The following is a 144,179-nucleotide window of genomic DNA, read 5'->3' on the forward strand; positions in this document are numbered from 1 at the left end:
TATGATGTGAAACTGACCTGGGGGTCTTACACCATTGACATCCTGCCACCAGAAGACAAATTATATCTGTTCTGTGATGCTGTAACCCAAATTGACTAATAACACTGCTGCTACAGTATTTTTTATAATTCCCAATCCCCATATTCCCATGTCACATGATCTTAGTGACCATACTGGAGAGATTTAGTAAAAGTCACGTACCATTCATTCAACCATCTGAGGCAGATCTGTGGAAGTCCCCTAATATGAGAAGCTCATCTTTCTGTCTGTCAGTATTAATAAAAAACAAGAGTAGGAACGCTATTGACCAGGAACAGAGCAGAATCGGATTTCAGTTCCATCTGAGGTCATAAAATTACAAAATAATATACATTTATATAAAAATATAAATAAATTTTATTATCTCTGCACATAGTTCCAGCATTCCTCCCAGAACCATGGATGGATGGCGAAAGACTTGAGCTGTCATCTTACGGATGAAAATGATAAATACACAAATCCATCACGATCTACCCTTCTAATCCATGGTCCAAAGCCTTTAATCTAGCCCATGATAGATAGTGATAGTGGATTATCTGAAATGTAATTTGGAAGGAAAAGGCTGATTCAAATGAATTTTGTATCACTGCATTTCTCATGTAATGCCCTTACTTACTCATTAGGGTATATATGCCATCCATCCTATACCAGCATCCACAAGGCCTTCAAGAGTCTGCTTTGCATTCTGCTGGAATCCATCAAAACCATCGCAGCACTTTAGCATGCAGGACACAACATTTTCCACAAGATCTACACCGACACTAGCCCCCTCCTAAATGGTAAACCTCAACACTGTAGCGTGTTAAGCAGGTCATCCATCAGACAGCGGAGTGGTGCGTTTCAGCCCAGTCAGGCCGAGGAGTGAGAGTGATTAAGATTAAACGCTGCTCTTGTTCCCCGGCATGGTGGTAAATGGCTTTCTATCACTCATCTGTTATCTTAGACTGGAATTAATAACAGACCACTAATGGGCTCTCACAGGACCCCATACATAACTGTCTCCGGACAAAAAACACCCTCACACAACTCTATAGCTATAACACCCTTTCTGGAGAAAGAACATGGACCTGAGGGCCATACACACTCCCATTCATCACCACCAACCCCCAACACTCCCACTGCCCTGCATGCTACGTTCTTGTGGATAGGGAATGAAGGCCCATGTGTGTGTGTGTGTGTGTGTGTGTGTGTGTGTGTGTGGGTGCCTCACTGCAAAGAAACCTGATAGGAGTCCTGATTAACTACAACAACGTCCATCACACTAATCTGAACCAGCACTCACACAGAGGAAACTCAATCTGACACCTATTTTAACACACCACACCTCCCCTTGCACATGCCTACAGGAACTTTCTCCAGACCCTTTCATGATGACTACAGTACATCACACTACTTACCTAGTGTGTGTGTGTGTGTGTGTGTGTGTGTATGTGCATGAAAGAGAAAGTGAAAGAGAGAGAGAGAGAGAGTGTGTGTGTGTGTGCCTGTGTGTGTATTAGTTTGTATGTGCTTCCGTGGTAAAAAAAACAACAACTAATATTAACTTATTTTTATGCATATGATTTTAGGATTTACTTATATTAAGTATATAAGTAATAGATAGATAATAGATAATAGATAATATCCAGTCAAGGATGAAAACAAAAAACGGCCTATTTTCTGAACTGTACTGAACATCCACCTGGCCACTGATTGCCATAAACTGTGGGCTAAAATGGCTTAGGCAGACATACAGCAAAAAATGTGGGCTAAAAAGGCTTAGGCAGACATAAAGCATACACACACGCACGCGCACGCACACACACACACACACACACACACACACACACACACACACACACACACACACACACACACACACGCACACACGTCACTGTTAACAACACGTCCACTATGGGTTTGCTCCGGTCAAACTCAATGGATCCCTCAGTAAATACGCTGGCAGCCAGCCTGTCATTCTGAATACAAACAGTGCGCTGATCCCCACTGACTACTGACACCAGCCACTGGCTAGGAAGGACAGTTCAATACCCAGGTTAAATCCAGGGTGATTGTTTGTCAGAGGCTTTCTGCTAAAGAATGAGCCGTAGCAAGACGTTCGTTTGAAGAAACGGAGTGTGTATGGGTGAGTGGTATACAGTAGAATCCAGTGATGCAGCAAACTGCTGAAACACAGCCCTCCATGTGACCTGTAAGGTGTACATCATGTTTGTTTATCAACATTCTAGATTAGAAATATGGTATTTAAGAGAAAATAAATTTGAGAGATATAACCTTTGACTGATATACAGGGAAGCTATTATGAGATAACTTACACAGATAAATCATTTTCCTGTCACATATCCATGAATGTTGAAATGTGGTCATTGCTGCTATAGGAGCAATATTTAATTTACTTGTTTGGTTTGACATTCTCTCATCACCTAAGCTGTATCAAGCTGTTATCTAAAGACTGAAAATATTAAGCTTTCACAGAATCTTCTTTCCCCTTCTTCATAATGTTTACAAGATAGAGTATCAGTGGAACATAAGAGGCAGCGGTCGTGGAGATTAGGCTTGTATAAGAATGCATGTTTGACATGTTTCATGTTTGAACAAATGACAAAGAAAGACTGTTAAAGTGTTTTGTCAATGGCTTTGCCGCTCATAGCTTCAACACGGCAGCGGGATATCTGCCCGCTCACCCACAGAGAGAACATTCTTAACCCCTATAAACCTTTCACTTTGCCTCACCATAAACATACCAGCGCCCTGAACAGAGAACATGAACACATGTCAGACCCCAGAGCCGTGTACTGCCTACTGTTAACAGAAGACTATGCCAACAAGTTGATGAGGTAGATGATGGGTTGTAGAGCGGGTCACTGCTCACATGTCCTTCCTCTCATTAAAAGCGTGGACATACATAAAATAAGATAAGATAGATAAGATAAGATAAGATAGATACGATAGATAAGATAAGATGGATAAGAAAGATAAGATAGATAGGAAAGATAAGATAAGATACTGTAGATAAGATAGATAAGTAAGAAATGCTGAGGCACAGTATTCTTCTATTTGACTATGCTGACTGGGCTTTTTATGAGTATCCTGTGTGCAGCTGTGCAAGATGCAGTTATTGTCCCATACTGTAAACAGTACTGTACTGTATGTAACCCATGTTAAGGACTTGCCCAGGTAAAGATTCCAGCCCACACTCTGCTGCTTGTGAGGCAGATGCGCTAACAGTTGCGCCAATGGGGACGTCCTTCTTTTAGGGACTGTTAGCGCTCCTTTAAGGAGTGAGTTTAACCAACCACCTGTTACCACAACTGGGACTCACAAGGACACCTTGTCATGGTTACATAACGTTAGCATGTACAGTAGTTGTTTTATTTGACGGGCTCTATGGTAGTGGAAGGGTTTATTTCAGATATGTTAGCATGATAGAACTGCTATGATCACAAAACACTTCACTATGTGTGGCAACAGGACTGTTCAGGACTGAAATTGAACTAACCTTCATAAATCTACAGAGGGAAACAGACAATGTCAGTGTAACAAAGTTATTGATCTGTCCAATCATGGTTTTCCTCTGATACTGTCCAAAATATTACTGAACCAAAAAGGCGGGGCCTCTCTCTCTCTCTCTCTCTCCTGGACTATTGGGTCATTGTTGGTCAGACATTTGGAACAGACCAGGTTCTGTTCAGGTCTAGGGCTGGCAGACTCTCATGTAGCTCTCAGAGGAATGCTCAGTTCATCCAAACTTGTCTGTTGGTAATCAAACTGGATGTACTGTACACAGGCAAACTAAGACCACCATGTTTTGCCAGAGTTTAACTGGTTATTAGTTCCTAAGTTCAGGAGAATATCCTGGCAGTATTAAAACAGTATCACACATGAAGCAAAAGTCCTCATACTATAAACAGGGGAAACATTTTGTTTTCATCCAGAAGCCCTGAAAAATGAGGAGCTATTTACTGGGCTTTTGACCCTGCAGTGACCCATGGAAGCTGCAAAACCTCCTAATTAAAGCAGTTCCACAGATGGATGGATCAAAGATTCCAGGGGGTTTACCAGCTCAGTACCACTGGTTGTTTCAGGAAAACAGAGTAAAGGCCATAAATTGGATTAACACAACACAGGTTCAAGTACTCTTCTCTTAAAACACGGCATGAATATGTTGATCTCCAAAACAAAAAAGAAACGGTTGAGTGAGTTTGAAAATGAGAGGAAGACATTAATTAATAGCGTATATTTCACCATGAGAACAATATGAGATCATCTTTGGCAAGAAGAAGCCAGCCCTCTAAAACAGTGGCCACCAATGCTGCCTCACTGCCGCTGGCGCATAAATAACAAGCACAGTAAAAGATTTACAAAAGTAAATATATATCCTTGAAGTGAGGAGAAGGAGAACAAAAATAAGGTCCCTGTTTTGAGTCGGCCAGGTTCTCCCTCTGTCCACTCCCAGGGTCTCCGTCCGTCTGCTCACAGGGTCTCCGTCCGTCTGCTCACAGGGTCTCCGTCCGTCCGCTCACAGGGTCTCCGTCCGTCCACTCCCAGGGTCTCCGTCCGTCCGCTCACAGGCACAAGCAGGGAGAGGCTGACCTGGGCAAAGCAACATGGAGGTTAGAACCCATGCAGGGTAATTTCACGTCTATTTGAAGAAAATACAACCCGATGGCTGTGCCTCTGAGAGAGATGTGTTCATGACCTTTAAACTTTTGTGGGAAAAGAGGGTTTGGGTAATCACCGTTCCGCTGGTCAAGAGTGGGCTATCTGTGCACACACCAGGTTCAGTAGCTAGACTCAACATGGCTTGGTCCCAGTTCACACATATCAATGATATAAACAAAGATAAACAAATGAGAATCAACCTACAGTACATGACATCATGCTGTTGAAACTCCCTCAAAAGGGTTTGCGAGGCAACAAAATTCCCTTGTTGGCTCCGTTATATATACTTTTGGTTCCACTAAAACCTTCTTAAAATACTGTGTTTGACCAGTCTTGCTCTATAAATCCCAAGAGAGAGCAGTCTCATTGAAGGAACGTTTTACAGCCTAAAACCCAAACAGAGCAGCCACCAATTTCTCTTTTATTGACATAGCAAATAAACCATGTGACTTAAGCAGGCCTTGACGCCACTCAGATTTTCAGTCAAAAGTGGTGTTTGCTGTGTCTATCTTCTGCTGTGTAGCCAAATCCAGCTGTCTCTCACCACCACTCAGCGAAGAGAAGAGCCTAGAAAACAAGGGACTGACACTGCACACAGCACACACAGAGTCAAATTACGCAAATATTACTTTTCTTTGCTGGTCTAACATGCCTTGTCATTAGTACCATTAGCCAGGGTTACCGCATTCCTGGTTAAATCTCTTGTTTGCCCTGTGTGGCATCTCTGCCCCTCTGGCTGTGAGTGTGTGTTGAGGATGTGAGTATGTGTTGAGGATGTGGGGGTGTGTTGAGGCTATGAGTGTGTGTGTGTGTTGAGGATGTGGGGGTGTGTTGAGGATTTGGGGTTGTGTTGAGGATGCGATTGTGGGGGTGTGTTGAGGCTATGAGTGTGTGTGTGTGTTGAGTATGTGGGAGTGTGTTGTGGCTGTGAGTGTGTGTTGAGGATGTGGGAGTGTGTTGAGGATATGCGTGTATGTTGAGGATATGCGTGTGTGTTGAGGATGTGGGGGTGTGTGGAGGATGTGGGGGTGTGTGGAGAATTTGGTGTGTGTGGAAGATGTGGGGGTGTGTGGAGGATGTGGGGGTGTGTGGAGGATGTGGGTGTGTGTTGAGGATATGGGGTGTGTGGAGGAGGTGGGGGTGTATTGAGGATGTGGGGGGGTGTGGAGGATGTGGGGGGTGTTGAGGATGTGAGGGTGTGTGGAAGATGTGGGGGGTGTTGAGGATGTGAGGGGTGTTGAGGATGTGGGTGTGTGTGGAGGATGCGAGGGTGTGTGGAGGATGTGGGGGTGTGTGGAGGATGTGGGGGTGTGTGGAGGATGTGGGAGTGTGTGGAGGATTTGGTATGTGTTGATAGGTACACTATCCATGACCAGCTCTGACCCGAGGGGGCGGAGTCTCACCATCACACCACTATCCACGCCACAGATCCCACAACTCAGCCCCTGAGTGGGCTGGACACACACTTGTCTTCAACGGTGGGGGCAGGTGGGTAGCCCAGAGAGGCGTCCACAGCCCCCGACCCAATATGACGCGAGGGGGCGGAGTCTTGTCCCCACACCACTGTCCACGTCACGGACCCCACAAATCAGCCCCTGAGAGGGCTAGAGAAACACAGTCTTCACTGGTGGGGGCAGGTGGGTAACCCGGAGAGAGGTACACTGTCCACGACCAGCTCTGACCCGAGGGGGCAGAGTCTTGCCATCACGCCACTATCCATGCCACAGATCCAACAACTCAGCCCCTGAGTGGGCTAGGCACACACGGTTTTCACCAGTGGGTGTATGGAGATTGCCCGGAAGTAACTGCACTACACCCGAACCGCTCTGACCCAAGGGGGCAGAGTCTCGCCACCACGCCATACACCCCACAACTCAGACCCTGAGTGGACTAGAGACACACTTGTCTTCACCGGTGGGGGCAGGTAGGTAGCCCAGAGAGGGGTCCACAGCCCCCCACCCAATATGATGTGAGGGGACGGAGCCTTTCCACCACGCCACTGTCCACACCATGGAACCCACAAATGAGCCCCTGAGAGGGCTAGAGAAACACGGTTTTCGCCGGTGGTGGCAGGTGGGTAGTCCGGAGAGGGCTCCACTGCCCCCGACCCAATATGACGCGAGGAGGTGGAGTCTCGCCACCATGCCACGGACCCCACGGCCAATGGGCCTAGGATATAGACAATAAACTACTGGTGGAATGGTGGTGGAGCATCCATCGGGGTCCCGCTGTACGTCCGCTAGCCTTGTGTTATATTCCGCCGGAGGTCCACCAACTCGTTCATCGGGGACCCGCTGTAGGTAAGCTAGCCTTGTCTTATCTGGGTTTATCCCTTACCTTTGTCTAGGAACAGAAGTTGAACCAATTGCAGAAAAATTGCTAACTTAACAGGAATCATCAGTGTAACTGCTTTAGCCACTGACCGCTACCATTAATGTTATGGAAGTTGCTGCTAGTTGTTGTGAGCTCATGAGCTAACTGGCTATCCCGCTCTTATTGAGCTAGATTAGCATTGGAAGCATTGGAACTGATGTGCCCAGGCGACAAGATCTATCTCAATTTATCAGACATTATTTCATGTCATTTCAATTCACAGCTATTTCAGTGGCATGACTAGCTTCCGTCCTATAAGTCCGGAACAGAAACAAGCCAGCCACGCACATAAGCCAGGCTGGACCTGGCCTGGTTCTATGTGGACATGTAGTTATGCTTTATTTAATGGTCAGTATATCAAAAAGAGATGAGTTCTGGGTCAGTGTGCAGAGTGTGATGGAGAAGGCTCAGGACAGGCTGCGTGTCTGGAGAGTTGGTTTAACCTCCACGGTTCCTCAGAGCAATCAGTTACCCAGACGGCCATTCAGCTGCTGGTCAGTGGAGCGTGTCATTGAGTGGATCAACTCCCTCACATTCTTGCTTGGCTCTGTAGCCCTCTGTAGCCCTCTCTAAAGATGAAGCTCATTTCAAGTGGGGGAAGGCAGGGCTGAGGACCCTCTGTGTTCCTTCCCAAGGTTTTCTGTTTTATCTTAGATTAGGAGATTTCATATTGTGGGGGGTGGCAGTGCTAATGCTTTGAAACTTAGTAACTATGCAGTCTTAATTGGACTCTCATTTAACTTCACTGGGCGGTGTGTCAACTATCTGGCTTTCCTCTGGCATTCATCTCATCTGTGAGATACAGTCGGCCAAATTGTGGAATGTTTTCCAAGAAAATAAATCAAATCTTCAAAGTTTGCTGAGACTACAGTGCAAATCTATTACGCTGTTTTCTCAGGAAAGTAAAATAAGCACCATCAAAGAAATTTATCGGATAATAAAATGGATTCAACAGCTGCCAAATGCAAATCTCCTGCTGACAAGCCAAATATACCCTCTATAGCTAATGACTGATGCCTTAATGGTCATTGTTGTAGGAAACACTATGGCCATGTTAAAATAACTTTGAGGGCAGAGAAAAGAGTCATGCCACAGAAGGAAGCTGACCTTAGCTGGACTGGTCTGACCACAGTAAGATAAGACTTAACCCCTGGCCTCAGAGCCTGTGGGAATGACTGCAGTATGGGATACACACACACATACACGCACACACACACACACACAAGCACACACACACACACACATACACACACACACACACACACACACACAGAAGGGCAACATCAATTCAATCAAAGGCCAATCAGTTCTATTTCTGATCATGTTTATATACTGTTCTCCCTCCTCTGTCTGCTCCCCATATCAGAATACCATTCAGTTACAGAAAGGTCTTCCTCTTCTCCTAATTGAGCGTGGGAAATTGGACCACTCCACAAACATCCATCAGAGCACAGACATGGTGCACAATGCACAATGTCCCAACGTGGACATTTTGATTTCCTGAGTGTGAGTGAAATTGGCCTGTCTGGCAGGGAGGAGAGCAGGCAGGCTGAAGAGGGTGGCAGATCCTGCTGGCTCCCTGACAGGCAGCCCCAGACTGCTGCCCCTGCCGAAGCACGCGATGCGTCTCCCGTCTGCCTCCAGGTCTCCAGCACACACAAGCACAATGGATCACTACTCCAGTCACCTCCCTGACAGAGACGCCATGGCTGATACGGGTCCAGGGGGCACCAGGGAGCAGCCAGATATTTGGATAGTTTATCTGGGGCTGTCACGAGAACGTAAACACTCCATGGTGAGAAAGGTTGTGGGTGACGCTGGGGGAAAGTTTGTTTTAAAATGACTCATAATTATAATGCAGTGGAAGAGTACCTGGCACTTTACTGGGTCAAGTGGGAGCTTAAGAATATGAATAGGATTGTTTTAGTCATGTTATATTCCACTTGATCAGGTTTAAATACATTACATTTAATTAATTAATTAATAAATAATAAAAAGCAGCTAACCTGATAAACATTTGATGTGGGCAGAAGCAGAAGTCTGGTATCCGACTGGTCCACAGCAGTAAATCGGCACTACTTAGGGTCATGAATGACCTTCTGTTGGCTGCTGACCTGGCTCCCTTTGCCTCCTGTTTATTCTGGACCTGAGTGCAGCGTTCAATACAGTTGACCATTCCATCCTCCTCCTCAAACGCCCCCAAAACTCTATTGGTCTCTCTGAGCAAGTGCTGAACTGGTTCCGGTCCTATTTGTCAGACAGGACTGAATATGTCTCCCTAGGGACGTCCAGGGGCCGGTTGCACAAAGCACCTTAAGTTAATATTTTCCCTTAAGTTCTGACTTAAGATTTCCTTAAAATAAAATCTGATGCACAAACACGCTTAAGTAATCCCCTTATGGTTTCCTCAAGATTTCCCTCAAGTATTTAAGGTTTTCTACTTGTCTCGGTCTGATACTTAAGGAGTCCCTTAAAGTCTGTTAAGGTGTTGCACAAAATACCTTAGCAAGCAAAATAAGGGAAAAAAATAAGGGACCTCTACCCCAACCTTAGCTAAGCCACATGGCTGCGTTTATGAACATAAACGATGGAAATCGCGTCCCAAGAACAGTGTTCCGCGACAGGGAGAACTCACTAGACACTCTTAGTGAGGAGCAACTGATATTTCATTACAGATTTGATCGACAGTCCATTTTTTTCCTCACAGAGTCGCAGGACGTTCCAGTGTAGGTTTGTGACAGATAGCCGGTCACGTGCAAGCAAACCAATGGTCACCATGGAAACTACAATTTTACTGCTGTAAAATCTCTTTCCTTGTATGAAAACCCTTAACGTTTCTCCTTAGCTAAGGAAACCTTGTAATTCCCTTAACTAAGTCGGAAATTAACCCTTAAGGGTCATACTTAAGGGGAAAACCTAAGATGTTTTGTGCAACCGTCCCCAGGTCTCAGACATGCACAGTCACTTGTGGTGTCCCTCAAGGATCTGTTCTTGGCCCCATTATATTCATACTCTTATGCTACCCCTCAGTCGTATCTTCAGCAGGCATGAACTATCATTCCATTGCTACGCCATCGATACCCAGCTGTACTTGAAAACGTCCTTCAACTAAACAGCAGCAAGATACCTCACAGGTCCAGCACTCTCCCATTACCCACCTCACCATTGCAGGCCAAACCATCGCTCTCTCCTCCTCAATAACCTTTGTGTCAAGTTTGATCCCTCCCTGGCTTTTGGCACCCACATCAAACATCTCTGTAAGACATCATTCTACCATGTTAATCTTACCTGATGCCAATAAGCTTTTCCGTGCCAATATCACCGCTATCCTGGTATCATTGCACTGGCTTCCTGTCTCCTACAGGATTGAATTCAAAACCCTTCTCCTAACTTTCAAATGCACCCATCCATGCATAATGCACCTCACTACCTTAAATAACTCATCCATCAAACCCCTCCTGCAATCTTCGATCTGGAAACAGCCTGATTCTTCATACCCCCAGGACTAAGCTCCACTCTTTTGCTCAGCTGCACCCCCCCCCCCCTCCCACACACACACACCCCTCGCATTTGGAATGGAATAGCATACCCTAACAATCTGAGGGCACCACATTGTTTAGAAAAGCTATTTGTATGTAATGTGTATATATTTTATATATTAATTAGTGTCTCTTATGACTTTGTGATCATTGCAGCCCTTTGAGATTATTTTCACAATGAAAAGTGCTATACAAATACAATTTATTATTATTATTATTATTATTATTATTACTACTACTACTACTACTACATTTAAGAGACAAATATTAAGATATAATCTGACATCTGTACCAAATCAATTGTCTGGAGAGTGTGTGTGAAAGAAATGGTCAATGATGGCTGAGTGTGTGTGAAAGAAATGGTCATTGATGGCTGATTCTAGTACTAGTACTATGTGCGTGCAGCCTCTCATCCTTCTACTAGACAATAGGTATGGGCTGCCATCTAGTGTTGGTTCGAGGAATGACAGCTGAATGACTTTTTCATAGACGCTTGTGAACTAGAGATAAGTTTACAATATTTCTTGATAAAATGTGTATTTAAAGTTGTACAACTGCAGAAATGATATAATAATAATAATGATATGATAATATATATATATTGTTGTTATTTTATATATATATATATATATATATATATATATATAGGGAAGTCTGGACACAGGGACGGACAAGCTGACAGAGAGACACAGGGTGAGAGATGACAGAGAGACAGTGAGTAGCTTATGTATGTAAGATGTAGATTAAGATGCTGACATAGACTAGATATACATAGATATAACTTAATGGGCCAAAAAGCAAAAACTGAAATATAAGTATTTTGACTGGGAGTAGTACAGTATTACGTGGGTGTGAAGTCCCTGTATGACACTTGGTCTTCTAGCGTTTTATATATTCTCTGAGACGGTTCCTGGCGGGTGACGTGTGTTCTGACATTTAGTGCTCTGACCCTGCCAGGAAAACGAGTAGACCTTTACAGAACTCTCCCCAAACCTCTCCTCTCTACTTCACCTTATTTCATTTAATTTCAAACCTTTACTTATACTCATAAAGCACTGAGGTTTCCCTCATTTACAGTGTTGGCAAGTTCTCACAAATAAACAAATAACAGAACAAATACAATATAGGCTAATATAATAATAACAATAATAACAACAATAACAACAATAACAATAATAACAATAATAATAATTGTTATTATTATTATTGTTGTTGTTGTTGTTATTATTATTATGTCGAAGTACAAATGTCAAGAGCCATGAATTTAAACTCTGTGACTGAAGGAAGTACCACAAGCTTTAGAGTCTGTTGTAAAGTATTCCAGGTATGAGGAGCATCTTGGACAAAAAGAAGCTCTACCAAGTTCAGAATGGGCTAGAGGAACCCTAAAAACAACAAAAATATTATTTGGATCAGAGATTACATGATTATCCATATTAATAAACAAGGGCAGTGAACTAGAGGGTTTGTTTTTAGTTAAGTTCACTGCACCCCAGAACTTTGCAGGGTTTGAATAGGAGTTAGAGACCAAATCCAAAAAGTAGTCAGATTTACCTTTCCTCACAGCTGTTGTGCATTTATTTATTATTATAAGTTGTCTAAAAGAAAGCCAGTCTTGGGTATCCCTCGTGCATCTGGCACCAGGCACAATTCCGATCATGGTGCAATTAATCCTAGTCTTTTTAGAAGGGGCATGTTTATCTATAAAGTGATTGAATGTTTTTACAAAAGAGTCAAGGGCGACTTGCATGTCATCAGACTCAACTGAGCATAGACTATTACAGTCAATAATGTCATACAACAAGGCTTGAGCATTGAAGGATTTGAGATTTCCCCTCAAAACAATACATGGCCGTAGGACAATGGTCACTTATACCCAATTCAAAAACAGAAGCAGAAATTCTGTCACATTTCTTAGAAAAGATTAAATCAATAAGAGTAGATTTAGCATCACTTTTAGGATTTGGCCTAGTAGTCTCAGTGACCAACTGAGAAAGGCCCAGATTACCACTCACTTCCTTCAGCTAACCAGAAGCAGTCCAGATTAAAATCACCCATCACTATTATCTCTGAATTTAAATACAAAGAGAGTATATCAGATTCTGTCAATAGCGCTGATCTCAGCCTTGGGAGGCCTGTAGACACCAATCACAAACAATAGCTACTAGGCCCCAGTTCAACCTTCAATACAAGCAGTTCAAAACACTTTGGAGTAGTAATGGAATTTATGGCAGAGACAGAGAGGCAAGATTTTACATAAATAGCAGCCCCACCACCCCTGCCTACTCTATCGATTCTATATAAATTAAATTGCTGCAGAGCTACAGAGGAGTCACTATCAGATTTTTTTAGCCAGGACTCAGACAATACCAGGACATCAGGGTCAGCCTGAGAGACTAAAATTTTCAGATGATCTAATTTATATTGCCGAAGGAGACTTCTTATGTTGAGATGAATCAGCCCAAGCCCTCTCCTTTCCTTAAAGGCAGTTGGATTGTTTAGACAAGTCAGGGCAACTTCTAAATCAGATGGGACAGAGCCTGGAATGACAGGGGCCTGGGTCAAGGGGCATAGGAGTCTCACAGTGCGATTCACCGGAGGCCAAGGTCTCATGTCAGCCCAATTTGAGAGGCGGACAGGGATTCTAACCGTGATTCTAATGTGTATGTGCTGAGGACTCGCTGTCACATGGAGAGGTAAATAGTCATCAGAAAGCCCTGATGTAGCCTGATCCAAAGGAGCCTATATTCATGGAGTAAACAGTTGTTAAAACGGATCGGACTTACCCCACATCAGACCCTGCATGACATCAATGCCAGGTCCAGACTCACTGACAGCAGACGGGCGCCTGATCTGCTGGGATGAAGGCCGTCCCGAGCAAAGAGGTCCTATCGGACCTCAGTTCTTTACAGAACTCTCCCCAAACCTCTCCTCTCTACTCCACCTCAGACCTTTGACATAACTCTCCCCAAGCCTCTTCTCCCCTCTATACTCTGCCTCAGACCTTTAGAGAACTGTCCCCACACCTCTCCTCTCTACTCCGCTCCAGTCACACTCACAGACAAGCCGGCTGCACATGACACTGTTCTGTTCTGTAATGTCCCTCCTAACGCTCTGATGTACCATATGTGTGTCGTTATCGTGGTGGTCATATGTGACACAGTCTAATTATTTAATCCTTATGTTGGCAGGACTCAAAATGCGCTAGTGGTCAATAATAATAATAATAATAATAATAATAATAATAATAACAATAGTAACTAGGGCTGCGAGCAGCAGTGAGCGGGCCCTCGCACCCCACGCGTGTCGGGGTGCGGTGCAATTAAAGGGTGTGCTATTTCGGTGTCCAGTACTGAGAGAAACTGCTGTCACCAGTAGGTGTCGCTCTAAGCATGACTCAATACCGATGCATAGATCGTAGTGCTCAGGACGGTACCTTGATGAAGCGTGAGAAATGTTATGTAAATCAGACAATGTATGTAGGAGTTATGATGACTTCCTGCTTGACCTGTAGGCGGCGCTATAAGTATGACTCAATACTGACCTACAGATGTGTTCAGGAAGCAACCTTCATCAAGCGTGAGCAATTTGGGGTAAATTGGATAATGTATGTAGGAGTTATGAGGACTTCCTGTAAGCAGTAGGTGGCGCTATAAGTATGACTCAATGCTGACGCACAGATGTGTTCAGGATGCGACCTTCATCAAGCGTGAGCAATTTGGTGTAAATCGGATAATGTATGTAGGAGTTATGAGGACTTCCTGTAAGCAGGAGGTGGCGCTATGACTCAATGCTGATGCACTGATGTGTTCAGGATGCGACCTTCATCAACCCTGAGCAATTTAAAGTAAATCGGATAACGTATGTAGAAGTTATGAGGACTTCCTGTTTCACCAGTAGGTGGCACTGTAGGTATGATGCAATACTGACTTACAGATGTGTTCAAGATGCGACCTTCATCAAGCATGAGCAATTTGGAGTAAATCGGATAACGCATGTAGGAGTTATGAGTACTTCCTGTTTCACCAGTAGGTGGCGCTGTAAGTGTGACTCAAGACCGACACATAGATGTGTTCAGAATGCGACCTTCATGAAGCGTCAGCAATTTGGTGCAAATCGGATAATGTATGTAGGGGTTTTGAGGACTTCCTGTTTCACCAATAGGTGGCGCTATAAGTATGACGCAATACTGACACATAGATGTGTTCAGGACAGAATCTTCATGAAGCTGAGAAATATAGGACAAATTGAATAATGTATGTAGGAGTTATGAGGACTTCCTGTTTTATGGCGAAATGTCAGAATTTGGCGGGGCGCCACGGCAAGGGTGTTTGGTGAAAACTAAATTTTTTGATAACTTTTGATCACAAAGGTCTTAAGATGAAGCTGACCGAATATGAAGTTGATCGGATGAAATCTGTAGGAGGATTTTAACCCAGTTCAAATTTTTGTTATGAGCTTCACACACCACAGGAAAACATGTCATTAACCACCCAGCCAAATCTGAGTGATTAAAAATGTCGCTAAGTATATAAAATAAGGCTTCAAAATCGGTTAAAAATCAGCAGCATTCTCTGGTCTGAGACTGTGGGGGCGTGTCTGCTGAAGGCACCGAAGCCACACCCAATTGCGTGGGGAGGGGGTGTGGAGGGAAGAACCTGTCAAATAGTACCGTTCTCTGGTCTGCATATTGTCACACTGGCACGCCGTCTCTTTTGTGGTAGGAAGGCACAGCTTTGTGAAAACAGAGAGGAGTTGAAATTACACTTGTCTAATGAGTCAAACGCACAGATGCTTCCTCCTAACCTACCTCCTGACAAACAACACAGGTAAAACTGTAGCTACTCTATACCAACGCGCCAGTGTTACTGCCCAGTGCCCTTAGATGCAAAATACAAAAACAGGCAACGAGGAATGTATGAGTGTCCCTATTTTCTCCCTGCCACCTCCGGACCCATTCCTATCCCTAACAGGCGATCCTGTCGTCCCTTGGGATCAATGGAAAAAGTTGTTTAAAATGTACCTTTTAGTCACTGGCTTGAACAGCGCTGATAGCGCGAAGAAGCGTACACTACCGGAGTTGATAATCGGGACAGACTCATCCACTCTCGTTGGCAATGTTATGTGTGAGAATAACGAGCACTCGGCTTCAACTTTCCCGCACCATATTCAACAGAACGTTCAGCCAGTAGCCGCCGAGCACCGCTTCACTGGGAGAGGGTGCGTCTTTCTCCAGCTGCAGCTGGTCTACCTGGTCTACCTAACCATCCCCCTCGCTCCCGCCTCCCGGTCTCCCGCTGGAGAAATATACTGGAACCATTACCGGTGAACCCATACGCACATCAGGTGCCACAAATATGGCAGGCAGTTTCTGTATAGTTAACGTTTATAGTCATAATATATCATCCGTAACGTTATTTGGTGGGTGGTCGCCTGGTCGGTGCTGCTAGCTATGTTAGCTAGACTAAGGTTATATACACACTCCCATTTGCAACACAACAATCTACATAGATAATGTTAGCTATAATTCCTCCTAAGATTACATATAATTAATCATAGCTGACATTACCACATAAATGTCAAGACACATTTTGTAGATTAACGTAGCAGTGTATTTTCCTATTGCTTACGTTACCTAGCTAACGTTATAACGTTAATTAGCTATAAGCACACAAGGCAGCGCTGTCGGCACCAAAGGTTGATGCGACAGGAGGAGAATGGAGGCCGGGGAGGGAGATGGTTGACAGGAGGAGAATGGAGGCCGGGGAGGGAGATGGTTGGCTCCGCCGAATTCACCAGGACCAGTCGTGAGTCCGTGAAACCCAAAAGCCTCATATTATAATTGCAGAAGCTTTCGGGAGTGAAATGTTTGCTGCAGAGGCGGGCGCTAGCGGTGACAGACTCCTCTGTAACACCATGGCTCTTCAAAAATGCTAACCATTTGCTTATCATTTCAGCTTTACTCGGGAGTGAAAGAAGGAGACCTTATCATCCCATTCCTGCTGGCATCCAGGAAGGATGCATTTTCGTTTAGTTTTATGCATAGGCATTGCTAACTAAGAAAAACTAGCTAATTCTAGACTGTTGGTTAAAACTAGCTAATTCTAGACTCAAGATTGAGCAGAACCGAAGATTCAAATCCGTTCTAGCCTTATGTTAGGGCGGGGATATGCTAAGAACACCGCTCTACATCATCCGGTACCGTTTTAAGCCCGCCCAGAAAATCCAGAAATCAAAACTGGTCAAAAACACAAAACTGGTCTAACTTCACAATTCAGTACTACACATGGTTCATCCCATTTTTACATGTTATCAGCAATGCATCACTAACACATAGAATGTGTTTTCAAGCAAATCTCTGATTTTGGTTAACTGGGACTTTAAAGTATGAGGCATGGAAATGGTAAAAACAAGGAAAAAATGGCACATTAAGAGCAAAATGGCTGACTTCCTGTTGGATGTTGGGTATAGCTCCAAGAGACATTTTAGTGCGTCTCGATGAACTACATATGCCCACCGAATTTCGTTCGCCTACATCAAATAGAAAGGTGGGGCTCGCCATTTGAAATTTTCCAGGGGGTGCTCTTCAGCCGTTTTGCTACGCCCTTTTCCGTCACCCTTGAAATATCAAAATTTTCACCTGGACTGACGTATCTGCAAAGTTTCATGCATTTTCATCGATGTTTAGGCCGCCAAAAAGGCATTTGTTTGGGGAGAAGAAGAAGGTAGAAGGAGAAGGGAGAATAATAATCCTTACAATTTCAATAGGGCCTCGCACCGCCAGTGCTCGGGCCCTAATAATAATAATAATATTACTAACACTAACCCACATACAACAGTTTTAGGATCACTTAAATAGTCATATTTTGTTCTGGTCCCACCCATTACCTGACTGTGATAAGTGTGAACAGCTCTGAATCTTTGAAGCACTTTTTCTCTGCCAGACCTCACAAAAAAGTTATTGTGAAAACTATTTTGCAAGGACCAAAATATTAGACTCTGTCACATATGGTTGTTGACATTTAGAATTTTATGTTTGATCTTTAATGGTCATGCCACATACAGTATTCAGGGAAAGTACTGAACTAATGAATGATATGTAATACATCTAATCAATAAACAGCTGTTAGATCATACAATTTTGATAAAGTACCTACCTACTTACCTACCTACCTACCTACCTACCTACCTATAGTGTGTGAAGAGTGTCCTATAATTTTATCATCAGCTTTGATACATGCTGTTCTTAGGACATGCTACATTGAGCTAACACAGGTTGGCAGGTCTACACAGGTAGAATGAGGTAACACAAACATAGACTACCTGATCTTAACCTTAAGCCAGGGACAAACTTGTCTCTGGAGCAATGGAGCATTTTGTCAACAAATGCACATGGCCTTCCCTGATGTGAACCCATGACTGAGTTCCTTGAATGTTGCCATGGTTAGAATTCCACATGGAGTGTACCAGCACACACACGCTCACCCACACTGCATACACAACCTCTCTCCCCACCTGTTGTTTGTGTTACTGGGCAGTTTTCCGGTGCGGGGCGTGCTGTGCCGTGTTGTGTTGTTGCAGTGACAGCGTTGCACAAGCTGCTGTGGCAAGCCAACCGGTGTTCTCAGGAGCACATGACTGTTTACAGCTTCAAGTCCCTAGAACACAAGCTCTCTGTAACACAGGGGACAACGGGTGCGAGAGGTGCAAGATGTGGTTTGGGGGTCAAGTAGGCCGGAGTGGGATTAAAGCCCTGGGTCTCCGGCAGGACAGACTCCTCAGTTTTAACAGCTATGCCAATGAAAAGCTATAGTACTTCATTGGCGAGGGTGGACAGTATTTATACTGGGGGAGTGAGTTTAACCAATAACACGCTACCGACTCTGGACTCATGAGGACTTAGTTTCACTTGGTTACCCTCACCCCCCTAAACTCACTCCACATTCACAGGGCATCTGGCTCACGGCACCAGTGTAATCCACGCGTTTGGGCATGCCCAGGGTAGGATTCAAGCCCGGGTCTCCCATGGGACAGACCAATTTCACCGCATAAGCCAGCTCCACCTGGCGCAGTTGGACAGTATTTACACTGAAGTGAGTTTAACAACTGACTACCAATGTTAATTTTGTCGATGAAAACTTGATGAAAATTATTCAACAACCTTTATTTAATTATGGTCACGAGACTATAACTAAATAAAAACGAATTTATGATGAAATCTATTGACATTTTCATAAAAATAAAAAAAACTAGATGAAAATGTTAGGGAGGGACGATTTGGGAAGAGATCCAATCAGAATGCTGTGATTTCTGTGAAAGTGGCTCACACTGAAAAAACTCATACACAGGTAGCGAGAGCCCATAGAAATGTAATTCAGTAGCTTTGTCCATCAGTTTAGATGTTTCCTCCGCCAGTATACAGTATGAGTTTGGAAATTCTAGAGAATGGTTAAATAATGTATTATACTTTAACTAAACCCATTAAATTTTAGTCTACTAAATACTGTAGATTTAGTCAACTAAAATCTTAATGCTATTTAGTCAACTAAAACTAGACGAAAACTAAAACAATTCAGATGACTACAATATGACTCAAATATGACTAAAACTGAATATCATTTGAGTAAAAAGACTATGACAGAAACTAAATCAAAATTTGCATTAATGAACACTGCTCTCACGAGGACTCAGTTTCACTTGGATACATGTACTCTCAGGTGCATTCCACTGTTTGAATGCAGATATCCGTGAAAACATGTTGTCTGTATACATTGCATATCACATTACATGGTATGTAGCATGATTTACTGTGTTTCAGATGGATTTAGACATTGATCAGATAAACACTCACTTCTTTAGCATTTTAAAGGAATCTGAAATATTGACTTTTCCTACTGTATGTACTGTCTGCATTCTATATAACAGCTAGGGCATTAAAATGTAGTCTAGACACCAACATGAAGCTGTTTAGTGTTTAGGTATCAAATGGCCCAAGTTGTCCTCAGCTGCTGAGGTCAAAAGGGATCACAGTGATGAAACCGTGTACATATTACAAACACATTTGAATTACGCAGTTGTGAAGGGTTGGCTAGCACACTCCACATGTTGTTGTTGGAGGGAGTAGTAGGAAAACACTGTCTGACTGCCTGACTGTCACAAGGGGGCTTGTTTGCCTGCCTGTCCAGTTGACTACCGCCCCGCTGCAGAAACATGTCGGGGGAGGGGTCGGGGAGGTGTTGCTAAGTATGGACGGTGACATGTTGGGAGGGAAGTGGGGGGCTATTTTCTCCGAACTGAGCCTCACACAAACAAGCGGGGGTGGGATCATGCTTCAGACCGTGAGGGGGATCGGGTGTTGCGTCCCGCCTTGGGGTATAAAAACTGCCACAGCTTGGCTAGGCTTAGTCAGATCAAAATAAACTCGGCCAAGAGCACCATATCAGAGCTCCCAGCGACACAAAGACAAAAGACCCCACAGCCTAAGAGCCAAAGAAGCAAGGGACCCCTGAGGATTTTAAGGACCTAACCCCCCGCCCCCCCCCCCAAGCGAGAAGCCACACAACCCAAGAACATGGATATCCAGACTGGCCAAGTGGTGCGTTCCTCCAGCCCGTGCATGGAGAGCCTGGAGAGGCAGCTGAGCTGCCCCATCTGCCTGGAAATGTTCACCAAGCCCGTGGTCATCCTGCCCTGCCAGCACAACTTGTGCCGCAGCTGCGCCAGCGACCTGTACGAGTCCCGCAGCCGGACCTCCTACCACTACTCCGGTGGCATGTTCCGCTGCCCCACCTGCCGCTTCGAGGTCATGCTGGACCGCCACGGCGTCTACGGCCTGCAGAGGAACCTGCTGGTGGAGAACATCATCGACATCTACAAGGAGCAGCAGGAGAAGGGCGGAGACCACGGCGGAGACGGGTCCCTGGAGCCACCGCTGAAGGACAAGGACGCCGTCAAGGAGCCCGTGTGCAAGGAGCACGAGGATGAGAGGATCAACATCTACTGCCTGAGCTGCCAGACGCCCACCTGCTCCATGTGCAAGGTGTTCGGCCAGCACAAGGACTGCGAAGTGACCACCCTGCAGAGCGTGTACCAGGCCCAGAAGACCGAGCTGCGCAGCGCCATCGAGATGCTGGCGGCGGGGAACAGCTGCGTCCAGGCCGTCATGGCTCAGATGGACGACACGTGCAAGAGCGTCCAGGAGAACGGCGAGCAGCAGAAGCGGCGTCTGGGCGAGAGCTTCGACCTGCTCTATGCCATCCTGGAGGAGCGCAAGGGCCAACTGGTGGAGAGGATCCGCCAGGAGGAGGAGGAGAAGGTGCAGGTGCTCAGGTCTCTGGCGGAGCAGTACAAGGAGCAGCTCAAGACCAGTCTCCAGCTGAAGGAGACGGCCTCCAAGTGTCTGGAGCAGGGAGGGGCGGCCGAGTTCCTCATCAGCGCCAAGGAGATGATCGCCAAGGCCAAGGAGATGGCCAGGGGTCCCCAGATAGAGAGGCTGGAGCCAGGGTACGAGAGCATGGAGCACCTCACTGTGATGACAGAAGACGTGGAGATCCTCCTGGCCCAGATGAACTTTGGAGTGGATAGTGATGAGGATGTAGAGACAGAGGGAGAGGAGGAAGATGAAGTCGAAGAATAATTACATCTACAAGTTTGTTTGTTTTTTAAACTAAAGACATTGGTAGAATTTGGGGAAAGGTTTTGGTAAAGACTATGGTAATGAACTTTGAAGGAAAAGTGGGCAGATGAACAAGCTGCTTTTTGAGAAAAGTTGACTATGGATAGTCACAAAGAAATGTAGAATTGTGAAAAGTGCAATTTTAAAGAGTAGTTTTTTTACACATACAAAATGCACACTTTTCTTTTTTATACTTTTGTATTCCCATGTGTGTTTAAACTGTACTGTATTTTGATGTCTCTGGAGATTGATATCACAACATAATAATGTTTACACTTGAATTTCATATGTATTGTTCAAGTCTAGACTACATCTAAAAACCGAAAAGAAAAAAAAAGGTATTATTTATTGTGCTTAGAATGTCCTCATTGCTGTATCTTGTCATACTTGAATTGCCACAAAATGCACTGGATTGTTTTTGACACTGCTGTTACTTTTGTAATGTCATTGTGAGTTTCAATAAAAAGTTTTATGCAAACACCTTGAATTAGTCTGCTCAACATTTCTCACCAAATTCTCAGTGCTTTATTTAGCAATGTGCATTTTTCCCCTATATTTACATGGGTCACGAAACCACACTATAGCCTTACTTAGTCTTCTTGCTGGTGAAAATGGTGGCTATTTTTACTGTCTTGAATGGGAGAGGTGTTGAGGGGACTGGAATAGCTCAGTCAGAGAGGAGGAGGACGAGGAGCTCATGTTTCCGCCCCTGACCCAGCAGTCCCTGACCGTTCCAGCTGCTGACTGGCATGCCTGTGAGCTATGGCCCAGCAGTCAAGCTGATACCATTATCAGACCCTGGCGTGAATGGAAAAAAAAAAGAAGTGGCTACAGCACTTTACGGCCTGAATAACCTCATTGATCTAGGCTATTTTGAATACACTATGTATGTAAAATGGGAGATAATCTACAACAATATAGCCTACTGTATGGGCTCATTTGAATATAGTACAGTACCCTCAACATATCTCTTTTCACATTAATTTTCAATAGTTCATCATTAACATCTATCATTATTTAACTTTTCCTGACCACCTTCTCTTACAGTCCAGTGACAGAATCCTCCACATCCTTCAGTATCTGAAATGCCACTAGTGACGTCAACATCAGATAATTGAAGTGGAAGTCGGGATCATTCTCATATGGGAACAAGGTGACCGCGCTCTTCCAGAAAGCTGATAAACCCAGCACGCTTTCAGCCAGCTCAGAAATGACACACACACGCACAGCTACACACACACACACACACGCACACACACACACTGTATACAGTATGCACACGCATGCATATGTGTCCATACTGTACTGTACTGTACATACACACACAGACATGCACACACACACACACACACACACACACACACACATACTGTATACAGTATGCACACGCATGCATATGTGTCCATACTGTACATACACACACAGACACGCACACACACACACAAACTCACATACACACAAACACACACTCACACGCACGCACGCACACACACACACACACACACACACACACACACACACACACACACACACACTATGATGCCCCAGACAGGCAGGCAGACAGACAGAGCCCAGGGCCTCTACAGAGTACAGTGCTTGTACTGTATCAAGACATGCACAGCCTCAAAGCATGACAGCTCTGACAGATAATGACAGATCGTCCAGTGGGGGAGTGGCTGGAGGTGGGGTTACCAGGCTATAGTTCACGCCCATTACCTGGCAGTCAGAGGTGTGAAAATGTTCCTGAACTTTGAAGGAGGATTTCTCAGCTAAGTTGATTTGGCAGTACTAGCATTCAAATAAGCATATCTTCTACAACTATGTTCAGATTTCAATGTATGATACCTCATTTGAAAGCTTACAATCTGCACTTTCATAATCTGTAAAAAAAACTGAAAAATGACCTTTGCCTAGTTGAGGACCAAATTACCAGCGGCTGTCACATATGTTGTTCTGTACATACAGGTTGGTTTGGTTACAGAACAAAACAGACTCCATGTGATCTTACTTTACTCTATGAAATCATTCCAAATGGAGCTGCACCTCGAGCTCTTCTGCTTCATGTCAGGCTGAAGGAATACACCGATCCCAGGGGGAAACATGTATATGGTGCTGCATAAACCTAGTGTGTATGTGTGGTGCGTTGTAAACCTAGTGTGTATATGTGTGGTGCTGTGTAAACCTAGTGTATATGGTGCTGTGTAAACCTTATGTGTATGTGTATGGTGCTGTGTAAACCTAGTGTGCATGGGTGTGGTGCTGTGTAAACCTAGTGTGTATGTGTGTGGTGCGTTGTAAACCTAGTGTGTATATGTGTGGTGCTGTGTAAACCTAGTGTATATGGTGCTGTGTAAACCTAGTACTGTATGTATGTATATAGTGCTGTGTAAACCTTATGTGTATGTGTATGGTGCTGTGTAAACCTAGTGTGCATGTGTGTGGTGCTGTGTAAACCTAGTGTGTATGTGTATGGTGCTGTGTAAACCTAGTATGTATGTTTGTATGTATGTGGTGCTGTGTAAACCTAGTGTGTATGGTGATGTGTAAACCTAGTGTATATGGTGCTGTGTAAACCTAGTATGTATGTATGTGGTGCTGTGTAAACCTAGTGTGTATGGTGCTGTGTAAACCTAGTGTATATGGTGCTGTGTAAACCTAGTATATATGTATATGGTGCTGTGTAAACCTAGTGTACAGGTATATGATGCTGTTTAAACCTAGTATGTATGTGTGGTGCTGTGTAAACCTAATGTATATGGTGCTGTGTAAACCTAGTATGTATGTATATGGTGCTGTGTAAACCTAGTGTGCATGGTGCTGTGTAAACCTAGTGTGCATGGTGCTGTGTAAACCTAGTGTGTATGATGCTGTGTAAACCTAGTATGTATGTGTGGTGTCATTTGATGTCAATGTAATTTTATTTATATAGCACCATTCATACAAATCGATGTAGCACATAGAGGTATAAACCTAGTGTGTATGTGTGTGGTGCTGTGTAAACCTAGTGTGTGTGTGTGGTGCGTTGTAAACCTAGTGTGTATATGTGTGGTGCTGTGTAAACCTAGTGTATATGGTGCTGTGTAAACCTAGTATGTATGTATATAGTGCTGTGTAAACCTTATGTGTATGTGTATGGTGCTGTGTAAACCTAGTGTGCATGTGTGTGGTGCTGTGTAAACCTAGTGTGTATGTGTGTGGTGCTGTGTAAACCTAGTATGTATGTTTGTATGTATGTGGTGCTGTGTAAACCTATGTGTGTATGGTGATGTGTAAACCTAGTGTATATGGTGCTGTGTAAACCTAGTATGTATGTATGTGGTGCTGTGTAAACTTAGTGTGTATGGTGCTGTGTAAACCTAGTGTATATGGTGCTGTGTAAACCTAGTATGTATGTATATGGTGCTGTGTAAACCTAGTGTGTATGGTGCTGTGTAAACCTAGTGTATATGGTGCTGTGTAAACCTAGTATGTATGTATATGGTGCTGTGTAAACCTAGTGTGTATGGTGCTGTGTAAACCTAGTGTATATGGTGCTGTGTGAACCTAGTATATATGTATATGGTGCTGTGTAAACCTAGTGTACAGGTATATGATGCTGTTTAAACCTAGTATGTATGTGTGGTGCTGTGTAAACCTAATGTATATGGTGCTATGTAAACCTAGTACTGTATGTATGTATATGGTGCTGTGTAAACCTAGTGTGCATGGTGCTGTGTAAACCTAGTGTGCATGGTGCTGTGTAAACCTAGTGTGTATGATGCTGTGTAAACCTTGTATGTATGTGTGGTGTCATTTGATGTCAATGTAATTTTATTTATATAGCACCATTCATACAAATCAATGTAGCACATAGAGCTTTACATAAAAAGAGATGGATAAAAGCATAAAGCATACAAACACAGTGAGAACAGATTTAAAAGAAACAATAAAAGTAAAAGCATAAAAAAAGAAAATGTAGTGTAAAATAGAATAAAAACTATAAAACAGAATGCTAATTCAGAACATTAAGATATTAAAACAAGGGTCTCAGGTCCTCTGGCAGGGTGTTCCAAAGCCTGGGGGCATACAAAGTAAAAGCTGCCTCCCCATGACTCTTAGTCCTGGCTCTAGGGACCATTAAAAGCTCAGTGCCAGAGGACCTGTGGGACCTACTGGGTGTGTATTTTAAAAGCAGATCTGATATGTATTTAGGTGCTTGATTATGTAATGACTTATAGACTAATAAAAAAAATCTTAAAATATATTGTAAAACTGACAGGTAACCAGTGCAGTGATTTTAAAACTCGTGTGATGTGTGCCCTCCTTCTGGTCTTAGTGAGGACACGTGCTGCAGCATTTTGTACTATTTTGAGTTGGCTAATAGCTTTCTTTGGTAGACCAGATAGGAGAGCGTTACAGTAATCCAGCCTGCTACTGATAAAATCATGCATTAGTCTTTCAATGTCGGCCTGGGAGAGAAAAGGTTTCATCTTAGCAATGTTTCTCAAGTGATAAAAGATGTCCTAGTCACATTCTCATGTGCCTCAAAGATCTGAATCAAACATGACACCTAGGTTTCTGACTTGGCATTTGGTGTTCAGTGTCAGTGTTTTTAAGTGCCCAGATATTCTCTCCCTTTCAACTGTTTCACCGATGATCAGCACATCAGTTTTATCCTGGTTTAAGTGAAGGAAATTCATGTGACATCCATCCATCCATCCATCTTCATCCGCTTATCCGGGGTTGGGTCGCGGAGGCAGCAGTTCCAGCAGGGGGCCCCAGACATCCCTTTCCCTGGCAGCATCAACCAGCTCTGCCTGAGGAATCTTTAGCCGCTCCCAGGCCAGTGCGGAGATGTAATCCCGCCACCTAGTCCTGGGTCTACCCCGTGGCCTCCACCCAGCCAGACACGCCTGGAACACCTCCCTAGGGAGGCGCCCAGGAGGCATCCTCACTAGATACCCGAACCACCTCAACTGGCTCCTTTTGATGCAAAGGAGCAGCGGCTCTACTCTGAGTCTCTCCCCGATCTCTCAGGGAGACCCCAGCCACCCTCCGGAGAAAACTCATTTCGGCCGCTTGTATCTGTGATCTCGTTCTTTCGGTCATGACCCATCCTTCATGACAATAGGTGAGGGTGGGGACAAAGATAGACCGGTAGATCGAGAGCTATGCCTTTTGGCTCAGCTCTCTTTTCGTCACAACAGTGCGGTAAAGCGACCGCAGAACCGCACCAGCTGCTCCGATTCTCCGGCCAAGCTCCCTCTCCAGATATATACATACACATATAAGTTCCCTCACTCGTGAACAAGACCCCCAGATACTTGAACTCCTTCACTTGGGGTAAGGACTCATTTCCTACTCGGAGCAGACATATCATGGAATATTTCTGTAACATCCATGGAATTATTTCAGCAATGCATTCTACCAAGTGGTCAACTGAGCTGTAGTTATCGAGTGTCACAGAAATATAGAGTTCGGTGTCATCTGAGTAGCTCTAATATTGTGCCTTCTAATGACATCATGTAGGGGTAAATGGTAAATGGACTGCACTTATATAGCGCTTTTCCACCTTAGCAGCACTCAAAGCGCTTTACAATGGCCTCTCATTCACCCATTCACACACACACTCACACCAATGGCAGTAGCTGCCATGCAAGGTGCTAACCTGCTCATTGGGAGCAATTTGGGGTTAGGTGTCTTGCTCAAGGACACTTCGACATGTGGACAGTTGGAGCTGGGATTCGAACCACTGACCCTTCGATCATTGAACGAACCACTCTATCAACTGAGCTACTGTACAGAGGCTGCCCCGGGTAGCATATATTCACTGAAAAATAGGGGCCCTAGAATGGATCCTTGTGGGACCCCACATGCCATTGAAGTGCTTTTTGAGCTCTGACCACCAAGGGCAACAAAAAACTCTCAGCCACTTACAGTAGGTACATCCTGAACCAGTCAAGGACCAGTTCTCAAGTCTTCCAATATGGATATCATGATCTGCAGTGTCAAAAGCTGCACTCAGGTCCAGGGATAAGGACAGACAGCTTTTTCGCATCAGAGTTGATTCTGAGGTAATTTACAACTTTAATGAGTGCTGTCTCCATGCTACTGTATGATGAGGTCGAAACCCAGACTGAAAATTGTCAAGGATACAATTTGCATCTATTAAGTAATTTAACTGTTTGAATAGACATTTTTCGAGAATTTTACCTAAAAATGGGAGGCTGGACATTTTTTTCGGTCTTAAGAGCCGATGGGAAAAAAAACGTGAACTGAGGGAACAGTTAACAATGGCTAAAGTGTCCTCAGACACAGAGTTAAAAATAGTCTTAAAGACTTGGTGGGAATAGGATCCAGAGGGCATGTAGATGACTTGGTGTGGTGGCACCACTTTGCTCAGTGTCTCTGTGTCAACCGGTGCAAACAAGCTCATCCCACTGCTCACTGGAGAAGGGTCATCAAGCAAAACATTCGCTCTTGCCTGGCTGATATTCATCCCAATGTCATTTATCTTATCTCTAAAATATGCTAGAAATTGCTTACATTTGGAAGTAGAGAAGATGTTGACAGGTGTGTAGGGGGCAGGGTTTTTGAGGCGGTCACTCTGGGATTTTTAAATTGTTTTTATTTTTAGAGATCAATTTTGTGAAGGTGCTGTGTAAACCTAGCATGTACAGTATGTGTATGGTGCTGTGTAAACCTAGTATGTATGTGTGGTGCTGTGTAAACCTAGTGTGCATGGTGCTGTGTAAAGCTAGTATGTATGTACAGTATGTGGTGCTGTGTAAACCTAGTATGTATGTGTGGTGCTGTGTAAACCTAGTGCGTATGTATTTGGTGCTGTGTAAAGCTAGTGTGTAGGGTGCTGTGTAAACCTAGTGTGTAAATTGTTGTATGCTGTGAAGACTTCTGCCATGCACTGTCATACATCAGGGGAGCCTCCTGTTTTCGAGCCAGTTAAAAAAAGCAAATCCAGATAAATAATTGAACTGACTATACAAAATTTTCACCTGGAAAAGCATAGGAAACTGGACACCTTAACTGCTTGCATGGGACTTAACAGGTACAGAGAGAGGGAAGCCTTGGTGGAGTATTCCTGATTTGAACCCACAGCCCAACACCAAGTGTATATATATGTATGTATATATCTGTGTATGGGCTGGGGACTCTCACATTACAAACATGCACAAGGACGTACAGCGACAGAGCGGCACGAGACAACCGAGCGACTCTACCTTGAGGAGTCAGAGACAGAATCACAAACGTTTATCGCCATGTACTTTTGCAACATATAGGAATTTGTTTCGGTCAATGGTGAATAAAATGGAGACAACATTGGACAGGGACAAGACAGGACAGTGCAGAGAGAGCAGTACAAAATACGAATGCAAAAAAATAAAAACAATATACAAAATGGTGTGTGGTCAGTGTATACCCAGTGAGTGTGCAGAGTGTAATGTGTGTGTGGTGTTCATGTATACGGTCTGTGTGGCTTGATATGTGAGTTGAATCTAGCCCAGATGTGATGGGATATTTACTGTACAAAATACTTTATTTTAGTGGGGCACAATATCCTTCCCTTTAAAGTGTTTTTTAATGTTGCAACAGTAGTATGAAGCGTATTAATTCTCTATTCGGCTCATGTCCCTCTCAAGGCAAGTCCACAAGAGCCGTCTAGACACTAAGAAGGAACTCCATTTTAACACCAGTACAAAGTCATGTTCTGTGTGGGGCAACTACTGTAACTGTCCTCAAAGCACACCTTTACCTCTCATTTCTAATTGTGGAACGACCCCCGCTCTGTACAGTAACCTAATAGAGAGTGACTGAGTGTGTAGAAGTGTGTGTAGAGGACACACGTGTATTACTTTGACTAAATAAGAGCAGGACTTCCCCTGGATCTCTCCCAGCTCCCATAGCCTAATTTTAGAGTGGTGAATCAGCCTGTCCTTGTCCCAGTGAAGGGCAGCCTCCTGGCTAGGCGTGCTCCCCCCTCCATGAGCCAAGAATGAGACCGGTGCTGTAGTTAGACGTGGGGACTGTGAGGGCCACTGGGGAGCTTTATGGAACATCTAAACAAGACTTGGCCCACTGCTGAGTGGATAACAAAAAGGAAGCAAAGACTTGTTTAGTACAGTATTGTAAAGTTAGCCTCTAGCCTATACTTAAAATAATTTAAATAAATATACTATTAATATAATAGCAGGGACTATAGAGCATAAGTAGCTAATTCAAAGCGGCTAATCTTCGCCATCATTAAATTTTTTCAATCCTAATAATACCTGCAAATTGACTAGCTAACTAGATAGCTAACATTATCTAGACGCTAACAGTGTATCCTAGCCAGGGATGAATTACACATTGTGAAGTAGCCTACCCGTACAGTATGTGATCATGTTATGTGAGCATGTTAACAAAAGTCCAAAAATAACTTGTGGATCAGCCTTGTGATTCAGATCTGCTCCAAAATCTACTGGGTTGTTCTCTGGCCCATGATGCTACACCCCTCCACCAAGTGGCATGAAAATCGCTCTGGTAGTTTTTGCAAAATCCTGCTGACTAACAGACTAACAGACAGACTAACACATGGCACCGAAAACAATCTCATAATTAATCACTATTCAAGCTGACTTCCATGGTTCATCTCAAATCCAACAGATGGCAGTGATTCTCACATCTGTTGTAAGGAAACAGAGACCGTGGGAAATGATGTCCGCTGTGTAGAACAACTGGATATTCAGTGACACATGATTAGATAGATAGGTCTTTATTGTCCCTGTGGGGAAAACAGTTTGCTGCACAAGCGACACAAGGCATACCATTACAAATGCATACATTTACCGACTCACATACTCATAAACTCAGTACACATTAGAAGGAACCAATGACCCAGTTACCGACGTGTGACCTATTCCATCCTAATAATGTCACACAACCTAACAGTTTAAGAACTGCAGGACCGTCACATGCAGAGAGGGTAGGAAGTGTTCTGCCTCATTTGAGAATGGAATGCAGCCCCTTGGGTTGACTTTGACTCATGGCCTAATATGTTACTCTTCCGCAGTGGGCTAATAAGATGGATAGTGAGTGTCTTATTTAGTACTTCATGCTAGTTTACAAGCTGTCTTCCCTCTGCTAGGATATAATGCTGTCTCTGTGCTGCTAAGGGCACCTATACTAGCCTCTCACACCAATAGAGGCTTCTTTCATTTGTTGATCTGCTTTTTGGAGGGTGGCGACTTGCCACCGTTAAAAATAGCTGGAGCTGGCTTTGCATTCCAGGGCCAGACTGTATGGCCCTGGAAAAACACTACTGTAAACATAAAAACACTACTTTACTGTAAACATAAAGCATGTGTGTGTAGCTTCATATAGCTCCAGCTTCTGAATTTCACTGTAATTGTTTTTAGCTGAATTTCTTATGAAGTTCTTATTTATTTTATCCTCATTTTATCTAGTGTATCCTATTTGTAAGTTGTGCTTTTTAGTGATCATCATTGTCTTGATCTATGTTTTTATCTTTATCTCTATTATTTTAGGTCTTTACTCATCATCACTGTAAATGAGGGCAGCCTCAGTGTCCTTCAAGTTTAAATAAAGGTTATTGATTGATTGATTAATTGATTGATTGATTGATTTGATTCCACTGTACATGACTGATCTCATTATGCAATATGGGTCTGGTACCCTAAAAAGAGAGGAAAATAAACATTTGGACTAAATCATTTAAAGGTTTTGTTCCTCTTGTGGATATGTGGTTTTCTCATCCACACACTGTTAGTGGATACATAAGCTTGTGCTAGGATAAAAACACATTTTAATAGGCTATGATTGATAGGCAATGATCTCATTGAAGTAACAAGTAACATTAATCTGACATTCTTTGTGTGTGCCATACTCTTGGATGTCTGATGAGAAAGTGTGTGTGTGTGTGTGTATGCGCGCGCGTGTGTGTTGCATGGCTATTTAACTGACTTGTAGGAGGGGATAAGGGATGTTCATTCTTCCTGGTAAACCAGGCATGTGATTAGCTTATAACCGTACTTCAGATCATTTGCAAATTTCCCAGTCCCAGGAATCACACAGCTGTCTGCAAAGAGCGGTGAAAGGTAAGCACATTTAAATGATGTTACCATATACAAATATTTACTTATAATATATCTGGTCCAGAATTTGTTTTTCATAGATTTTCTTTTGACGACAAAAATACTGTCTCACATCATCTTTTCACAACATTTAACAAAAATGTAGGCCATGGAATTGATCTTGTGTCTTCATATTTGAGCACAATTTGAATTTGAACTAATTTATAGATTTCTAGCTAATATGTTTTGGTTATGGACATTAATGATAACCTAGTCAGCCAGGAAAAATATCTATCACCCACCTCCTTTACTCTTTACTTTATTCACTTCTTAATTCACTTCACAGCCTATCCTTATGCTAGCATTAAGAGTAACCATGACTATTAAAGGCTACTGTATAGGGTAGTTTTGCATTCCTGGAAATCAATGAAAGAAAACATTCTACCATTGTTTTAATGTTTGTAAGGGAAGTAAACCTGAACATGATCATGAAAGGCTTTAGACCTCCACTTCCATCAATAATAATCTGACAGTGTTGATTTTGCAGGAGCCATCACCAATCTGCCAAAGAGGGTGACTTCCTCTTTTGACACCAGTATGGACAACAAACTGGACCTGTCTCCACTCACGGATGAGGAGGCCAAACATGTGTGGGAGGTCATCCAGAGAGACTTCAGTCTGAGGAAGATAGAGGAGGAGCGACTGGGGTGGGTCACCTCTCAAATCATGTTCACAAGGAAATGGTTCATATGAGTAAATCTGAGAGGAGCATGAAAAGGAAACTCTTGGATTCTGAATCAACTTGAGAACTGTGGAACATTTTACATGACTTGAAGGACTAGTTTGGTAATTAGCATATGATCCACGATCCATATAAACATTTTGACAGACTTTGCACTCTTGAGATATTAGTGCTCATTGCTCATGGCACAGCACAGCTAAGTAACCTACACAATGGATCTCTATGGACATAGATCTCTATGGACATAGTACAGTAATATATGCCCATAAAAGATATTAGTGCTCATTGCTCATGGCACAGATAAGTACACAATGGATCTCTAATATGGAGCAGTAATATCTCAAGAGTGCACAGGTCATCACAATTTTTATATAAACCGATTAGACCATCTGTGCAGTGGAGTGATACATCTATAGTTAAAAGTCCCAGTGCTGTTATGGCCTGCTCTTTTCCAATCAAATTACTAAGTAGGAACTACCTGTTCTATAGCAGTTGCTAATGGCCCTTAGTTCCATAGGACCTCACTAGTCTGCTGGGTAATGACTAGGTGATAGCTTGACCCACGTGTGTGTGTGTGTGTGTGTGTGTGTCCTTTCTGAGTGGTTCACTCAGGAATGTAAGTGTGAAAGCAGCCGTTGTGAGTCATCTCATCACGCCGATCAGGGAGAAGTCACAAGGCCCACTCCCCACAGCACTGTTCAGGAGAAAACAAGTTAGGAGCTAGCTAGGAGCGCTATTCTCTCCCAGACACAAAGACCTCTCTATGTAACTACTGCCTCATCCTCCCATGTCTGCAGAAGAACACTTTCAGACCTCTACTTTTGTAAATCGTTTTTGTCCCATCTTCCAAAGTGCATCAGGAGGCGAGGTTTTTAACAGACAAGAACACAGTCTTCTAGTGGTTGGCATGTGGAATGGATGTACAGATATGGCTACAGCTTTACTTATAGACCCACTATAATGACATGCATATAATACATAATCAATATAATAATATACATATGATACATAATCACTATAATGATATACATATGATACATAATCAATTTAATCATATACATTATTAGAAATAATCGCTATAATGATATACATATGATACATAATCACTATAATGATATACATATGATACATAATCAATATAATAATATACATATGATACATAGTCAATATAATGATATACATATGATACATAATCAATATAATAATATACATATGATACATAATCAATTCAATTAAATATGCTTTATTGGCATGAATGTCGAGTGAACAATATTGCCAAAGCGTCAAGGATAATACAATTCAATAATGACACGAGAAAACAATTTAACAGACCAATAGGTCATAAAATAGGTCAATAAAGACACAATTAACAAAAAGAATATAAAATCTGCAGTAAGGCCTATAAGGGCAGGGAAATTAAAACAATAAAAATGTATTATTTACATAAAGGGGGGAAAGAGAAAATGATAGGTCAGTTCTCCTGTCTCATGTTTTCACAGGACCTTATATTAACACAGCTAGTATGGCACACTCACTTATTTCCCCAAGAATATAGTGGAATATTTTGTCAGGACAAAGCTTTTCAAAGTTACATTGATTGATACATCCAATTTGGGGAAATATTTTTCCCTCACATGTTTATATTTGGTGCAATTCAGAAGGAAGTGTTTCTCTGTCTCTACCTCTGCCTGTGAGCAAAGTGAACACAGCCGTTCCTCTCTGGGTCACCAGGTCTGTCTGTGTCGGCCTGTTTCTACAGCCAGGCTGTGTCTACTGAGCCTGTATCTGATATTATAATCAATATAATGATATACATATGATACATAATCAATAAAATAATATACATATGATACATAATCAATATAATAATATACATATGATACATAATCAATTAACTCAAGTTGGCTTTTTCAGGGTCACATGAAATGTGAAAAATGAACTGGAACTGAACCTCTCCACTGTACCACTGTTATCCTCCTCTCCTTCCCCCTCCTCCTTTCCTCCCCTCCTCTCCTTCACCCTCCTCCTCTCCTCCCCTCTCTTCTGCTCCCCTCAACTCTCCTCCCCTCTATTCTCCTCTCCCCTCTCCTACCCCCCCCTCCTCCTCCCCTCCTCTTCTCCTCTCCTGCCCTCTCCTCATCCTCTCCTCCACCCTCCTCCTCCCTCCCCCCTCCTCCTCCCTCCCCGCTCCTCCTCTCCTGCCCTCAGCGATCTGAAGACCAAGATAGAGAAGGAGGACAGTAAGCGGGAGCTGCTGGGGTCGGAGACGCCCCTGGTCGACTCCCACTGCATCCGCTGCCTCCAGCCCTTCAAGTTCCTGGTGAACAGCAAGCGCCAGTGTCTGGACTGCAAGCTCTTCACCTGCAAGTCTTGCAGCCGCTACAACAAGAAGGAGATGGGATGGGTGTGCGACCCCTGCCGGATGACCAGGTGACCCCAAACACCCCAAACACCCCTGAGCCTGACACAACTGCTGCTCCATCGGAAATGATTTGCGTACCAATGGTTAGAACAGAGGGCTATCACGTGACTCCACGGGGCCAGACTTAGTTACTCTTCAATCCTCCCACCTAAGCACTTATTGTATTTTATTGTATGATATTTTATTGCACTTGTAGTTGCTTAAAAAAGAAAGTATTTGCCAAAGCCTGGGTTCGCTTAAAAAGATGTTCAGTCAGGTTTATTAAGAAACAATACGGTTGCAAACGGACTTCAATAGTAAAAACACAGCGTGATTCTATCAGAGAAGAAGTGAAAGTCAGATCGCCAAACTGCTCCTTATATTGCTTCAAACCAACGAGGTAGTAGGTGTCATTTGATTGGCTGAGTCGGATATCACCCAGTGGGCGGGGGATGAAAACTCACTTTGAATATACTTTGAATATAGACAAAGGTCTGAGTCAGGGCAGGAAGGACAAGGTGTGGCCTTTCTGACTTGAACAAAGAAGGGATGAAGAGCGAGGCAGAGGAGTCTGTTTACAATTACAAAAGGGAGGGTTGGGTGTTTATAATCATAAAGGGAGATTGAAACCTAGGGGTTTTCAGGGGACTTGATGAATAGAAAAAACATGAATCTGAATAGTCTTGAGACTGTGTGTTAAATTCCATGACAACTCCCTCATCTGTGGCTGAAAAACAGCCACAAAATATATACATCAGATATAAAATAAGCATAATCAAAAAAAATCAAAAAAATCAATTATAAACACAAAATTGCAAAAACTCTATGCTATACATGTGGAAAGGAAGCAATCTCTCCGCTAGGTGGAGCAAGAACAAAAATAGATTATTTTCTTTCTACATGCAAATCACACACCAAACTCCTTGTTTCAGAATTTTGACAGAAAACAAGGTCAGCTCATGTTTCAAAACATTAGAAATCCTGTAGATAGATATTATGCATTTCGTCGAGATAATTTTCAAAGGGGTCATCTACTTCTCCGCCAGGTATTGAAGTCTGGACCATTAGTGCTTGAGCTGGAATATCCACTAAACACTTTGTAGCACATTTGATAATCACTGAAATGATAATGAACCCAAAAATAATTCACACAAGAACAATAATAATAGTCCTAAAAATATTTCCAAAACCTGAAAATGCATTATCAACCTGTCCCCAAATATCCCAGGTATGTAATTGGTTTAAGGTCTCAAGTCCTCTTTTGTTTGCTTCATGAAATTCAGCTAGTGTGACGTTTGGGTCAGAAATGTAAGAACAGCATTCACTCCCTACGATTGCACATGTACCTCCTTGAGAGGCTAGGATTGTATCTAATGCGAACCTATTCTGGAGAACAACTTTCTTTATATCCTGTACAGCTGTACTATCTGACGGTCCCTCAGCAAAACTCTCTGTCTGTTCCTGGCCTAGTCATGACTGTTGCTGTGGGTTGTTCAGGGAAATTCCAGCAGGTGGCGCCGAACCCCAGGTTGCAGGATTCTTTCTCTCCTTTTTCCTGTTGTAAATGTGACAGTCTTTTATCCAGTGACCAATTTTACCACAATGAAAACACGCGTCAGTTCTGTCTCTGTTTTCGTTTCCCTCCCTCGGTTTCCTCCTGTAGTCCATTCTGTTACTATGCCTGCTATTTCTGTTCATGTGACGACCCTGTGGTCGTTGTTCCCTCTCTGATCTCTCGGACTGGTTTTCTATCTGTTCCAGTTGAGCGGCTTGTAACTTCGCTGTACCTAACTTAAGTTCTTTCGCCTCCCTTTGTTCAATGTGAACGCGAAGCCGCTCCGCATACCGGAAATGGTCAACAACTTCCTCGAGCGAAGTTGACTCCCAGGTGTGGCAACACATCCTAACTTGGTCAGACAAAGAGGAGAGAGAGTTATTCATCAACTGTTGTTTTAGAATTTTCTTATAATCGGCATTCTCTTTGTCAATGCCACTGTGTGACGCAAAGACTGATTCCAGTCTTTCCCAAAATTTCTCGAACTGCTCATCGGTTTGTTGTTTACAGTATGTGATACGGTCCCAATCCATTTTCTTTGGGAAACGAGTTTTGATTCTGTTCAACAGCGCAGCATTTTGGTCAGCGAAATCGGCATGAGAAAAAGGCAATGTAATGTCAAACGGATGTTTCACATCCACCCATTTTAGCCCAAGGCATTGTCTCATGATCATGGCGATTTCCTCTGCGTGAGGCTCATACATACGAACTAAACTGTTAAAAAGAGTTTCAAACTCGTCAATGTCTTTGGTTGGATCGGGCAACGTTTTAGCAACATCACGAAGTTCGTCTGAACGCCACGGTCTGTACACCCTGATTTCAGGGGTCCAGGCCTCGTGGCCATCTGCATCATCTATCTGAGACGGTCGGGGATTAGGGTTCGGGCATCGTACCATTGGGGCTAGGAGTTGCGGTTCCTCCAGACTATTACTAGCTATTTGTAGTTGTTCCAAATTTAACTTAGCCTCAACTATGGCTCTAGCCAATTCTTTCTTCCTGTCCTGCTCTTGCTTTGTGTGACATCTAGTCGACAGAGCTATAGAATGGACGGGAGAAGAGGGTGGTCCTGGAGGTACGCTTCGGTCGGGGGAAAGGGGCGCATTTAATTCGTATTGCGGAGGCGCCTGCATGTGAGGTGCAGAGGCAATACTGGGAGGGGATACGGCAGAGAGAGAAGGGACGTGGCTAATAATGGCGGGGGCATTGTTAGGAGGTGTGATCACGGCGCAACGAGTCGAGGGACAGAAGTCTAGGTCAGAGTGATTCGCTGGGGGAAGCGGCGGAGACGCCGTTGGCTGTATAGTTTCACTGTATCTTTTCTCTGACTTCAAAAACCCTTCCCGCGCTACTGACTCCCAAATTTTAAACGCTGCCCAATCGATAGCATTTCCACTTTTCTTACCCAACTTTGTCTTCTCAAATGCTTGCAGTTGAACCCTAATGTTGGCCAAAGCTTTAACGCTAAGAGTACCAGATGGAGACGGAAAACTGCTATGTTTAGCCCATAGCTGAATCTGCCAACAGGCACTGGCAGAATATTTTAGCGCAACAATTTTAGCCGGACCAGACAATTTGAGAATATCAAGTGGCGAGCTAGTAACGGCACCCATTTTGCACCAAAATCGCTTACGGAAAAACAAACCAAAAGACACTCTCCTACACTCCTTCGTAACACGGAGATGAACGTCTCTCAGACTACTCACTAGCAGTTACGATTTACGGCCCTTAAAAAAAACAGTGTCGGCAAAAATAAACAGTACTGTTACCTGAAAAAAAAAAATATATATAGCGCTTAAACAACAAATACAAGACAGAGCTGAAGTTCAAACAGTAAATACAGCAGACAATCCCGTGCACATACAAGAAAGAAGACAGCAAACTCGCACGGGGACGCAAAAACAAAGACCGACCAAAAGACGACCAAAAATGACGTACATACGACTTAACGCAGAACAAAGAACGACCAACAGACAACCAACCGACGACTTAACACACGAAAAACTCAAACTCGAACCGCACCTTACTTGGTCCAGGCTAGACCTTCCGTCTAGATCCTACCGAAGTGTACAGTCCCCTGGTCAAATCTCTACCAGAAAATGCGGATTGCAAAACTCTCAATCACGCCTGTAGCTATATCTCCGTTGAGCAAAAACTCTCTCAACGTGCTCGCGGTTTAAACTCTCCCGCGACCGGCCAAAAGGAAAGCCTGTTCTGTGCCAAATCTTTGGCGTATTTAACTAAAAAAAAACCCGTTCTAAGCTGTAACCGATAAACAACCTAACATTGTACATCAACTACAGGGGAACAAGATTCACGAGACCAAACTCTCACTTGAACAGCTTATTTTCTCGTAACGAAACAAGGACGAAGTCAAAAGACAAATACGATATAAAATCTATATTGCTGTTCACATCTCCTTGGATAGTTACTTACTTATAGTACTAAAATACCCACGCTGGGGTTTTCTGTTTTCAATAATCTAGACCAACAAGCTGAACCGAAACCAAGGCAAATAACAAGCATAAAAAGGATTTTTCAACGTACCGTGAGTTTAGCCGAGTGAAACCAACGGCGGGGCTTCTCCAAAAGCAATGCGCATAGACGCAACGAGAGAAGCTTCCCAAAGCGGCTACCGCTTCCGCACGTCTGCGTCCCTCGGTTCCACTCCAGGCGAACCTCACCACAGTCGATCCCGTCCCGAGTCGCCAATTGTAGTTGCTTAAAAAAGAAAGTATTTGCCAAAGCCTGGGTTCGCTTAAAAAGATGTTCAGTCAGGTTTATTAAGAAACAATACGGTTGCAAACGGACTTCAATAGTAAAAACACAGCGTGATTCTATCAGAGAAGAAGTGAAAGTCAGATCGCCAAACTGCTCCTTATATTGCTTCAAACCAACGAGGTAGTAGGTGTCATTTGATTGGCTGAGTCGGATATCACCCAGTGGGCGGGGGATGAAAACTCACTTTGAATATACTTTGAATATAGACAAAGGTCTGAGTCAGGGCAGGAAGGACAAGGTGTGGCCTTTCTGACTTGAACAAAGAATGGATGAAGAGCGAGGCAGAGGAGTCTGTTTACAATTACAAAAGGGAGGGTTGGGTGTTTATAATCATAAAGGGAGATTGAAACCTAGGGGTTTTCAGGGGACTTGATGAATAGAAAAAACATGAATCTGAATAGTCTTGAGACTGTGTGTTAAATTCCATGACACACTGTACTTTAGATTGCTATTCTTGCACTTTGCCTTCAGCACTAGATTATGCTCTTAGTCACTTGTTTAAGAGAGAAGATGCACTTGTGAGTTCTGGCAAGTAGTAGTACATTGGCTCTTCCTACATTAAATGCAATTATTGTTAGTTGCTTTGGATAAAAGCGTCTGCTAAATGACTGTAATGTAATGTAATGTAATGTAATGTAATGTAATGTAATGCTTCATGCAGTGCAGGGTGTCATTAAGTTCAACTGTGACTTTCTCTAGAGATCTACTGTACTGTTTACAATATGGTGTTATAACATGTACTGCATATAACTGACTGTGCACCATGGTGTTATAACATGTACTGCACATAGCTGACTGTGCACCATGGTGTTATAACATGTACTGCACATAGCTTACTGTGCACCATGGTGTTATAACATGTACTGCACATAGCTTACTGTGCACCATGGTGTTATAACATGTACTGCACATAGCTGACTGTGCACCCTGGGGTCCATACTTAAAGCCAGTTTGTTCTCCTTCTGCAGGGTCCTGAGGATGGGCACAGCGGGATGGTACCACGACAACGTACGCACCCGCTTCAAGCGATTTGGCAGCGCTAAAGTGATGAAGTCACTGTACAAGAGACTCAACAGAGAGGGTCAGCTCGGTGTCCAACAAGGTTATAATAGTTTTGCTTTTTTCATTAGTTTTTATTTCTATATCGTTTTAACTTTTTGTTTTCAATTTCAGTTTAGTTTTGATTAGTTTTAAAGCAGGTTTGCTGGTTTAGTTTAGTTTTTATTTTTTGAAAATGCTTAGTTTTAGTTTAGTTTTTATTAGTTTCAGTATTAGTTTTAGTTTTTTTTTCTTCTGTGCTAGCCTCGTGAGACCATCCTGATCTCACAAGCTCATGTTGTTTCACTCCGTGTGAAACAATCCATCTGGCGCATGTCAGGTTACTTCTGCGCAGGGGCACAGCTAAAAAAAAATGGAGGATAGATTTCATATCCACCCAAAATACTAGGCTTATGTATGAAATGAAAAAGACTAAAACTAAGGACATTTTTCATGTGTATGTATGTACAGTATGTGTTTGTGTGTGTGTGTGTGTGTGTATGTATGTACAGTATGTGTGTGTGTGTGTGTGTGTGTGTGTGTGCGCGCGTGTTTAGATAACTCTTTTTCTCCTCATTAGGAGGGTTGAGGGTGAACGTGACTGATTGTCTTAAAAGCGTGTTGTTGTCCCCATAAACATGTTTGTTTTCACAGGGAGCCGTGAAGATGACGCACAAAGCATGCCTGATATTCGCTGTGAGTAAATGTGTATACTTTGGTTGATTAGCCATTTCTCATTTCTCAGCAAAAACAATAGTATGGTTATGGTGAGGCTGCAGGACAGTATAGCCTATATACAGTATACAGTAACTGTATAGAGCCACAGCAGCTGTATAACAGGATACTGAGCACTGGAGTAAAGCAGGTTTTTTCTTTTTAGCTTCCTATAATGGCTATGAGGAAGAGGCTGCAGAGCTGGAAGCTCAGAGATACAGAATGGTACAGTATGAAATCCTTCAGCTCAAACCAATCAACACTTTTATTGTCTTTGACCCACATGGCAATTTCCTCTCTGGGATCAAGTTGATATCTCTCTGTCTATGACAGCATGCACTTACATGCAACTAGAACAGTCAGAATATCAACTAACAGCTCCACCACCCACCCTTTTAAAATACCAATTCTGTATTCCAAAAAGGATAATTTTCTAGATGATTGTTGTTTTTGTTGTTGAGTTCATACGGAAGCGCATTGCGTTCACGCAAGAAAAAGAAAATAGATGCTTATCTCCTAATTACGAGATCTGTATCTCCTAATTACGAGATAAGATCTCCTAATTACGAGATCTTTATCTCCTAATTATGAGATAAGATAGGAAAAGGCTCCACATGCACTCCTGCTCAGTGATACCAGTGCACAGCTGCAGAGAAGCGACATTATCAGTCTGTTCAGCTTCCAAATATAAGTTATGTCCAGGGCTGGACTGGGACAAAAAAATGGCCCTGGCATTTTTGGCCCAGACTGGCCCACCAATCGGCCGGACACCACCCACCAGTACGAAATCCTTGCGGCCCCTTTAAATATGCAATACCACCGTACTATTTCCCCAAACCACTACAAAGATGAGTAAGTTCCGTGGACAAGTGTACCAGTGCAAATGGACGAGTGTACTCACTCACTCTCGACTCCCTGGTGGTCAGACGTGGCCGTGGAGTACACAATCTCAATACTCAAGTAACAGTTACAGTAGAAGTACAAGAAATTGTCAAAGAAAAAGCTCTGATAGAAGTCAAAGTATAATTTCAAATTATTTATTAAATTATTATTATTATTATTCAAATGTAAGTATAGAAATATATGTACAAAGTATACAAGTAACTCAAAATGTTGCCTGTGAACTCCACTGGGCTGAAAAGATCTCCTCCTCAAACAAGGCAACCTTTAAAAGAGTGAGAGGGAGAGACAAAGAGAGAAAGGTGAGAATGATAATTGATGGAGTTAAATGATCACAGTACTGGTCCAGTATCTTCAATTGAGAACAATGTAGAGAGATAGTTGCATGTATTTGATACTTAGTAATAAAGGCTGCATGGCCCTCTGGATACCCTCAACAATAATGGCATCTCCTGAGAGAGAGAGAGAGAGAGAGAGAGAGAGAAAGAGAGAGAGAGAGGGGGGGAGAGAGAGAGAGAGAGGGAGAGATGAGACATGATCAATGATGAGTCATACATGATTAAATGACAGATTCAGATGATCAGAGTTGCATGAATTGTATACTTACTTACTGGAAAAAGGCTGCATGGACCTCTGAATACCCTCATCAACAATGGCATCCTGAGTGAGAAAGAGGGAGGAAGAGAGATGAGACACGATAAGTGAGATAAACTATAGATTCAGATAGTAACAATATCTTCTAGAAAATGTAAGCAGTTGCATAGATTGTAAACTCACTACTTACATAAAAAAGGATGCCTGTGAAGTCCACTCCAGTTAAAAGCAAAGTGCTTCTTTTCAAACAAATGAGGGCAACCTTTGATAGAGAGAGAGGGAGAAAAGGGGAGACAGAGAGAAAGGTGAGACTGAGACATTATAATTGATTGAGTTGATCACAGTACTGGTAATTACATGATCATAATACCTTTATCTTTACTGGAAAAGGCTGCATGACCCTCTGGATACCCTCAACAATAATATCCTGACAGAGAGAGAGGGGGGGGGTGAGAGAGAGATGAGACATGATCAATGATCATTTTTAAATTATAAATGATTAAATGACAGATTCTAGAAAATATAAAAACATAGTTGCATGTATTGTATACTTACTTAGTGGAAAAGGCTGCATGGCCCTCTGAATACCCTCATCAACAATGGACAATGAACCACACAAGTTAGGGCCGGGCATCCTTTGAGAGACAGGGGAGGGGGGGTAATAATGAGTCACATGATCACACTATCTTCAGTCTAAAAAGCTGCTACATTATTATGAATAATTGTATAATAATAACAACAATTTCATATCAACTTACTATAAGTTTCCTCAGTAGCTCACTCTTCTCTGACACTTTGTCAATGACAGTGTCTGTGTCCAAAGCAACAAGGACGTCTTTTTCAGTAGCCATCAACATGAAGGCTTCCAATTTGCTGGCAGACAGCTGCTCCTCAGTCTGCTTTTGATATATTTCAGTGTTGAGAATGACTTTTTTAACCTAGCCCCTTAGTAACAGTCCTGAAAGGAGCTAGGCTTACCAGTCAACTGGCTGGTAAATTATCCATTACCAATAGATTTTTAGCAGCCAGCCATTGGCTAGTAAATGGCTAGGGTTAATTTTGGACCATGGCCACACACAGCTAACGTTAGCCTGCTCCTCTTTTTCTTCGAAGATATAACGTTAAGTAGCCCAGCAGCAGCAACACTGCTAGGCTAGGCCAGAATAGATAACGTCGTAATAGCGCTAGTGCTAATTGCCAAGCTAACGTGCTAAAGTTAGCACTTCTAGTACTGACGTTATCTGGCTGGCCTAGACAAACAGTGTTAACGCTAGCTAGCTCAAACGTAGCTAGCTACGACCCGACTTGCTTGGCAGGGAGGTGGGTAGCTAGATAATGCTAGCTAGCTGTACCTAGCTAATGCTAGCTGGCGCTAGCCAGCAGATATCCGTCACCCATATTCATATTTAGCTATAGCTTTTTTAGCTTTCAGCTATATTTCCTTACCGTTTCAACTGCACACTCCTCCTGCTCACTCTGTCCTTCCTCGGCCCTGTCATGTCTCTGTCCCTCCTCGGCCCTGTCATGTCTCTGTCCTTCCTCGGCCCTGTCATGTCTCTGTCCCTCCTCGGCCCTGTCATGTCTCTGTCCCTCCTCGGCCCTGTCATGTCTCTGTCCCTCCTCGGCCCTGTCATGTCTCTGTCCCTCCTCGGCCCTGTCATGTCTCTGTCCCTCCTCGGTCCTGTCATGTCTCTGTCCCTCCTCGGCCCTGTCATGTCTCTGTCCCTCCTCGGCCCTGTCATGTCTCTGTCCCTCCTCGGCCCTGTCTTGTCTCTGTCCCTCCTCGGCTTCCCTGTCCTGCTCTCGGCCACCATGGCCACCAGCCACCTCTCCTTCAAGTTCGTGTTCAACATGGTGTTGCTGCACAACGTCGGCTGAGGCTGTAGACGTTGAAGCCCCTGGCGCAAACATATCAGTAATTTTTGCACATGTTGCAGCATCGCCTCAAGACTTTTAATCTTTTTAGCTCGTAATTTCTCTGCGCCCCCCTTGCGCTTTGGTTTACTATACTTGTCCTTATCCATCGTTCTCCATCCACTGACTTTTGGCTCTCTAACGGCCCACGCAAATGACACCTGAAACTAACAGAGGGAGGGGTGGGGCCTACATATGATTGGGCCAGCCCAGTGTCAGTATAGAAAATGGACCAATGGGCCGCTGTCCCTGCTCTATGGGCCGTTCGTTAGCCCCCAAATATTTTTTTTTATTTTTTATTTTAGATTGGCCCACAAGTAGGTCCGGCCCACCGGGCATTTGCCCGGTACGCCACATGGCCAGTCCAGCCGTGGTTATGTCTTAAGCTATAAGTGTCATTCTGTAGTAGATAATTTTATTGCACATCCACAAATTCCACAGGTGCAGGATACGAATACTGACAATATTGAATAAAGAGGAATATCCGCACACTGCTTGTTTGCTCCCACAGTGATTTATTAAGCAAACACAACGTTTCGACCTGTGCGGTCTTCGTCAGGTATCACCAGAACACGTGAAGGGGTGGGGGTATATATACATGGGCAGGTCCACACTCGGACCATTGTCAATTACATAATTGAATAATTATACACTGACTCAGGATACAATAATGAGCTCCTCTGTATTACAAACAATATCAATAGTCTGTTCAACATATAGACATACATTATAAACAGTGTAACAATATTTATGTAGAAAGTGTTCACATGTTCAGAGTGCTATAAAAATACTTTTTGAGGCATAATCAATGTAGGCCAGTCAATAGGACCTATCATAAGGCATCGACTAGACATTGGGGTTAATACAACATAATACAGAGTTAACATTAGGCTACAGAAATGGTCTGATAGGGGACATAGTGTTGAGCATGTAATTATAAAAAGTCTCTTTTTGCAGGAACAGGCGATCATGGTCACCACCTCTAGGGGGCCTTTCCACCTTCTCTATACCCATGTACCTAAAGTTGCTGATACTGTGGCCTACCTTTTTTAAATGAACCGCTATCGGACTTCGCTCATCGCTGTATCTTGCTGCGGTGTTCACTCATGCGAGTCCGGAGGGGTCTGGTGGTTTTCCCCACGTATCCCAAGCCACAGGGGGCACTTGATCAAATATACTACATGTGATTACCCCCCAAACCTTGAGTTCTTTTACACTATGGGGGTGTGTGTAGATCTTTGTTTTAGTGGTGTAACCACATTGGGCACAGTTGCCACATTTGTAGTTCCCTTCTGGTGTGTGGTCAAGAAAAGTCTCTCTTTTCTCGGGGGTGTGAGACCTCACCAATTTGTCTCTTAAAATAGGAGGACGTTTATAGACCAGAGAGGGGGGCTCTTTGAAAATCTGCTTAAGCTTTGGGTCAGACTCAACTATGTACCAGTGCTTCCTGATGGATTTCTTAAGTTCAAAACCAATAGGTGAGTATTGTGTGACAGGTCGAAACGTTGTGTTTGCTTAATAAATCACTGTGGGAGCAAACAAGCAGCGTGCGGGTATTCATCTTTATTCAATATTGCCAGTATTCGTATCCTGCACCTGTGGAATTTGTGGATGTGCGTGGACTTTCCAGCACTACATTTAGACTAACCATTCCAGTTAGGCATCTTGCAAGGTAACAAAAAGCACAGCTTTAGCAATAAACTTATCTACTACAGAATGACACTTATAGCTTATAGCTTAAGACATAACATACCTTTGGAAGCTGAACTGATAATGTCGCTTCTCTGCAGCTGTGCACTGGTATCACTGAGCAGGAGTGCATGTGGCGCATTTTCCTATCTTATCTCTTAATTAGGAGATAAGGATCTCGTAATTAGGAGATCTTTTCTCGTAATTAGGAGATCTTATCTCGTAATTAGGAGATCTTATGTCGTAATTAGGAGTTCTTTTCTCATAATTAGGAGATCTTATCTCGTAATTAGGAGATACAGATCTCGTAATTAGGAGATAAGGCATCTATTTTCTTTTTCTTGCGTGAACGAAATGCGCTTCCGTAAATTCATGAGGCCTTGCAGTAAAATTACATTGAACGTCTCACAATCTCCTTCTCTCTCTCTCTCCATCCTCTATTTTCTACTTCTGTCACTCTCGGTCTCTCTCTGTCTCTATCTCCCTGTCTCTCTCTCTCCTCTCTCATTCTTTTTCAGATTCGTAAGAACAGGCGGTTGCTCTCCGTCCACCCTCTTGATTTGGATATGGAGGACTACTTCCCCCTCTCCACCTCTCGACGACAGTCTTTCCAGGTGTTCAGTCGGAACGTCCTTCTCTACACTTGGCCAAACCACATGAGACACTTAACAAACAGGACCACAGCTCATCTTGTTAGAGTTTCTGCTGTATGTTCTGTAAAGATTCAGGGTGGACCAAAGTTCTAACTGTCGCGCTGTAAGGAAATGTGGTGTTTGCGTCTCCACCTCCGTCTCTGACTCTTGTCTCTGTATCTGACTCTTGTCTCTGTATCTGACTCTTGTCTTTATATCTGACTCTGTCTCTTGTCTCTATATCTGACTCTGTCTCTTGTCTCTATATCTGACTCTGTCTCTATATCTGACTCTATATCTGACTCTATATCTGACTCTGTCTCTAACTCTGTATCTGACTCTGCAGCACTACTTGCACATGACTCTTGGTTGTATTGTACATACACTATATGGATGTATTGGGACACCTACACATTACACCTACAGGAGCTTTTATGACATTGCATTCTAAATTCATATGCATTAATATGGAGTTGTTCCCCCCTTTGTAGCTATAACAGCTTCCACTCTTCTGGGAAGGCTTTCTACAAGATTTTGGAGTGTCTTGTGGGAATACTTGCCCATTCATCCAGAAGAGCATTTGTGAGGTCAGACACTGATGTTGAACAAAAGGGCCTAGCTCACAATCTCCGTTCTAGTTCATCCCAAAGGTGTTTGATGGGGTTGAGGTCAGGGCTCTGTGCGCAGTGTGCGGGCCAGTCAAGTTCTTCAACACCAACCTCACCCAACCATGCATTTATAGACCTTGCTTTGTGCACAGTCATGCTGGAACAGAAAAGAGCCTTCCCCAAACGGTTCCCACAAAGTTGGAATTATAGAATTTTCTATAATTTTGGGAACAGTTGTGGGAAAATCTTGTAGAAAGCCTTCCCAGAAGAGTGGAAGCTGTGTTGTGTCACTCGTTCCTTTGACCCATGTTAAGGGATTGTCCAGGGCGGGACGCGAACCCGAACCTACAACCTTGCTCTTGCAAGAAAACCTACCTGCCTATAATAAATGTGAATGTGAATCTTGTGTGTGTGTCCAGATGGATCGAGGCGGATACAGGAATGAGGCAGAGAACCACAACGACATGTACCTGCAGCGCACCAACCGCAGGAAGAGTCTGGACAAGTACATGCGTCAGGGTGAGGAACTCACTGTTCACATACACACATGCACACACACACACACATGGACACACACACGTGCACACACACGCACGCACACCCACATGACACACACGAACACACACACACTATGCACACAAACACACCACACACACACATGAACACACACACTACACACCACACATAAACACATATGTGCGCGCGCACACACACACACACACACACACACACACACACGCACACACACACACACACACACACACACACTCCTTGATGCCTTTCTCAGGCACACAGAATACAAAGCTCTTTATGGTCTCCCAAGTAACTAAATAACAATGTTGCGGCAAAACATTGAAGCAAGAATTAGAACACGACACTTGCGTCTCTTATCATGAGCAACTGTGACATCATCAGCTGACCCCAAATCACCTTAGCCGAAGCGTTGCCTTGCAGACGAAGGTCAGTTGGCAGACGCCAGGATGGTGCATGCCCGCTCCCTGTCTAAGATCAGCTCCTCCATGGCTCGTCAGCAGTACGTGGACACGTCAGAGGAAGAGGAGTACCAGCACTACACCGTATACCAACCGCCCCCCCGCCGGCGCCACAGCAGAGAAAACCTGGGAGCCAATCCACCGGTGTGTGTGTGTGGGGGGGGGAATGAGAGAGAGAGAGAGAGAGAGAGAGAGAGAGAGAGACAGACAGCAGAGAGAAGTGTGTGTCCTATATTGTTTATAGGAAATAGATATGTATTTTTCTTTTGGAGATCTTAGAGCTAGCAACATCGTCGTGCGTTGTAGTGCAGACTATAGCCTTGTGTTGAACTGACAATAGCAGCTGCTGATAAGTCATCTTCATTGTGTTTGATGCCTGTCTCACTTCCGTGACGTAGATCAACGAGCTAAACAAGCGGATGTTGGCTATTGAGGGCCTCCTCAACAGACTGGAGGAGAAGATGACTGCTTCCCCTGAGGTACAGCCATTCTCTTTAGAATGTGATTGAGGATGAGCAGGGTTTTTTGCGCTATGGCTGTCCTCGTAACAATATAATGATGCTGTACCTGCCCATCGGCTTATACTTGTTTGTATGTCTATTAAATGCCAACACAGCCACTCCATTGAAACAAGCCTGTTGTCTGTAGCTTATTAGTAGTCATTTTGTTAGTTGACCGTAGTCTGCTTTGATATTTTGACTACCTTGGTTAGAAGTCAACTTCAGCACTACTTCTGTCACTTGAAGAGGACATGTCACTTGGCTTAGGATAGGATTGACCAGAATCAAAGCTAGAAATGAACCCATTCCGGCTGCCACTCAAGTACAATTGCATGAAAAAAAAACCCAACTGTAATTCTATTGAAACATCTTGATAGATATTTAGTATGTTGGAGCTCCACCCACTACTCACACAGCCATTTCTATCAGGTGGAGACTCAGGCTTCAGCTCAGCTGGAGGAGGCCAAGTTGAGGAGGAAACTGGACGAACTGGCAAGCACCATCAGCGACAAGGGTTCCTCCACGGATGAGGAGATGGGGAAGAAGCCCCCCTTGGCTAAGGAGACTAGGAGTGGCCCTTCAGTGCCACCCCCAAAAGACCATGAGCTGAGCTCGTCCAGCGATGAGATGCCCACAGACACTCAGAAGGTAGCGTTTTCAGGGGTCTTTTGTTCCCTGGCATCTCTGAAACATGATGTTGGTGGTCCATCTGTTCTACGTGTTCTACCCTAGGGTTATGGAATAGACTCTCAGGGAAAAAATGTTCTGTTTAGGACCAAATGAGGGTTCTTTTTTATAATGGTTCTTTGTAGAACCATGCACGGTTCAACCAGAAAGAGAACGTTCCTCGTGGCAGGGTTCTATATAATTCCTAAAACGGTTATCCCAAAACTAATAACCAAATTTGGTTCCACATATCAAGAGTAGGCAAGTCCTTAATTCACTACACTAAATGTTGAATATCAACTTGGATGCATACAATCAGTTTTAGTTCTTGTTTATACTTTGCAAAGATAAGTGTTGACTGTCTGAATGTATGCCTTCTTGGCTAGATCTCCCTTTAAAAAGATAGTATTTTAGTACTATAGTAGTATATCTATAATGAAATAAGTTCATTGTTAGTCTATTTCAGGGGTCTGCAACCTATGGCTCTTAAGCCCCTCTCCAGTGGCTCCCTGTATTAGCCTACCATTAGAGCAGCCCGATGGAGGATGTGGTATTTTTGGTGCCCCCTACGGTTTCACTTTTGCACAACTGTTGTAAATACTGTGGTGTGGCTAGTCAACTATTGCTGCAATGATAATTGTCTAACAAAACTAACAAAATACCACAAAATCTCACAACTGTCAACACTGTCAAATCGCCAACTGTAACTCAACTAGCCTTACACTAGCTAGCAAACGTCAGCCTAACACACGTGATGTAGTCACTAGCATGCATCCTCAGACATTCACGGCTAACAGAGCCAAACATCATGCAATTCTAACATTAGAGATACTAGCCAGCTAACTTTAGGCTAGCTAAGTTACAAAAGGCCAGGTTGGAGTCAGTCTCGTAGCCTTTCATTACACTTTGTCCACTCGCTAACTCACTAGCAATCAGTCTAAAAGGTTACACTACCAGCAGCTTAGCTAGAGAACATAGCCATAGCATAATTTCAACATAAGACATATAGCAAGCCAGCTAGCTAACAGTAGTGCAGTACTTACAGTACAAGTTCAACAGCAAAGAGGTCAGGTCTGCGTCAGTCTTGCAGCCTGTCATTGTGCAAAGCTCCTGCCAGCAAATAAAAGCCAGTAGAATATTAACTCTAGTTTGGTTTCTGGCTTGGTCTCTTTTTCTTGTCTTTTTCTGAGATGTTCCTCTTCAGTTTTTTTTGGCACCAGCATGATGTGTGTAGTACTGTGATTTGAGAATGTGCACTATTATTATTATTATTATTATTATTATTATTATTATTATAGCAATAGCCAGGGGACGTTGGTGTGTGACATAATGCTGTAAAGTGTTATGAGATTTTTTCCGCGAAAATAGCGGCCCGATATACCAAACTAATTGCATTTATTTCAAGAAGCATTTAGGGGGGAGGGGTGGGAACGAAAGAGGCAACATTCTGCCTATTACAAGGCAGTGTACTGTACCATCACAATGATTTTTAAGATGTTATTTTAGGGTAAAAAAAAACAACTAGCCTACATTGAGCCGCTTTAAAGAAGTAGGCCTATTTATTTCTAATTAATTTCTTCATGTTGGCATTCAAGTTAGCTAACTACTGTAGCTAGATAGCAGCAGACAAGCTAATCCAGCACAGATTGGTGCATAACAATTCACCAGAATACAGGAAATGTGTTTCATTTCATTCAGGACCCCCCCCCCCACACACCTCCTTCAATGTGTCCTCCCCTCCCTACCATCAAGCAAAAAATATATACAGTAGGGGAAACACTGCCTTCCTAAAAGGCTCAAATATGTTACGGCTCCAGTCAGACTTTGTATTTATTTTTAGCCCAAATAGAGGCTTTTTTGTAAAGGTTGCCGACCCCTGGTCTAGTTACTAATTCCTGTCTTGTCTAGTTACTAACTCCTGTCCCTCTACATGGCTTTCAGAGATCCACGGCAGCAGCCCTCTGTGACATCACCACAGAGATTCTAAGAACCATTAATGCCACTGAAAGCGCAATGACCGAATACGGCTACTCGAGGCCTGTTGACAGATCCCTCTTAGCTGGGACTGATGTAAAGCAAGCAGATGAGGCTTACAGGCAACTTGAGGAAAATGTAAGCTTAAAAACCGCACTCCTCTCCCCCACCTGCCTTATAAAAGCATGCAAGAAACTGTTCATTCTCTTAAAGGGACATTCCACTCCCAAAATCCCACCCTCTTGTGAATTGGACTCAGTGACCATTATGGTTTGAAAACATCTCACAAGAATTCAGACATTTTCAGTAAAGTCATTTGCTGCTCTGTTCCCATCTGCTTCGTCTGAAGTCTATGACTTTGGTATTGACCCCGCAGGTCTACTTGACCTTTGGGAAGTCGTTTGACCTGGAGAAGAAGCTGAGGCTTCTAGAGCAGAGCACTAAGAACTGCTTTGGAGGTGCCACAGACTCAGAGCTCTCTGAACTTGAGGATGCACTGGCCATTACAACTGCCAGAGTTCAGAACACAGAGAGTGAGGTGGGCAAGCCAGCGATAGGGATCTACATGGCTACGATCTAAGAATATCAGTAGCTGATGAAGAACAATACAGTAGTCAGTTATGTTGGGTTTCATAATGTTTTTCCCCCTTTAAAGGGTAAATTATCTCAAATATTTTCTTACATTGCTAACTCCTTACTTTTCTCTGGTCCTCTCAGGTATCTGATATTGAGAATAAGATTGCTGCCCTTAGTGTCACAGGAGTGGATAAGTCCAAGAAAAAGGTGAGTGCAGCTCATAAACGCATCTCTTTTCATTGGCCATTTCTCCTCAGGTTCATTATTGTCTTGTCTGGATTGTGGTGAAGTGTGTGGGTTCTTTAAGCCGTCCTCAACTGTTCATACAGGGAGCAGGCATGCAGCAAAAACAACAATTTACCCAGGACCCCACAAGTAAGACCTGAAACTCAGTATGCCTCATCTACAGTACTATATATGTTATCCATAAGCTAGGGATGATGTAGCTGTAATGTACTGTACAGTATCTTTGATCTTCTGTTCAACAGAAACCAGCAATGCTTCAGGATCTCGCCGGAAATCAATGAACATCTGAAGGACTGTATCTCCATTTTGTCTAGTGACTCTGAATGTTTAACTTAGCCACTGGATGTCCTTGGCCCCTCACAACCCTATGCCGTCAACCTTTCAGTCATATTTAGATCTGACCTACAGTACACAGTTGACTTGGATAGGATATCATATTATATACAATCACTTACCTTATAAAGTTATGTGTCTCTTGATAATAACTCCTCAAACTTGCACAATTTGCTCTTTGTGCTTTAGGCCGAGAGATCCACATGGCGGCAAAAATAGATTTGTGCAAAAAAAAAAAGAAAAAAAGATTGCCTTGGCAATTGTATGCTAATTCAGGGAAAGTGTCAAGATAACTCGTGTGACAGATTTCTCAATTTATATATAAAGAAGATATTTTAAACAGATTTTATGCTTGCTTCCAAGTCCATAGTGTAGCCTAGTGAGGAAACCTCAAGTTATTGCAAAAGCTGCAATGATTGTGTGTTCCACTGTTTATCAGTGCTTATGTATAGGCTACAATAAAATATAACAAATTGAGTTTTTAGTGTGTTTGGATTTTGAAGACAACCTTGTTTTAATTGCCGGAAGGGATTCCACTTGCCCAGACCAGGCTCTGAGTGTGTTTTAGATAGTCAACTCCAGGCTCTGGTTGTGTTTTAGATAGTCAACTCCAGGCTTTCTATTCCTCAAATAAGCATAACGGTCAACTCGTACACGTCTTCTGATTGGTTAGGACTTGCTGCCCTCTAGTGACTTGTTAAATTTCCTGTTTGTTTGTCAAAGCATTTTAACCAAACAAGAGCGTTTTCTGATCAGACCATTTTCATTTTTACATTTAAATTAGGTCACAAAGGATGTTAAACGATTATGCTTTGATATCACAGTTGAATCATAAAACAATGTATATCACTCAACATAACATTTTTGTATAGGGCTGTTTCAACACTAGGGGGAGTTTTAGCACAACAATACAAATATCATGCGTGACACCACTGCGCCTTCATATCGCACCTTTACTGGATTTCCAAAAGATAGGCTAACTCTAACATTAAGCAAATACACGGACCTGCTCAATCAATTTAGAACGGGCCTTATTACCAACACAGGCTGTTGGGGATTTATAACTCCACTAAAATACTTGACTTGTAGGTTTCTTGAGCTATAGACTCATTGTTGCAGGAGAATATTATTCCATTCCCAAACTATAGCCAGAGGCTACCAAACGCGTTAACAATTCTGTCCAAAATTGGGGAAAGTTTATTCAACTGAATGAGACCAGTCGTGCTCTCCAAATTGTGAATCTGCAGCGTTATCTGATGCAGCCTCAGCCCCGGAACGTGTATTGCTCCCAGTGTGGTCATCATCCGGGATTGCTGCTCGCTGCAATAAAACTTTTCTGCCTGACATTCTGCGACTGGGAGCAAGCAAGCAAATAACGATGACTTATTTAAATCGCTTATAAGGACAGTCAGACGAGTATTCGCAGAGGTCACATCCGTAGGCCAGTTCGTCCCATACAGAAGCTTAAAATGTATCAGGATGACAATGGCGGATTAGATAGCTGACAGTCGTGTTCCAGAGGTAGCCTGTCTGCCCTGCGTGCTGTTTTGACAAATGGATGCGACTCGCGGTTGTAACGTTACAATGTTTATCAGCAACAGGCATCAATAGCACATCATGCGGTTTGTTACAGTAGACGATTGGGTCGTTACATAAACAAATGGAGCAGAATGTCATTTTATTCGGTGACAGAACCAATTTGGTCACATATCTGTTGACTCTTTTCAGTTTATGGGAGTGCTATTTTCCATTGCGTGGATGATACGGACAGCTCGCGGATATTATTCGGCTCGTTCCTGAATGTATTTGATTCTGACACGTATGCTAAGATAATACCCCCCATATATCATCAACAATGGGAACTCAGGTCACTGGAAGAAAAAGGATTCCCAATCGAGAAAAACTGACTGCAGAGGACGATGCGCTCAATCAGATTGCTCGAGAGGTAAGTATTTGGAGATGTGTTATTTTTCCATTTAGACAATTTGTCACTGCGCAAAACCTATAGAACAAGCAGCGTCACCTCAATCTGTGAATTCAGTATAGGCCCAGTAGCCTACAAATCCAGTTGTGCGCCGTAGGCGGCTGTGAAATAGCCTACGATTGCTGACATTTGGGACAGGAATGCTAAACCGAATGCAACATTTGTATCAGCCCTCACTCCATCTCCACTGACGAAAACAGCGTGGTCTGTAATTTATTCACTGTTGGTGGCATGTCGATGCTGTCCTCTGCTATCCTGTGCATTCCCTGAACTAACACAATAGATTTATTATCTGTGAGAGGAAACAGACATTGTTAGTTTGGCCTACATAGTGAAGAATGTGGATGGAAGTGTAACAAGAGAGATGGAAATCAATGGTTGAATTGTTAAAGGAAAATTGCTTGGACCTTTGTGACTCTTGTCATCCTTACAGTTGTGAAATTGGTAGGCTACCAACTGAAAGGCCAGAAATTCTCCTTATTCATGTTACTGCCGGCTCCAAGATTATGCTCAATACACATAAACTCCAATATTCCAATAATTTTTGTCTCTTTTTCTGTGAAGCACATTGTGTTCCCTCTGTGTATGAAATGTGCTATATAAATAAAAGTTTGAATTTATTTGATCTGATCAAAAATTAGTCAAATCACTTGCCAACTGCCAGTTGGCTGCTTCCTCTGCTTGTCACGCTGCACACCCTGGTCGAATCACAATGTGTATTCATGGCATCTATGCCTGGCTTGGAGCTCACACTGCCTGAAGGCACTTCCTTGTGGGCTGTGAGTTGAAGAGAGATGTGCAGATTGTGACCAGGTCTGTTGTTCCACAAGAACAGGTCTGTTCAGTGCACTTGCCAGCGGTGTCCAAACAGATCGTCTACCACTGAGGCTCAGCTCTCCTGGGCAGCGCGTGTGGGTATTTGTAAGGACACGCTTCTGACCAACTATAGATTGGAGTCTGTTGACCACACATCTGGAAAGCATTGGCCAGCTGGTGGCCAGGACTAGTGGGCTCCAAATCTCATTTGAAAACAGCTCCACCTCCTCCTTTTTCATCTTTCTAGGTTTATCGCCATGTAAACCGTCACTTTAGAAAAATAAAACAAAAACAGTTTACTTGGGTTTTTAGAGCAAGTTACTTATCTACACCAACTGGAAGATGCAGGATTGAATCAATGTTAGTTGCCTTGCATATTACCATATAGTCAATATGAATGTACAGAAGGATTGTTTTCTTATGCAGCTCTAGTACTCATATCTGTCTCATAGTGAACAGACCTACATGTAATGCTTCTCAGAATCAAGAACACACTGGCTAGAATGGGTGTGGGAAGCATCCCAGCCATGTTTAATGCTGACATGACAAGAGCTTAACTGTTGTATATCAGCGACAACCATATCAGTGCCATTCATAAGACATTACCACCCAAATGAATGTGGGTTATACATACACAACATCGGTGTCACATTATGTGATCCTCAGTGCGATGTCCCAATACCGTTCAATAATTGCCCATATAAACCAAAAGGATGTACTGATTTGAAGGCGTGTTTATAGCCATGGAGTATGAAGTATCCAGTCAGCTAATAACAAATCAACATATTTGCCAACAAGGACAATATTCACATCCTGAATCTAGTGTGTGACCTTGGCATTGAATTGTGTCATTGAAGCAGAGCAGATGCATGTATGTTTGTTCCTGACACTTCACTTTGCCCCATTATCATTGATCCTTAGATCGGAGGAGCAGGCCTACTGTTTTTGAATCTTCAGTTATAACTTTGGTGAAAGCGGCAATAAGCAATTTCTTACCTCTAAATGGCAATAAGAGACTTGTTTACAAATGAAAGGCCTAAAATATATAATATGTACCTTTAAGGCATGGGGGCAGAGCAAAGTTACTGGCCGTAATTTGACATCACAGGGAGAAATGCTGGAATAACTAGACGTGGTGACTGGTAGGTGAGTCATTGAAGTTGGATGCCATTAGGACGATATGGCTCAATAAAACAATATGGTATCAGGTGGTTTTAACTAGATTTGACAAAATGTGAGGAAAAAAACAGTGATTGCAGCTTTAAATAGTTTTCAGGCCTCACAACACCCTGATATGGGAATAAGATTTCAGTTGGTTTTGATTTTATGTAAAATCAAACCTGCCATGGGCATCTGTCCCAGGTACAACTGAATATAGGGTGTCTGTCTGTCTGTCCCATTAATAGCTGAATGTAGGGTGTGAGAGGCTTTGGAATTTAAAGGAATGAACGGATTGGAATCAGTGGTGCTGGATGGGAGTGGGAGGGGCTTGGGCTGGTGGGCTTGGCTGATGGTCCTGCACGCTGAAGTCTGATCTAACAGCTGTTCCACTGGTTGCACTGTTGTATATGTATGTATATATATATGTGTGTGTGTATGTGTGTGTGTGTTTAAAACATTCTGGACTAGGGGAGTGGGTTGTGTGTGTGTGTGTTTAAAACATTCTGGACTAGGGGAGTGGGTTGTGTGTGTGTGTGTTTAAAACATTCTGGACTAGGAGTGGGTTGTGTGTGTGTGTTTAAAACATTCTGGACTAGGGGAGTGGGTTGTGTGTGTGTGTGTTTAAAACATTCTGGACTAGGGGAGTGGGTTGTGTGTGCGTGCGTGCGTGCGTGTGTATAAAACATTCTGGACTAGGGGATTGGGTTGTCTATATCTCAGCGACCTGCATCTCTTCAAGCCTCTGCACCATTCAACCATCCATACTCTTTCATCTCTGATTGAGTCGTCACAACAACATAAGGCTTTTGGGGGAGATTGGGGAGCTTCTAAATCACTCCTCCCATGAATAAGGACCTAAATTAAAACATCTGTGTCAATTTCCTCAGCGATGATATGCCTGCCATTTTAGTATTGCATTTTGAACAATTGTTGGCCCATATAATTTACTGACATACTGTAGCTTCGTCTGCCTTTCCCATATCCAGGGATTCTCTTCATGGAGAATGTGGTGCTGGACATGGTCTGTGGTGCTGGACATGGTCTGTGGTGCTGGACATTGTGGTGCTGGACATGGTCTGTGGTGCTGGATGTGGTCTGTGGGGGCAGTTTGAGGGCCACTGTAGGCTTGTCTCTAAGTCGCCTAGTAGCTGAAGGTCTGGCCCTGGAGGAACTGATGTGTAATGGGGACTAATCGTGATTTAAGAGCAGATTAGTCTACTCCCTTGGAGGCAGGGACAGGAAGTGTTCCCTTTGACCTCTCACACCCAACCATTGCCCACATTCATGGAAGTATATCAATGCCTGGGTGGAGAGGACTGGACTGAACTGGAGTTGTGGTTTTTTTGGAGCGTGATAATGTCCAACGCCAGTGTGGATCTGCTGGTGCCAACTCTGGGGTTGGGCTGGCCGGTTTGGACAAAACAAGTTGGTGAGTGTGTTGACAGTGGGTTGTACTGTTATGAATACATAGTTTATATAGCTTCAAAAAGAACGTATCATTAAATGTGTTTGGATTGACCATTGTTATTTTTATTGGATTTGGCAGTTGGGAAACGTACTGAACAGTACCTCCCTCTCTGAGACCTGACTACTAGACCTCCTCCCCCTTCCTCCCCCCTCCCTCTCTGAGACCTGACTACTAGACCTCCCCCTCCTCTTAACGTTACTGTATTAGCTAAACCCAAGCTGGTGTGTTTTTGAAATACTTCAAATACAATACAAGCTAAAAGAAACCAGTGTTTCACCAGTGTTTGTGGCGGGGGAGAACTGAAGTGTATGATCATTGCAACGCTAACGTTAGTGGCTAGCTAATGTTAGGCACAGGTTAGCTAACGTTACACTGTGTAGCAACAAGTGGGGCTATGCTTGTGGCGGCTGGCGGGGGTATCTAGCGTTAGCTAGTCTGGGTAAGCTAGCTAAGCAACTACTGCTGCTGTCTAATGTTATACTGTAGCTAGATGGATAAGACACGAACAGTTAGCTACCTGGCGCCGCCAGCCCCTCTCCTCCGGTGACGTTAGCTAGCCTGTGCCTGATGTTAGCTAGCCTGACTAGCCAACTAGTGCTGACATGATAATGTTATAGTTTGCTATATCAGGCACAAACACAGTCAGGGCTGGACTGGGACAAAAAAATGGCCCTGGCATTTTTGGCCCAGACTGGCCCACCAATCGGCCGGACACCACCCACCAGTACGAAATCCTTGCGGCCCCTTTAAATATGCAATACCACCGTACTATTTCCCCAAACCACTACAAAGATGAGTAAGTTCCGTGGACAAGTGTACCAGTGCAAATGGACGAGTGTACTCACTCACTCTCGACTCCCTGGTGGTCAGACGTGGCCGTGGAGTACACAATCTCAATACTCAAGTAACAGTTACAGTAGAAGTACAAGAAATTGTCAAAGAAAAAGCTCTGATAGAAGTCAAAGTATAATTTCAAATTATTTATTAAATTATTATTATTATTATTCAAATGTAAGTATAGAAATATATGTACAAAGTATACAAGTAACTCAAAATGTTGCCTGTGAACTCCACTGGGCTGAAAAGATCTCCTCCTCAAACAAGGCAACCTTTAAAAGAGTGAGAGGGAGAGACAAAGAGAGAAAGGTGAGAATGATAATTGATGGAGTTAAATGATCACAGTACTGGTCCAGTATCTTCAATTGAGAACAATGTAGAGAGATAGTTGCATGTATTTGATACTTAGTAATAAAGGCTGCATGGCCCTCTGGATACCCTCAACAATAATGGCATCTCCTGAGAGAGAGAGAGAGAGAGAGAGAGAGAGAGAGAGGGGGGGAGAGAGAGAGAGAGAGGGAGAGATGAGACATGATCAATGATGAGTCATACATGATTAAATGACAGATTCAGATGATCAGAGTTGCATGAATTGTATACTTACTTACTGGAAAAAGGCTGCATGGACCTCTGAATACCCTCATCAACAATGGCATCCTGAGTGAGAAAGAGGGAGGAAGAGAGATGAGACACGATAAGTGAGATAAACTATAGATTCAGATAGTAACAATATCTTCTAGAAAATGTAAGCAGTTGCATAGATTGTAAACTCACTACTTACATAAAAAAGGATGCCTGTGAAGTCCACTCCAGTTAAAAGCAAAGTGCTTCTTTTCAAACAAATGAGGGCAACCTTTGATAGAGAGAGAGGGAGAAAAGGGGAGACAGAGAGAAAGGTGAGACTGAGACATTATAATTGATTGAGTTGATCACAGTACTGGTAATTACATGATCATAATACCTTTATCTTTACTGGAAAAGGCTGCATGACCCTCTGGATACCCTCAACAATAATATCCTGACAGAGAGAGAGGGGGGGGGTGAGAGAGAGATGAGACATGATCAATGATCATTTTTAAATTATAAATGATTAAATGACAGATTCTAGAAAATATAAAAACATAGTTGCATGTATTGTATACTTACTTAGTGGAAAAGGCTGCATGGCCCTCTGAATACCCTCATCAACAATGGACAATGAACCACACAAGTTAGGGCCGGGCATCCTTTGAGAGACAGGGGAGGGGGGGTAATAATGAGTCACATGATCACACTATCTTCAGTCTAAAAAGCTGCTACATTATTATGAATAATTGTATAATAATAACAATTTCATATCAACTTACTATAAGTTTCCTCAGTAGCTCACTCTTCTCTGACACTTTGTCAATGACAGTGTCTGTGTCCAAAGCAACAAGGACGTCTTTTTCAGTGGCCATCAACATGAAGGCTTCCAATTTGCTGGCAGACAGCTGCTCCTCAGTCTGCTTTTGATATATTTCAGTGTTGAGAATGACTTTTTTAACCTAGCCCCTTAGTAACAGTCCTGAAAGGAGCTAGGCTTACCAGTCAACTGGCTGGTAAATTATCCATTACCAATAGATTTTTAGCAGCCAGCCATTGGCTAGTAAATGGCTAGGGTTAATTTTGGACCATGGCCACACACAGCTAACGTTAGCCTGCTCCTCTTTTTCTTCGAAGATATAACGTTAAGTAGCCCAGCAGCAGCAACACTGCTAGGCTAGGCCAGAATAGATAACGTCGTAATAGCGCTAGTGCTAATTGCCAAGCTAACGTGCTAAAGTTAGCACTTCTAGTACTGACGTTATCTGGCTGGCCTAGACAAACAGTGTTAACGCTAGCTAGCTCAAACGTAGCTAGCTACGACCCGACTTGCTTGGCAGGGAGGTGGGTAGCTAGATAATGCTAGCTAGCTGTACCTAGCTAATGCTAGCTGGCGCTAGCCAGCAGATATCCGTCACCCATATTCATATTTAGCTATAGCTTTTTTAGCTTTCAGCTATATTTCCTTACCGTTTCAACTGCACACTCCTCCTGCTCACTCTGTCCTTCCTCGGCCCTGTCATGTCTCTGTCCCTCCTCGGCCCTGTCATGTCTCTGTCCCTCCTCGGCCCTGTCATGTCTCTGTCCTTCCTCGGCCCTGTCATGTCTCTGTCCCTCCTCGGCCCTGTCATGTCTCTGTCCCTCCTCGGCCCTGTCATGTCTCTGTCCCTCCTCGGCTTCCCTGTCCTGCTCTCGGCCACCATGGCCACCAGCCACCTCTCCTTCAAGTTCGTGTTCAACATGGTGTTGCTGCACAACGTCGGCTGAGGCTGTAGACGTTGAAGCCCCTGGCGCAAACATATCAGTAATTTTTGCACATGTTGCAGCATCGCCTCAAGACTTTTAATCTTTTTAGCTCGTAATTTCTCTGCGCCCCCCTTGCGCTTTGGTTTACTATACTTGTCCTTATCCATCGTTCTCCATCCACTGACTTTTGGCTCTCTAACGGCCCACGCAAATGACACCTGAAACTAACAGAGGGAGGGGTGGGGCCTACATATGATTGGGCCAGCCCAGTGTCAGTATAGAAAATGGACCAATGGGCCGCTGTCCCTGCTCTATGGGCCGTTCGTTAGCCCCCAAATATTTTTTTTATTTTTTATTTTTATTTTATTTTAGATTGGCCCACAAGTAGGTCCGGCCCACCGGGCATTTGCCCGGTACGCCACATGGCCAGTCCAGCCGTGAACACAGTTAGCATCAGACTGGGGGAGAGGAATGCTTCATTATGAAACTGTCTGACAGAAGCAGCCACGCTTCTGTCAGTCTGCCCCAGGGCAGCTGTGGCTACAGATGTATCTTACCACCACCGGTATGACTGTCTGAATGAATACTGGACTCTGTAAAGCGCTCTGGGTTTCATGAAGGGCGCTATATAAATCCAACTTGATTGATTGATTGAACTAAGCCTGTTAAATTTGAGTTGTCTAAATCTATGGTAGATTTTGTCGACTAAAATCGTAATGATATTTAGTCAACTAAAACTAGACTAAAACTAAAACAAGTCAGATGACTAAAATATGACTAAAACTAAATGGCATTTTAGTCAAAAGACTGACTAAAACAAAATCATAATTTGCTGTCAAAATTAACACTGCTACTAGACCTCCTCCCCCCTCCCTCTATGAGACATGACTACTAGACCACCTCCCCCCTCCCTCTATGAGACCTGACTACTAGACCTCCTCCCCCTTCCTCCCCCCTCCCTCTGAGACCTGACTACTAGACCTCCTCCCCCCTCCCTCTATGATCCCTACTAGACCTCCTCCCCCCTCCCTCTATGATCCCTACTAGACCTCCTCCCCCTCCCTCTATGAGACCTGACTACTAGACCTCCTCCCCCCTCCCTCTATGATCCCTACTAGACCTCCTCCCCCCTCCCTCTATGATCCCTACTAGACCTCCTCCCCCCTCCCTCTATGAGACCTGACTACTAGACCTCCTCCCCCCTCCCTCTATGAGACCTGACTACTAGACCACCTCCCCCCTCCCTCTGAGACCTGACTACTAGACCACCTCCCCCCTCCCTCTATGAGACCTGACTACCAGACCACCTTCCCCCTCCCTCTATGAGACCTGACTACTAGACCACCTCCCCCCTCCCTCTATGAGACCTGACTACTAGACCACCTCCCCACTCCCTCTGAGACCTGACTACTAGACCTCCTCCCCCTCCCTCTATGAGACCTGACTACTAGACCACCTCCCCCCTCCCTCTATGAGACCTGACTACTAGACCACCTCCCCCCTGCCTCTATGAGACCTGACTACTAGACCTCCTCCCCCTCCCTATATGAGACCTGACTACTAGACCTCCTCCCCCCTCCCTCTATGAGACCTGACTACTAGACCTCCTCCCCCCTCCCTCTGAGACCTGACTACTAGACCTCCTCCCCCCTCCCGCTATGAGACCTGACTACTAGACCTCCTCCCCCCTCCCTCTATGAGACCTGACTACTAGACCACCTCCCCCCTCCCTCTATGATCCCTACTAGACCTCCTCCCCCCTCCCTCTATGACCCCTACTAGACCTCCTCCCCCCTCCCTCTATGAGACCTGACTACTAGACCTCCTCCCCCCTCCCTCTATGCGACCTGACTACTAGACCACCCCGCCTCCCCCCATCCTCCCCTTCCCCTTTCATCACCATGTTTGTTTCACAATGGGGGGTAACAGATTAGTCCAGGAAACATTTTATAATGTGGTCCAAAGAGCTCAATCCCCCCCCCCCCCCTCTCTCTCTCTCTCTCTCTCTCTCTCTCTCTCTGGCGTGCATGCGATCGCTCACACACACACACACACACACACACACACACACACACACACACACACACACACACACACACACACACACACACACCATACAAGTCTGCTCTTCAAAGAGCTTTAATCTTTGGGGATCCTCCTAAGAAGATTAAAAATTGTAAAATGCTTCCATACATATCCAGTATATTGGAGTCATTTGCCTGTGAAGTGACGGGAGCATCTCTCTCTCTCTCTCTCTCCCCCCCCTCTCTCTCTCTCTCCCTCTCCCTCCCTCTCTCTGTTCTTTCCTTTATGATCAGATGACACTTGCAATGCATTTAGAAAAAAACTGGACTTATGATTAATATACCGTAAATCCTTGTCCTTTTCTTTCTCTTGGTCACACAGACCCCCATATACCTGTACCTCAATGACAAGCCACCATCGTGACCATGCACTTTATATAAAGAGTGTGTGATACTGTAGAAGCTACTGTTCTATGTACTGCTGGGTCTCTGGCCTTAGACATCCCTTCATGGCTCTGCTGGGACGTCTTCCAGGTGTTTACAGCAGCAGACGAGAACATCTGGAATACCAGGGCACTCTGCTTTTAGCTTGATGAGCTCTGTCTGCTAGCTTGTTCCTGCGCCAACTTATGCAAGCCTTCAACCCACTAATGCTAGTGACCAGAGGCTAGATTTACAGAGCAATTTTTAAAAGTCAGAGAGAAGCAGACAGTTGGAAAATTCATAGATTATATTTCTGGTATATTTTTGTTCTAGATGTGTGTATGTAATCATACATTATTTCTGTAATCAGAAATACATAGCTTCAGATTCCTTCAAATGAAAATTACACCGATTATAAACTCTCAGCAGGTCTTGTCTTGATTCCTAAACCACTGATGATTTACATTTCGACTTACACTGACAGTGTCCTCATATCCAGTGTGGGGCTCAGGATTTCTGAGAGCTCACTAGAACACAGCTTCATGTGTCTGTCTATCCGTTGAGGTTTAGTGCTCTGATGGTTAGGGCTCACCTCCAGCCGGGCAGGCAGTGTTCAGCACTTTCCAGGAAGTGTCAGAACTCAATTCTTGTAGTTCGTTCATGGTGTGGTTTGGGTTTTACTGTTGCCTCAGCAGTTGAGAATCCTTACTCCTTAAAAATGAATTCTATCAAAACAGTCTCCTGTGACTGGGGTTAGTCAGTTACAGTATATGAATCATATATGAATCACATTACGGGGCGGCTGTAGCTCAGTTGGTAGAGTGGGTCGTTCAATGATCGAAGGGTCAGCGGTTCGAATCCCAGCGTCGACTATCCACATGTCGAAGTGTCCTTGAGCAAGACACTTAACCCCAAATTGCTCCCAATGAGCAGGTTAGCACCTTGCATGGCAGCTGCCGCCATTGGTGTGTGAATGTGTGTGTGAATGGGTGAATGAGAGGCCATTGTAAAGCGTTTTGAGTGTCGCTAAGGTGGAAAAGCGCTATATAAGTGCAGTCCATTTACCATTACTTGAAATCAATGGAATTCTCTGAGATGTTTAAGGGCAACATCTACCTGGGCTGATCTTGTCCCGGGACATGCCTTTGCCTAATAGTTTCACGGCGATGGCCCATGAACCCCAGGCTTAACTGCTTGCATCTAACCCTGAAATAATCCATTGGCAATCTCCTGAGTCGAGTGTCTTTTGACCCTCTAAGGCCACCGTACCTGGGATGTATTAGGCAGGACTTACAGCTTGGAATGAATTAGGAATGCTCAGCTGCTAATGAGAATCCCATGTGTGTCTTGCAAAAAACCTTCGTTCCACTGCTTCACCCTGACACCAGCCAGAATCCTCGTCAAACAGCCAGCCCTGCTTTGCTGCACGGTTTTAGGCACATATGGTAGTAATTAGTTCATAATGGGAGACCTTGTTAATGTTGCTCCTTGCTTGGCAGTCAGAGTTGTTGCATTCTAACCCTGTCTTGAGTTTAGTCTTCTATGAGTATATTTCTAGATGTTTCTCTATGTTCATGGACACGGGCAGCTATCCTTTTGGCATATTGAGCTCCATCCGGATGTCTTTAATGGAGTTATGTTGTGTCCATTTCATCCTGTGGACCTAACTGTAGATCCTTGATACATGTTTTTTAGAACTATGGTTTCTGAATTTTGCACATCATTTTTTTTAGCTGTATTTCTTGTTCTGTTCTTATTTATTTTAACTTATTTTACTCTATTTTCATGTTGTACTTTTAGTGTTATTATTGCCTTACCTCTGTTTTATTCATGTTTTATCTTTGTACTATTTTATCTCTTTTACTCGTCGTCACTGTAAATGAGGGCAACCTCAGTGTCCTTCGAGTTTAAATAAAGGTTATTGAATTGAATTGAATGTTAGTGTTGCAGTTGTTCAGAAATGTTAACTGTGTGCTAATTGCAACTGCCACTCTTTCATTGAGCTTTGTTTGAAATTGAATATAGCCCCCCCTTAATAATTTGTAAATAGAATTTGCATTAGACTGTGACTGAATCTCTGTGCTGTTGTGTTTAGGATAGATCTTTAGTCTTCATGATTTGACAAATTCTGACCTTGTGAAAGGGCACGTTCACACTGCCTGCTGTATGTAGTGAGATCAGTGAGATACTACCTGTTTTCCAGCTTCTGACTGGAAAAGTTGAACTGTGATTTTGAGGTTTCAGACAATGATGACAATGATGCAGTCCAAATTTAAGTAACCAACCTTTTATAATGGGTTATTGACATAGAAAGATGAACCGTATCAGATAACCAAGCCAGTAGTGTTGTGTGACTGGCATTGTTGTGGTTCATGTAGGCCTGTGGGTTGGTGTGTCCCACCAGAAATGCTGGGTCATCCACATTCTCCCCTGCACAGGTCATCAGAAAAACGCAGGAAATGCTGCCCTCTAGTGGTTACAAATAGAGTGCTTTTGTTCCTGGGCCAGTCCTGAAATGCCTCTCATCTTCCACAGAGTTATCACTTATTTATCTTTAAAGGTGCTCTATTCGATTTACTACACTTTTTGTAAAAAAAATAAAAAATAAAATCCAATATATGCAATGAATAGGTCCAGGGGAGTCATAACTATCTGTACAGAAAATATAGCCAACGGTGTAGTGCCTGTGGAGACAAATGCAGAATTTATTTTTATTATGAGCGAAGCCGCCCCCCCTGAACGGCACAGTATGGAGTGAAAACGCCCACTTGTGTATATCTGTTACGCTGCCCCACTGCCCCATCTAGTGGCTGAAAAAAATCGAACTGAGCACCTTTAACACAACAAGATAGGTGTGAAGAGGAACTCCCATCGCATGGCTTACTCTAGTCCAGTCATAGCTTACACTAATCCAGTCATTGCTTACACTAGTCCAGTCATAGCTTATACTAGTTCAGTCATAGTTTATACTAGTCCAGTCATAACTTACTCTAGTCCAGTCATAGCTTACACTAGTCCAGTCATAGCTTACATTAGTCCAGTCATAGCTTACACTAGTGCAGTCATAGCTTACACTAGTCCAGTCATTGCTTACACTAGTCCAGTCATAGTTTATACTAGTCCAGTCATAACTTACACTAGTGCAGTCATAGCTTATACCAGTCCAGTGATACAGTAGCTTACACTAGTCCTTATACTAGTCCAGTCATAACTTAGACTAGTCCAGTCATAGCTCACGCTACTCCGGTCATAACTTATACTAGTCCGGTAATAGTTTACACTAGTCCAATCATAGCTTATACTAGTCCTTATACTAGTCCAGACAGGACAGTGCCTCTGTTTGTGTAAAATCTGTTATTGTGTTTACGCGCCGTGCGCCAGATGTGCATGCCACAGCTGCTGGGGGGGAAGCCAGCGAGTGAGTGATGAGTTCCTTCCTGGCGGGAGGCAGAGTGTGGGCGGGACCAGGGCAGCAGCAGAGCGTGGGCGGGACCAGGGCAGCAGCAGAGCGTGGGCGGGACCAGGGCAGCAGGGCCGGGCAGGCCGACGGTGACCAGGTCCTGTGTCCAGTCACCGCAAGGCGCTGAAGAGTTCCCTCACACACTGTTCTGAGCCTAGTGTCAGCTCTCTCCCCCCTGAGTCCACCTCGTTAGCTCTCCCTTGGAGATGGTTATTGACCCGTGGTATATTTGCTGCTAACTACGCGTACAAAAAATGGCTACCATGGGTCTCCTTTACAGCGTTGACTGCGCTTGGCCTGCTTGTCCTCAGAAATTAACGCCCGGAAAAAATATGTGCTGGCCTACGCATATGCGTTAAACAGCAAGTGTACCGCAGGCTTAAGATGCCAAGATCAGTATCACTGTAGACTATACTTCAGAGGTTTACTACAGGGCTAAAGCATGGTGAATGAAATACAGTCCTTGAACTAAAATATACCAATGGCAGATAGATCAGTCAAACATTGCTTTTTTTGTCAATGAATTGTAAATTTTATAGGCACTTTTCCTTTTTTTATCACGTAAAAATGTGGTAGCTGTGTGTGTGCGTTTCATCATGACCTTTTATCTTCAACAATGCTGTGAGTGATGTGATTAAGTTGGCATTGATAACCAAACGGAAAGCCGCCTGGGGGACAGAGTGCAGAGTTTAGAGTGGCCTGATCTAATTTACCTTCAAAGAGCGGTTTCATCTCCCCCTGCCCCCACCCTGCCTGGCTATCAAGCTATATTAGCTAGCTGCACGCTAACAGACACGCACTGTAGGCGGACACAGTGTGTGTCAAGGCCTTCCAGTCACTCCTCCACCAGACTTCACTCCCTCCTGCTCGTAGCCTTTGTGTGTTTTCAGATTCTCCGTCCGTCCGACTGAAAACCCTTTCTCTGTGTTTGTCAGGCAGAAGCGAGGCTGGCTGTGAAGAGGGCGGCCAGGGCGGAGGCGCGCGAGATCCGCATGAAGGAGCTGGAGCGACAGCAGAAGGAGGTGAGACTCCCCGCAGGCTGGAGGCGGGGGGCGTGGGGTTGGAGAGAGACTTCCACCTGGAATAGTTCTGGTTCTCAGTGGGAGTAAACTCGCCTTAACTCATTCTGTTTTTGATTTGATTCCATGGGCTTTGGGGGCAGGATGGCAAGAGGTGTGTGTGTGTGCGTGTGCGTGTGTGAGAGAGTCTGGAGTCAAGCCTTTTTGTGTGTCATTCTATGGCATTGTCTCCTATGGTGGTTAGCCTGCAGTAGGTCCTGTTTTGAATAAATCACCTGAAAATGCACACCTGCACGCTAAACTCATATGACTAGTATTATACTCAGAATGACAGAATAGTGTTTAAGTAGATTATTGGACCCAAATATAGATAAAGAGGCTTACCCAGCAATCGTTTTTCCCCCAACCATGTTTGTGGCAGTGACCAGCAAGATCCATGTCATTTTCTCAAGAGGGTTTCTAAGATTTGAAAATGCACCTAAAATGGACAGAACCACCTCAATAGGTAGGCTACTGTATTGGATGGAATTGGAAACAAAAGCCTAATGGGTTAAAACTCAACACGTACTAAGGGCTGAGAAACAAGAATTTACAACTTCCTTTTAACCACAGGAAGTGTCTGGTTATCTTCTTATGCTTGTTGGAGAAGCAGCTCTGCAACTTGTAAATATATGCTATGCTCAGTGTTTGATCTTAAAGCTTTACCAGTCATGGCTCAGTGTCCTGTTTCTAACTCGCCCTTTCTAACCCTTTGTCTTTCTCCTCCTCATCCCTCCTTCCTCTCTCTGTTTTCATGTCTTGCCTTCTTCCCCTGCCTGTATTAGATTTATCAGGCCCAGAAGGTAGGCCTCCCTCCCTCCCTCCATCTCTCTCTCTCTCTCTCTCTCTCTCTCTCTCTCTCTCTCTCTCTCTCCTGATCACATCACCTCTCCTGCCTTAAACATCTGTACTCTAAAAAGTGTCCAGTTATAGGCCTAGTAGCTTCTGAACGTTGAAGTCTGAAGACTTTGTTTTAGTAAATTATTTAAAGGTAGGGGAGGCGATTTTGGAGAAACCAGGAAGAGTAAACTACAGTAGATTTTTAAAATCCAACCGAAAACATCCCTGCCGATCCGTCCAGGCCCCGCCCCCCAGAGCCGCTCCTCCAGACCAGAGGAAAACACACAGAGCGGAACAGGGAGGTTCAGGAAGTGAATTCCATCTTCATTCACTCCATTGACGTTTCAGAAAATCCTCATATAAAGAGTTTTAAGCCTGGAACCAAGTCAACCAGACACACCCCAGGCAGGTAGGTAGGTTGACCGACAGGTTGCCATCGGGCTTGTTACAGTCCTGCGACTTCCACAGATTTTTTATTATTTTTTATTTTAGTGTCAGAGCATATTTATGGATTACTGTTAGGATGTAAAGAGAATTGCACAAAAAAAATTCCTCTGAAAAAAACCGCCTACCCTACCTTTGTCTTTAAAAAAAAATCATGTCTTTAAACTTGTTTTTAGGTCATGTAGGTTCAGACATGCTTCTAAAGCTGCTACATCACTCTCCATCTCATGGTCTTTCCTTCCTCCCCTCCTCTCTCCACCCCCAGAAATACTGTGGGCTGGACAACAAGTGGGGTCACATTGAGCAGTGGATGGTAGGACAATGCAGATACTAGTCTATGAGACTGCATTGCATGACACTGTAGACATGGCTTGATGCGTAATAGTGGTGTGGTACTATAGTGTGTGTCTGCTCTGTGGCCTGGGTTGGGCAGTAGAAATGTGCACACGACCTAGAGCCACCATTCCCCAACTTCCCTCACCCCCTCCCCCATCCTCCCTCATCCCCTCCCCCATCCTCCCTCCCCCCCTCCCCCCCCCTCCCTCACCCCCTCCCCCATCCTCCCTCACCCCCTCCCCCATCCTCCCTCATCCCCTCCCCCATCCTCCCTCCCCCATCCCCTCTCATCCCCTCCCCCATCCTCCCTCCCCCCCTCCCCCATCCTCCCTCACCCCCACCCAAACACCATCATGCAGAATAGACGATTCACATGAATCAGACAGTTTGTGTGTGTGTGTGCACGCGCATGTGCAAAGCAAGCATGTGCGTGTGTGTGTTTTTACAGCTCCCTCAGACAGACCTATATAGGGCAGAGCTGAAATGAGTTCTAGCGGATTCTGTGGATCCGCGGGGGGTCTCCTGAGCGTCTGGCTGGGGTTTAGGGAACCTCTCCCTCTGACGGCAATGATGGATGGGCAGGATTACACCCTGGTCACATGACGCTGGTCCCTAACCCCCCCCCCCCCCCCCGCCTCGTCCTAGCCCCACCCCCAACCTTTCTCTAGCCTGTCTGTCCACATTTGATCCCAACTCTGCTTAGAGGGAGCATAAGGGAGAAGCAGTAACATAGAATGCACTGACGCTCAAATGCATGCTAATGTGACGTGTCTAGGCTGGGCTTAGTTCAATTTCCGTCTGTTGAGGTATTGAATTTGACTTTTATGGGAGAGAATTTTGTACTGTATGTCCAAGATCAACAGAGATGAAAATGGGATTGAGCCCAACCCCAGTGCTGTCCCCAATGCAGCCTGATGAGATGAGTTGTTTGGTCCTGGTCAGTGTCCAATGTCCATATCAGGTGGTACAGTAGAGGCACTCTTCTTTGTCCTTTGACTTTTAACCTTTAACCTTCTGTCTTCCTTCCTTATTTCTGGGGCCTACCAGGAGGAGAGTGAGAGATACTCTCGTCATTCTCGGAGGCACACTTCGGTCTGTATCCTCTCTCTCCCTATCTCTCTCTGTCTCTCTCTCTCTCTGTCTCTCTCTGTCTTCTGTATCTCTCTCCATCTCTCTCTCTGTCTCTCTCTGTCTCTCTCTCTCTCTCTCTCTGTCTCTCTCTCTCTCTCTGTCGGCCTCTCTGTCTCTCTCTCTCTCTGTCTCTCTCTCTCTCTCCCTCCCTCTCTCTCTCTCTCTCTCTCTGTATCTCTCTCTCTTTCCTCTATGCCACCTCTATGCCTCTCAATATTGCCTTACAAATATGCACTCTTACTTTTTTGAATGTGCTTGTTAACATTTGATCCAGGATCAACCTGCCTTCACTCCTTACCTGGCGGAACCCACCTCTACAATGATGCTCTGTGTGAAGTCATGTTTCATATTTTTGTGTAGTATTTGATTGTGTGTGTGTGTGTGTGTGTGTGTTTGTCCTCTCTCCCAGATCTCTGACGATGAGGAGCGGATGTCCGTGGGGAGCCGAGGCAGCCTCAGGGTCAGTACACCTGCGTTCACTCCTCTTCCAGCACAGCACCAGACAGGGAGGCGTTCACTCCTCTTCCAGCACAGCACCAGACAGTGAGGCGTGCTCCGGCAGACACACTGACACCACACAGAGGTGCTGGACCGGCTCCCCATATTAATGTTTCACCTCTAAAATGTCAGCAACGAGACAAAGGGTGTTTCAAGCATTGTGCTGCACTCGTCTGGGGGCGTGTAGTACATGATTGTGTCTGGCCTGCTGAACACAGATTAATTACTGTGGTGGATAGGCTACAGTGTGATTCATTACTGTGGTGGATAGGCTACAGTGTGATTCATTAATGTGGTGGATAGGCTACAGTGTGATTCACTACTGTGGTGGATAGGCTACAGTGTGATTTTCTCCAACTTTTAAACACTCTATTCCTAATTTAGTAAACAAAATCATTGGAAAAGTAGCTCTGTTTAATGTAAAATAATAAAAAATAAAAAAAAATCTTTGAGTTTGAAGAGCAAAACCACCTATCTGAAAAAATCACTTTTTTGAGAAACACAATTTTAAGAAAAAATGTTTTAAGGATACCCAATTATGCAGATAGGAGGTTTTGCTCTCATCGATATATTGAATGGCATGACTTCTCTGTTCTCAAACAGACCTGTCCACAGTCGAGCAGAGTCAAGCATATTTGCAGTCCTCAGTATTGGTTTTGTTGGGAGTGAAGCAGGGAGTTTGTTTTTGTGTGGTCACACCCAGCTATTGAGTGGTTGTCAGTTGTCTTGTGGGTGAATTCTGATATGGCTCTCTGCAGTATGGACGTCAACTCCCTCACTAAATGGGCTGCTCCTTTCGGACCTGGGGCCAAAACGCTTTAGTTTCCATTCAATCACGTGTGCTGGATCCATTCTAGCTCATACTTGGTGGGCACTCTGGGAAGCATTTCAGTGGCAGCGCTAAGTCAAGCATCCCTAAAGTGATTGAATGGAAACAGTGCAGTTGTGACCCTGGTCTGGTCTGGCTGGAACCACATACGGGTGGCGTCATGCAGCAGAGGGAACTGAAAACTGAATCCGTCCCTGTTTCTCCAAAGAACTTGGCCTAAAGGCAGGGTTGGAGAGAAAAGACGGGCTCGTATCGCTAACCCTAACCCTAACCCCAACCCCAACCCCAATCCCAATCCCAACCCCAACCCCAACCCCAACCCCAACCCCAACCCCAACCCCAACCCCCACGCTCAGCCCATAAGACCTGGATTCTTTCGGTTAACAGATTCTAAAACATGGCGAATCAAAAGGGGGAAAATTTGCCCTCATAAAATAAGTTGAAATGTTTATTTTTATTCTCAGCAGTAGCAACGGCCTTCGTCAGCCTTTACCACACACGCACGCACGCATGCACACATGCACACACACAGTAATCTAGGAGTATGTGTATAAGCACACACTGTACAGCAGTTAGTTTGCCCCTTCTCTAGAAATCTGTCTTCTCTAGAAACCTGTCTTCTCTCAAACTGTGATATGCATTGTTGATTTACAGAACTACTGACCACCTTATTATCTTATCTGAAACCGTTCATGATTATTAATCATCCATGTGTCTGTGTGTACTCAGAAATGTTCTCAGAAATGTTGAAGGGTTGTTTTCTGTTGCTCACTGCTTATTTACCTGTGGTGCACCTAGACCGGTAGCTGAAGTGAATAATGTTGAGCAGGAAAGTCTGGATGATGTCCTGTTCTCACGGCATGGCTCCACTGACTGACTGACTAAAGCTAATGAACGTCTGAAATGCTCATTGAAGCAAACATGCCTGTTTGTTTTGGGTCCTGGTCAAATGATGCAGTTCAGTATTTCCTCTTTCCTGCTCTGATTCAATTTTATTTTATTAGGATCTCTTTTTCTCTTCCAAGAGTCCGTAATTAGAACATGCAGTACAATACAATAATGCAGAAGACACTACAATTCATAAATAGAATAATTCAAGAAAAAATAAGAAAAGAAAGAAACATGATAATAAATACAATAATAACAGTAAAATACAATAGTTCAAGACACAGCTACTTACGAAATCACATATCACACATGCATACAGGCACACACATACAAACTTACATATTATAACCTAATTAACCTTAAAGCCTTAAAACTTCCAATCACAATCCAACTGCCTGCCTGTTTTGAGTGGATTGTTGTAATGCGTTCCATAATTTACTAAAAATAAATGTCCGTCTTCCCATTTCAGTTTTTATTTTTGGTAGAACATAAGGATTTTTATTTTTTGTTCTTGTGCTGACCTCATGTTTGTCATGTAGTGATAACAGTTTGTCCTTAATACAAACTGGATTTCTACACTTTAAAACTTTTGAAATTATTGCAACAGAATGTTGTCTCACTCGCTCTACTACTGTGGGCCATCCCATTATATTATGTAATTCACTCACACGTTTATCAAAACCACACCGTATGATCATTCTTGCTGCCTTATTTAGTGTGATCCGCAGACTCCCCATATCTCTCTGAGTGGCATTTCTCCACACTGCACAGCAATAATTGATATGACTGTAGATTAGACTATTAGATACAAGCTTAAGAATGTCTTCAGATAAAAACTTTGCAATTCTTCCAACCTGACATTTTAGAAAGATCAGTGATATAGGCTGTCCATGAGAGATTGTTTTGTATTTTAATTCCCAACAATTTGACTTGGGTAACTTCTTTGATTTGAACACTGTCATATGTCATATGTCATATGCTACTGTAAGTACCATGGCTTCAGTTTCTTTCTCTTTCTAGTAGTACATATAATCATATTTTTTGTTTTATTTGCATTTAATACCAATTTGTTGTTTTCTACCCATTTGATGACTCTGTTAAAATCATTTGATAAATGTTCAGCAACTGAGTTTGCGAATCTGCTACTGCAGTGATTGTTGTATCATCCGCAAACAGTGCAGTTGAGTTGACCAACACTAATGGAAGATCATTTGTATATATAATAAACAACAATGGTCCAAGGCAACTCCCTTGTGGAATGCCACAATCAGTCATAAATGAGAAAGAAAAGGAGCCATTGGCATAGACAGATTGTTTTCTACAATTTAAATAAGATTCCATCCAATTTACAGCATTCTTACTAAACCATAATTAATGATTTTTTCTAAGAGAATTGCATGATCTATCAGATCAAATGCTGCAGGGAAGTCAAGAAAAAGTGGGGACACAAGTTTACCTTGATCAAGGGCACCTAGCCACTCATCTGTCATATGTATCAAGGCATAGGCAAGGCATTCCTGCTCTGAACACCTTTTATCACGTCATTCTGTGTTCTGATAAATTCCATGTCATTTCTCCATTCTCATCTCTCTCTCTCTCTCTCTCTCTCTCTCTCTCTCTCTCTCTCTTATGACATGCTGGTGTCTTTCTGTCTGTGGTCTTGCTCCATAGGGGACCTACTCCTCAGACGTGTACTGCAGCACCAGCAGTCTGCCCTCTCTCAGACAACATACTAACCGCACACAAAATGGCCGGGTCTGTTCCCTTCATACCCCCTGAGCTCTGTCCTCCACGTCCCTCTCCCTCCCTGTCTCTGAATCCCTCCCCCTCCCTGTCTCTGAATCCCTCCCTGTCTCTGAGTCCCTCCCCCTCCCTGTCTCTGAGTCCCTCCCCCTCCCTGTGTCTGAACCCCTCCCCCTCCCTGTCTCTGAACCCCTCCCTGTCTCTGAACTCCTCCCCCTCTCTGTCTCTGAGTCCCTCCCCCTCCCTGTCTCTGAACCCCTCCCCCTCCCTGTCTCTGAGTCCCTCCCCCTCCCTGTCTCTGAACCCCTCCCCCTCCCTATCTCTGCGTCACCAAGCTCCTACACCTCCTCTTTCATAACCCTCTCCTTTCTCACTCCACCCCAACTTATCCACTTCCTTTAGCTAAACTACTGTAGAAGATGGTCTTCTCTAAAGATGTAGTTCAGTCCAGTTATCACTTTCCCCATCAGCCATGATCCTCCTGGTCTCTGAACTGTTGCTGTATGTGTGTTAACATTGTTAACTTGTCGTGTGGGGGGTGGACAGACAAACACTTTGAAGTGTGTGTGTGTGTGTGTGTGTGTGTGTGTCTGGTGTACAAGGGGTGAGTTGGGTGGTTGGAGTGTCGTGTGGTTTTGGAACTTGTGTTTTTTCTCTCTCTCCACCTGCGTAGCCGTCCATGCTCTTTAGCGAAGGTCCACGCTCCCTCAGTCACAGGGTGGGTCTCTCTCCTTCACCTTTCACCCTTGAACCCTCACCTCACCTACCATGTGCTGTGTAGAGTAGACGGTTAGACGGATAGACTGTTGGATGGATGGAGGGATGGATGGTGTTGAGTATAGTGGCAGGGACAGTAAGACTAATGCCTTGTATTAATCTATGGATTGAGATGGATGGGTGGACAGAAGTAAACATATTGCTGTGATATAAACCTATTACCTACAGTATGTGTTCATTCTGGGTGTCTTATTCTAATTCTATGGACAGAATATGGAGCGGAGTGATGGATGGATGGATGAATGGATGGATAGATATCTATACAGTAAATACATAAGTAGAAATAGATGATAGGATAGATGGATGGATGTGGAAGGTGGATAGATACAGTAGATGGATATACTTACTCTACTGTACATGACACCCCAAAAGCAACCACGCTGACTTGTGCATCTGTGATCCAACATGTCATTTAATGGCATCCGTGCATGATTTGACTGGGGGGGTCAGAGCACGGTTAGTTCCATCACAAACATCCTCCCTCATTAGTTCAGCTCTCTCTCACTCAGCCACACACCTGCCCGTGGGCTGAGAACAGTGTTTACAGTGGTTTATATAGCAGCTGCATACCTCTCATATCCCATGACTACTGTTAGAATCGTTGGTAGCCTGCAACTTCACATTTGGAGGACTGTCAGTGCAGATGTTTCTCTATTCACTTGCATGGTTGTACAAGTGTGTTGAATGAGCTCCCAGAGCTTCTGTCATCCCCAGCTTGTGTGCTGTTGTACAGTATGGGGTTGGTCCCAGCACCCAGTGCATCTGCTTCTTGTGCATATGTACAAGTCTAATGTACCTGTCATGTCCATATCAAATAAAGTTAACTCTAACTCTAGCACTTGTTTAATATTCTGCAAATGTTCCATTGTATGGTTGCCATGAATAGATAGATAGACAGACAGAAAGAAAGAAAACAAGGTGAAGGCTGATGCTGTGTGTGTGTGTGTGTGTGTGTGTGTGTGTGTGTGTGGTTGTGTGTGTGTGTGTGTGTCCTGTCTGCAGGGCTCTGTGTGTGAGGAGTCTGTTTTCAGCAACACCCGGCGCCTTAGTGGCACCAGTGCTCGTGGCGTAAGGCCTCATAGCCCCCTCACCTACCCAGCGGGGGGCTTGCTCAGCATGCCCAGTGTGGCTACATGGGATTGCTTAAGGCCTGGTTATACTTTCCGCGTCAGCGAGTACGTTTGGGTCTGCATGATGTAAATTTCATCATCAGAGGGTGTGTAGGCTCCACGCGCACATCCACGTGCCTCATTTTTTGTGACCGCCCTCTACGCAATGATAGCACCAACCGCTGAGTCCTGCAAGTGGACGACAGAAGCAGTTTAAACAGAACCCCTACGCGTCCGTTTGGGAGCATAACCAGGGCTTCAGCCTGTGTGCATGGAGGTCCATTTGGGAGTAGAACCAGGGGGTCAGCCTGTGTGCATGGAGGTCCGTTTTGGAGTAGAACCAGGAGGTCAGCCTGTGTGCATGGAGGTCAATTTGGGAACAGAACCAGGGGGTCAGCCTGTGTGCATGGAGGTCTGTTTGGGAACAGAACCAGGGGGTCAGCCTGTGTGCATGGAGGTCTGTTTGGGAACAGAACCAGGAGGTCAGCCTGTGTGCATGGAGGTCTGTTTGGGAGTAGAACCAGGGGGTCAGCCTGTGTGCATGGAGGTCTGTTTGGGAACAGAACCAGGGGGTCAGCCTGTGTGCATGGAGGTCTGTTTGGGAGTAGAACCAGGGGGTCAGCCTGTGTGCATGGAGGTCTGTTTGGGAGTAGAACCAGGGGGTCGGCCTGTGTGCATGGAGGTCTGTTTGGGAGTTGAACCAGGGGGTCGGCCTGTGTGCATGGTGTTGCCGCCTCGCGGTCGCTGGGTGCTTTGATTTTCCACCTCTCCTTGGGTTTTCCAGACACAGAGGAAATAATCCATCCCTGTCTAATTAGTTGTATTGCACTAGTAACGTACGGCATTGTGTCATGAGCAACATGACAGACACGGTACACAGTGTTATTGTAGTGCTTGTGTGTGGTGTGTAAGTAAAGGGAATCTGGAGTTGTGGTTGCTACTGTGTCAGTAGAGAATCCTGGACAGAGCGAGTGCATGGACCTCGGATGTGCCTGGGTTTGCTGTTGCGGTTGTGGTCTTATCAGGCATGATTAACCGTGTAACAGTCTGCATCCCTCTAACTTTCCCCACTTACTATTTCTGCTTGCGGCCTTTCCTTTTCCAACTCGATAAGTTACGCGATTAACATCTCGCACACTTCTTTCCTTCTCTCTCTTCTCATCTCTCCGTATCTCTCTCCTTATCTCTTGCTTATCAGCCTTCAGACTACAGTGGCTTTCTGGGCTCCAGCTCGCGGGCCTCTTCCAGGGCCAGTTCTGCCCGTGCCAGTCCAGTGGTGAGCTTTCATCAGTCACTCCCTCCCTCTGACACACAGCCCCTCCATGTTCCCCCCTGACCCTCTCCTTGGCTTCAGTATGTGACTCTGATATCCTTGTGTGCTATAACCACCGTAAAGGTGTGTTAGCTAGATAAATGAGATGGACTGTCTTGTCCATGTGTACATTAAGAAGGTTTTGCTGTTACACAGCTAAAAATGTTCAGCTATCTTATGCCCTCTGGTGGACAATGTGAAAACTTAAGCTTGTGCCTCTTACAGCCAAGAAGAGTTCTTGAGAGAGCTTGCTAAATTGAGTGAGTGGTGGAATTGTTTTGCTGGAGACAACATATTAGAACACTGGAGTGCATATGTCTACTAACTACTGTGTTTGTGTTATGGTTCATGGAGTCAGACTGATAGCATGACCTTAAAAGATGTGGTTTGACATCCCTTTTAAGGATGAGTTAAGAGCCTGAATTCATAACGGTTTGTTCTGCAGCGCATCAAACACGTGTATTGGTGTGAGTTTATGTGTGAACGTGCCTGTGTGGATTTAGTTATGGCTATAATTGACGGTGAAAATGGGAATGGCCTAAGCATCCTGGAGTCTCACACGTCCTGATGGTCTCTACTGTCTCATCCACAGGTGGAGGAGAGGCCAGACAGAGACTTCCTGGAGAAGGTGAGTGTCAGGCCTTGAGAGGGGCTGGCCAGCATAGCCAGCACAGGAACTCCATCAATACTTTCTACCCTTCTGCACTCGGGGCTTTAGCAGTAAAGGTCACATAGAAACTCACTCATGGGTTTTAGTAGTAAAGGTCAAATAGATTTGAAACTCTCTTCACTCCAGGATTAGCACTAATCAAAGGGTTTTAAATCCATGAGGAATAGTGAGGGCACCACAGGGGAGAACCCCGTTTTGTGAGAAAGCAGCCTGTCTATTATATCGCCCTGTTTATTGGTTAGCACCCTGTCCAATGTTGTCTCCATGTTATGCACCACAACCGAAAGCAAATTCCTAGTACGTTGAAAAACTACATATAAAACAATAATGCAATACTGCAATAAATGTGATTGTCCTGTTCTACATCCGCACAGGGATCCAGGACAGCCTCCACGCTGTCAGCCGCCACCCTGGCCTCGCTCGGGGGCCCCTCCTCCAGGAGAGGCAGCTGTGACACGTCCTTCTCGGTTGAGACAGAGGCATCCATGCGAGAGATAAAGGTTTGGATCAGACCAGGAAATGGGCTGAGTCTTTGCTTTTCTGTATCATTGTGAGACCTCAAGAAAGAATTCAGAGACATGATGTTTCAAGTACTGTACTAAAAGTCCAAATATGGTCCTCTTATGATCAGTGGCGCCTGGTGGGTCCTAGAATCGAGTCAGCCAGGACCAACGAAGCACGCAAACGCAGCACGCACAATTTTTTTGGGTGTGCGCTTTCAAAGCATGCCCTGATGGGAGGTTTCACAGTACCAGCAGGGCGCTGAGCAGTGGCACTGAAAAAAAAACATAAAGGAAATGCATGTAAAAAAATAAAAAAAAATAAAGGAAAACTACAGTAGCCTAGACTACTGATGTTTTTTAACACATCAACAAAGGCCAATAATTTGAGAGCGAGCGAATAAGAGGGCAATATTTAAGTTGAAACAACCAAGGGTCACACTAAATAAACTACAGAGCCATTATATGACAACAATGGCTAAGCACTACGAAGAGGAATGACAGGACGATAAAATACACCCACTTAGGGCACAGCACTCAATAGCCTACTCCCCTACTTCATTAATCAGTGTTTAGGCTACTACTAGCCGACTAGGCTACTAGGCCTATTAGCCCACTGCTCCAGGAAACAAAGTTCACGCTCTTGAGTGCTGATTAAATCTAGACAAACGCACAGCCATCACAACTTAATAACAACATAACTTTACAAGCTCCTGTTTTTTTGTGACCTGGGCGTTGTGCCTCTGCACACTGATCACTCCAGCTTGATCGAGAGCCTCGTCGATCCGAACTCTCCCAAAAAGTTGAAGCTGGACTGCGGCACTAAGATGACTTTTGGACTTACAATGCTTCTGAACTGCCTTATGGAAATTGTTTAAATCATCATAACCAGTTGTAACCCATGGGTTGTTCAGAGAGCAGGTTGTCCAGTCAAAGAGGAGACATGGCCAACAAAATAGCTTCTGAAGCTTAGCACTCCCAGCTAGCCACTCTGTTCTAGCATAACTTTTACCACAGAAAGTTCTGCACTTACCTCCTCCAATTCTCTGTTTTCTTCTCATCCTCTCCAGTGACGGTGTAGGTCTCCCATCTTGTTTTATTTTGAGCTGCTGCTCAAAAGCTAGTTTTGTGAAATCAACTTTCAGCAAATACTTAAGATCTCCGTTTTCCATGTTCATTGATGCTGCCAATAGCTAGATAGCTAAAGTGGGTAATATGATTGACAGGTGATGTGAATGATGGGACAGTCATGACAGGTTTTGATTGGATAAACGGTCCCAATGTTAAAATGTCAATGGGAATTCCAATGTAAGCACTTTAAGAGCTGGCTACGCCTACTTTTAAGCATTTTGACAAATTACAGATTAGGTTACATTTCGACTGATGACAACATTTTTTGCGGTTTTGTATGTGTGGGCTAATTTGATTGGTTGATTTTTCATTTGGTCTTGATTTCTGTAAGCCAGAATCCTTTTACCTGGCCTACAATGTTAAAGGAGTAGTAAAGGGAAAATCATGTTTAGCCCTGTTTTAAGGTTACTTATGATCATATACAATGGTTCAGATCAAAATGTTGACAAAACTAGCACTTTTGAGAAAGTCTGATAATTGCTCTCCCACCGTAATGTGGAATGTATTTTCATGAGTACTGTAGGGGGCGACGGAGCACTACCAAGACGCTAAACACGGATGAAAATGAAGCGATATGGCAGAATACAAGACGCATTTAAGTCAAAAACAGTCTGAAAGTCGATTTTCTTTCACTGAAAGAAGGCACACAAATCAAGTTTTATTTGTATTTGTATGGGTAAGCCAGGCCTACCCTGGCTTATAGAAGCAGTCACCACTGCCTATTATGTGAGAACAAGCAGGATCCGACAACCACATTCAGAACACATTAGAATATGGTACATTATGTATGACTTTGGGGACAGCTTGTTGACATCTGAATAAAGAAAAGATAATCGAGATTTGTGTTGATTGTGACAGGACTCCCTGGTGGAGTCGGAGGAGAAGTACCGCAAGGCCATGGTGTCCAACGCCCAGCTGCACAACGAGAAGTCCAACCTGATGTACCAGGTGGACACGCTGAGGGACTCCCTCAGCGAGCTGGAGGAGCAGCTGTGGGAGTCCCGTCGTGAGTACGACGACAAGTCCAAGGTCAGGGTCGCCTCACTCATGGCTCACCTCCTGTCATATCTAAGCGCTGTAAACATACACATGGTCTATCACAGGCCTAATGAAAATGTGACTTTATGTAAAGGCGTGTAACAAATACACATTTTGTATAGCTTGCGCTCATTTCCAACACCTGTCATTTCAACTATGCACTTGGAAAATGGAATATGATTATAGATTCTGCTGGTTTTGGAGATAACTTCAAATGAAGTAAATCAAGACAGTTGTCTTGCTTAATTCTTTCTCTGGCGTCCGGTAGGAGCTGGAGAGGGAGAGACACAGCCACAGTGTGCTGCAGTTCCAGTTCAATGAAATGAGGGAGACTTTGAAACAGAGTGAAGAACTGCTAACTGTGAGTAGTGTTGACTTCCTATCAACATAAAAAAAACAAAAACAATATAATAACTAAAGTACTAACACTGGCTCAGTTCCTGTCATGAACTGGTGCTACTCCTTATACAGGTCACTTGCATGCCCACGTCTTTCTTAACACTTGCTGTGAATGCTTCTACTGCTACACATTTTTCTGCTTGCTGAGATCCCTCCCCCCCTCCATGTCCCTCTGTCCACCTTGCTCTCCGTCCTGTCCCCTTGGCCAGGAGGTCGGCCAGCTGCGTCTCAAAAGGGCCAGCTGCGCTAGGGAGATCTCTGACCTGCAGGAAACACTGGAGTGGAAGGAGAGAAAGATTGGGGTATGGCTCTGAGATACTCTCCCCCATTACTCAGTCATCTTAACTCTCTTAACTTTCCTCTAACTTTCCTCTTCACCTCTTGCTTTTCTTCTCTTTCACCAACGGTGTGTCTCCTTCCCTTCTCCACTAACTGCCCGCACCTCTCCGGCCTGCCTCAGGCCTTAGAAAGGCAGAGGGAATACTCGGATGCTGTGATGAATGAACGCGATCAGCTCAGGGATAAGGTGGTCCACCTCACAGATGTACTAAAGGTACTGAACCAGTGCTGGTGGATAAGTAATCAGGTCTGAATAGTCTTCCTGAGTGTCGGAAAGCAGTAGAACTGTAGCTGTAGCTGTAGAACAGTACAATCATGCACTTCATTAGTAGCTTATCTGGTGGCTAGAAAATGACTGCATTTCTTAAGATATTGTGAACGAATTTTGATGTATGCTAAGTTCTGTTATTTCCTGAACAGAAACATGGAATAGTGCTGTCACCTGAAGCTACGACCAATGGAGATACAAGAGATGTGTTGGACAGCCCTCTCAGCGCAGACTCTGCCTCCCGATTGGCTCAGGAGCCCCAACCACCTCACATAGGTAGCGAGAGCATGCTGGGTAAGAACCTGTAGATGTTATCCGAGTCCATATCAGATTTTTTGCTTCTTCTTCGAGTCCGTAGCAATCTCAAATGTCATTCTGCTAGTGTCGGGCACAGGCCACAGCTGATGGGGTAGGTTCTGCCAGGTCTTCTGGGCAGCACCGGGAGGCATCGGCACATTCCAGTAGGTGGGACATTGTCTGCGTCGACCCACAGCTGCACGTGTCTTCTGTGGTGTAGTTCCAAGATTTCATCAGTGCTTTGCACCTCCCCTGTTCCACGCGCACTGTTCAGTGACTTCGAGGTTGCCCAGCCAAGGTCGTGGCCACTAGCGAGGCTTTCGGTGGGTGTGATTCCTCTGGCCAACCATTCAAGGGCTTGAGTGTCGTAGGTTTGCCATTCATCTTCCCAGATGTTGGTCCTTGCTTCTTGTTTGGTTGTCTGGAGGGACAGGACTGTTTGCACAAAGCTGGCTCTGGATCGAAGCCTGCGTTGGGGTGCTACATAGCCATGCAAGGGGTGTCTGGTATCTGTCTCCTGCATTCTCTGCTCATCTCGAGCGATAGCTAGTCATCTGATGTGTGGGGGAGGGATGCCGGCTAGCGCATAGAGACACGGGATAGGTGTTGCCTTGACACATCCCGTGATGATGCGGCAGGTGTCATTTAGAGCCGTGTCGACCAGTTTGGTGTGGTGTGATCGGCTCCAGCTTGAGCAGGCGTACTCTGCTGTGGAGAAACACAGTGCCATGGCAGTTGCACGGATTGTTGGTGGGTGTGCTCACTAGTTTGCGTGGGATGTTATTGCGGGTGTTGATCTTGGCTTTGGTGTTCTCAAGGTGTTTCTTAAAGTAGAGTGTCCTATCGAGTGTAACTCCAAGATACATAGGGAGTGGGTGGCTGGAGAGTTTGTGGCCATCCCAAGTGATGCTCAGTTCTTTTTTGGCATCTCGGTTTCTCAGGTGGAAACTGCAGTTGGGTTTTTGATGGGTTGGGTTTCAGGTGGTTCTTATTGTAGTAGTGTGCCATGTCATGGAGGGCACTTTCAAGGACAGACTCAATCTTCTGGAAGTCACCTTGTTGGGTGGTGATGCAGAGGTCATCTGCGTAGAAGAAGCGCTGGCATTCTGGGGGTAATGGCTGGTCATTTGTGTATATGTTGAAAAGGAGAGGGGCCAGTACGCTACCTTGTGGTAGGCCGTTCTTTTGGGCTTTCCACTTGCTCCTCTGGTCATTCAACTGGATGTAGATGTGCCTGTTGTTGAGGAGGCTCTTGATCACTTGACACAGATTCAGGTCACCCATCATGTCCAGTAGTTTCCTGACCATTGAACGGTGTTGGACAGTATCATAGGCTGCAGACAGATCTATAAATGCTGCTCCAGTTACGGAGCCCCACATGGTGCAGTAATTATGTATTACTTTGCCTTCAAACCCATCCTCCATGTGTTGAGTGAGGTTGAGTAGCTGTCCAGCACAAGAGCGGCCAGGGCGGAAACCAGCTTGGTCTTTAGTCAGTTTGGTGTCTATGAGTGGCATGAGGCATTGGAGTAGCAGCCTCTCGTAGAGCTTGTAAGTGATACAGAGGAGTAAGATGGGCTGCTAGCTTTTTGAGGATTATGGGTCTTTGCCGGATTTGGGGATTGCAACTTTGGCCTTCCTCCAGACAGAAGGGATGGTTTTCTGTGCCATACATGTGTTCAACATCTCCAGAAGCCAGGTCTTTGCGTTAGGTCCCAGGTGCTGTAACATTTCTGCCAGTATGTCATCAATCCCTGCTGCTTTTCCGGGTTTTAACTTTCCCATTGCAGTTTCGAGTTCTTCTATGTCGAAGGGTTTGGTGAGAGGACTGACTGGTTGTGGTTGGTCTGATACCACCGTTGTTGTTATGGGAGGTGTGGTGTAGTCTTCGCCAAGACGGCGGATTGTAGCCCATGCCTTCCTGCTGTTTGTCATGTTGGTGTTTTCTATCATCTCCTTCCAGACTTTCCTTCGTTCTTCCCCAACTTCGCTGATCAGGGTCTCTCCAAGTTCCATGGTGGTGGAGGAGAAAGGGCCCTTATTGTATTCCTCATGGTAGGCTTTCAGCAGGTCGCTGGATGTTTCTGATAGCCCAGGAATATACTGTGTCTTGCATCCTCTGGGTATGTGACATCTGGCTGACCTTTTCACCAAGTCTGTGAAGTTGGTGTAGTTATTGTAGTAGTTATTCACAGTTCTGGAAGTGATTTCACTGGTCACACAGGCAAGGTCTGGGTTACAACCTCGTTTCCATCTGGCACTGTGGAAAGATGTGGGTAGTTTGGTGTTATGGATTAGGGTCAGGTGTTTGGACTCGAGCCAGGTTTCAACTTCATCTCTGTCTTGGTTGTTGCTCTCATAACCCCATGATGTGCTGTGGGCGTTGCAGTCGCCAATGCTGATTTGGAATCTCCTCTTGCATCTTTCTGGTAGTTCTGAGTGCAGAAAGGGGGTTGGGGGAGGTTTGTACACTGATGTGACAGAGACATTTGGGAGGGCAACCGTGATGGTTTCCATGTGCCCTTCTGTGGTGTGGGTCCAGACTTCCTCAATCTTGAGGTTTGGTCGGCTGAAGACAGCTGATCCATACTGTCTGTGTCCGATCTCTGCGACTAGTTTCATTCCAGGGATGACAGGTCGGTGTTGTGCAGGGCCAATGTGGGTTTCCTGCATGCACAGTGTGTCATCGTTGCCAATATATCTGCCTTGAAGAAACCTTCAATGTTGATTGAGACGACTGACAGTGCAGGTCCAGAGGGGGCAGGTGCTTGTGTCGCTGTCGGGATCTGACAGGATATGTCATCGTTTGATTGCGTGGGTAAGTATACAGAGATTGGCCTACTGGCAGTATCAGATTAATATCCTATTGGATTTTGTCTCATTCTACCAGCGTTTCCCAGGCTGCACCACGGGGAGGTTTCTGTATCTGCAGCTAATTTTAACTTTATTTTTATCTCATCTCTGGTTTGCTCAATAAATGTTTCAATGAATATGTGATACAATGGAGAACAATAAAGTGTATAACTGTTATTTTTTTCCTCACTGAAATCAACAAGTATTTGAAGCATTGCTCTCCAGTGGATTCCAATCATCATTTTTTTCAACTCTTGAGTACCTAATAGTTCTATTATGCTTCTACTCCCAAGTACTTTTTCGAGTATTTTTCTCTCTTCTAATAACCTGTTTTCGATTTCCCCTGAGCAATTACTGTACTGGAGTCTGCGTTATGCAATAATGATCACCATCAACCAATCAAGCTTGTGTTTGGTCCTCCAATATTCCCCCCATGGTCTTCCAGGCAAAGCAGGCGAGATGCAGCTGGACCATACCATTATGCAGCTGGATCATACCATTGTCAATACTACATATGACAGGAAACTTGTAGCAGAGGCTGAGAACCTCTCAGATCAGCTGAAGATGGTGCAAACAGAAGCAGAATCTCCAGACAAGACCTCTCTGTCCCCCTGTGAGCAGATTAATCAATCCTGTGAAGAAATGACTCCCCCATCCAGTGCTGTGAGGTCCCACCAGACTGTTCAGCATGTAATGACCTAGATATGACTGAACATCTCCAACCACAGATAGGCCATGTGGGGCAGCATCTTGAATGCTGGAGCACAGAGGTGGAGGGCAGAGGTCTTTGCAATAGCCCAAAAAAGTACAACGAATGTTACAACTAAGTTGACTGACTGGTATCTCTGACCCAGCTCCATGTGTTGATGTGGTGGCCACTCTCGTTCAGGTCCCAAATAAGTCACAAGGTGAGCTTGAGGCACTCAAAGCAATAATGTTTGAAGCTCAAAGTGGTCAGGAAGAAGGTGAAGAGGTGGTACAGTGTGGTACCGTGTCTGAGGTTGAAGGAGTTTTTGAAGAACGTCAAGAAATTATGCAGGAGTACAAGTCTGATGCTAATGGAGGTCTGTCAGACTGTTCAGAAGACGGCACATCTTCAGTAATGGAAGCTGACCAACAGATGGCAGCTTGGTTAGTGTTGGGCTTAGGGTTTGTGTTCGGGTTAGCATATTTTAGCATTGTCTCCGAAGACCTGTTGAAGGCCAGACCAGATTAGACCTGGTCATGCAGCACATGGCAAGTGAGGTAGAGAAAAACATGGAGTGTCAGCCTGAGAATCATCACAACACTTCAGGAGTCTGTCCAGGAATCATGCCAAGGAACAGAGACTCTGACGAGAAGCAGATCTCTGACCTGACAGAAGAGGTGCCAACTAGCTCAGTGAAGAACAGGTCAGATCAGATCAGTCAAGCATTTAGTCCGGATCTGAAGGGAGGTAAGGAGAATGTGTTGAAAAATGAAAATTCCCTGGATCGTATACCAAATATACAACAGGCCAAGAACAATCAAACAACATCAGAAAGCAGATCTTTCGAGCCTTCAAAACCCAGTGGACCAGATGATCCCTAATTCACCTCTGATCTCGCCAGGAGCTCAAGGTGGCTTGGAGGAATGTTTAGCAGATCCCAAGGAGAAAGAATCGGGGAATGCTCAAGTGGTGACGGCTACCTCACCGATTGATCAAAGTTCAACAATTAACCATTGTCCGATTGTGACAGAATTGGAGGTAGAAACCAGCCAAGACTGGGTTGTGTTGGTGGTACCCAGAGTTTCAGAAAGAGATGAAGAGCTCGTTCAGGTAGAAGGACAGAGGAAGCGTAAGACCACTATAAATAGACCAATGACTGATGAGGAGCCAAATAAACGGGCATCTGCTGTTAATATTCACAGTTGTGAAGAGGATGAGGAAGAGACTGCAGCTGTTCAACAAGGGCAGCCAAGTACTGGAAGGGAAGGGAACACGAATCTCCAAGCCTAGCAGAAGTCACAGAGAGTGGAAGGGAATACTTCTGTTTGGGCATTAGAAAGCGCAAGGGTGGAGAGGAATGCTGCCTCTTGTAGTACTCAAGCAGCTACTCATTGCATGGTGAAGAGCAATTTGTAGGGGGTACTCAAAGCGAAGTTTGTAAGGCATACAGCCTTTACATGTTAATTTTTGTCTAAGATTAATGTCAACAGTAAATTTAAATTTAGAGCTGTCAGTTGAACAAGCTACTGTAATTAGATCAAATAATTATGCAAAAATTAACACAGTAAAAAATATCAAAAATAAATAAATACTAATTTGTATTTGTATTTTATGAATCGATTTCGCTCAGTGGGGCGCAGAGAGCAGGCAGCACAGAAAGAGCTGGCTCAGTGTACCTCAGACCAATTGTTTGAGAAAAAAAAAATTTGAGTTGCCAAATTAACTGCTATGGACTGCAGGTCAATAACTATGGTAGAAGACAAGGGCTTAATGGAAGCGTTTCAAATGATGTCCTCCAATGCAGCTACAAACCGGCATCAAGAGGCACAATAGTTTTGAAAATCCACAGATATATTGGCATATATCCAGCTTAGATTAATTGATAGCCTTACATATAATACGATATTGCAAATTAATAATTTAATAAAACATTTATTGACTTCTAAAGCCACCTTTTGTAATGTCTATTCAACGCTTTACTCGTTTTCCACAATCATTTGATGTCTTTAAATTGAAATATCTTAATTTGGTGGCTTTTCCCAGCAAAACATATGTGATTAATTGTGACTTATTAGATTAATTAATTACAGATCATGTAATTAGAATTTTTTTTTAATCGATTGACAGCCCTATTAAAATTAAGTCACAAAACAAATCTATTTAGTCTGTATTTATTTCTAACGATGAAATTTTATGTATTATGTTATTTATGCTGTGTACAGTAAGAATAGTTATATTGAAGGTGCCTTGAATAAACGAGCCATGTCAAGTTTGATTGGTTATTTGCTTTTTTATTGAGGTTATTTGAGTCACAGATATGTATACATCTATTGATTTATATCTGGTTATCTCTATTGATGCTGTAAGCAGGTTCATGAACGCACGCACACACACACACACACACACACACACAGACAATAGGTTTATATAACACCTCAATGTTGGCTTACACTTCTGTGTTGATGAGCATAGCTATGCCTGTCTTACGGCGTAGAGACTACGCAACACCGGAGGACAGCGATGGAGCCTCGGTGTCAACCCCCAGCGCCCTAGCTGCTCCGGCTGGTTCTCAGCACTCTCCACTGTCCGCTGCTTCGGCTGCTCCATCCAGAGTTCCAGTCACTCTGACAGACCTACTCCCTCCACCCTCCACTTCTGTTGCTGCTCTCGGGTCTGGTCTTCTCCCCCTGCCCGACCCAGGTCCCTCTGCTCAGGGAGACCTACCGGGCACGACAGACGATGTTGCAATTCCAGCCAACGTTAGCATGGCTGGCCCCGTTTGCTTCCCTCCACAGCTCCCACAAAAGCTAGCCGTCTACAACAGCTGTGTGGGCAGCAGTAATCCACAAATTTTAATCGTTGGTGACTCTCTCGTCATGGGGTACTTGACTATCCCATGTGCCATCACATTCTGTCTCCCAGGTCGCAAGGTAGCTGACCTAATTAGTTTGGTCCCAGCACTCATTGACCTACATCCAACGGTAAACGTAGTAATAGCGCACGTGGGAACCAATGACGTCATGGCTAGACGTTCCTCCGACCTACACGACCATATCAAATCCCTGTGCTGCACTATTGAGAGCCTGGGAAAATGTTTCATGTCTGGGCCCATTCCAACTTTGTCCAAAAACTCTGAACGTTTTAGTCGACTTTTTAGCCTCCACCACTGGGTGAAAAACTTCTGCTCTGCTGTTAGTCATGATTTTATCTCTAATTTCGACTATTTCTGGTCTAATTCCAGTCTGTATAGAGCAGATGGTCTCCACCTAAACAGGAAGGGAACAAAGTTGCTGGCTGATAACCTCATTCAGCATATTTCTTTTAACTCGTCCTGATATGCACCTCGGCAAGATGTAATTATTGGTGTCAATAAGGAAACGTATTCTCACTATTTATCTCGCCCACCTCCACTCCTATTTGCTGAATCTATCCACCCTACGTCTTACTCTATACAGTACATGTGCGTATCACTGTTAGGTCCCCTATTGTGCCTAAGCTGCCTTTCACCGTCTCTTATACTAATTTGATTAACATCCAGCCTTTATCCTCTCTACAATATGTCCCTGTAGACCTTCTAATTAAGTTTGGTTTGCTAAATGTCAGATCCTTAAGCAACAAGTCCTTTATCTGTCAGAACATTACCTTATCTAATGACCTAGATTTCTTTATGCTGACGGAATCTTGGTTGAGTCTATCTGACGTGGTACCTCTAATAGAAGCTACTCCCCCTGATTACTCATATTTCCATCTGCCAAGACCTTCTGGGCGTGTAGGCGGGTTAGTGGTCATTCATAGAAACAAATTTAAATGTTCTATTATATCATTGGCAATTTTAACTCTTTTGAACTTCTGTGTTTTTTGGTTGCTGGAAAACCCCAGTCTATTTTATGTATTCTTCTGTACAGACCACCTAAATCGAACAGTACCTTCATTGGAGAATTTTCTGAACTCCTTTCAACCATTATGCCTGTTTATGATAGTCATCTTTCTTGGTGATCTGAAGATCCATGTGTGCTGTCCTACTCTCACTCTCATGATTTTATTAATCTTATTGAGTCTTTTAACTTTGCTCAGTCAATCAATGGTGCCACCCATTCCAAAGGCCATACTCTTGATTTAGTGCTGACTGCTGGTCTTACCCCAAATGATTTTGCTCTTGATGATGTCCCTGTTTCTGATCACAAATGCATTCGTTTTAATGTTTTATTCGCTGTCTCTACGTCTATTCCATGTAAAACGGTCCAATCTCGCATCCTTAATGCTTCCTCTGCCTCCAAATTTTGCGAGGCCTTTTCCTCTATTACGGATAGCCTGTGCCAGCCCCGTCTCTTCCGTTGATGACCTTGTCACTGTTTTTAATGATACGTCCCTCTCAATCTTAAACTCCATAGCTCCTCTTAAAGCTAGACGTATCAAACGGAACACACTGCCCTGGTTAAATGACCATACTCAGCCCCTAAAGAGAGACTTCAGAAAGGCCAAACGAGCTTGGAAAAAAGATAAATTACAAGTTCAGTTGGACATTTTAAAAGTCTATTTCCCACATGAAATCCTCAACTTGTACCCTAGATATAATCCCGACCAAACTGCTTAAAGATGTTTTGGGTACTGTTGCCCCTCACATCCTCTCCATTATTAACTGCATTGTACTCTGGTCTGTACGCCTCTTACTTTAAGCATGCCATTGTTCAACCCCTTTTTAAAAAAACAAATCTTGATCGCCATAGTTTATGCAACTATAGGCCTATCTCTAAATTACCATTCCTAGCCAAAGTACTGGAAAAAGTGTTTTCTTCACAATTGATCTCCTTCATGAATAGAAACAATATTTTTGAAAAATGTCAGTCTGGCTTCAGAACCCATTATAGCACAGAGATAGCTCTCCTCAAGGTAACCAATGATCTCTTGCTTGCGGCTGACAAAGTTCTCTGCTCCATCCTGTTCCTCCTCGATCTTAGCGCAGCATATGATACAGTCGATCATTCAATACTGTTGAACCGTCTGGAACACTGGGTGGGGCTTACTGACTCAGCCCTTGCTTTTTTCAGTTCCTATCTCTCTGATATAACTTTTTCTGTTGGAATAGGTAACTATTGTTCCTTTTCTGCTCGGATGAGCTATGGTGTTCCCCAGGGATCTATTTTGGGCCGGTTACTTTTTTCTATATACGTGCTTCCTCTCGGCGATATCATCCACAAATACAATATCTCCTTTAACTGTTATGCGGATGATACGCAATTATACATTCCTTTTAATCATAGCGATCTGGCCAGCTTAAAGGATATGGACACTGAATTTCATGTTTAGCCCTATTTCCCTGGCATGTATCTGACTAGTACAGGTTAAAATATTTCTGTTTTGTGCAGTACAGAGTTCTGTCAATAACGTCGGGGTGCGCACCCTGGCTAGTTGCTAGCTATGGTTACACTCGAAAAACTCTAAAAGTATGATATACGTGGATTTCAAGTTCAGGAATTACATGGTTTATGCTTACCAAGCTCTGAAGTCGTCCTGTAAACATCATAGGTCCTTTCGCCTCTGTATTTCGAAACAACAGTAACTTGTAAACAGTACTAATTTCACCGAACACACAACAGCCATCCCTTCACGCTGTAAACCTCAGCGAAATTCAGATTCGGATGAATTTCGCGCGCTTATGTACGTCACTCATGCGAAAACTGTGCTTTGCACCAGATTCCTCCCATCGGTATGAGACGAATGGTTGCAAATTCCCATTTCCAAGAGATCCCAAAGAGCTGGAAAAATGGATATGAATAATAAGTTGAATTGAATTGCATATGGACATTGCTACGTTGTTAAATGTCATAACCAAAGCCTCCTATTGACGTGAACTGGTTAGGATGGTATTAGCTGGTCAGACTGGTCTTAGCTGGTCTGATCCGCAGGTGCGCCTGACTTTTCTTACTGGTCCGTAACCCTAACCTTAACCCCTAACCGTAATAGGCTCACTTATGATGATAACTCACCGTAACATGATATGACCGGTCCTTCATGCTAGCCCTGCGAATAGCGGCATTTTTCTACATTGCCAGATCTAAAATGATTGTCAGCACATGGGATGCACTTCTTGTTATTGCTGAAGTATTGTGCCAGCCATGCAATGCATATCGGCATTTTTGTAGGTGTACTGATTTGTAATTGTGTTAGATGTTAGCTGGTAGAGTCAGCAAGCTCGCAGAGGCGCACAAAATGATGTCATGCATGCCGTATGTAGTTCTTTACCACCTCGTTACAAAAAATATATGCATAATTCGGATTGTGATTGAAAATTAACTATGATCACCAGAATCAATAAAGTTTGTATCCAAGTATATCATATTTAATGCATTCTACTAATTTTTCAATGTAGACCGAGATATAATTTTTCTGAAAATGTGCGATGAGAAATCCCATTCATTCTCTCGGCATTAGGAAAACTACTGCTAGGGGGCGATGAGATTACGTTCCCTCTCTATAAATAAAGTTTATTATTATTATTATTACCAAGAATGGTAAGAAACAGTTTGTTAGGTCTTTTTCAATTAACAGCTGATCATTATATGATGGGCTAACATATGTGATGTTATTTTCAGATTTCAGTAGTATGACACCATTTGAAAGCTTACAATCTGCACTTTCATAAAAAACTGAAAATTTACCTTGCTTGACAGGAGGCACAAAACAATTTTCCGTTTTTTTGGAAAGTGCAATTTTCCGTTTTTTTTTGTAAGCTTTCAAATGCATGTCCATCCATCCATCGTCAGCTGCTTATCCGGGGTCGGGTCGCGGAGGCAGCAGTTCCAGCAGGGGGCCCCAGACATCCCTTTCCCTGGCAGCATCAACCAGCTCTGCCTGGGGAATCTTTAGCCGGTCCCAGGCCAGTGCGGAGATGCAGTCCCGCCACCTAGTCCTGAGTCTACCCCGTGGCCTCCTCCCAGCCGGACACGCCTGGAACACCTCCCTAGGGAGGCACCCAGGAGGCATTATCACTAGATGCCCGAACCACCTCAACTGGCTCCTTTCGATGCAAAGGAGCAGCGGCTCTACTGTAGTCTCTCCCGGATGACTGAACTTCTCACCTGATCTCGCAGGGAGACCCCTGCCACCCTCCGGAGAAAACTCATTTCGGCCGCTTGTATCTGTGATCTCGTTCTTTCGGTCATGACCCATCCTTCATGACCATAGGTGAGGGTGGGGACAAAGATAGACCGGTAGATCGAGAGCTTTGCCTTTTGGCTCAGAGCTTTTTTCGTCACAACAGTGCGGTAAAGCGACTGCAGAACCGCACCAGCTACTCTGATTCTCCGGCCATACTCCCTCTCCATGGTTCCCTCACTCGTGAACAAGACCCCCAGATACTTGAACTCCTTCACTTGGGGTAAGGACTCATTTCCTACTCGGAGCAGACAGACCGGTTTCCTGCTGAGAACCATGGCCTCAGATTTAGAAGTGCTGATTCTCATCCCAGCCGCTTCACACTCGGTTGCGAACCTATCCAGAGAGTGCTGGAGGTCGCAGGCAGATGATGCCATCAGGACCACATCATCTGCAAATAGCAGCGACATGATCCCCAGCTCACCGGACTGCAAACCCACCTCCCCATGGCTACGCCTTGATATCCTGTACATGAAAATCACAAACAGGATTGGGGACAAAGGCCAACCCCCACCGGAAAGGAAGACGACTTACTACCGAGGATGCGGACACAGCTCTCGCTGTGATTGGATGGCCCTAAGTAGGGACCCCCTCACCCCATACTCCCGCATAACCCTCCACAAGACCTGTCAAGGGACCCGGTCGTAAGCCTTCTCCAAGTCCACCAAAACACATGTAGACAGGTTGGGCAGACTCCCAAGCCCCCTCCAAGATCCTTGCGAAATTGAAGAGCTGGTTGGTGGTTCCACAACCAGGACGAAATCCGCATTGTTCCTCTTCGATCCGAGGTTCGACTATCGGCCGGACCCTCCTTTCCAGCACCTTGGAGTACACTTTCCCTGGGAGGCTGAGTAATGTGATACCTCTATAATTGGCACACACCCTCTGGTCCCCTTTTTTGAATATTGGGACCACAACCCCAGTCTGCCAGTCCTTTGGCACTGCAACTCCTTTGGCACTGACTGACTTCCACACAATGTTAAAGAGGCGTGTCAACCAAGACAGCCACCCAACACCCAGCGCCTTCAGCATTTCTGGGCCGATCTCATCAGTCCCTGGGGCTTTGCCACTGTGGAGTTGTTTGACTACCTCAGTGACCTCCTCCAGGGAAATTGACGATGACCCCCCATCATCTTCCGGCTCGGCCTCGATCGTAGAGGGTGGATTAGTCGGGTTCAGGAGTTCCTCAAAGTGCTCCTTCCAACGCTCAACAACCTCCTCAGTTGAGGTCAGCAGTGTCCCTTCCTGAGGTGTCTGATGGTCTTCCAGAAACACTTTGGTGCCGACCGAAAGTCCTTCTCCATGGTTTCTCCGAACTCCTCCCACACCTGCTGCTTTGCCTTGGTCACGGCCGAAGCCGCAGCCCTCCGGGCCAGTCGATACCCTGCAACTGCTTCTGGAGTCCCCCGGGCTAACATATCCCGGAAGGCCTCCTTCTTCAGTTGGACAGCTTCCCTGACCACCGCCGTCCACCACGGTGTCTGAGGGTTACCGCCCCTTGAGGTACCTATGGCCCTCAGGCCACAGCTCCCAGCCGCAGCTTCAGCAATGGAGGCTTTGAACACCGACCACTCATGCTCGATGTCCCCAACCTCCACAGGGATGCCGGAGAAGCTCTGCCGGAGGAGGCAATTGAAATCTCTCCGGACAGGCTCTTCCTCCAGACATTCCCAGTTCACCCTCACTACATGCTTGGGTTTTCCAGGTCTGTCCAGAGGCTTCCCCCGCCATCGAAACCAGCTCACCACCAGATGATGATCAGTGGACAGCTCTGCCCCTCTCTTTACCCGAGTGTCCAAGACACATGGCCTCAGATCAGATAACAAAATCGATCATCCACCTTCGGCCTAAGGTGTTCTGATGCCAGATGTACTTGTGGGCATCCTTGTGTTTGAACATGGTGTTTGTTATGGACAAACTGTGACTAGCACAGAAGTCCAACAACAAAACACCACTCGGGTTCAGATCGTGTTGGCCATGCCTCCATATCACGCCCCTCCAAGTTTCTCCATCATTGCCCACGTGTGCATTGAAGTCCCCCAATAGGACAGTGAAGTTCCCCTGCAGGAGCCCCAAATAGGACTCCACTTAGGGTCTGCAGGAAGGCCGAGTACTCTGAACTGCTGTTCGGTGCATAAGCACAAACCACAGTCAGAGTCCCCCACCCCACAGTCCTAAGGCGCAGGGAGGCAACCCTCTCGTCCACTGGGGTGAGCTCCAGCACAAATGGTGTCATACTACTGAAATATGAAAATAGCAGTTTATTTGAATGTTGGTAGATCTAAAATCAGCTAGCTGAGAAATCCCCCTTCAAAGATTTCATCTTTTCACCCCTCAGACAGGCAGGTAATGGGAAAGCATACTTTGCTAAGTAGAGTATTTAGTGATCTTACAAATGTTTGTTATATTGTGCGCCTTCTTCAAAACTTCTAGTAAAAAAACAAAACAACTTTTCTTAAAAAACAAACAAAAACAAAACTTTGTTTGATTTTGTGTGAAAGGGGCGCGGCCTGCGTGAGGCACTGGTGACATGTTGTTGACAAAAGGTTTTAGTTCGGGTATTTATTCACCCTATCTTTGACTAGATGTCTCTTTTACATTACCTCTGATTGTGCTTCATTTCTTTGTGTTTCAGAGCTCAGATTAAGAAAATTGGTTGATGAGAGGGAGAGTTTAGTGGACCAGGTGGGTCTACTGTTCACCCCATAATACGCATTTTCACATAAATATGCGTCTTTGATTTACACCATTTTGGTGTGCAAATGTGGACTTGACTAGATATATAAAAATGTCTTGTTGGCTAGATCTGTTAATGAAAAACTGTCCCTACTATGAATATATAATATTCCCATACAATGTAATAGGAATTATCTATACTGTACAGTCATTATAAGTGTATTATTGTAATTCTGTGATCCGTACATGCAATAGTTGTACATTGTGACCCAGTGTGTGAACGTGTGGTCTTGTAGGTGAGGAGGCTGAAGTCTCAGCTAGAGCAGAAACAGAGGAATGGGACAGAGGGTCCAGAGGAAGAAGGCTTGGAGAACGGCATGGATCCACATATCCTCGACCTGCAGAGTGAGGGACTGTAATGTAATGTAATCTGCTCTGCTTCACTGATGCTTCCTCTATTCCTTAACTAGAAGGTCTAGTTCTGAGTATTGCACCTCTGGTCACGTTGAAAGGATTAACTTCTCATCCAATTAAATCTATATACTGTACCATTGTCTTACTTTGTATTTTCAATGCCTTAACCTGTAACATGTACCTATTCAAGTGACCTAACAAAGATGGTACAAACCCACAGCCCAATTTGTTATACTGCAACTAACTAGTTTCCTTATTTCTCTGTACTTTACAGGGGATGCCAACAGGCAGATCAGCGACCTCAAGTTTAAACTGGTGAAATCGGAGCAGGAAGTCACAGCTCTTGAACAAAATGTAAAGAACTTTGGAAAGGGATAAATGTACTATCTCCATTCATGCACACAATCCTTTTTCTTGGAGCAACTTTTAAATATTCACAGGACACTGAGAACGTCTGTTCATATAACATATACCATTACACCACATTCTTACCGGCAATCCAATTTTTACACCTCACTGGTCTCTGGTCTCTTTTCCAGATCATACGGTTAGAGGGTCAAGTGACTCGCTACAAGTCGGCATCGGAAAGTGCTGAGAGAGTGGAGGACGAACTCAAAGTAGAGAAACGCAAGCTACAACGAGAGGTATGTTAATACCGGAGCTGGCAGTCATGCAGACAGTCTGTCCGTGTGGACCTTCACTTTGGCTGCTTCTCCCCTTCTAGCATTTATTAACTTCTTTCGTCTCTGTTTCTGTGTGTGTCTGTGTGTCTCTCTCTCTGTCTGCCTCTCTCTGTCTGTCTGCCTCTCTCTGTCTGCCTCTCTCTGTCTTTCTGTCTGCCTCTCTCTCTGTCTGCCTCTCTCTGTCTGCCTCTCTGTCTCTCTCTGTCTGCCTCTCTGTCTCTCTCTGTCTCTCTCTGTCTGCCTCTCTGTCTCTCTCTGTCTCTCTCTGTCTGCCTCTCTCTCTCTGTCCCTCTCTGTCTGCCTCTCTCCCTGTCTCTCTCTGTCTGCCTTTTGGTGTCTGCCTCTCTCTGCCTCTATCTGCCTCTCTCTGTCTGCCTCTCTCTCTCTCTCTCTCTCTCTCTCTCTCTCTCTCTCTCTCTCCCTCCCTCTCTCTCTCTCTCTCTCACACGTACACACCACTACAGCTGAGGTCAGGCCTCGATAGAATTGATGAACTGGAAGCAAGCAACAGCCATCTATCCAAGCGGCTAGAGAAGATGAAGGCCAATCGGAGTGCTCTACTGGCCCAGCAGTGACGGCCCGCTGCTGGGGCGCCTGACCTCGCGACCCCACTGGATGATGTCACGGCTTCGACCCTCCGCTTGACCTTCGACCTTTCACCTACAGTATCAGCTGACACAACCAAACAATTCAAAGCAAGAGGAAGCTTAATACAAAAGCTCAGTCACGTAACCATATACAGTATCACTCATCATGGATTATCACGAGCTGTGCCATGTCGTCTTCATATTTAGAGAACAATGGGAACAGTCCAATGATTGACCAAGTCACAGGTCTAAAGGTTTCAGCATACGACTGGATGGGACCCCTAACTTGCATGTGAGAGGTGCAGGAGAGACACAGAGCCACTGATGGACAGAGCCGTATAGGATCACTCTATTCAGTCAGACTCAGAACAGGGCCCCCTTATCTAGAGGGAGAAGGAGGCAAATCTGCACACATGGGCTGCAAAAAGGAACCATCCCCATCCTCTTACTGAAGCTTAAGTTGCCCTGTGGCATGAATCTCTGATCCCTCCACGGCCCCACCGACACTTTGTCTGTCTCTCTCTTGCCCTCTCTCTGGAATGGGTGGCACTATCTCTCCATGCCACATGGGGGCGCTGCTCTATCAAGCAAGCTCATCCACAGGGAAAGGAACATGCTGGAATGGGGACCTTGCAGGTTTTGAGTTTGTTTATTTGAGCTCTTTTCATTTTTATATATTTTGATGTGGCCATGCAATCCTGGTCCCTCATGTACTCCCAAGTCAAATTATGTGGTTGATTTTGATGTAACTCAAGGGTGGTGTGTGTCCCTGTGTGTGTTGTGTATGTATGTCCTCATAGGTGTGACCTGGTTGGTGAGTGGGTTTGTTGAAAAAAGGATGGATCCCCTGGCAGAGAATTAATCAGGAACATCCCACACATCTCAATTATATTTGTTTTCTTTTGTGCCACTTAAAAACAAACAAACAGACTATTATCCTTTATTACGAATCGTATAGCGGCACTTGGGAAATCACCTTTTTTTTTAACTGTATGAATATTACGGCCTTGAGCAATTCAAATGCATCGTTGGCAAATGAAAACGCAATTGAGAAAACAATCATTTGAATGGTGTATTGCAATAACACTTTGTTTTGAATGTACAGACTTATATTATCTCTTAGTATTGTCATAAGCCTGTTTAATATAAGTAATTGGCAGAAGCATAATAGTCAGGAACCCACATATCTGCTTGATGGCCTCAATCCTGGGAAGCCACTGTCTCTGAACAGGGGGGAGAAAGCATTGAAGATGCTCAGTGCGTTGGACTCGACCTCCCACCCTCTGTACCCTTGTTAAGTTACAGGACATCTACAGTGTTGGGAATTAACATGTTCATGGAGAGAACTGTTAAGAAGCAGCTAATTGTAAACTCTGTGCAATATTTGTCTTTGGTTTTCATTGCAACTGTCCAGAGTTGAGGTCAACTACTGTTGGTCAAGGCCTGTCATTTAAATTGAATGTAGACCTTCTATAAGAACTAATACATTTCAGTGTTTTAACTGACAGGAATTCAGCAGCACTGTAACCGCCTCTGACGAAGCTAATGTCCTGGCTTGGTAATGGTAATGGTAAAGGGTGTTTGGCCTTCAAGATGATATTGACAAGCTCTAGATTAAACTCATGCAACAACTCTTTTATTCTCTGACGTTTATCTCTATGAATGGGCATGTACCTGTGAAAGTACACTATGTATCATGCTACTATGAAGAAAGTGTTTCATGCATGGTGTTTTGAGTGATATGGTCAATAGTGAACTTATGTCTTTCTTTGCATTGATCCTATTATACTGTATAACTTCAGAAAATTGAATCGTTTTCCTTGAATGAGGAGTTACACAGGTTGGGCTTGGAATAGTAATGTGAGAACATGCGCAAATTTGCAGTAGCTGCGACCACATACGTGCACGTGCAGCACAGCTTGCATGTGCTGCCAGACCCAATGTTTTCAACCTGAAGAAAAATCCATTATGGCGGACCTTATGGATTCTTGGGGCAAAATTGTTCCACACAAGGAAAGACATAAGTGTAACAAGTTTCATACATTTTCGTCAAACAGTGTGGAAATGCCAGCATTTTGAAATTTGTGTTTTAAATTGGTTACTATAGCGCCACCTATTTATGAATCATGGTAAATCTTTCTGGCATAGTTACAGTACTCATGGTCTCTAGTCGCAGCATGCAAATTTAGAGCTTTTCTGGTCAAAGACTTTTTGAGTTATCCAGGAAAAGCTTCGACCGACCAACCAACAGAGCGAGCTCCAGAGCTGCTGGTCGCAGCTAAAAACCTAATGAACTAGTCTGAGGATCCAGCTAAGAGCACCCAAGCCCTGTCTAGTGTTCATGACCGAGGCCCTGTCTAGTGTTCATGACCGAGGCCCTGTCTAGTGTTCATGCTGGACAAACACAGCCTCTGCTCTCTGCTTGGTGGTGGAAAGGGGTAAAGGGGGCTGAGTATCTCCAGAGCAGGCAGAGCTAGAGTGACTCATTAGCACCTTCTGTTCTGACAGCTCCTCTAGTCTCCCTGATGCTTTCCTGACTGGCCACTCTGCAAACCTCCCCTGAGACTCCACTGGCCTTCCCTTCCCCTCCCATCCTCTGAGTCAAATTGTGTTTTTTCCCGTCTTCATAGTAGCATGAAATATGCTTTTTTCCTATCGGAGGGAGTGCTGTATTTATTTATTTTTCATTTTGCAGATCTAAAGCAACTTACAAATACAGTACTGTATGAGCTAGTGTTGGGGTTAAAGGAAAATGCTCGTTTTTGACAACCTGGACCTTATTTACGACATATTATAAGAAGTTTGACTCACCGAGATCACTTTTGTGTTGTTCGGAGGCCTGTAGAAGAAATTTAAAATCCAGCGCGAGCCAGTATATCCATGTAATGGCGTTGGACGGGGCAACGGGAATGCAGTTTCTCAAAATCCATTTTCGGCCGCTAAACGGTTGTTTTCATCAATCAGATTGGATGAATCGACAGTTGAGATTCCTCAACGCGAGCCATTGTTGTTTTGGTTTTCAAATACGGGGTCTTTAGCCTCTGTAATATGATCTTTACACGCCTCTCCCCACTTGCTCCAGCACGCATGCGCACAGGCCAGCGCGCAGACTGGCTATTCTCCGGCTCACATTCTCTGCGCTACAATCGGATTGTTGCTGACGAATGACGACGACAATATTCTCGGCACCAACAACGATCGTAGCGCAGAGAATGTGAGCCGGAGAATAGCCAGTCTGCGCGCATGCGTGCTGGAGCAAGTGGGGAAAGGCGTGTAAAGATCATATTACAGAGGCTAAAGACCCCGTATTTGAAAACCAAAACAACAATGGCTCGCGTTGAGGAATCTCAACTGTCGATTCATCCAATCTGATTGATGAAAACAACCGTTTAGCGGCCGAAAATGGATTTTGAGAAACTGCATTCCCGTTGCCCCGTCCGACGCCATTACATGGATATACTGGCTCGCGCTGGATTTTAAATTTCTTCTACAGGCCTCCGAACAACACAAAAGTGATCTCGGTGAGTCAAACTTCTTATAATATGTCGTAAATAAGGTCCAGGTTGTCAAAAACGAGCATTTTCCTTTAAGTGCCTTACTGAAGGGCACAGCGGTAGGCAGTGATTAATGAGAAAGTGGCCAGCCTGGTATCAAACCAGCACTGGGCTACTGTACCTAACTACCATCAATTGACTTATACTGTAGCCGTATCTGAAAAAATGGCTCCTGAAAATTAAAATTCTTCTTGAGTAAAACATGGTCAGTGTAAACGGAATGCATTACAGAGTAAGTAGTAGCTTATGCCTAAATGTTTTGTACAGCATACACGTTTCTATTGTGGCACAGAGAACTTGTTATAGCCACTTTACTGTTCATGGCTTATGTGTAGCTTAAAGTATTCCTGTGTTGTTCCCTATCATATTTTGCTGCTCTCTTCCAAGTGAACCCTGAGTCATAAGAGTATTACTTTTTGAAGCATGATGGGAAGACAGCATTGTATGATGCCCCTATATTGAGAGCTACATTTTAAGCAGTTATTTTTCCTCTGAAACTAAAAACAGGAAAGATGCTTCCACTCACTGGTTTCCTGTGTCCCAGTTCCAGTGAACTTTATAGGGCAATTACTCTTCATAATCGTTAGAGCCCCTGCAATTTGCATCCCCTTACATTTCACCGCAGAAGGGTAATTTTAGAATTATGAATCTCAAGTATCTCCTAAACTTACACAGCGCGTACCTTCCCCACAAATGTGAATGTTTCCTAAATGATGGAAAAAATTCAGGAATAGATATATCTCTACTGTAACTTGCTTGGTCTGACTTTTTGGGGTTTGCTATACTCGTTCCAGTGCTGAAGGAGGTCTGGCTGCACCCCATTATCAGTCTGAGATAGGGGGGGGAAACAGTTTTTTTTTTTAACCAATCACAATGGTCTTGGGAGGTGGGAGGTGTTCCAGGCGTGTCCGGCTGGGAGGAGGCCGCGGGGTAGACCCAGGACCAGGTGGCGGGACTACATCTCCTAAAGATTCCCCAGGCAGAGCTGGTTGATGCTGCTAGGGAAAAGGATGTCTGGGGCCCACTGCTGGAAACTGCTGCCTCCTCGACCCGAGCCCGGATAAGCGGATGACGATGGATGGATGAACAATGGTCTTGGACGACGCTACACGGTGCCCTCGGGGGATTGAGTTTGATTGCCGCCTGGAATAGAGCGGCGCAAATTAGAGAGGCTTATTCCAAAAACCTCCATCTTCTGAGCCAGACTAGCATAATGGCACCTGCATGGCATGAACAGTTTGTTGATACCTACAGTAATTCAGTAGATGGGATGTTATGTGTTATCCATCCTTCTCTAGGAATTTAGATAATATTATTGAATGCATCAATTGGCCTACAATTGCAGCAACCTTGCTCATGATGGATCAGGTATGCTACTGTAACCACCAATTCATCTTTATGACTGCTAGAGTTACAAGGTCCAATAGACAGTGTTGCAGGCCTCTATCATCTAGCTAGAGAAGATCTTGTTAACAGGAAAATAATTTTACCTTTTAGATCTCAGAGGTCTCCAAACACCCAGTAGGCCTATGCCCCTGCGACATGCCAAAACATGTTGGCCTTGCAACAATAGTCCTACAGACATCGTCTGTGAGTGGTGAATACGCACATTTTACAGGAAGTGCTATTCTTCACCTGACAAGATATCTGTACATCAACGGCTCAATCAAGAGGCCTGAAGCACTGAAGGTTGCCATGTGCTTTTTTTTTTCTCTCCTTTAGATGGTAACTCAGAAAAAAGATGAGGTGTCTTAAGATGTTCTCGTCTTTTCAGCCTCCATTGCTGAGGGGTTAAATGAATAGGGCTGAAAAGTGAAGACTGTCTGAATACTAGATGACTAGGTGTCAATATCTGTAGTCTGTGGCTCTTAAAAGCAGCAAATGAACACTGCCTGAGTGTGTGTGTGTGTGTGTGTGTGTGCGTGCGTGCGTGCGTGCGTGTGTGCGATCAGACAGACCACAGCACTAATGGGTTTGCTTAATGTTCTGTCAAGAGCCTGTGGTGAACGGGGGACGGGGCATTCAAGTGGGTGTGAGACAACTCACAAACACACACACACACACACATACTCATCACAATAATAAATACTAAATGGCTTTCTAATTGATTGCCAAATTACAGTCAGTGCTACTGCAGACAAAATAGATAATTTAGCAACAGTGTTGACCTACAGTAGACCAGCACACAGGATAGTTAATTGATAGGTCGATCTTAACGAGACAGCACACTGCAAATGCACAGGAATTGCAACGTGTGTGTGTGTGTGTATGGAATTATGGGGGTTTCCAGAGAGTAAAAGGAAGGGCAGTTTGAGCTGGGAGAGGAAGCTCCTTACTTGGAGTGTGTCCACATTTCTGTCTGAATTTGCTTGCATGTAGAAATTCTACAACGTGTGGAAAATATGATAATGCAACTCAGCACATCCCCTCCCTGAACCGGACATGGCAACAATACCAGCTTGGGATTTCATGGTGTAGAATATGACCAAAGGTCATGAGGCGCTTTCAGAATGAAACATTTGATGGATGACATTTCAACCTCTGAATCTGTCTGTATGAGTCAGAACTCAGTTGTGGGTGTCTTGTACTGCACTGTTTTTGGAAACCATGCGACTGCATAGAGCCCCCCCCCCCCCCTTACATAATCTGCACGGCCAGACGAGTCCCTGCTGATTCAGCTATCATTACCAGCAACTCTCATGTGCCCTGGACATCCTGCAGAGAGGAGGTCTCTGAACCCCTCTCACCACACGGCTCACTTTCTCTCTACTCCAGAGCTTCTACGCTGCGTCCTGCCCCCCCACAACACCTGACGGATGTCTCCTCTGTGACCCACAGATGTCGGAGGCTAGCCAGTTTCTCTACTACAGCCTAGATTAATTTGTTTTCCTCCCAACTGACATCCCCGGCTCAGCGTTGAGGCACGGTGTTGAGGTTAACCACATTCTCTGTCCTCCCGCTCGGTCTCTCTCCCGCTCTCTCTCTCTCTCTAGCTCCAGGCTTTCAACCAACCCTCCGTCTTCCGGATCTCTTCTTGCCCTGTCTCACCCCTAGTCAAGGACACCTCCATCATCCTCTCTCACTCTCAATTACCCGGCACCACCTAAGGGGACAATCTACCTATGCTTAACCCCCCTCCTGATTGCCTGATCCCTCAACGTCTTCCTCAACGTATGTGCTATGCTGTAACAAACATGTTGCCCTCCTTCAGGGGCCAGTGCTGAATTGGCCGAGGAAATGGATTGATTTCATTTTAACAGAGGTGGGGGGATTGCTCAGTACGGTGAATTCAATAGCAAATCAGCTTGTGACATAGAAGATGGAAATGGTCTTAAAGAATCTTTAGCAGGTTCTACTGTATTACTACCTCCAATGAGTCATACCTATTTAAATCAGTGTTCTCAAATGAGGGACACGACCAAAGAATGGCCAGCAGCTACTGCTGGAATAGACATGGTTATACTATATATACTATATACTATACAGTGTGTTATACTGTCTTAGAGCGAATTGTATGGTACCTTTCCAAGTCACATGGTATAACATCAAGGCACTGTCCTTAGAGTGTCCTCTGAGCTCCATCTAAGGTCTTCGATCCGTTTCACTGAGGGACGAGGAGCTTCTGGTCAGGTTGCCAGCAGGTTGGTGTCTGGAGTTTCCTTTTTTTCCACTCGGGGTCCCTCGAGACCCTCGTTTTCGGCAGAGCCGAGTTTACAAGAATAAAACCTATAAAGTACATACACAAACAATTAAATAGGATATTAAAACACTACACACATTTCATCAAGCAAAGCAATAACAAATAGAAACAAAATGTCCCCTTTGTCATGACCTTAAAACGACCTCTCTCTCTCTCTCTCTCTCCCTCTCCCTCCCTCCCTCTCTCTCTCCCTTGGCAGCTCTCTCTTGCTCACTGTCTAGTTTGCTCCCCCCCTCAAAGCCATGGAGACCCCTGATGTTTCAGCCCTCTGACTGTAAATCAATAGAGGCCACTTATGATCCTGGTAACGGTCGATATATTGCTTTCATTTGAGGTTGGTAGGCTAGATCCAGCGCTATCAGTCTGTCTGGCGCTCAGTCAAACAGCCAGGGGCGTCTAGCATCTCTTCTGGGACGACGCTAATGCCCGACGGCCCGCAGTCGCCTCCCGCAGCACAAGGGGAGGAGCTATGTGTCACCGCGCTCATTTGAATACCATCAAAGCTGTTCCACTAATGAGTAATTTAGGTGTGCTTTGATGCAGTACAGACAAGCCTGGAGGTAAAGCTCTCTACAGACTGCCCTATCACCCCCCTCCCCATTCCCTGCAATGGCTTCTGGGAAACTCCCTAAATTCTTCCTGGAGGATCCATCACAGTCTGATATAATCCTTTTAAACCCCATTGGTCTAATCAGATCAGATTTCAAATTGACAGATCAGATTGAACAGGGATTGCTTTGTTTTCTGTTGCTCATTGAGAGATAATCTATTTCTAGTGTAGATTGTGATACTCTTTTGATGCTGTAACAATGCAAATTCCCCCCCGTGGATCAATAATGTAGTACTACTGTAGCACTACTACCATTTCTATATAAGTTGTATGCAACATTAAAAAACAAGCAGCCATGCAAAGAGAGGGTCATCACAAACATGTCAGTGTACTTGGAGGCATTCTTCCCTCCCCAGAACCCAATACAAAGAACATGCAGAAGAACAGATGCTCTTCAGTCCAGTCTCTGACCAGGACCTGGACTGAGCACTTGGACTTGGTCCCCGGGCGCCATGAACAAGGGCTGCCCTCTGCTCCTGGCTGCCCCTGGAGGAGGACGGCTTGGATGGGAAAAATGCAGAGGACAAATTTAATTGCCGACTGCTGTGTTTACTGTATGAGAAGAATGAACGACTTTGAGTTTCACATATCTCTTTAAGTGTAAGTGTGTGTGTGTGTGTGTGTGTGTGCGCACGTGTGCGTATCCACTTAAGCATGTTCATATGTCGACCAACACAGCAGATCCCTGACGTTCTGGAAGGGCAGCTCGGCGTGTGTGTGTGTGTGTGTGTGTGTGTGTGTGTGTGTGTGTGTGTGTGTGCGTGCGTGCATGTGTGTGTGTGCGTGTGCTGACACAGGGAAGTAGCTGAGTGATGGTGCGGCTTCGGCCCCGCTGTGTCTCTGCCTTCCAGGAGAAAAGATCGGCCAGCCGGTAGCCAGGAAGATCGGAAGACATCAGCGATTTCATTACAGATAAGGAAGCAGCTGTGTCCGGGCTGCACCTAATGGATAGAGACCAACAGGAGGACTGGCTGAGAGACACTGAAACTGGCTGCACACTGAATCTTTCAACAGGCAAAGCAACGATGCTTCACCGACCATTCGATCATTTTCAGAGAAACAAGGCCGACGTTGTGTCCAGGGCACATCGATTACCCAGCAGGACTAACAGACAGTAGAAACATGGAGCCCAATGCACAGACAACTACTGTAGCGTAGATGTACTGTATGTGGGTGGGTTGTACACGGGAGCGTGTGTGTGTGTGTTTACAGGGGGGTGACGTGTGTGTTGGAGCATCTGTGTTGGAACTCCCATGTGTTTGTGTATAATAAACATTGAGTACAGCAGGACACAGAGATGGTGTCAGTACAGTTGACAATAATCCTGTGGTAAACACAGGTCTTCATGCCGCCACCTCAACCTATGAGGTTCGATTTGACATAAAGAAACATATTTAACCTTACAGCGTCTTGATTGTTCCCTGGAATATCTTCACAGACCCCCCCAAAAAAGGCAATCGGCAAGGGCTAGCTGGTATACAGCGACAACCGCCGCTCAGCGATGCATTAGCATAATAGTGGGGTTTAAAATAAACCTGGAAGAGGCACAGAGGAAGGCCACATTCCACCCACCTGGCAACATAATGGACTTGCCTAGAGAGCTTGGGAGCTTTTATGGTGCAAAAGAAAAACTTCACAGAGCTGCGTAGCACCAGGCACCATGCTAGGCCTAGTTTCGACCGGTTTGGGGCGGTGGAGGGGGTAAATGAATAGTATCCTCGGGTTGGGGCGGTGGTGGTGGGGGGGGGGGGAGTATTCTCAGGTAATTGGGCTGGAAGCTGAGCAGTGTAATTTAGCACCTCCCTCAGCAAAGGAAGATGAAGGAGCTGAAAGCCACAAGATTCCTGTTCATCCTACCCACCCTCCCCGGAGATGAGCGAGGGTTTGGTTATGTGCATCTGTGTGTGTGTGTATGAGAGAGAGATGGGATGAAAAGAGGAAACATTTTGTATTGCGAATGATATGAAAAGGAGGCGGGGGGGTGACAGTTTAATACACGCCCCCACACACACACACACACACCCCACCCCCTTTTCTCACGATTCAGGCCACTGGGAGGAGAGGACGAAACCAACTATCTATCTATCTATCTATCTATCTATCTATCTATCTATCTATCTATCTATCTATCTATCTATCTATCTATCTATCTATCTATCTACTGTATCTATCTATCTATCTATCTATCTATCTATCTATCTATCTATCTATCTATCTATCTATCTATCTATCTATCCTTCCTAATAGTTGGCTTGATTTAGGGTCTACAATGTCATTATTTTTATTAAGTAATCACTGACAGAAAATGTAGTATGGTATAACTTGACATTTCTTCATGAATTATTGAGCATTTCAATCCCATTCAGTCCCACATGACAAAACGTGTTTGCAGACTTCGCACATCACTAATTATAATACACTAATTTCGTGTTTCCCTCAGGGAGGACCAATCCATGTCACCAGGCAGGAATTGCTCAATCGTCTGAATCATATTTGCAAACAGTGATATCTGGACTGTGTCAAACTGATACTGGGAATGGCTGACCCGAAATCTTCTTTGCAACTTTGACAGTGTGACTGATTGCTCATATTTCTGACTAGATGTGTTGAAGCACTTCACAAATTCCAGTGCACAGTGGATGCCATGCTTTACTCCCTCCTCTCTTCTCTCCCCTTCTCTCTCCCACTCTCTCCCCCTCCCTCTCCCTCCCTCTCTCCCTTCCTCTCCCTCTCTCTCCCTCTCTCTCTCTCCTCTCTCTCACTCCATCTCTCTCCCTCTCTTCTTCTCTCTCTCCCTCTTTCTCTCCCTCTCTCTCTCTCTCTCTCTCTCCCTCTCTCAATTCAATTCAATTCAATATGCTTTATTGGCATGAATGTCAGGTGGACAATATTGCCAAAGCGTCAAAAAAATACAATTCAATAATGACACGAGAAAACATAAATAGGTCATAAAATACATCAAGAAAGATACAATTAACAAAAATAATAATAATAATACATTTATTTGTATAGCACCTTTCACAGATAGGGATCACAAAGTGCTTCACACACATAGCAACACACAGTAAAATATAGTAAAATTGACAGTGCAATATAATAGTAGAACAACATGCCAAAATATAAAAGGTAAAAACACAAATAAAAGAGGGTCAAGTAAAAGCATGTCTAACATAGCAACACACAGTAAAATACAATAAAGGTACAGTGCAAAAAGAACAGTAAAACACCAAAACAGAAAGGGTAAAATCAGAGAAAAGAGGGTCAAGTAAAAGCCTGTCTGAATAAAAATGTATTGAGCTGTTTTTTAAAAGCAGTAAGGGAGTCAAGTGCACGTAAAGGCGGAGGAAGAGCATTCCAGAGGGTAGGGGCTACAGACTGGAAAGTCACCCTTGGTCTTTAAATGGGTACGAGGGATGACCAGGAGCTGAAGCTGTGCGGATCCAAGCGCACAACTAGGGGTGGAGGGGTGGAGGAGGTCAGAGATGTAGATGGGGGATTGACCATGGAGGGCTTTAAAATCCCAGCTCCGACTGTCCACATGCTGAAGTGTCCTTGAGCAAGACACCTTACCCCAAATTGCTCACAATGAGCAGGTTAGCACCTTGCATGGCAGCTACCACCATTGGTGTGTGAATGTGTGTGTGAATGGATGAATGAGAGGCCATTGTAAAGCGCTTTGAGTGCCGCTAAGGTGGAAAAGCGCTATATAAGTGCAGTCCATTTACCATCTAAAAGTGAGGACCAGAATTTTAAAATGAACTCGGAACTGAATAGGTAGCCAATGAAGGGAGAATAAAATTGGGGTGATGTGTGATCTCCTATTCGAGCTTGTTAAAAGACGGGCAGCTGCATTCTGAATAACTTGTAAACGGCTAAAGATTTGTTAAAACAGGTGAATAGGGAGTTACAATAATCAAGGCGGGATGAGATAAAAGCATGAATGATCATTTCCATTTCTGACTTAGAAACAACACACCTGACTTTAGCAATGTTTCTAAGCTGATAAAAACAAGAACTTAATAGCATTTATGCACTCATTGAGGATGTTAAAATTGTTACATTTACTGGGATTAAAAGAACAGTACAACTGAATGTCATCAGCATAAAAATGGTAGGAAATACCCTTAAAATGTACTAATAATCTGGCCAAGGGGCAGCATGTACAATGAGAACAGGATGGGCCCCAGGACAGAACCCTGTGAAACCCCAAAGGACAGAGGCGCAGCATCTGAGGTAAACTGACCCACAGAAACAGAGAAGGTTCTACCAGTCAGATAAGATGCAAACCATTCTAGAGCGGACCCAGAGATATCAATTGATTGGTTGAGCCTGTCTAACAAGATGTTATGATCAACCGTGTAAAAAGCTGCACTGAGGTCCAACACCACCAAGACCGAGTGTCTACCCTCATCTGCAGCCATAACTATGTCATTAGTGACCTTCACAAAAGCTGTTTCTTTCTTTCTCTTTCTTTCTTTCTCTTTCTTTCTTTCTTTCTTTCTTTCTTTCTTTCTTTCTTTCTTTCTTTCTTTCTTTCTTTCTTTCTTTCTGTCGAAGAGAACCCTAGAATTTCCCTTATTAGAAGAGATCATGTTGGCAAAGTAGGAGGCCCTAGCATCCCTAATCAAAGAGTTCAGGCTGAACATGAGCTCTTTGAGATGTAGCCTATGGACATCAAGTTTAGTTGAGGTCCATAAGCGCTCAGTCTTCCTACATTCCCTCCTAAAGCTGCGGATAGACTCGTTAAGCCAAGGGGCGGATTTAGCAGAGGGAGCCTTTCTAGTTTTAAGAGGAGCCACTATGTCCAATAAGGTAGAACACTGGTCATGGAATAACAGCACAAAGGTTTTAAGCTCATTGTGGTTAAAGAAAACTGCAGGGTTGAATAAAGATGAAAACAATAATACAATAATAATAAAAAAGATCAAATGTATCAAATGGCATGTAAAATAAATAAACACATAAACGAACAAGCAAAATATGTCATAAAATAGATCAATAAAGAGAAAAAAATGATACAAAATCAAATGTCATGTATAATAGATAAATACACAAACAAACAAACAAGATCCACATGAATTAGAGGAGTAAATGACAGGGCAGAGTGTGAGCTGTGAGGAGATTGTTATGTGTTGTGCTGGTTATCTCTTAGGCTGTGACATGCACTCTACTACTGCTATTCTATGGCGGTGATACTGTGTTCTCCAAGTATATGCTGCATTTTATTTTCGTCAGCTCAAAAATTTTTGAGCTTACCTTTAATGGTACTGTCAGGCCAAAATGTGTCCGGGGGACAAAATGTGTCTGGGTGACGTAATTGCTTATCGTTGCTGTGGAAACGTGACGCGATCGCATTCCTGACTTCTTTCGCGCGCTTGTGTTTACATTCCTGACATTCCTCAGGCATTTACCTCAGGATTGCACGCGATTCAGTGACAATGTTCAATGACAGTTTTCCGGACATTTTGCGCACATTTCACAACAGAATTCGAGACAAGATCACTACAGATGTGGGAAGTTAGAAATGTCACATGCTGCAGCATTTCACGTCGCGGTATTTGGCAGGGAAATCCCGTTGGAAATCTTGTGGGATTTCAGACGGGTGTTATTTCGTTTTAGTGATGCACCACCGCCAGGTGGCGTCTTTGAGTAGATTTAGCAGGCTGGGCTCTGTTTTTCTCCTATAGTCTAGGAATGAAGCATCATTAAGTTTCACATTCTTTAATTTAAATGCTCTGTTGTAAAGCACTTTGAGCTGAATTTATCTGTATGAAAGGTGCTATACAAATAACGTTTAATTGTTATTATTACCTTGTTCTCAAACACATGTTTTCTCCATCTGGATGTAATTTAATTATTACGAACACCTATATTGTGGAAGGTATTTTTTAAAGTGCTATTATAGTTGTTTAAACACAAGGCCTGCTTTTTTAGGCCTAGTTAAGCTTCAATACTGCTGTACACTCTGTACTTTTCCAGAATACAGTACGCATGAAAAGTTGTTATTATCTATGTTCCAGTAGCAGATAAGTTGACTGCCAAGGACACCTCACAATGAAAAGCCTGTTGAAATTGTAACTAACAGAACACCTTATCCACATCGGCCGAATGGAAAACGACAGTAGTGAGCGCATATGACAAAACATTTAGATAGAAGTTTCAACCAATCAGGTACTCATACATGTAGTCACGCGGTGTGGAATAGCATAGCATCTCATAGTAGCCTAGCCGTAGCCTAGCCGTAGCCTAGCCTAGCATATATATATGCTGTCCCGACACTTGAGTCGGCGCGCTTGCTCAGACACACCTATGTTTCTGTGTAACCGTCCCTTTTGCTGCAAACTGTAAGGTATTAAAGTAAGTTCTTTTATTCTATTCTGTTGTATTTCTCGTCCTCATTTGACAAGGTTGTGTGGTTGTGTTGACTCCTACGAGGGGAACCCTGTGGTACTGGCGATTTCAATCTGGAATGTTATAATAGTCTTTTGTGAGTGTCCAAACGTCATAGGTCAACCGAATCCAGCCACCACAATATCTAGGCCTACAGTAGCCTATCTATCTCGGTAACTGACGTCGGGTCAAGACGTGGTGGCTGTTAGGTCAAATGCGCAAAATAACAGTATTGTAAATATATTTGTAAGTAAAGATATGGTGAACGTGGGGGTTTTGCGTTTTGTTTCTGGAACGCATTCAACTGGTAGGCTACTCGTAAACCCCGGAAGTAAATTTGAAGACGGGGCACCAGCTAATGTAGCCAAGTCTGAGCGCAGTAGGCTATATGGCTTCAGCACGATACAAAGAAAAAATAAGCTTGATCGACTTGTGGATCCATACAAAATTGACATACTGTAGTCGCCATGAGTTAAGATCACTCATTGCCAATCATATCCGGACATTAACTATCTTGTGCATAGATAGCGGCAGGTTTGACAGTGAGTGCCTTCATATGCACAATATACACAATATTTTGTTATTTGAATGATCTTGAATACATATATATTCAAGATCATTCAAATAAGAAAATATCGTGTATGTTTTTATTTATTTATACCGGCCGCCAGTCGTTCCATGAACGGCTATAGGGAATACGCAGTTTCGCGCTGGCTACAGCCTATTATATGCACAGTTTCGCGCTACGTAGGCTATTATAAATAAGTATTATTCATTGGGGGAGCTTGGACTCGCTGGGGACTGGTGGAGAGACGCAGAGCCTCCCCAGACGCGACATCCTCCAGTTGGCTGAAGAGCTGCGCGCTCTGGCGTCCAAACAGCCACCGGCTGTTTGTCTTCACCTGCATGGTGAAGACAAGCTGCAGCAAGAACAGAACTGTCTACCATGCATGAAGTGCACCTAGCTGTCTGTGAGAGGCTATAGCAGAGGATATGTGCGAAGTGTATTTGAGCTGCTAGACATAATATCATTATAATATATATAGCCTTCAACGACCTCCTGAGCTGCCTGCCTGATGGTCTCAGGGCTAAAGAGACCGCGCGTCGTTTTCCTCACCCTAACTATTGGTATGCTATCAATGAAAGAAAATACATTGTAAATAAACATGGTTTTAGGCTATTGTTTTTATGTAGGCCTATAGGTTAAGCTATTTGTGTTCATAAGGTAACGTCACTGTAAACGAAAGTAGCCTATAGCCTATAATCCAATTGACTGGAACCAGGGGGTTTGACAAAAGTTAAGAGGCAAAATAATTTGTCTTGACTGCATTCAAGATGTATCTTTCACATTAAAACTACATACAAAGCTGACCAATAGCATTAGAAAGATCTCTTCGAGAGCTTTCATTTCACCTGTTCATTCTGCCCAAATGTCACTCGCGCACCCCTGCAGCTATGTTATCATGTAGCCAGTAGATATGCTAAGAAAAATGCATATGTTTGCAAACTAAAACAAGTGAACACAATTTTACAATCGAAAAATGCTTATGAGACCATTATTTTACTTATATGGGGCAAAAGTGGTTTCTCTTCCTGCTTCTGCCTAAGCCCTCCAAAATACCACAACACAACGTGTCATGTTTTACCGAAGGAGAAGTGAAGAAGACGGTAGCTAGCAGTAGCTAAAGCAGTTAGCTAATGTTAAGATCATTCCTCTAGCTGCTTTGCTGCTAATGCGAGTTCGTCTCCGTTCCTGCCCGAGAAACAGAAGTTGAACTAATAGCATCAAAATCAAAATAGCTACAGGAATCAACGTTGTAAAGTTAGCTATCTGTTTTTTAGCCACCGACAGCTACCGTTAATATTATGGAAGCTGCTGTCGTGAGCTAACTTGCTATCAAGGTCTTATCGTGCAGCTTCACAGCCTGCTATTAGCAGACAGCACTAAAGTTGACAAAATCACACTTGCACATCATTAGAATTCCAACCATTTATATGGGATTTATCATTAAACTAAACATGGAACCTGAATACTACCTGATATTTCAACCTGCTGCCATCAGTGATCGGCGCGTCTGCTTGTTTGAGTCATGAATATCTTACGCAGTTACATTCCATGTAGTGTCCCAAAACTGTTAAATCATTCCCCATGTAGTTCACTATGAGTCGCACTCAATACATCCATGGTAATAGGGAATAGGGAGTGAGTGAACCATTTCAAACACATCTCTGGTCATCTCCGTTAGCCATCTTACTCGTCCTGATGCCATGTTCCATATGAGAACACTCAGTCAGCCTAATGTATTAAACTTCTACTTGTCCCGACAGTTAACAGATATAGACCCGGCGACATTTACAGAGATAGAAACTATAAATAAATAGGCTTTGTTCGTAATAATTAAATTACAACCAGACAGAGAACAAGGAGTTTGAGAACGGTAGGCTCATCTAATGTGCGAGATGAGCTACAGCAATGGGTCAATGAGTGGTATTACTGCGCCCCTATGGGCAAGTGAGCGGTGGTGCGGAATGCCGTAAAGCGCCTGTTAGAATACCGCGGGTCAAGTTACATTCTTATGTTCCCACATCTGTACTTCTACAGCAGATAACTTCTATATCATTTTCCTTTTATATTGTTTTAGATTTTAGATCGTGTTCATTTTATTTAGAAGTTTCTAGTTAGCTAGATAGCTAGACTACTGTAACAAACTAGGCAAATTAGCTAGCTAGCAAACATTATTAGATAGCTTGTTGCCTTAGATAAGGTTAGCCCACAGTATATTGCTTGCTTGTGTAACCTGCGTTGTGTTTTGCTGTACTGGAGGGATTGGGACACTCTCAGGATGGTGGATGAAGCAGTATTTATTGCCTGCACAATGGGTCCTGCACAATGGGTCATGAAACACAGTGAACATGAGCATGAATCTCTGGTCCGCCTGCAGCAGCTATTGTCCCTTCTGCTCTGTTGTATAATATTTTAATATTCTATCATGATCTATCATTCATTCATCCATCCATTCTATGCACTACAACATACAACGTAAAATCAATGACATGTCAAAAGTATTCAAATACTATATAAATCAGACACAGCATATAACTCAGAACAATACTTCATCCATTTTCAATATTTATCCTACAGAACAGCACTCACACACTCGTGTGGCGGAAAAAGGTACTACATGTGGAATGCAACATGACATTACTGGCTAGCCATGCTCTAGATCGCGGATGCTAGCTACGCCACGAGTGGAGTTTTATAAAGTGCACAAAACATTCAACCGACATATAATAGATTACATATAATAGATTACCTGCACAATGGGTCATGAAACACAGTGAACATGAGCATGAATCTCTGGTCCGCCTAGACAAAATATATTCAACATTAGCTTTTCATCCATCCAATGCAACCGTAGCCTACTACGTCAAACAGGAATCGCTAATCAAATAAACGTTACATCAGAGTGTCAAATATCACAATAATGTGATTCATAGGTTGGCTTATGTGTCATACAAAACGGACATTTAAGTGACGTGAAATACAAAGTTATTATGTCTTTTTGTAACTTTTTTATGCGGACCCTTTTGTTTGCCCAACCTACCTGCAGCAGCTATTGTCCCTTCTGCTGCAGGACGACAACGATGCCACAACTATAAAGAGGTTTTCAAAATAAAAGTCACAACCCAATGACGCAGGATTTGATATAAACCTGAAGGAACTTATCTAACTCCGTTACATACACCCCCCTAAAATTCTGCTAAATTGGGGACGTACCAAGAAAGAGAAAAAAAAAAAAAACCAGGATGTCATTCAAATATCACAAGCTGTCGATTAAAGAATCCTCCAACTATGGAGTACTTAAAGAATGGGATGGGCCCTACCCCAGACAGAAAGCAGACTCAAGAGATGCCTGTTACACCTCAAACATCATTATTATACCTGACACTTATCTCTAACCGTGTCCTAGTCCTATCAGACTGACTAGAATGACATCTTATGCCATGTGTAGCACCTCAAAACAAACTCTTAACAAAATAAATCAGAGACTTAACTGTGGACTCTGAAGTGTCAAGGATTTGCTCATTCATTTCACAAATGCGTCTCTTTGGGGGATTGATAACTCTGCCTCGTCCTGTTCGGGCAACCGTGTTCCCAAAGCCCCGGGGCTGAGTGCACACAGCAAGCTCATCTGTGTCTGAATCATCATGAATGGGCACTACTGGTTGGGACTCAACATTGAGTGGGCCATTGTCTGCAGGGGGAACACAACTGTTCTGCGTCCTATCCCCACCCATGATGCCACTAGCGGAGTCATATCGCTCCGACACACCACCAGACACATCATGCACACCGGAGAGGCTAGTCTGACTATCTCCCATCTCCACATGGTCAGAGCTGGAGAGCACCCAGTGTGCAGTTCGGTCACCGCTGCCATCCACCACATCTGGAGGGTTGACTTCATGGACCATCTCGTCACTGCCATCCATCTCGACTGGAGAGTTGACTTCGGGGACTGTCTCGTCACTGCCATCCAGCTCGTCGGGAGGGTCAACTACGGGGACTATCTCATCACTGCCATCCACTTCTGCAGGATCGACTTCAGGAACCACCTCCCCATTGCCACTGGTGTGGGTTTCTTGGCCATCGTCAATCGGTAAGAAGTTCACAGGAAGCAGTAGATTTCGGTGGACCACCTTCAGTTTGTCTGAGTTGATGTCTTTGATCCTGTAGACATGGATATCTGGTTTCACAGCCACAACTTCGTACAGAGTAGACTCCCATTTGTCAGCTACCTTCCTTCTTCCTCGCTCACCTCTGTTCGCAACGAGCACTCTGTCACCGATGGCAAGTGGTGAACCCTTGATCTTCCTGTTGTAGAGCTTGGTGTGCCGAGCCTGCTCTTTCTGACCATGCTTTCGTGCAATCTGCACAGCCTCACGCAGATCTTTCTTCAGGCGTGACACAAACTCATTGTGATCCACCACTACGGCATCAGAAAGTCCATGTTGGAAGAGGATGTCAACCGGGAGACGAGGAACTCTGCCAAACATGAGATAGAAAGGCGCAAAGCCTGTAGTCTCGTGCTCTGTGCAATTGTAGCAGAAAGTGAGCAGCTGTAACATCTGGGGCCATCTGGCTTTGGACTTGGGAGGCAACGTTCTAATCATGGATCCGAGAGTCCTGTTGAACCTTTCAGCCACGCCATTGCTCATGGGGTGGTACGCCGTTGTGTGAGACTTCTCGACGCCTGAAATAGTCAACAGCTCCTTGATCAGCTTGCTCTCGAAATTCGCCCCTTGATCAGAATGAATTCTCTTGGGAAAGCCGTAGATGAGAAAGAAGTCGTTCCAGAGTCTTCGAGCCACTTGCTTGGCGGATTGATTCTTGCATGGGAATGCGTGAGCCATCTTGGAAAAATGGTCCGTCACAACCAGCACATCCATGGACTTCCCATCACTGACCTCTGCAGACCAAAAGTCAATGCAGACCAGCTCCATCGGCTCTGAAGTGCGGATGCTCTCGAGAGGAGCACAAGCATTGGGTTCTGGCGTCTTCCCGACAACACAGCGATGACAGTTCCTCACATGATCATCGATGTCTCTTTTCATGCCGAACCAGAAGAATCTTTGTCTCGCCAGAGATAGCGTTCGGCTCTTCCCTTGGTGACCAGCTGCATCATGAATCCCATTGAGCACTTGAGCCTTGAGAGAGTTGGGCACTACAAAGAGAAAAAGTTGTCTGTTCATTTTTTGGTCTCTCCTCGCCTTGCACAGCAAACCATCGTGGATAACCAACTTGTCCCAGTGTTTCAGGAGCTGACGCACACTGGAGGGCTCATTTGCAATTTCATTCTTAGATGGCTTTCGTCGTCTCTCGATGTAGTAGAGGACTCGGCAGATCGTGTCATCCCGCCCTTGCTGGTCTATGAGAGTACTGTGGGGAATGGGGGAGTCAGCCTGCTGCAGTTGAGGAACAGCTGGACACGCCCCCATGACTTCACTCAGGCCACCAGTAGAATGAGCATCCAGAACAGCAGATATATCTGGCGCTGCGACCGAACCAGTGTCCGAGGCTTCGTTAGTGGATGTGTTGTGTGGATCTTTGCCTGATCTCAGAACCATCTGATGATTGGTAGTGTACTTAAAGGCATGTTGGACAGTGTCATCCACAACACCACTGACCTTCTTCAAGAGCGACAGATATGGCTCTGTGACGAGGCGGTGGCTTATGCAAGACTGGACGAATGGTTCTCTGCTCAAAGCATCAGCAACAACATTCCTGGGGCCTGGGACATACTTTAGGTCAAAGCTGTATGATGCGAGTTTAGCCACCCACCGCTGCTCACAGGCATCCAGTCTGGGTTTTGTCAAAATGTATGTCAAAGGGTTGTTGTCAGTCCATGCTGTGAAGTGACGTCCCTTTAGCCAATGACTGAACTTTTCACAGACAGCCCACTTCAATGCAAAAAATTCCAGTCTGTGAGCAGGGTAGTTCATCTGCGACCGGGACAGCGTCCTGCTGGCAAAGGCTACTGGTCTCGCTTTCTCTTCACCAGGAGGGACTTGCGATAGAACTGCCCCGACTCCATCAAAAGACGCATCTACAGCCAGAATGAAAGGCTGGTCAAAAAGTGGGTGAGCCAAAGTCACACTGTGCAGCAGATCTGACTTTAGAGCCTCAAAAGCCGTCTGACATGCAGGTGTCCAGTCAGCAGGAGTGAGCTTTGTGATGCTCAGCTTGTTCTTCGGCTTTCTCCCTTTCCTCCCACGAGACTGCTTGCTGGAGCCTGCTGTCAACTTGAAGAGTGGCTTGGCCTTTGCAGAGCATCCCTCAATAAAGTGCTGGTAATAAAGCACCATACCAAGGAAAGACCTGATCTTCTTTGGACACGGTGTCTGCCCGTCAACCTCCATTAGGTCAACTCTCTGGACTTTGCTGATGGCCTCGACTTTGCCTGGATCCGTCTTGATGCCGTCTTCACAGACAATGTGGCCAAGGAACTTGACGGATCGTCTTAAGAAGAAGCATTTCTTCGGGGCCAGCTTCAAATTATGACTGGACAGACGGGAGAAGACCATATCAAGGCGTTGAAGGGCCACAGACTCGGTTGGGGCAAACACCATCAGATCATCCAGGTAGCACAAGACACTGCTGAAATTCTCATCTCCAAAGATGGACATCATCGTTCTCATGAATGTGGCTGGACTGTTGGAGAGACCCTGGGGGAGTCTGTTGTACTCATGCAAGCCAAACGGAGAAGAGAAAGCAGTGTATCTCTTATGCTCTTCCTGTAGAGGCACGTTGTAGTAGCCTGACGTCAAATCCATGGTGGAGAAGAAGGCGTTCCCACCCAGAGCGGCTAACACATCAGACTGGTGCGGCAATGGGTAGGCATCTCTGACAGTCCGAGCATTCAGCCATCTGAAGTCTGTACAGATCCTTAAGTCGCCATTCTTCTTCCAGACCAGCACAAGAGGAGATGCATAATCGCTGTGTGACTTGCGAATGATTCCTTTCTCCTCCATCTCATTCAGAGCGGTCCTCAGTTTAGCATACTGGCTTGGTGGTATACGCCTGTACGGCAGACGAAAGGGTCTGTCATCCGTCAGATGAATGCGATGGACAAAATCTTTGGCTTCTCCACAGTCCATTTTGTCCCTCGAGAATATTGACTCATATTTCTCGATGCTCTGTAGAAGCTTGTCTTTCCAGTGCGCTGACACCTCACAAGACTCCAGGTCAATATCAGTAAGGTTCAGACTACTCAGGCCATGTTTCATCTCCTCACTTGATCTAGGTGATGAAGAGGGGCTGCTTTCAGTACACTGGACATTAGATTTGATCTGTTCTGGCAGCGGCAGGTCATCCACAGCAATACAAGGTGACACGTCAGCTATTTTAGCATTTCTTTTCAACACGACTCTGTGGTTGGTTGGATTTATGACTTTCAGTGGGATAGAACCATCTCCCCAAAGTGGTGTGATCACTCTGCCAACCATTATCTGTGTTGGTCTTGATCTAGACTTAGTCGGCTCAACGATGACTGTGCTGCCCACAGACAGAACCGAGGACACAGGCAACTTCCCCCAGACCAGGTGCTCTGTTTGCGGCTCTAACGTCACACTTCTCTGGAGCTTCACTGTGCCCACTCTGTCTGGCACAGACTCGCCTCTCCACCTCTCAGTGTTGGAGAAAAGGGACAAAAACTCAGAGCATTCATCACTCTGGTTATGGCTGGGCATGGACATAAGTCTCCAGTAACCGCTCGTCTCTCTCAGCTGCGTCAAAAGCCTTTTTATGACGTTGGTGCCCAGGATCATCTCCTCAGTCTGGCCTGGCACAACTAATGTGGGGACAGTCATTGAACAGCCGTACACAGTGATTTGGAGGTCATAGACCGCCGTTGGAGTGACACGATGGCCTCCACAGCCAACAATCACAATATCTTGAGCCGACTGCTTTGCAATGTCTGGAATACAATCTAACAACATGGTTTCAGCAGACTCACTAAGAGTACATGCCATGGATCCACTATCAATGAGAGCTTTAAAAGAGAGACCATTCACACTTGAAACTGATGCGTGAAACAAACTATCAGACCTTGGAACTGTCTGCAAATTCTGAAAAATGACTGTTTTCTCTGAAGAAATATCGCTACTGTACAACTGACTTAAAGAGTCATAATCTGAAAAAGCCTGAAAGATAGAGGTCGGAGGCTCACTCTCCAGATCTACGTGGTCCTCCTCTACACGCAGATCAGTCAGTTTGACGCCTGGCCAGCGGGTGCTGCACTCCTCCCTCCTTGAGGACATCTGTTCCTCGTGTGATCCGGTGAAAAGCATTGGAAACACAGTCTGTTATCTTTACAGTGTGACAAGGCAGAATGAGAGGAGTCTTTGCAGACTAGACATGGAGTGTCACCAAGACCCTTAATGCGGGGTAGGCCACTTGTCCTACTCGCTGGTCTTGACTGGGCACTATTCCTGAGAACCTTCTCCAGCATTTCAATCATTCTCTCCATAGCAGAGTGATCAGTAGACGTGGACTGTGGTGGAGACTGTACATTACGTGGAGGAGCTGGACTGCTCACCTCTATCCTATTCACAGCCACGGTCTTCTCCATGACAGCCCTTTCTTTCTTTGTCGACACTGCTCTGATACATTTCTCTGAGTGGTATTCATTCAAAACTTCTTGTACCTCTGAAGCTGACCACTTATCAATGGTCTTAGAACGGAAAGTGAGAGCTAAATCTGAATTTGGACAGTTCCTTATGAACATGCGTTCAACCTCAACGGACAAGCTATCTTGCTGCTTACCCTGTTCCTTGAGACACTCAGCAGCGACATCAGCAGCACGGTTTAGGCGAAGCCAGTAGTCATAGGGGTCCTCCTGTGGCTCAGGGAGGGTCGTGTAGAAGTCTTGCAGTGGCAGAGGTGAAAACTGCTTACAACTGAAATGCTTCCTCAAAAGGCTGTACATGGAATCTGGGCTACGTCTGATGTCAACACCACTAGATTTCACACCCACCTTGACAATGTGACGAGGTCCATTTTTGTACTACCTGTATGTGTTTTTCGCTGTGCTGTGACCGTTTGTTTACTCCCAACCCTGATGATTAGAGCTGGGCAAAGGGGGCGGCAACCATCGTCGGTGAGTGAGAGGACAATCAGGACTGAACCGGGAACACCTGTGTCTCACAGCCTGCTATAAAGAGCACACTGCCCCGGCAGAACGGGGGTTGTGTGGGGGACGGAAATCGGAGCGTGTGCTTGCCTGGAGGACTATCCCGGTGCTACGGCGGCGAAAGAGAAACGCGCACGTGAATTGACTGTCAGCTAACGTTACCTAGTCACCAGCTACAGCGCCGGAGCCGAGGAAGACTGCGGCGATCAGCGGGACCTGTGAGAGCGGTGGACCAGAGGGAGTTGCTGCAGACGTGAGCCGTCAGGGAACCGGAGCGAGAGAGTGCTACTCGCTGGATAGCCTACCCCGATCAGCGGCCGGCCTGACTACGCCCCGATCCTGAACCAACCTGTGCTGGGGAGCGCGTCATACTACAGTGGAGTGTCGGTGTCCCGACATCCTCTCCGAAGTTAAGTAGGCTACTGTGCTCTGACCTGTTTAATTATTCGTATGGACATTAAGAACCGCCTTGCTATTTTAGTATTTTATAAGAGACATTTAGAAACAGCCCTGGCATTTTAGTAATAGCCTACATGGACATTGACTGGGCCTATTATTTTATATTTTGTGCGAATAAGTGTACCATACAGCCAGCCATTGACTTAAATCTTTGACTTTTTAATTGCCGCTTGGCTGGCCCGGCTATCTGTTTACCAAGTGGATATTGGATAATTTTGTGGATTAACCGAACACTCCTGGAAGACCCTGCCCTCTCAATTGGATTGCCGTAGTTGCTGTGATAGTTTTGTAGTGTTGGTTTGCCGTGGACACCCCCTAGTGGTTAAAGGACTCAGTGGTCCCCTTTTTTCGTGTGAGAACTGACACTTGTTTCCAATCCGCAGTATACGTGGCAGGGTGGAGCTCCACCAACCAGCTCTCCCGGTCCAGGAGGCCGTCGGGAGAAATCCCCTAAGACTATCGATCCAAGTCACCCTGGGCGGTGAAAACCTCCTTGTGCACAGTCCTACAGTATTGTAAAATAAGAATAAAACTTAACTCTGTTCATACTTTGCAACTGTTTCAGAATCTGTATACTCTGTTCAACCCTGAGATAAAGAACTATAAAGCCTGGTAATAGTGGAGTGCTAATACTCCCAGAAAGTATTTAGCTGGCGTTGTCGGAACCACCTTTGGATAGTCCACCTTGGGACATCCTATTTTGGCAGTTGTTGGCAGGACTCAGGCTTTGAACAGAGTACAGATTTGTAACATTGTGAATTCTGAACATGATGATGATGCCTGTATTCCCAGGTGCACCATGGGTGCCAAAATTCGGAGGAATAGACCAAACAGATTGGAAAAATTCAGAGGTATGGAAATACGAAGATTGGAAAGAGCAGCTAAAAGGGCTGGTTGGAATCGAGGGACAAACAGAGACTCAGAAAGTTAGTATGATTATGGGAGCACTGACTGGAGAGGCCAAAAGACAGATTAACATCCTAACTGCAGATGAGCGTAACACTGCAGCAAAGATTTTTACTGCTCTAGATGCCATTTATGCTGAAAAGTCTTCAGGTCCATTGCTCAGAGTACAATTCTATGGGTGCCGTCAAAGACCAGATGAACCTGTGAAGTCTTATGCCCTCAGGTTGAGAGAACTCCGCAGCCGGTTACAACGGCTTGATGAAGACGCAGCACCCACTGACGTACACATGAAAGAGCAGTTCATGCTTGGGCTGGAGGAGGGACCTCTGGCGCAGGCCATGAGGAGACATGCACGCCAGAACCCTGACGGAACCTTCAATGATCTCCAACGAGAAGCGTTCCTCCTGGACGAGGATGGACATGGACGTAAGTGGCCAGAGCTATCTTGTACAGCCATGGGGGGAACAAATAACGTGCGCTCTCACCCACAGAAAACCGACTGGAAAGCAGAAATCAAGCAGGAGATCCTTGCAGAGTTAAAGGATCAGCTGAAAGATTGGACACGTGACCTCCTAGAAGAGCTCCGGCCAAGAGGCCCACCTCAGCAGACTAACCACGCCACTTCGCGCCGCGCGCCTATGCGCCGCCAGGAAGTCCCTGCATCATCTAATAAATGGGCACCAGATGGTAGGCCGATCTGTAGGCGTTGTGACCAAGTAGGTCACATGGCCCGCTTCTGTGGAGACAGTCACACCCCCTCACATTTAAACTAGCATCCCCCACTTCTGAGGCTCGGGCGGTGGGGCTAGGACAAGAGGAGGAGGTACAAGGGCCATCGGTTATGTTAGTTGGGCAGTGCCCCCAGGTTGAGGTGGGAGTGGGTGTAGTCAAGTTGAAAGGGCTCTTAGACACAGGTTCCCAAATATCAATCATCAGTCATAGCCTTTTGAGCCAACACTTCCCAGAAAGCGAAGTTAGAGAACCCCCTGCTATGGTCAGAATAAAAGCGGCCAACAACCTCCATATCCCCTATCTAGGATATGTACAGCTAGATTTTGACATCGAGGGCCATCAGATCGGTCCGCGAGGGGTTTTTGTAGTAGAGGACAGATCAGCATCAGACCCCCTCATTATTGGTATGAACATCATACAGCCTTGCTGGGACGCTGTGTTCCGTAATTCGGAAGGGCCAGCCCGGTTGTTCTGTAAAAACCCCAAGTCCCAAAGTGCCTGGAACGCAGCATTTGCGACGTGTCGTAGGACTGGAGTGACGACAGATGATGGACACCATGGCTACGTCTGGGCAGCGCACCGCCACGGAGTGACTATCCCAGCCCGGAGTGAGGTGGTTGTCTGGGGACGGGCTGCAGCTGGCAGGCGGGACTATCATGGTCTGGTAGAAGCACTCCCTGAGCCAGGCGCCATTTCCGTGGCCCGGTCTGTAGCTGTGGTCAAGAATGGACGGGTCCCCGTCCGGATCCGCAACCTACACGACTTCCCTGTCTCCTTGGACCGCTACCAGAAGCTCGGTCAAGTGACTCAGGTCGATAGCCTGGATGTTTATGGTGTGCAGGATGTCTGCCTAGAACAGGAGGAGGAAGGTACAGTCAAGGTCAGTGTAGTGGATGTATGCATGGGGGAGGAGCCTGATCAAGCATTCCAGGTCCTTAAGCTGGCCGAGCGGCCGGACCTCACCCAAGATGAGCAGAGACAACTGGCTGCCCTGCTGCACAAATGGGAGAAGGCTTTCGCGGCCCACGAGGAAGATTTCGGAAGGACAGATGTGGTAAAACACTCTATCCCTACAGGCGAGGCACCGCCCATACGGGAACGCTTCCGACCATTACCCCCCTTGCTGTACCAGGATATGAGAACCCTGTTGGAAGGTATGTTGCAAAATGGTGTCATTACTGAAAGCTCCAGCCCATGGGCAGCACCCATAGTCATGGTAAAGAAGAAAGATGGCAGCTGGAGATTCTGTGTAGACTACAGAAAGTTGAACTCTGTTACACACAAAGATGCTTTCCCACTTCCCAGGATCGAGGAGACCCTGACCTCCATGACCCGCGCAGAATGGTTCTCCACGTTGGACCTGGCCAGCGGATACTGGCAAGTGGAGGTAGACCCGCAGGACCGTGAAAAAACTGCTTTTACCACCCCTGTAGGTCTGTACGAGTTTCAACGCATGCCATTTGGCCTCTGCAACGCGCCAGCCACTTTCCAACGCCTTATGCAACAATGCTTAAATGGCCAAATTACTGACTCCCTCCTAGTCTATTTAGATGACATTATTGTGTACTCCTCCGATTTTGCTACGCACTTAAAGCACTTAGAGGAGGTGTTTGAGCGTCTCTCGAAACATGGCTTGAAGCTACGCCCTGACAAATGCAAACTCTTCCATCGGCAGGTTAAATTCCTGGGGCATGTAGTCGACCGTGAAGGCGTGAAACCGGACCCCGAGAAGATAGCTGCTGTTGTCGATTGGCCAGCCCCTACCACTGCTAAGGAACTCAAGGCCTTCCTCGGCCTGGCCGGATATTACAGACGTTTCGTCCCTGGGTTTGCAAAAATTGCACGCCCCCTAAACTCACTCCTGGTAGGAGTGCCGAATGACAAGCGTCTGGGTTCTCATCGCATATCCTGGTCAGTAGAAGCTCAAACAGCATTTGATGCTCTAAAGAAAGTGCTAACAGAGGCCCCTATCCTAGCTTACGCAGACTTCTCACAGCCATTTACCCTCTACACAGACGCCAGTCACCATGGGCTGGGAGCAGTACTCGCCCAAGTGCAGGGGGGTAAAGAGAGGGTGGTTGCCTATGCGAGCCGCAGTTTGCATCCTACAGAGCAGAATGACGCCAACTATAGCTCCTTCAAGCTTGAACTCCTCGCACTAAAGTGGGCAGTTACCGAAAAGTTCAAAGATTATTTGACTGGTGCCAAGTTTGTTGTTTACACCGATAATAATCCTGTGGCCCATTTGCAGACGGCGAAACTGGGTGCAGTGGAACAACGCTGGGCAGCCCAACTGGCATCCTTTGACTTTGAGGTGAAATATCGTGCTGGCAGAGAAAATGTGAATGCGGATGCTTTGTCGCGATTCCCCACACCTAAACACCCCCCACAGCAACTCAGTCCTAGAGACGTAACCGCATCAGCTGTGGTGACCCACCAGGATGGCGCCCCAGAAGGCCGCATCGACTGGGAACAGGAACAAGTAGCTGACCCTGAGATCCGCACTGTGAGAAGGTATGTGGAACAAGGGCATTGCCCTACGGGCCGACAACAGGAGATACACACCACTGGGACAGCAAGGTTGTTGAAACAATTCAGGCGGCTCAGCCTACGGGATGGGGTTTTGTGTCGCCGATTCACTGACCCTAACACCTCAGAGCAATTGTTTCAGGTTGTGTGTCCAGGCCCCCGGCGTCAGATGGTATGGGAACAACACCACAAGTCTGCGGCACATGCTGGAGCGGGAAGGACGCTGCTGACGCTGAGGCGCCGGTTCTTCTGGGTAGGCATGGAGACACAGGTGCGCCAATTCCAAGCAGAGTGTGTTACATGCAGTTTGCAACGTGACAAGGTAGAACCACGAGCCCCCTTGAACCCAGTAACCGTTACCTTCCCCCTTGAGGTAGTCGCTCTTGACTTTCTAACACTCGGTCGACCAAACGACTACTATCAAAACATACTAGTGATGACTGATATGTTTACGCGTTACACATGGGCCGTAGCTACCCGCGATCAGACAGCCAGGACCACTGTACGAGCAATCTATTCTGAGATCGTGCGGCACTTTGGGTGCCCCGTCCGTTTTCATTCAGACCAGGGCCCCAATTTTGAGTCTGACTTGATGCAGCAGCTATGCGAGATGTATGGAGTCACTAAGAGCAGGACAACACCTTACCACCCTGCCGGGAATGGGCGTGTCGAACGCATGAACCAAACACTCCTTAACATGCTCCGTACCATGGGGGCCGAGAAACAGAGCCGCTGGCCAGAGTATTTATCCGAACTCCTACAGGCCTACAATAACACCGTACACAGTGCCACCGGCTTCGCGCCATCCTATCTGCTGCAGGGCCGACACCTCAGGCTCCCAGTAGATGTTGTGCTAGGGGTAGAACGGGAACAGCCAAGCAAGGGACTGACTGACTGGGTCGGAGACCATCACAGGAAGCTGACATATGCGTATGAGCTAGCACGTGGTAGGATGGACAAGGCGGCCGAGCGGAGTAAGAGCCGCTACGACCAAAGAGCCAACGCGACTCCATTGTTAGCTGGGGAACGGGTGTGGGTGCGTGACCGGGGCCGACGAGGGTTGGGAAAGCTACATGGGGTATGGGACCCCGAGCCCTATCGTGTCGTCGAAGCCAAGGGAAACACGGGCGTAGTGTACAAAGTACAGCCGGAGAGGGGTGGGAGGGAGAAAGTCCTCCACCGGAATGCCCTGAAACTGTGCACGGTTCCCCCCTCGCAGAGGCCACCAGTGACTCTGCCAGAGAACCCTGTGAGACCTGCGAGCCCTACGCTCTTATATATCCCCGTCCCTGTCCGACATGTACCCGCGCCTGACGCCAACCCTGACGCGGCCGCCGAGCCAAGGCGCGCAGTCCCTGTCCCTGTCCGACATGTACCCGCCAATGACTACAACCCTGACGCAGCCGCTGAGCCAAGGCGCTCAACCCGGCCAAATATAGGCATCCCACCACCCCGCTATAGACTCTGAATGGCAGAGACTGCCAACATTTCACAATGGGGAGATGTGACGAGGTCCATTTTTGTACTACCTGTATGTGTTTTTCGCTGTGCTGTGACCGTTTGTTTACTCCCAACCCTGATGATTAGAGCTGGGCAAAGGGGGCGGCAACCATCGTCGGTGAGTGAGAGGACAATCAGGACTGAACCGGGAACACCTGTGTCTCACAGCCTGCTATAAAGAGCACACTGCCCCGGCAGAACGGGGGTTGTGTGGGGGACGGAAATCGGAGCGTGTGCTTGCCTGGAGGACTATCCCGGTGCTACGGCGGCGAAAGAGAAACGCGCACGTGAATTGACTGTCAGCTAACGTTACCTAGTCACCAGCTACAGCGCCGGAGCCGAGGAAGACTGCGGCGATCAGCGGGACCTGTGAGAGCGGTGGACCAGAGGGAGTTGCTGCAGACGTGAGCCGTCAGGGAACCGGAGCGAGAGAGTGCTACTCGCTGGATAGCCTACCCCGATCAGCGGCCGGCCTGACTACGCCCCGATCCTGAACCAACCTGTGCTGGGGAGCGCGTCATACTACAGTGGAGTGTCGGTGTCCCGACATCCTCTCCGAAGTTAAGTAGGCTACTGTGCTCTGACCTGTTTAATTATTCGTATGGACATTAAGAACCGCCTTGCTATTTTAGTATTTTATAAGAGACATTTAGAAACAGCCCTGGCATTTTAGTAATAGCCTACATGGACATTGACTGGGCCTATTATTTTATATTTTGTGCGAATAAGTGTACCATACAGCCAGCCATTGACTTAAATCTTTGACTTTTTAATTGCCGCTTGGCTGGCCCGGCTATCTGTTTACCAAGTGGATATTGGATAATTTTGTGGATTAACCGAACACTCCTGGAAGACCCTGCCCTCTCAATTGGATTGCCGTAGTTGCTGTGATAGTTTTGTAGTGTTGGTTTGCCGTGGACACCCCCTAGTGGTTAAAGGACTCAGTGGTCCCCTTTTTTCGTGTGAGAACTGACACTTGTTTCCAATCCGCAGTATACGTGGCAGGGTGGAGCTCCACCAACCAGCTCTCCCGGTCCAGGAGGCCGTCGGGAGAAATCCCCTAAGACTATCGATCCAAGTCACCCTGGGCGGTGAAAACCTCCTTGTGCACAGTCCTACAGTATTGTAAAATAAGAATAAAACTTAACTCTGTTCATACTTTGCAACTGTTTCAGAATCTGTATACTCTGTTCAACCCTGAGATAAAGAACTATAAAGCCTGGTAATAGTGGAGTGCTAATACTCCCAGAAAGTATTTAGCTGGCGTTGTCGGAACCACCTTTGGATAGTCCACCTTGGGACAACAACATCCTTGGCCTTGCCCCTTAAATGAATGAGGATCTCCTCTCCTTGCTCCTCAGTAGATAGGCCTCCCCTCTTTATGAACGTTTGCATGAGCTCAATCCATTCTTCAAGCGTAACAGAATCTGAATTGTCACCTCTGAAAGTAGGAGGATCTTTCACTTTTCTCTGACTCACTACATGAAGCTGAGATGATGAGCTTGAAACAGAGTCCTGAACTGGAGTGTGGCTACCACCGTGTACACTAGGAGCAGATAACGGTGCTACTGGACTAGGCTTATTCAAGTGTGTGAGAATGCTGTCCGCCAGCTGCTGACCTATGTTTTGTATAATGTCACCCATCTGACCAATAATGTCCTGAGTGTTGAAAGGAGTGGACGTACAGGCTGGCTGGTGAGTGGAGGGACTATCCCGCTTTGCGTCAGCAGTGTGTGAGTCACCAACTAGAGGATGGGAAGTATTCGCTGCCATCCCCACAGCACTAACCACCGATGAATCAAACCCTAGGAAAGGGATGGGCACCCCTAACACCCCTCTACCCCGAACACCACTAACTGGGGTTTGAAAGCACTGGGCTCCAGTAAACTGTGAGCCAGCCATGGCAATCCAAGAGATAGAAAAAAAATAAAAAATAAAAAGCAGAAAATGTCTATACACAGTAGTACACTACAATTGACATCAATATGCAATCGACCAGTTATTCACATGCTGCGGCTATCATAACCCACAATAACCCATAGGTGTGCTCAGCTGGTGTCAAGCTGTAGGATGACGACAGGCCCACCGGTCCGAGGAGTTGTTGGTCAGCGACCAATTTGTAGAACACGGGATCACGGCACCACTGTAACCTGCGTTGTGTTTTGCTGTACTGGAGGGATTGGGACACTCTCAGGATGGTGGATGAAGCAGTATTTATTGCCTGCACAATGGGTCCTGCACAATGGGTCATGAAACACAGTGAACATGAGCATGAATCTCTGGTCCGCCTGCAGCAGCTATTGTCCCTTCTGCTCTGTTGTATAATATTTTAATATTCTATCATGATCTATCATTCATTCATCCATCCATTCTATGCACTACAACATACAACGTAAAATCAATGACATGTCAAAAGTATTCAAATACTATATAAATCAGACACAGCATATAACTCAGAACAATACTTCATCCATTTTCAATATTTATCCTACAGAACAGCACTCACACACTCGTGTGGCGGAAAAAGGTACTACATGTGGAATGCAACATGACATTACTGGCTAGCCATGCTCTAGATCGCGGATGCTAGCTACGCCACGAGTGGAGTTTTATAAAGTGCACAAAACATTCAACCGACATATAATAGATTACATATAATAGATTACCTGCACAATGGGTCATGAAACACAGTGAACATGAGCATGAATCTCTGGTCCGCCTAGACAAAATATATTCAACATTAGCTTTTCATCCATCCAATGCAACCGTAGCCTACTACGTCAAACAGGAATCGCTAATCAAATAAACGTTACATCAGAGTGTCAAATATCACAATAATGTGATTCATAGGTTGGCTTATGTGTCATACAAAACGGACATTTAAGTGACGTGAAATACAAAGTTATTATGTCTTTTTGTAACTTTTTTATGCGGACCCTTTTGTTTGCCCAACCTACCTGCAGCAGCTATTGTCCCTTCTGCTGCAGGACGACAACGATGCCACAACTATAAAGAGGTTTTCAAAATAAAAGTCACAACCCAATGACGCAGGATTTAATATAAACCTGAAGGAACTTATCTAACTCCGTTACACTTGCTAGTTAAATAATTGTTAGTTGTTAGTCTGTTAGATTTATTTTGAAGTGCTTGTAGCTTCTGGTTTAGACAACTGTTGCTAAACCACTTTACATTACAGCACGGTAATAACATAGTAATACCTTGGTAATATCTACATTATTACTGGGGAATTACCAACAAATTACTAGTAGTTACCAGGAGTAGTTCCCAACTAATAAACCCTGTAATAATCTTACCAAGTAATTACTATTAGTTATCGGTAGTTATTAGTAGTAGTTACCATATAGTTACCCCCAATCCCTATTTAAGGTACAATTTGTTACCTTGTAGTTTAAATGATGTGTTTCTATGTAATATGGTTATTATCCTTCCTAACATTCCAATTAAGCTCATGGCTTATTATCTGGAAACAGAGGTGGTAATTTATATGTAATAACATGGAATCTGAGCTGGAAAATGCAACTTTACCCCTTTCTATTTAATTAGGCTATATGGTTATATTTTTCGAAAAATCCCAACTAAGCTCATGGCTTGTTACCTGGAAACAGCGATCGGAATCAGAGCTGGAAAATGCAACTTTGCCTGTTTCTATGTAATTATTTGGTTATATCCGTCTTAAAATCCCAACTAATTCATGGTTTATTACCTGGAAACAGAGATGGTAATTTCTATGCAATAACATTGAATCTGAGCTGGAAAATACAACTTTACTTGTTTCTATGTAATTATATGGTTATATTTTTCCCCAAATTCCATAAGCTCATGGCTTGTTACCTGGACACAAAGATGGTAGTTTCTTTGTAATAACATGGAATCAGAGCTGGAAAATGCAACTTTGCCTGTTTCTACTGTATGTAATTATTTGGTTATGTCTTTCCTAAAATCCCAACTAAGTTAATGGATTCTTACCTGGAAACAGAGATGGTAGGTTCTATGCAATAACATTGAATCTGAGCTGGAAAATACAACTTTACTTGTTTCTATGTAATTATATGGTTATATTTTTCCCCAAATTCCCAACTAAGCTCATGGCTTGTTACCTGGAAACACAGATGGTAGTTTCTATGTAATAACATGGAATCAGAGCTGGAAAATGCAACTTTGCCTGTTTCTATGTAATTTTTGGTTATGTCTTTCCTAAAATCCCAACTAAGTTAATGGATTCTTACCTGGAAACAGAGATGGTAGGTTCTAATAACATGGAATCAGAGCTGGAAAATTCAATATTACCCATTTCTATTTAATTAGGCTATATGGTTATATTTTTCCAAAATTCCCAACTAAGCTCGTGGCTTGTTACCTGGAAACAGAGATCGTAGTTTCTCTGTAGGCTAATAACATAGAATCAGAGCTGGAAAATGCAACTTTGCCTGTTTCTATGTAATTATTTGGTTATATCCGTCTTAAAATCCCAACTAATTCATGGTTTATTACCTGGAAACACAGATGGTAATTTCTATGCAATAACATTGAATCTGAGCTGGAAAATACAACTTTACTTATTTCTATGTAATTATATGGTTATATTTTTCCCCAAATTCCCAACTAAGCTCATGGCTTGTTACCTGGAAACACAGATGGTAGTTTCTATGTAATAACATGGAATCAGAGCTGGAAAATGCAACTTTGCCTGTTTCTATGTAATTATTTGGTTATGTCTTTCCTAAAATCCCAACTAAGTTAATGGATTCTTACCTGGAAACAGAGATGGTAGGTTCTAATAACATGGAATCAGAGCTGGAAAATGCAATATTACCCATTTCGGTTTAATTATATGTAGAGGTTTGAAATATTGAGGAATTTGCAATGGCTTAGGCCTACTATTTTGCTAGCAGCTAACATAGCTAGTTGTTCCATAAACAGTGTCGTTTCTAGCCCAACAACACAGTTCAACAAAAGTCCACTTCAGAAATGTTGTAAAAAATAAAACAATCTTCGTTTTAATACACAGTTTCAAAGTAAATAAACTAGAAAGTACATTTCTTGGAGAAAATGTGAGGTGGGCTAGCTGCTGCAGCTGTATGTAACAGCTACTGCTAGAACTACTATGGACCGGGCAATCTCCATGCACCCACCGGCGAAGACTGTGCATCTGTAGCCCACTCAGGGGCTGAATTGTGGGGTCCGTGGCGTGGACAGTGGCGTGGTGATGAGACTCCACCCCCTCAAGTCAGAGCTGGTCGGGGACAGTGTACCCCTCTACGGGCCACCAACCTGACGGTTGTACCGTCATCTGCTCTCTGTAATGATTTTCTTAATTACTTTGTTGAGAAAATCGTGTCTCTTCGGTCCGCGCCCCCCATTGCTGCCCCTGATCCCTCTGCCTTATCCTCGTGCCCAGCTAGTCTCAATGAGTTTAAACTCATATCCCTGACATCACTGTCTGACGTTGTCCACGAGCTGCGGCCTACAAACTGCCCCTCCGACAGTGTTCCCTCTCGCCTTTTTAAAGATGCGTTTGATTCAGTGGGCTCTTTTATTCTTACTCTGGTCCATGCATGTTTTAGTTCTGGAGTCTTTCCAGCCTCCTTTAAACATGCTATAGTGCAGCCACTAATCAAAAAGCCTAGTCTTGACCCAAATGTTCTCTCTAATTTTAGGCCCATCTCTAAACTGCCTTTTTTGTCCAAAGTACTGGAAAAGATTGTTTCCATTCAGTTGCACTCTTTTTTAGCGATGAATGATGTGTATGAGAAGTTCCAGTCTGGTTTTAGAATTGCTCATAGCACTGAAACGGCTCTCTTAAGGATTTTCAATGATATTATTCTTACTGTCGACTCTGGGTGTGCTGCTATCCTGGTTACACTAGATCTGACCGCGGCCTTTGACACTGTGGACCACAAGACCCTTCTTACCCGCCTTGAACAGTGTGCTGGCATTAAAGGTGCTGCTCTCATGTTCCTACAGTCTTACCTGACTGATAGGAGCTTCTCTGTCCAGCTGGGTGAGTTCTCCTCTAGTGTGGCCCCCCTCACCTGCGGTGTCCCCCAAGGATCCATCTTAGGCCCTTTATTATTTTCTTTATATATGCTGCCCCTGGGTTCCATACTACGGAAACACAATGTGTCTTTCCACTGCTGACGATGTCCAACTGTACCTCCCCCTGAAATTTAACTGTAAGGATTCCTTTAAGCCTGTAACATCTGCGCTAAATGACATCAAGACCTGGATGGACTTAAAATTTCCTTAGTCTGAATTATGGGAAGACCGAGGTTATTTTGTTAGGTCATAAAGACAGCCATGTTAGCAACCTAGGGCCCCTCGCTGCCAAGAATCGCTCTTTTATTAAAAGTCTTGGTGTCACTTTTGATACTGGTTTTAATTTTGAGCGACAAATTGGCTCTGTGGTTAAAGGCTCTTTTTTCCAGCTGAGGCTCTTATCCAAACTGAAACCGTACCTCTCTCTTAAGGACCTGGAGACAGTCATCCATGCTTTTATTTCTTCAAGATTGGACTACTGTAATGCCTTGTATGTGGGCCTTGACCAGCGGTCACTGAGGTGCCTGCAATTGGTCCAGAATGCTGCTGCGCGCCTCCTGACTGGAACCAAGAAGCGGGACCACATCACACCGGTGCTGGCCTCCCTCCACTGGCTTCCTGTTCGCTTCAGGATTGATTTTAAAATCTTAATGTTTATTTTTAAGGCTCTACATGGTTTGGCCCCCCACTATCTGGCTGAACTGATACAAGTTCGGGCGACATCTAGAACCCTGAGGTCCTCCTCCGAGACTCTTTTAATAGTCCCTAGATCGAGACTTAAGACCAAGGGTGACCGAGCTTTTGCGGGGGCTGGCCCAAAGCTCTGGAACAGCCTCCCTCCACACATTAGACACGCACAGAACCTAGGGCTCTTTAAGTCTCAGCTTAAAACGCACTTGTTTTCACTGGCTTTTGAGGCCTGATAGCTTACATCCCCTGTCCTGTTTTGTGTCCTGTCCTTTTATTGTTCTGTGATTATGTGCACTTTATTCTGTTTTTTGTTTTATTTTATTTTATATATTGTACAGCACTTTGGTGCAACTTCGGTTGATTTTAAACGTGCTTTATAAATAAAGTTGACCTTGACCTTGCCCGCACCGGTGAAGACCATGTGTCTCTAGCCCACTCAGGGGATGAGTTGTGGGGCCCGTGGCGTGGATAGTGGCGTGGTGGTTAGGCTCCGCCCCCTTGGGTCACAGCTAGTCGGGGACAGTACAGTGACCTCGGGGGAATTTCCATGCATCCACCATTGAAGACTGTGTGTCTCTAGCCCACTCAGAGGCTGAAAAGTGGGTTCTGTGGCGTGAATAGTGGCGTGGTGGCAAGGCTCCGCCCCTTTTGGTCATAGCCAGTCAGGGACGGTGTACTCTCCGGGCTACCCACCGGCCCCCACCAGTGAAGATCATGTGTCTCTATTCCACTTTGGCTGAGTTCTGTGCTACCACATTAGTTATAAAAGGGTGCCTGTACCTTTAAGAGAGGCTGCACATTGTTGTGGAATTTACATCCAAACACCTTAAACCTTTGTTCTCTCTCTCCTTTTGTAATTCATCACCTCCCCCAAATATTCACATAGCTGTGCTAACATACAAAATGGCCTCCAGGAGGCCATACACTTTGAATCTGTCTACAACAGAATAACCATCCTTTGTCATCCTTTGTCCCCAATTGCCGCCTTTTTCTCATGTCACATGTCTGTACTCTTGGCCACGCCTGCCATTTCATATGACGTACAATGGAGTAGCCAATCACATCCTGGAAGCACCTTACCTGTGTTTTGATTGCATGTAAGGCACAGCAAAACCCAGAGCCGGCACTTGTCTGGATAAACCACTCTTGTTGTGTTGTTCAGAAAGTCCTTGCGCTCTTATGTTTTCACAATAAACCAGACTTAACCTTTTGAGCGAATCTTGGTAAATCCTTTTTTACTAGATCAGTAATTCCATTACAACATACACACAAATATTGACACCATAGAAATCCTGAGAACTTGCAGAACATTTCTATGTATAATATGTCCGTATAGCTTAAACACTGTAAGCATGGCGACAAGTTAGAAAAAGGGTAAAAATGCAAAATTAGCAGCTCAAAAGTTAGTGCGGCACCATATGTTTCAATGGGGAGTGCAGTTGCCGAACAGATCGTCATACCTCAAAAATGGTAAGTCACACAGCTTAATACGTACATTGTATGAATCAGCACAGTTGTGTGAACGTTTTGATGTATAATATGTGTGTGTGAGCTTTCAAAACTGTAGGAGTGCCAGCAGTTTACAAAATGTGTGAATATTATCAAAGCAACCGCTGCCACCACTCTAAAAACATAATGATACTGAACATTCCACCAGCAGTTTCAATGGCACAAAAATTACTATTAAAAGTTAAATTACAAAAAAACTATAAACTTATATCCGGGAAACAGCTAAAGGCGATCAACATTTTAAAGTTTGAATGAAGTTTCTAGCACAAAGTATGAAGAATAAAAAAAACTGAGGAGAATAAAAAAGAAAGAAAGAAAGAAAGAAAGAAAGAAAGAAAGAAAGAAAGAAAGAAAGAAAGAAAGAAAGAAAGAAAGAAAGAAAGAAAGAAAGAAAAAGAAACTAGCCCAACTAATAAATCCACTGACTTACAAAATGAATGTGGGCTGGCTTATAATACACTTGTAACTAACTACTATTGAGGACAGACAAAGGTAAGAAAACCGTTTGCTTCCATAGTTCTCAAGATCTGCCCCATGTATAATAGCATCAACATCAAACAGAAGTTCTTAAAGAGACAGTACTCTATTTTACCATTATGTAGAGAAGGGTCCAGCTGCAGGTGTGAGGTGCCCCAGGCATGAGGTGATGTCACAAAGTCCACGCAAGCGCACTAGCATCCAAATGTAGTCTCGCAGATCACAAGATCGCGTGCAAGTAGCAAAAACAAAGAAATAATTCGCCAACCTAGTTTAAATGTTCGTGGACATTGTAGCTAAATCTGTCGGCGGATTTTTATTTTTAGCAGATGTCTTAGTTTTATCAAGATTAATCTAACTGTTGGCAACGGTGTGCCTATCGGTGTCATATTTATTCAGTTTGAGCAATTTACGATCGAGCTATCTTACTACCTTTAGCTCAATTGGCTCAGTTGCTGGTTAGCGATGAGAGCGGGAGTCCCAGCCCAGTTGATAACCCTCTGTTGCGGGTTGGGGGGATGCAACGGTCGGCTGGGATCCTGCATCTCATAGCTCACTGCAAGCAACTGGTCAGTGGACTGTACCAGGCAGCCTACGTTATGTCTGAATCAAATAATGTTATCAAACAAGTTTGGGAACTAGCTGGCTAGCATAATTTAAGCACAACAATCCAAAGCTAACTCCCCCAAAAGCTACTGCACGAACTCTCCTACCTGTACATAGCACGTACATCCACTGCACTGACTCTACTACCTGTATAATAGCATGTACATTGATGCTGTATATATATCCATATTTATTCGCTTGCTATTTATATACCTGGACTCCTGCCTACTTGCATATTCCTGCCTACCCAATACCTGCATACCTCTACTGTATATAGATTGCACTTTATTGCTGTATCTGCATATCTAGTCTGTATTTATCGTAACCTATTACCTGTACATTGTAGATTGTATATTGCACCGGGACATGCAGTCTCAGATCTACGTTAGATGATGTGAAACTTACTGTACATGACAGAACTTGATTTATTCAAAGCCACCACCTTTTGCCAGAAGCCATGAAGCACATTCACAAACATCACTGCATGACATACTAAATTATGAACACTGCAGTCTAGAAATATTGCACATATATGGATGGAATATAAACATTGCCAGCATATAAAGAAATAGGGATATACTGTTACTACCTCTGATTTATAATGCTAATACTGACAATCTGAATGTGCTTTGGACTTTAAGTTATACTAACTCCAGTAAAGAGATCAGATGCGGGTGACTTCTACATCATCTTTAATCAGAGTTATCAAATGAGGCACACACTTTCATGTTCTTGTTGTCAACCGAGTCCAAACAGAACATGTTGTAGTCACTCGGGTACTGGAAGGAGAACATGAACGGTTCCTTGAGGGCAAGACTTTCCTCTTCATCCGGACCATCTGTTAACGGTAGACCAGAGTGACCCAAGGAGGCGAGCGCAGAGACAGGGGAACCGAGTAGCCTTCAGGTGTATTTATTGAGAAAGGGGAGGGGAAATGCGGGAAGGTGTGTGTTGCGCTTGGCGAAATGTTTGTGGTGTGTGTAGATATCTATGTGTGGGTGCAGTGTTAGGCTATGTGTAGATGCGAGTAACTAGGCGTGGTGCAGTATGTATATGAACGGTGGGATGTTGGAATATGTGCGTGCTCAGGCGTTAGAACAATGTCCGTGATCCAAAGGGGTTGTCCGTGAGCAGGGCGAGGGTCGAGTCCAGGGGGTTCAGTGCGAGGGGTTTTCCACAACGGGAGGGGCAGGGGTTCCAGGTAGGCACGGGAGGAGCTGGGATTTGACGAGAGGAGACACGGGAGGAGCTGGGGGTCCTTAGGAAAACAACACAGATCAGGATGAGACACAAAACACGTTGGGAAAATGATCAGGCAAGAAAAAAGGCTGGAGACGTGCCAAACCGGGTAGGTGGCTACGTTCTGGCACCGGAAGGCTGGTCAACGAGGCTTTTGTAGGTGTTGCTGCTCATCAGTCTCAGGTGTGCTGATTGGGGATTGAGCCCAGGTGTGCCATTAGTCCTAGTGCTAGTGGAGCGCGCTGATGTAGACGGCAGGTCGGAGCGCACGGAGAGCGCTGGTGACGTGCTCCGAGCCCGCCCCGTAACACCATCATCATCATACAGGGCCTGCAAAACAATGTACAGAGTGTACTGTAAGTTAAGAAATAGTAGGTTAAGTTTAGCATAGTTGTTATAATAATTACAATAGTTATAATATTCCCCAAGTTATAATAGTTATAATGCCTCCCCAGAAGTCACAGCATGTGACATCAGCATCCAGCATCCAGCTCTGTAGGAGTTTGTGTTCATGTAGTGTAAAAACTGTAGGAATTGAGTCCCAAAAACTGTCAAGAATAAGTAGTATGAGCAATTCTCTGCTGCATGCTGCATGCTTAAAGCACAGAAATAATAACGTTCCACATGTTATAACAACAGAACATAGGACTAATATAATGTATAGTGAATAGCCAGTGTCTTACCATCAAAATAAACACACCACAGTTGTTTGAACATCCTTGCTTTGGTAGGCCCTGTGGTGTGAAGAAGGTACAACTGTCAATAAAGGATTGACAATCAAATGGTATGGTTCAGTTGAATCATTTAAAAGAATATCTAACCTGAACATCATCCACACCAACTGTCCTCCAAGGTCCAGGGGACATGATCTGAACAATGTTTCTGTGAACACAGAGTATGTGCAAGTAAAGACAAAAGTACACCTTTTTTATACTCCAACATGCATAACAGCTTTGAACACAACTGGAACTGAATTAGCCCAGAGACTCGAACTCCCCAAAAATCTTGTCATTATGGGTTCAAATAGAACTGCCCCACTGATAAATGTTATCTATGGTTCTGTTTATATCTTTTTAATACACCAAATTGAACATTATGTATCATACATGTAGGTACATACATGTTTTAGTTTACTAGCTGAGACCCAGAAAGGCAGCCTCCAGACTGCTTGTGAATCCTTCGTATAAATCGTTGTGTATCCTGGTATACACCGAGTGTATATTTATATGTGTATACAGATGCTGGCTGTCAAAATCACAATAATTGTTAATCATTGGTAGAATAGCAGTCAGACTGAAAGTCTGACAATAAATGGTAGAACAAAGTATGCAAGTAGGTTCAATGTAGACCCACTATATAACTTGCAATGAACGTGCAGGGCTATTGGGCTATAGCACAAGCTAACTGATAAAACGATGTCTGTATATAAATAGGGGTGTAACGATACACTAATCTCACGATACGATATGATACACGATATTGGGTTGACTATAACAATACGATGTGATACACTAAGGGCAGATGTGAAGCGTTGCAGTAGTGCTGCTGTTCACACCAATAGTGCATTTCTCCACATTTCTACTCCACTACACTTTGTGAATTTAGAGCTTAACTGTTGTAATATCATGGATAGGCCTAGACAAAAGACGTGTTTGTTACCAGCGTTGTGTAGCCAGCCAGTTTATATACAATAAACATATCACAATATTGTTTTCACCTTGACAATACGTATTGTGAGTTTCTGTATCGCGATATATTGTTACACCCCTACATATAAAATAAAAATTTATAATGTTGTTCCAGAAATCCAGCTTAGTTGGGAATTTTGGAAAAATATAACCATATAATTACATAGAAACAAGTAAAGTTGTATTTTCCAGCTCAGATTCCATGTTATTACATAGAAATTACCATCTCTGTTTTCAGGTAATAAACCATGAATTAGTTGGGTTTTTAAGACGGATAAAACCAAATAATTACATAGCTAGAAACCGGCAAAGTTGCATTTTTCAGCTCTGATTCCATGTTATTACATAGAAACTACCATCTCTGTTTCCAGGTAACAAGCCATGAGCTTGGGGTTTTGGAAAAATATAACCATATAATTACATAGAAACAAGTAAAGTTGTATTTTCCAGCTCAGATTCCATGTTACATTACCATCTCTGTTTCCAGGTAATAAACCATGAATTAGTTGGGATTTTAAGATGGATACAACCAAATAATTACATAGAAACAGGCAAAGTTGCATTTTCCAGCGCTGATTCCATGTTATTACATAAAAATACCATCAGGTCCGCTGGCCTTCCTTATAGGGCTTGGATTTTAGCTAGTAGCTCTTCTTCAGTGATTTGAACGTCTAAAGGGTACTGATTGTCTTTAACAACTGATTCTAGAGTTTGTTGTCAAGGTCATTTTGGGCCGAATTTGGTGTGATGGTACTATATAGTAGGCTACTATAAGTAGGCTACTATGCCAGGTGCCAGAGCCGGAAGGCCTGCTCTGCCAGTTATCAATGCAGGTATCCATGCATGTTTGTGTTGGTGAAATGTCTATGCATATTTGCACACTGACAGTTAACTCAGGACTTTTTGAAGACTAATTTACTAATCTCACTAATTTACTCATCTCACTTTACTCAGCAGTAGATGTTCATCACCCAGGCCCTTAGAGCTAAGGTGCTGTGAGCGATGGCCCTGTGAGCCAGGCCCTTCAGCCCGTCTGACCTCCAGGCACAAGCAGCATCCATTGGAGATTAGCACCCCGGCCAGACCAGGTAAGGGTCTGACATGTCTACCTGTTTCATGACTAGTTGATTCTTCCCCTTATGCCAGAAGCCGTAAGCCACCAGCACCTAGTTTCCTGCTAATCCCTTTATCCTTTTTGGTTTTCAGTTAGTCTGGGATGCCATCGCCCGTGAGACCAACAGCTCCAGCAGTATTGCCCTCCACGTCTTTCCGGAGCCCCCCGCTTACCCCTCTGCCATCAAGCTCTGCATGTGCTGGTATGCAGAATTTTGTGAACTACTTCATGTTGCATGAAGGGATATACTTTGAGTTAAATTTCCATTATGTGACATTATTGTACAATTACTTATAGCGGCATCTGTGTTAATATCCAGATTGCCAGAGGATGGTGTATCAGCAGTTGTCCAGCTTGACCAGCATGCTCGGTGAGGTCATGCAGAGTCTGAGGGAGCTAGCGCAGAGACTATCCGGGGAGTCTGATGGGGTTGCACGGGGAGCAGTACTGGATGCACTGGACCCTGCAAAAACGGAGGAGGTCTTGGAGGAGCAGCTGAAGGACAAGGAACATCAAAGGAAGATGGTGAGTAACTTCAGGGCAGAACTTTGTTCCTTATTTTTGCAGGGAAGTGTTAAGGAAGTGTAAAAGTAAATGATTGTCTTTATGTTTTGCAGACACGATATCTGAGTTCCATTGGCGGCAAAGATCTTCCAGATGTGGTCCGGCGGGTGCTGTCAGCCATTGCCATTGTAGGACGGAATGCTCAGTGAGATGAGAGCTTTACGCTGCGAGGTTTGTTCGGAGCGATCCCTCTGTACGGTGGCAGTCACAGGAAGTGGTTTACACCCACTCAGTTTCCTAAACAGGAAATCTGTAGCTAAAATTTAGGTAAGCTATTTATGTCTAACTCACTGTTTAGCCGTTTTGTATGTGTTCAATATTGATCTATTCTTGCCTCCCTGTGAACTGTACACTAAGGTCCTACAATCCAGATTCTATAGCCACCGCTGTTACTCCAATACTTCACAATAGGTAGACTATTCGTAGATCAGAGTTTCCTATTTGTTAGGTCAAAACTGTCTATATCCCTCACGCCGAGAGGTGACACAGAATTCCCAAATTCCTATTGCTTCCTGCTCCTAGTCTACCCTCTGACTCGTTGCTTGGAAAAAATCCTCAGACCCGGCTTAATGGACTTTGTCGCTCTCTTTCCAACTGAGACCTTCGATTCCGTCTAATGAGGGTTGTAAAGGAGCCTACGAGATACCACCAACTAAGTTGTCGTATTGTGTCGTTTCTGACAGTGGTTGCCTTATGTTTTCCTAAGAATTCGTATAGCAACAGTACACCGTCTTTCTTGTTAAACCCCCTTTAGCTCTGTGAGCCCAGGTTCCATAACACCAGAGTCAAACGAGTTGGTCGGATTTGCTCTAAACAAACAGGTTATACTTTCACTTTCTAGAGTTGAATCTGAGGGGTGTTGCCCGTCGGCCACAATTCCAAAGTCCAAACTTCTAGAAGCGTAAATAGGACCAGTTCTAAGTAGGCCTAACTTAATAGGTCACTTACCCCTTATAGACGTTCAGCTTACGCTGGAGAGGAGGCAGTTCTTTGAAGAAATGGATTGTCCTAAAAAGTTTTATAAGGTTTATTCAAAAATCAAAAAAGATGCAAAGTCTGCCAACACAGAGTACAGAATCACGAGTGATTGGTACAAAGGATTGACTATGATCCTAAGCTAACATTCAGTATTTATACTATTATAAACAGTCTGAGCCCACGCAACTTGTGGTCAGATAAATTCAATTAATTAAGTCAATTATTACATCAGATAAAATTCCAACATACATCCGATTAACACATCTATTACCAAGAAAGGGCAGAAGGAACTCCTTAAAAGGTTATACATTTCCTTCATGTCACCTGCGTACCTACGTTTATGAAACCATGTCCGTGCGTTACTCACACCACACATACGTATACAACCTTCCTACAGTACCACCTGTATACCTACGTTGATGAAACCAAGGCCTGCGTATGTAAGTACGTCATCCACGCCATACATGCGTATGTGACCTTCCTACCACCTGCAAAGCCTCGTCAATGCGGACGTCAGTTAATTGGTTAAAAAAGCTTTATTATATGTTTTCAAAACAGTTATAACACTTTAACATGCGTATGCACAACGGTGGAAGGCGGTGTGCTCCTGCCGGGGGGGCCCCCTGCCTTCCACCGTTGTGGAAAGCGCTCCACCGGCGTGGAAAGCGCGTTAGCAGGGGGAAGCAATCTAGCCCCCTGCCTCAATGACGATCAGAGTGGGCCGCGATCGGGAAGACGCTCGGAGGTAACTCAGCCCACTAAGACCGTCAAAGAGTGCCACAGGAGGACTGCTGTACATTATAGTCCCTGGTCCCCACGGGCCGACGCTTCGTGGGTTCCGCGGGAGATACAGCCTAGTGTCTCTGCGTCCATGGCGCCCGGAGGGACCGCTGGATGGCCATTCGGAGACGTAGCGGCCCACGTTCGCCACGGAAAGCCACAGAGACCAGCTAGCGGCTACTCTGGCATCCACTAGCCGACGCTAGTGGAATGCTGCTGTACATTACAGTCCCTGGTCCCCACGGGCCGACGCTTCGTGGGTTCCGCGGGAGATACAGCCTAGTGTCTCTGCGTCCATGGCGCCCGGAGGGACCGCTGGATGGCCATGCGGAGACGTAGCGGCCCACGTTCGCCACGGAAAGCCACAGAGACCAGCTAGCGGCTACTCTGGCATCCACTAGCCGACGCTAGTGGAATACCTGACAGACTACCCCGGACAGAGAGCAACGGTGACAACAGATGACATCGACATACGCAGGAGGAGCAGGGGAGGAGGTGGGGAGAGCATGCAATGCACAACCAGCAGTAATGGCAAGCGCGAACAATGACATGTTTTGACAGCTTAAATACATGCGCTCTAGTGAGCTGACCAATGTTATGGCAGCTACAGTCAGCTGGTGCTGGCGTCATGCAGGACTGATTAACCTCAGCTGACCACCCCGGGCGTGACGTACGTGCCTCGCCTGAATTTGCGTCGGAGACTTAATTTCAGTCGAGATCACTTTTGTCAAATTTGAACATTTATTATACAAGCGGCATAATACATAGCATATGAATTTTGGCGGTGTGCTCTGTCCGGGGGGGCCCCCTGCCTTCCACCGTCGTGGAAAGCGCTCCACCGGCGTGGAAAGCGCCTTAGCAGGGGGAGGCAATCTAGGTGTTCCCCCCCTCTGGGCCAAGCACTTGGCCCAGACAGCCAGGGGGAACGGCATCTAGCCCCCTGCCTCAATGACGATCAGAGTGGGCCGCGATCGGGAAGACGCTCGGAGGTAACTCAGCCCACTAAGACCGTCAAAGAGTGCCACATGAGGACTGCTGTACATTATAGTCCCTGG

General features: G+C 44.7%; 3 protein-coding genes across 3 annotated transcripts; all 3 read left to right on the forward strand.

Moving 5' to 3' along the window:
• Positions 1-20,184: 20,184 nt before the first annotated feature.
• On the forward strand, positions 20,185-21,249 carry trim63a (tripartite motif containing 63a; the record flags this gene model as incomplete). The annotated part of the gene is made up of 1 exon (XM_084446932.1): positions 20,185-21,249. The coding sequence occupies one exon, from the start codon at positions 20,185-20,187 to the stop codon at positions 21,247-21,249; it is 1,065 nt and encodes a 354-aa protein (XP_084303058.1).
• A 10,703-nt stretch (positions 21,250-31,952) lies between these two features.
• On the forward strand, positions 31,953-52,014 carry mlpha (melanophilin a; the record flags this gene model as incomplete). The annotated part of the gene is made up of 14 exons (XM_084446474.1): positions 31,953-32,062; positions 34,306-34,527; positions 39,800-39,912; positions 40,524-40,565; positions 40,750-40,808; positions 46,199-46,309; positions 47,340-47,439; positions 47,875-48,056; positions 48,311-48,391; positions 48,842-49,060; positions 51,020-51,190; positions 51,429-51,590; positions 51,770-51,835; positions 51,958-52,014. 14 exons carry the CDS (start codon positions 31,953-31,955, stop codon positions 52,012-52,014), a joined length of 1,695 nt encoding a protein of 564 aa, XP_084302600.1.
• A 1,581-nt stretch (positions 52,015-53,595) lies between these two features.
• Positions 53,596-99,079, forward strand: lrrfip1b (leucine rich repeat (in FLII) interacting protein 1b). Its single transcript, XM_084446870.1, has 19 exons — positions 53,596-54,152; positions 67,626-67,712; positions 68,534-68,551; positions 69,298-69,345; positions 70,416-70,460; positions 70,909-70,959; positions 77,542-77,619; positions 78,248-78,283; positions 78,700-78,825; positions 80,815-80,985; positions 81,263-81,355; positions 81,603-81,695; positions 81,854-81,946; positions 82,153-82,294; positions 95,629-95,678; positions 95,966-96,074; positions 96,358-96,437; positions 96,623-96,727; positions 97,231-99,079. Exons 1-19 carry the CDS (start codon positions 54,063-54,065, stop codon positions 97,339-97,341), a joined length of 1,626 nt encoding a protein of 541 aa, XP_084302996.1. The 5' UTR covers positions 53,596-54,062; the 3' UTR covers positions 97,342-99,079.
• The last annotated feature ends 45,100 nt before the right edge of the window (positions 99,080-144,179 follow it).

This window comes from Borostomias antarcticus, assembly GCF_949987555.1.
Source record: "Borostomias antarcticus genome assembly, chromosome: 12".
Classification (NCBI taxonomy): Eukaryota; Metazoa; Chordata; class Actinopteri; order Stomiiformes; family Stomiidae; genus Borostomias; species Borostomias antarcticus.

Coding starts and splice junctions, on each gene's coding strand:
- lrrfip1b (XM_084446870.1), top strand. CDS start 54,063: ATGGGAACTCAGGTCACTGGAAGAAAAAGGATTCCCAATCGAGAAAAA. Junction 70,960..77,541: donor GGAGCCGAGGCAGCCTCAGG/GTCAGTACACCT, acceptor CTTGCTTATCAG/CCTTCAGACTACAGTGGCTT. Junction 96,075..96,357: donor ACATATCCTCGACCTGCAGA/GTGAGGGACTGT, acceptor TGTACTTTACAG/GGGATGCCAACAGGCAGATC.